Source organism: Oncorhynchus clarkii, chromosome 22 (genome assembly GCF_045791955.1).
Source record: "Oncorhynchus clarkii lewisi isolate Uvic-CL-2024 chromosome 22, UVic_Ocla_1.0, whole genome shotgun sequence".
NCBI classification, from domain to species: domain Eukaryota; kingdom Metazoa; phylum Chordata; class Actinopteri; order Salmoniformes; family Salmonidae; genus Oncorhynchus; species Oncorhynchus clarkii.
Window position 1 is genome coordinate 17,319,111 of NC_092168.1, and position 144,179 is coordinate 17,463,289.

The 144,179-nt window shown below is 40.3% G+C and overlaps 3 protein-coding genes and 1 pseudogene across 3 annotated transcripts; 1 reads left to right on the forward strand and 3 right to left on the reverse strand.

Annotated features, from left to right (window-relative positions):
- Positions 1-19,786: 19,786 nt before the first annotated feature.
- Positions 19,787-24,820, reverse strand: LOC139380551 (SLIT and NTRK-like protein 5). Its single transcript, XM_071123300.1, has one exon. The coding sequence runs from the start codon at positions 24,765-24,767 to the stop codon at positions 22,164-22,166; it is 2,604 nt and encodes an 867-aa protein (XP_070979401.1). The 5' UTR covers positions 24,768-24,820; the 3' UTR covers positions 19,787-22,163.
- An 8,444-nt stretch (positions 24,821-33,264) lies between these two features.
- LOC139380529 (protocadherin-17-like) lies at positions 33,265-64,472 on the reverse strand. The gene is made up of 4 exons (XM_071123266.1): positions 61,038-64,472; positions 59,661-59,719; positions 59,318-59,490; positions 33,265-33,381 (listed from the first exon to the last, which is right to left on the reverse strand). Exons 1-4 carry the CDS (start codon positions 63,522-63,524, stop codon positions 33,356-33,358), a joined length of 2,745 nt encoding a protein of 914 aa, XP_070979367.1. The 5' UTR covers positions 63,525-64,472; the 3' UTR covers positions 33,265-33,355.
- Positions 64,473-81,764: 17,292 nt separating this feature from the next.
- LOC139380083 (protocadherin-8-like) lies at positions 81,765-95,460 on the forward strand (annotated as a pseudogene).
- A 6,152-nt stretch (positions 95,461-101,612) lies between these two features.
- LOC139380084 (protocadherin-8-like) lies at positions 101,613-105,593 on the reverse strand. The gene is made up of 4 exons (XM_071122548.1): positions 103,230-105,593; positions 103,031-103,101; positions 102,277-102,401; positions 101,613-102,018 (listed from the first exon to the last, which is right to left on the reverse strand). The coding sequence occupies exons 1-4, from the start codon at positions 105,591-105,593 to the stop codon at positions 101,666-101,668; spliced, it is 2,913 nt and encodes a 970-aa protein (XP_070978649.1). The 3' UTR covers positions 101,613-101,665.
- Between the last annotated feature and the right edge of the window lie 38,586 nt (positions 105,594-144,179).

Genomic DNA, 144,179 nt, shown 5'->3' on the forward strand with positions numbered 1-144,179 from the left:
CCTGAGACCAAAGATTACCCTGAAAGAGCTGCAAAGCTCCACAGCAGAGATTGGAGTATCTGTCCATAGGACCATTTTAAGCCGTACACTCCACAGAGAGTGGTCAGAAAAAAAGTCATTGCTGAAAGAAAAAAATAAGCAAACACGTTTGGTGTTCACCAGAAGGCATTTGGGAGACTCCCCAAACATATGGAAGAAGGTACTCTGGTCTAAAATTGAGCTTTTTGGCCATCAAGGAAAAAGCTATGTTTGGTGCAAACCCAACACCTCTCATCACCTCGTGAATACCATCCCCAGTGAAGTGAAGCATGGTGGTGGCAGCATTATGCTCTGGGGATGTTTTTCATCGGCAGGGACTGGGAAACTGGTCAGAATTTAAGGAATGATGGATGGCGCTAAATACAGGGAAATTCTTGAGGGAAACCTGTCTCAGTCTTCCAGAGATTTGAGACCGGGACGGAGATTCACCTTCCAGCAGGACAATGACCCTAAGCATACTGCTAAAGCAACACTTGAGTGGTTTAAGGGGAAACATGTAAATGTCTTGGAATGGCCTAGTCAAAGCCCAGACCTCAATCCAATTGAGAATCTGTGGTATTGCTGTACACCAGCCTTGAAGAATGGGCAAAAATCTCAGTGGCTAGATGTGCCAAGGTTATAGAGACATATCCCAAGAGACTTGCAGCTGTAATTGCTGCAAAAGGTGGCTCTACAATTTTCTTATTCCAGGTTGTAAGGCAACAAAATAAGGAAAATTCAAAGGGAGGTGAATACTTTCGCAATCCACTGTGTGCCCTCCCTGCCCAGTCATGTGAAATCCATGGATTAGGGCCTAATGAATTTATTTCAATTGACTGATATCCTTATATGAACTGTAACTCAGTAAAATCGTTGAAATTGTTGCATGTTGTATTTTCGTTCAGTATATTTAGGGCATTTCAATATTTTAACTTTTTTGAAAGTACGTTTTTAGATTTTTCGTTGAATTTATAGTTGGAATGTATTTGGAAATACTCAAATACACTGACTCATACATACCATCCTATGCATTTAACCATAGCATTTTAAAATATTATTTGAAATAAGTATTTGAAAATAGTTTCAAATAGGCAATTTTTTGGGAAATGATTTAAAAATACTTTCAAATACTTCCAATAGAAGTAGTTTATTCAGGCCACATTATTTGAAAATACTCAAATACACAGAAAACAAGCATTTAAATAACAAATAATTAAATACACATGTACAGTATTTCATCCCAGTTATCATACCTTATGTATTTAGTCTCCAGTGGTATGAAAGAGTGGTGCAGTGGAAAACCAATGCATGTAGACAACCTCAGTAATTAGTAAGAAAACCTTTTTCGTTTGCTATACTGAATCATCATAAAAATAGAGTATATTCCAGCAAAACAAACAAATGTTTATATTGCAGAAAAACATAAATATGTTAAAATAACAATTCACAACCTTTCCTCTTCACTCCAAATCTGAAAACGGATCAAAGTAAATTCACAGTTGGGCACTTTGAAGTCAACCTCATGCCTGCAGCTAGAGATTTCACAGTGTTGGGGTGTGCAGGAAGCATTCTTTTGAAGGGGAGATGACTCAGTTCCTAATTTTTCGCCATTTTCTTTGGATTCATGTACAGCTCATGGGACGGCCATGGCCAAACAAACCCCAGAACTCTGGATGGAGAAAACGTTATCTCTGTTGTTGTTGATTTGTCAACACTATTATTAGTCTTTTGGAGTTGAGGTTAAGTAGGGATGGGGTCTTGCTGTCAGAAGGCTTTTTATTGAGTGGAGAAGATATGGAAGAATGTGAGGAAGGATAGATTGTGCATTTGGGTGATTATGGTATAGGGAATATGATAAACAAGGTCATGCTACACAAAGTCAAGAGTCAAGTACTTGTTTATCTCATTACACATTGCAGACAAGCGTGAGACAAGGTAATTTACCAATTTACTTCGATGACAGAAGGTGAATGACTAACTGTGAATAGATCTGAAATTAAATATGGTTGAGGAAAGAACAAATTCTGAAACACGGTAGCAGTTAACGGAAGAGACGCTAGTGGAGTGAATGCTCTCTCTCAGTAATCCGCTTCTCATTTGCATTTCAATTCTCTCGCTTTTTGCTCAGCCTCAAAGCTAATCCAGTACCAGCTTGAATGTGGCCTGTGTGTGCAGCAACAATTCCTCAAGGCCTCTCCACACAGACTTGTTACTGTCTGACACGACAGTTCACTTTGAATCTCTATAATAGCTGTTCTAAACCAATCTTTTGACTGATTTCTCCAGTTGGTGCATAAGAACAAAACCAGCATTACCATTTCTACCCTTTTTTCAATGTAAAACTTGGAAGCTTCGACGTACATTATATTACCCTGAAAGTCTGGAGGGTATGCAGCATTCAACACGTATTGTCCTGAGTGACTGATTAAAGGCCTGGATCATCGTCAATGACTTTGAGACATAGGCGTAATGGTATTAGCTATCCTTCGCCAGCGCCTTCCCCGCCTAACACCATTTCCTGTCCCCTAAGTGGCATTCATCCATGAGTGTGGATCCATGTATTTAGTAGTCCACTCAGCACCTCTCCTGATCCAACCACTCCATGGACATTACAACGTGAGAGTGATAGCATTCTACACTTGTGAAGCCAGCAATTGCCGATAAACCATTCTTTAACTAAACTAAACCCACATCTGCAGACTTTAAATAGTTGCATATTACACACAGTTTGTTAAACCTCCTCACCCTCTCTATGAATAGGGATCTTAAACCTCTTCACCGTCGGAAGAATAGAGGGTCTGATACACTTGCATACGTTCCTCTCAGTATTTGAAGTTCTTTTGACGTGAAGAAAAAAAAATGAAAGCGCTTAACGTTATGTTCTGTCAGTCAATTTAAGATGGATTTGATCATTTTCATTGTGAAGCTGACTATGCAACAGCGGTTGGAAGGTGACATCGAGTGCCATAGTGTGAGCAGAAAGGAGACATGGTAAGATTTGTTTTCAAAGGAGCATGGTAATCATGCAGATATACCGTTATTGCCTCCCACAATTTGTGTGATTCCATGCTTTGTTGAGTTATCACAGGCTACTTAACGCATGTTGACATTATGAACGGATCCATGTTAATGCAACAACAACCCAATCATCCCATGGTAAATACGTTGATGCCACCACCAGGTGGCAGATTCACAGAGCATACATCTTGTACAGATGGTAAACATGAAACACACTGGCTAAATCCATGGTGCTTCGCAAAATCAACAACCAAAGAAGAAGGAATGACATAGTCACAATGTACTCTAACACAGCCAATAACTAAAGCTTTCCGTTGGTAGCTTACAAGCAGAGGCAATAGCAAAAATGAACTGTTGAAATAATTAGGTGCCATAGATCAAGAGATGGTTTGCACAGTGAATCATAGTGAATATTAATCGCTGATGTATAGAGATGGGGGTTTTGAAAAACAATGTACTTACATGTAGATTAATTAGCCTCATTGTGTCTCTGTGAGTAATGTTCAAACTGACACTTGTGCAATTGCAAGGATCTCGGTGTTGCATAACTGTGTTGACGTATCCCCCCCCCAAGACTCACCATTTGGTCACAGTGATCATCAGGACTCCAAACAGGATTGTTGTCAGCTCACCAGACATATCAAGGGCGCTAAGTAGTGCCAAGGTTTGAGTAGAGCAAAGTAGAGCAGAGCATGTAGGCTTCTTCTCCTGATCTCTCTTTCCCTTACTGCAATACACTCATGCCATTATTGGGAATATATTATGCAAACTCCTTTGCCCCATGTGTCCCCTCCTGCAAATGTAGGTTAAGAGCTGCATTGTGATTTAATTGTGTTGGATTATGGAATTGAAACACAAAGTGGAACAACGCTACAGGAAGACAATGCAATGACAGCCGAAGGTCAATTGTAAATACATACTCAGCTATACTGTTTCATATTCACACATGTAGCATCCTGGTAGGCTAAATGTATTCTATCCTTACTTTACTAGGTCTGCAAGAGGCATATTGTTGCACAGGAAGCAGACGTCTGATGCTCTGGAAAGTTAAAATCTTTCCAATGTTCCAACTTCAGGTCATGAATAATGAATGCACTTACAGTACATTCACATCGCCTTGACGTTGGAAAACATTGTGCTTCACATACCATTTCATGAATGTTGTGAGAGAAAAAACATGACAAAGCAAGGTTCATCAGCTTGGTGAGAAACATTCTATGTGAGTCGAGCAGCAACATAGCATCTGGCAATAGAATAGTATACATGGAACTCTACAGTGTGTAAGGAATGTGTCAACTGAAATGTTTTTCTACAGACGGCACAATGGCATATTTAATTGACTCACTTGACTGTGAGGAAACATTCTGTGACTCAAAATGGTTGACCTCATTCTTGAGGAGTGATGCATTGTGGGGCCTTCTCCTGATCAGAAGGAGTTTTCATCATTCGTGTCTTGGTGGTTTAACGCTTATCAACTCATCCTGCTGTTGATTAAGCTCCATCCCTGCTTTAATCCGTACTGCTTAATTATAAATCTCATACTTTCATGGATGACTCCTATTCCAAGTGCTGTGGTGAATATTTGATGTTGTAGTCGTCCTGTAGCATGGCAATGCAAAATCATCTGCTCTCTTGGGACTGCCTCAGGGACATATGAAGAGTTTCATTTCAAAACGCTGTATATCCATTTTCAGAAATGTTAGTAAATGACCTTTTATTGTTTAACGGACTTGTGAAATTGATTGGTGTGTCACTTGACTGGTTTCATTTAAGAGAGACAAATACTGTAATGACGTTTTTTTGCTAAATGCTATACTGTACATCCACCTCACTCTCAGATAAATAAGTAGTACTAGGTTTTACACGGTCTAATGTAACAAATAACTACATTTGTAATAAAGAAATGTACAAATGATACATATCTGACATCAACATTTAAAAATGTGAAAAAATGTTCAACACAGTAGTGTGATCTGTATGTAATACATGTACGTTTGACGTTTTAGTCATTTAGCAGATGCTCTTGTCCAGAGCGACGCAGAGTAAGTGCATTCATCTTAAGATAGCTAGGTGAGACAACCACATAGCACAGTCAAATATATAGGATACAAAACAATGGAAATATAGCATTTTAAGTTTAAAAAAAAAATCTATTAATAAAAAATCAGAGAACGGTAATATTTGACACACATGAGGGAACCCATAAGCTATAATCTCTGGTAAAAAAAATCAAATATGAAAAATTGGTGGAAATAAACTCATATTCATATTCATGTATGCATGAAAACAGTATGTTCAAACATTGATGTTGTCGGGAGTGAGCCATCCGTAGAGGCTAATGAAATATATATATTTCAAGTTCAGCACACTGGGATTTATAACTGATATGTACTACTAGCCTACTTTTGGGTCCAAGTATTTCTTAAGGTTATAGCGTAATGTTTTTTTGCACAGATACACTGAGTGGACAAAACATTAGGAACACCTTCTGCCCTCAGAACAGCTCAATTTGTCAGGACATGGACTCTACAAGGTGTCGGAAGCGTTGCACAGGGATGCTGGCCCATGTTGGCTCCAATGCTTCCTACAGTAGTGCCAAGTTGTGCCTGAAAGGCACACATACACAATCCATGTCTCAATTGTCTCAAGGCTTAAAAATCCTTCTTTAACCTGTCTCCTCCCCATCTGATTGAAGTGGATTTAACAAGTGACATCAATAAGGGATCATAGCTTTCACCTGGATTCATCTGGTCAGTCTATGTCATGGAAAGAGCAGATGTTCCTAATGTTTTGTACACTCAGTGTATAATGAAAACGGTACCATTAAATGCTTTTCCAACATATTTTCTCTATTTTCTCACAATACACTTTGGAGCATGAGTGATGCCTTTGTTGTTAATATTTAACAAAAATATTGAGCCCAATATTTACAATGGTACAAAACATAGAAAAACTGGACATTTCAGTAATTCCATGTAAAACATGTAATTCCAGTCCAGTATGAGAAAATCTACCAGGAGTAGGATTGGTTGCTACAGCAACCACTCCATCTCAACTCGGACTGTATATTTCCTGTATATTGTATTTTTCTTTGATGTGGGTAGCCAATGGCTAGGCGAACAGTTTAACTATGTTATGACCGATGGGAAAATTCTCCCTGTGGAAGAACGGCTCTACAATTTCCATCATGTGGGAGCAGCACTGGTACAGCAACGTTTCAGCATTTACAACTTACCTACAGCTAAATATAAATCAGGTTCATTATTATTAATTACAATATTTTTTTACAATGGGGTTATGGGAATCAATTCTCAACTTCAGAAAATAAAATAATTGTATTTTTCAACCGTTTCAAACAGTACCAATTATGATGTGGTTCGTGGCTTATTTACATGACATACTAATTAAACATGTAAATGTTCGCTACGGTGTGTTAAATGATCATTTTCTCAATTAAAAGGGTCTATAAATAGTTATGGAAACCACACAAACTGAGGTATTTTCATATGTTCAAGATACCATGAATTATTTACAAACATTCTGAATATCTAAAAATGAGACTCAAATGAGACTGAATAATTTATCCCCACGCCCTTCTGAATTCCATATTGTAAAACAGTTTGGAGGGATTGATTTCACATTACACATTTCAAAAGAACCACCTGAACCACATTCATTATCCTCTACAGTTAGCTGACATACAATATGCATGCATAGAGATGGAGAAAAAGCTCCAGAGATACCTGGTAATGTGAATTCTTGCATGGCATGCTCAACTCAGAAACACTGTAGGATGTGAAGCCATGAGTTTTGGAACACTTCACGTGATGATATTTCACATGTGGATTCTCACGCGTTCACACAACCTTTCACATGTCGATTCAAATTTTCACATGAAACTTCACATTTTATGCCTTGCAAACTAAAATGAGTTGTTATAATAGACACGCAGTGCTTTTAACATACAGTGTTTCCAACTTTCATGACAACATTTTATAGGTTTATACATACAGTAATTATGATTCAATATGTCGTTACCTGGGATTTGAACTCACAACCTCCTTCTTCACAACATTTCAATCTTCCTCCTATGCTAACATGTCTGTGTTAGTAACTGAATTCACCTGTATTCCTACACTTTGGACTTAAAAATACACTCAAGAAAAATTATCACACACTGAGTGTACAAAACTTTAGGAACACCTGCTCTTTCTATGACATAGACTGACCAGGTGAATCCAGGTGAAAGCTATGATCCCTTATCGATGTCACTTGTTCAATCCACTTCAATCAGCATAGATGAAGGGAAGGAGACAAAGAAGGATTTTTAAGCCTTGAGACAATTGAGACATGGATTGTGTGTGTGTGCCATTCACAGGGTGAATGGGCAAGACAAATATTGAATTGCCTTTCAACGGGCTATGGTAGAAGGTGCCAAGGGCACCGGTTTGAGTGTGTCAAGAACTGCAACACTGCTGGGGTTTTCACGCTCAACAGTTTCCTGTGTGTCTCAAGAATGGTCCACCACCCAAAGGACATCCAGCCAACTTGACACAACTGTGGGAAGCATTGGAGTCAACATGGGCCAGCATCCCTGTGGAACGCTTTCAACACCTTGTAGTCCATGCCCTGATGCATTGAGGCTGTTCTGAAGGCAAAAGGGGGTGCAAGGGGGTGCAACTCAATATTAGGAAAGTGTTCCTAATGTTTTGTACTTAACATAATGATTCAGGAGCAACATTAAAACATTAAAACAGTAACATTAAAACAGAATAATATGCCCCACCAACTGAAATAAGTTATTTAAACCAATGATGAGAGAATAGTCAGAATAACAGATGGCACTCTATTGCTGAGTCCAAAGGTCGTGAGTTCAAATCCCAGGTTAGGTCAGAATTTAGCTGAACAGCGATAACGCATGGAATTTCACATGTGAAGTGTCACATGAAATGAAGTGTTCCAAAAACACGGTTTCACATGTGAAATCATATGGTTCAACATGAAACTATACTGTTAGCCATTGATGTTCATTTTGTGGTAAGTTCTATAGTCATTATACGGTACATTTCTACAGGATACTATATTAGTGTTTTGCTATTTACTTACTGTCAATCGCAATGCACAATGGTACTTTTTGGCCCGTCCTGCAAATTAACTTTGCATGCCTCATTTGAAATTCCATTTAAACTTATTAGAAAGCCTAGTTTAGATGTGTTTATGGCACAAACTGTAAAAAAAAAAAATCTGTACAATTTTATAGTAAGTTACCGGCTACTGAGTTGCAGTGAAATAAGAGCAAACAACTTTTTAAGTACTTCTACAGCTGAACTGTATTTTGTCAGTAAATATACATCAAAATGTATTCAGGAAGTACACAGAAATTCTAATTCTATTTAAAAAAAATTCAATACTGGAAAGTTGGGAATTTGTTTAACTTTTTGAATTGACTGGAACTTACATCGAATTGACCTCAACATTGGTCAACACAATTGGGATTTAAATTCACAACGTCTTAGATGACAGGAACCTGAATTTCCTGCTTCACCACCAGGTTTGTGGCTACGGCTGAGATCAGCCACAGATGTATTAGCAAGAATACATTTCTGCACATTGTTCAATGTTACCTGGAATCAAGTCAATAATTGTGCGATTATCTGACAACATTTTGGTGGCGTCACTGCATTAGAGCTGTCAAATCAGTGAGCGCTGCTTGTGTGGTCGTTGTCACAAAGCCACACCCATCCTACTCGCATTAGAAGTACAGAGCGAGTGTCACGATCGTTGAATGAGGAGGACCAAAGCGCAGCGTGGTAAGCGTACATATTCCTTTATTTTGGATGACGCTGACAAAAACAATAACCATACAAAAACAACCGTGAAGCTTAAGGGCTATAATGCTACAAACAAAGACAACTTCCCACACCCACAAGTGGGGAAAAAGGGTACCTAAGTATGGTTCCCAATCAGAGACAACGATAGACAGCTGTCCCTGATTGAGAACCATACCCGGCCAAACACAAAGAAATAGAAAACATAGAACACAAAGCATAGAATGCCCACCCAAACTCACGCCCTGACCAAACCAAAATAGAGACATAAAAAGGATCTCTAAGGTCAGGGCGTGACAACGAGAAAGTGTAGGCTATAGACCAATAGAAACAACGACACTTAAATTCAAAATCATTAAAGAAAAGAATGAGGATTTCTATTAAGCTTATCGAGGTGTAGATTACATATCACATTCCAGTGTTCCAACTTGTAAACAAGGCTGCATGGGATATATTTGACCACGCCCCCAAATATGCTATATAATGTGAATAAGTATGAAGCTGGTGGCACTGCAGAAACATTGATGCAACCAAGAGGTTGCAAGTACAAATCTCCAAATAATGAATGTATACCCCACTAATTGAAATCAGAATACAGCAGCATACTGTCTTTTTATAGAAATAACACCTTCAAGTTGTTGTCTATAAAGTGCCTTCAGAAAGTATTCATACCGCTTAACTTATTCCACACTTTGTTGTGTTACAGCCTGAATTAAAAATTGATTAAATATTTGTATTATTATCACCAATCTACACACAATACCCACCAATGACAAAGTGAAAACATGTTTTTAGAAATTGTAACAAATGTATTGAAAATTAAATACAGAAATATCTAATTTAGTATTTACACCACACAGTGAATAATTTGTAGAAACACCTTTGGCAGTGATTACAGTTGTGATTATTTTTTGGGTAAGTCTCTAAGAGCTTTCCACAAATGGATTGTGCAACATTTGCCCTTTATTTTTTTTAGAAATGTTCAAGCTCTGTCAAATTGGTTGTTGATCATTGCTAGACAACCATTTTCAGTTGTTGCCATAGCTTTCAAGTAGATTTAAGTCAAAACTGTAACTCGGACACTCAGGAACATTCACTTTCTTCTTGGTAAGCAACTCCAGTATAGACTTGGCCTTGTGTTTTAGGTTATTGTCCTGCTGAAAGGTGAAGTAATCTCCCAGTGTCTGGTGGAAAGCAGAACAAACCAGGTTTTCCTCTAGGATTTTCCCTGTGCTTAGCTCCATTCTGTTTATTTTTTATCCTGAAAACTCCCCAGTCCTTAACAATTCCAAGCATACCAATAACATAATGTAGCCACCACTATGCTTGAAAATATAGAGGGTGGTACTCAGTAATGTGTTGTATTGGATTTGCCCAAACATAATACTTTGTATTCAGGACAAAAAGTTAATTGCTTAGCAATTTTTTTGCAGTATTGCTTTAGTGCCTTGTTGCAAACAGGATGCATATTTTGGAATATTTGTATTCTGTACAGACTTCCTTCTTTTCAGTCTGTCAATTAGGTTAGTATTGTGGAGTAACTACAATGTTGATCCATCCTCAGTTTTCTCCTAACACAGCCATTCAACTCTGTAACTGTTCAACTCTGGCTTTATCAATAAGTGCATTAAGGACATCGTCCCTACAGTGACTGTACGTACATACCCCAACCAGAAGCCATGGATTAAAGGCAACATTTGCACTGAGCTAAAGGGTAGAACTGCCGCTTTCAAGGAGTGAGACTCTAACCCGGAAGCTTATAAGAAATCCCGCTATGTCCTCCGATGAACCATCAAACAGGCAAAGCATCAATACAGGATCGAATCATATTACACTGGCTCCAACGCTCGTCACATGTGGCAGGGCTTGCAAACTATTACAGACTACAAAGGGAAGCACAGCCGAGAGCTGCCCAGTGACACAAGCCTACCAGACGAGCTAAATAACTTCTATGCTTCCTTCGAGGCAAGTAACACTGAAACATGCATAAGAGCACCAGCTGTTCCAGACGACTGTGTAATCATGCTCTCCAGAGCCGATGTGAGTTAGACCTTTAAACAGGTCAACATTCACAAGGTCGCAGGGCCAGACGGATTACCAGGACGTGTACTGCGAGCATGCGCTGATCAACTGGCAAGTGTCTTCACTGACATTTTCAACCTGTCCCTGACTGAGTCTGTAATACCAACATGCTTCAAGCAGACCACCATAGTCTCTGTGCCCAAGAACACTAAGGTAACCTGCCTAAATGACTACCGACCCGTAGGTCTGTAGCCATGAAAGGCTTTGAAAGGCTGGTCATGGCTCACATCAACACCATTATCCCAGAAACCCAAGACTCACTCCAATTTGCATACCGCACCAACAGATCCACAGATGATGCAATCTCTATTGCACTCCACACGGCCCTTTCCCACCTGGACTAAAGGAACACCTATGTGAGAATGCTATTCATTGGCTACAGCTCAGAGTTCAACACCATTGTGCCCTCAAAGCTCATCACTAAGCTAAGGACCCTGGGACTAAACGCCTCCCTCTGCAACTGGATCCTGAACTTCCTGACGGGCGGCCCCCAGGTGATAAGGGTAGATAAAAACACATCCGCCACACTGATGCTCAACACGGAGGCCCCTCAGGGGTGCATGCTCAATCCCCTCCTATACTCCCTGTTCACTTATGACTGCATGGTTTTCTGATGACACAACAGTGGTAGACCTGATCACTGACAACGATGAGGCAGCCTATGGATGTGGTCAGAGACCTGACCGTGTGGTGCCTGGACAACAACCTCTCCCTCAACATGATCAAGACAAAGGAGATGATTGTGGATTACAGGAAAAGGAGGACCGAGGACGCCCCCATTCTCATCGATAGGGTTGTAGTGGAGCAGGTTGAGAGCTTAAAGTTCCAACAAACTAACATGGTCCAAGCACACCAAGACAGTCGTGAAGAGGGCACGACAAAACCTATTCCACCTCAGGAGACTGAAAAGATTTGGCATGGGTCCTCAGATCCTCAGATCCTCCAAAGTTTTTACAGCTGCATCATCGAGAGCATCCTGACGGGTTGCATCACTGCCTGGTATGGCAACTGCTCAGCCTCCGACCACAAGGCACTACTGAGGGTAGTGCGTACGACCCAGTACATAACTGGGGTCAAGCTTCCTGCCATCCAGGACGTCTATACCAGGCGGTGTCAGAGGAAGGCCCTAATAATTGTCATAGACTCCAGCCACCCTTGTCATAAACTGTTCTCTCTGCTACCGCACGGCAAGCGGGACTGGAGTGCCAAGTCTAGGTCCAAGAAGCTTCTAAACAGCTTCTACCCCCAAGCCATAAGACTTCTGAACAGCTAATCAAATGGCTACCCAGACAATTTGCATTGCCCCCCCCCCATGCTGCTACTACTCTCTGTTATTATCTATGCATAGCCACTTTAATAACTGTACCTACATGTACATTATTACCTCAATTACCTTGACACTGGTGCCCCCGCACATTGACATATTGACTCTGTACTCCTGCATATAGCCCTGCTATTGTTATTTACTGCTGCCTTCAATTATTTGTTATTCTTATCTCTTACTTTTTTTTAGGTATTTTCTTAAAACAACATACCTGTTGTATTCGGAGCATGTGACAAATAACATTTGATTTGATTTGACCTATCAGAGCTCTTGCAGCATGATCTCATATGTTGTCCACCCAATCATATGATCAGAGAATGAATATCGTACTGAAAGCATAACCTACAACTAGCTAGCACAGCTGTGCATACAATGTGGTAAGTAGTTGACTCAAAGACAGAGAAGACAATAGCTGAACAGTTTTGAATAAATTAAGGTTCTTCAAAAACTAATGAGAAACAAGAAAGAGAGAGTGAGAGAGAGCTATATTTTGTTGTATTTTTTTTCACTTTCACTTAGCTAGCGAATGCAGATTGCTAGTTTAGCCTACTCAAACACCCGGCACAAACAGAGAGGGATGCTATGTTAGCAAGCTGGCTATGGCTATGCAACACTGGAACTCTTCTAAGTCAAGGTAATTTAGTGTGTAACTGCTAAACTGCTGTAACTGCTAAACTGCTTGCTGACTTTACACTGTACTGCATGATTGCAGCGGGTTTGCTAACGCATTAGTTCTTGTAGCTATGTTAACTATGACGCTAGCTAATATGGTGACAACGATGTAGGCTGTGTGAAGCGGTTAGCCTTGTCAGTGTTTGCGTGTGACCAGGGTTGTATTCATTCTGACAATTCTGTTAAAAATGTTTATTAAACGGAAGCAAATGGAGTGAAACGGGGATAAACATATTTGAATTTTTCCAATAGAAACACTTGTTTGCAACTGTTAGACTAATGTCTACATCCTAGATCAGCTAGATGCAGGCAACAGTATGCAAGGTGTTATTGAATGTGTCACTGTCTGTCACCTTGATTTCTGAAATGTTTCACCTGGGCACCTACTGTACGTTGTAAACTTTAATTCATACGCTAGGTTACAGCAACCTCATGATGGGGTTAGGGGAAATTTGAGTATCATGTAGTAGCTTAAACCTATTGATGTTACATTGAGCTGAGTGAATGGAATGAAAGTCATCGAATATGATGTAATAGAAATAATGTCATTCGCATGAAAAAAAATTGTCCTCGCTCATCTTAAAAGGCTGTTGCACACTAGAGTCAGTCCATGCAACTTTTTATGTGACTTGTTAAGCCCCTTTTGTACGCTTGCCATAACAAAGAGGTAGAATACTTACTGACTCAAGAGATTTTTTCATTTTGTATTAACTTGTAAAAAAATATACAGTACCAGTCAATATACAGTACCAATATACAGTACATGTTTGGACACACCTGCTCATTCAAGGGTTTTTCTATATTTTCCTCATTGTAGAATAATTAGTGAAGATATCAAAACTATGAAATAAAAACTACGGAATCATGTAGTAACCAAACAAGTGTTAATCAAATCAAAATATATTTTAGATTCTTCAAAGTAGCCACCCTTTGCCTTGATGACAGCGTTGCACACTCTTGGCATTCTCTCAACCATCTTCACTTGAAATGCTTTTCCAACAGTCTTTAAGGAGTTCCCACATATGCTGAGCACTTGTTGACTGCTTTTCCTTCACTCTGTGGTCCAACTCCCAAACCATATTAATTGGGTTAAGGTCGGGTGATTGTGGAAGCCAGGTCATCTGAAAAGCACTCCATCACTCTCCTTCTTGGTCAAATAGCCCTTACACAGCCTGGAGGCGTGTTTTGGGTCATTGTCATGTTGAAATACAAATGATAGTACCACTAAGTGCAAACCAGATGGGATGGCGTATCACTGCAGAATGCTGTGGTAGCCATGCTGGTTAAGTGTGCCTTGAATTGTAAATAAATCACCAATAGTGTCACCAGCAAAGCACCCCCACACCATCACACCTCCTCCTCCATGCTTCATGGTGGGAACCACACATGCAGAGATCATCCGTTCACCTACTCTGCGTCTCACAAAGACACGGCGGTTGGAACCAAAAAACTCATCAGACCAAAGGACAGATTTCCACCGGTCTAATGTCCATCACTCGTATTTCTTGGCCCAAGCAAGTCTTTTTTTATTATTGATGTCCTTTAGTAGTGGTTTCTTTGCAGAGATTCTACCATGAAGGCCTGAGTCACACAGTCTCTTTTGAACAGTTGATGTTGAGATGTGTCTGTTACTTGAACTCTGTGAAGCATTTATTTGGCCTGCAATCTGAGGTGCAGTTAATTTTAATGAACTTATCCTCTGCAGCAGAGGCAACTGTTGTTTCATCATAGCACTTGATGGTTTTTGTGACTGCACTTGAAGAAACTTTCAAACTTCTTGAAACTTTCTGGATTGACTGAGCTTCATGTCTTAAAGTAATGATGGACTATCATTTCTCTTTGCTTATTTGAGTTGTTCTTGTCATAATATGGACTTGGTCTTTTACCAAATAGGGATATCTTCTGTATACCACCCCTACCTTGTCACAACAGAACTGATTGGCTCAAACGCATTAAGGAAAGAAATTCCACAAAATACATTTGAACAAGACACACCTGTTAATTGAAATGCATTCCAGGTGATTACCTCATGAAGCTGGTTGAGAGAATGCCAAGAGTGTTTGAAGCTGTCATCAAGGTAAAGGGTGGCTACTTTGAAGAATCTCAAATATAAATTATATTTAGATTTGTTTCACACTTTTTGGTTACTACATGATTTCATAGTTTTGATGTCATCCCTATTATTCTACAGTGTAGAAAATAGTAAAAAAAAAATGTAAAAAAATGAGTAGGTGTGTCCAACCTTTTGACTGGTACTGTATATGTAAAGCATAATTCCACTTTGACAATATGTGGTATTGTGTGTTGGCTACTGACAAAAACAATCGCAATTTAATCCATTTTACATTCAGGTTGTAACAGTCAAGGGGTGTGAATACTTTCTGGAGCCACTGTACTTTATTTTTTCTGCTACTTTAGGTAAACTGCAGAAATCTTTTCTTGCCCATTTCCATTATATCCACAAACCTGGTGGTGCAGCAAGAACTACAGGAGATAGCAACCATGAGGTTGTGAGTTCAAATCCCCTAAGCAAGGTTGAGTCCTAAGTAATCAGCATACAGCAGCCTACTGTCCTTTGACATTAACATCTGAATTTAGCCGTAACAATACAGTAACTTGTTGTAGATTTACCGTATTTTCACTGCAACTTGACAAAAGCCTCCAGGGGACCATGACACAACGATCTAAGAATATCCTGGGGACGTCCCTGGAATAAACCAGGATGTTGTTTCACATTGTCACGTTATCAAATTAACTTCACATTAAATCATGTATTTGCATGTGGTCACTTGAAATTAATGTGGTTTTCAGTAAGGGGATGATTGAATCTCATGTTTTAATGTGATTCGTATGACTTTGATTAAAACTGAATGTATTCAATGTACCATGTACCACTACAAGACAATAAGGAGAGATACCACTATGTTTTTCTATATCAACTTCCTAATTAGGCTTATTGTCTTATGGCTTGGTAGTACTTATTTCGTGATATATTAATTTAAAATGAAGTGAGCAACTTAAAATAACTTTCACGCTTGAGTTGATGTACTTGCTATGTGCAACGGTACACAGCCGGAAGCAAATAATGCTACCAAGCATCTTTAATGAGGAAAGAGATGAATGGTCAAATGTATTCAGTGCTGAGGCATCGGGTTACAACTCTTTGAAGTACTGCATTTTGTATATTAATCACGCTCATGACCTATTTGCTTCTGCAGTTTATGGAAATAGCACGTGTCCTTGTTGCTCCAATCCAGGCGTTCCAAGATCTGAATGACGCTGTTAGAACAACAACACATTTCTTTAAGATGGGAGTGGTTGGTATAAATGTGTCTAACAAGAACAAGGAGTTCAAGATGTCAGAGAACCCATGAGGACCGAAGCTCTCTGTAAGGACAATAGAATGAATGGCAAAAAGCCCAGTCAGGTAAAAACAAACACTGGATGGCTGAAACAAGACTGTGTTCTGACGGCTTGTCTCAGCCATACACACCTTACCACCCCCCCCCTCTAGACACACTTTGCCACCATCTGTCTCAACCCGCTGTACCTTTGAGTTCTCTCCACGAGAACACATTCTGAAGAGAGACAGAGACATGAAAATAGGCTTTTAGGAAACCACTCTACACCCTCGGCCTAACATGGAAGTTGGGCATGGTATGAGTATGTGTTGACATCCCTCGAACCAAATTTAAAGCGAGGGCTTCTCTGGAAGCTTGTTTTTTTCTGACTGTTAAATCAAAGAGAAAATGTTGTCTGAAAGAACCACAATCATTCTGGGTCAAAGACTAGGAAGATTCACCACTGCATGCTCTGTTTTAGACTGTGACAAAGCAAGGGCTATTATTTTCAAATCAACCAGATGGCAAAAAATGGGAGCAGCTAATTGTATATGTAAATCCACATGCACACAAAATGACTACTATTATTATCAGCTAAGTATGATATAAGTAGCATCATCTGCTAATGCAATTGGCATAGATTTCTTCTCATCTGTCATAGAGACAGCAACAGCCCAGATAGAGTGAAGCTTTATTCTCCCCTGTAGTACTAGATGAAACACATTCCCTGAGCTGTAATCCTCTAAGATGCAAACTGCTTCTTGTTCTTGGGCTTTAGAAAGTGCCAAGATTTCCCATCTGCTCATCCTATCACATTTTCCAGTACATGGAAGGACAATAATCTTTGATCATGATCTCCTATATCACTTTGCCTGTTTATCGTCACCCTAAATTACACAGGCCAACGAGCGTGCCAGGCTGTGATAGGCACTGATTGTAAATGGGGGCAGGCAGCACTCCAGGCCAAGATACGGAGAAGGACATGCCCTTGACGTGTTGTGTAGCCATCAGGCTAGGGAAGGGACTGATAAACAGAGGATGGGTCTAGCCCAAGGGCAAAGGTTAATGTGAAATGCACAAATATGTAGGGAACCATGAGCAATACAGTTGAGAACACAAATAAGAAAAGGGGGGATAGTATTATTGGCTACTGTACAAACCACAGTATAGAACAGCATGGCCTTGAGAACCATTTAGATGGAAGATATAAAAGGCAGAGAATGTGTTGCATTGAAACCAGCAGTGGTCACAGTAAATGACAGGATATGTACATAGAAAACATCACACAGTCTCTAGCCTGAAAAGATGTCAAATATCTAAAATACTCCTAACATAAAACGCCTCTTACACACATGAACGCACATAGTCGTATTTTGTCTTTCACAAAGTCCCATTTTGATGCTTGACATCAAATATAGTTCATATGTTAAGTTTGAGAAGTATAAATGGGAGAGGATAAGAGGGGATTGTGTCACTCCCCTCATACTGGCAGTCATAAGCCAGGATGAGCCCCTACAAAAATCACACCCGCTGTTTCCAGCTGTTGCAAATGTGCTGGCAAGGTGTACGCTGACATCCTGAATCCCTACTAGACTTGCCAAGCCAGTAATTAACATTCTGCTCCAACGGCTTAAATTCACACAAAGATGAATAAACATAAAAGTATACACACATAAAAGAGCACACTTATACACAGACATGCACACACACGCATGTGCTCGCACGTTGGCACAACACACACCAATGCACACGCACACGCACACACGTACATATACACACACACACAATGGACACACATATTAATACAACTGCATGTTCAATCTTTATTCCAGGAATTATTATTGAACAACTGTACTGTCAGTGAGTTATGTAAAGGTTTTTTGTCCAAAAAATGTTGAGAGAGGATAGCAGTGTTGCCACATTGGCTGAAGTCCTTGAGACATGCATGAATAGACTCTGAGTCAATAATTTATGCACCCAGACACACACACACACACAGAGACAGACAGACAGACAGACAGACAGACAAAAAAAATATCTCAAGGGCCAGGATCATATTTGAAGACAAACAATACAAATGTGAACAGAGATAAGATTCTGTTTTTACCAGTGAGAAGAATCGTTACACCCCTAAACAAAAAGGGGTGATCACAGTCATAAAACGCCAGCTGTATTTAGCACAAGTGATTTTGCTATTTCTCCTTGGGTGAACACTTGCAGTCATATGCTGCCTTCTCAGTGCCTGACACATCTCCTCAAGCTTGCATAATGTAGATCTGCCCTAATTCCTCTCTCCAGAGCAATACTGTGAACTTCAAGGACTAAGAAACATAACACCAGCAATCTGCCAGACAAGTCAAGACTATGTCATAGTGGATGAGGGGGCGATTAACATGTACACTTTTCTTCTGATTCTTGAGAGAGATTATTGTTTTTACATTTGCAGTCCTGTATCCTTAAATCAAAGGGATATTACAAACTCCAAAAAGCAACGCAAATGCGATTAACATCCAAGTCTTGCTTTTAACGAGGGATCTCATGAGACTCATTATAAACAGACCAAATAGATTTGAGATGCAGAAATAATCAATTTTATCACTTTCCATTTACAATTGGGGCTAATTGCAAATTAGCACACGTAATAATATTTATTGATACATTGCTTTATAGACAGAAATATTACTGTGTTTGTCTATGTCAGGTAATTGGATGTTTCCATGGATACAATGCCTCCTCGAAGAGTATAGAGATTAATACGTGTCTTTCCCCATCCATGCATGTACATTTGGCTTTTGTACATATTGTACAGCTACAGACGGATCAGATACCATTATCAAAGCATTATGCACATTTCTTCAGAGACATCCGTTAGCCGCCTTCACACAAAAAGCTTCAAATCGAAAATCTGCTGTTGGAATGTCGAAAGCAGTTTCAATTTAAATACATGAGTTCCGACACTAAACTACACGTTTCATCACAATGGCTTTGGACAGATCGGACTGACGACCTAATTTCACCCGTAGTGTGATGATTCTTGGCCCTGTAAAAAAAATGGCAGGTGAGGACCAAGGGCCCTTAGTGGAAGCCATTTTTGTCAAACTCCCCAGACAATAGAGAGGTAAAAAAGTGATAGCTTTCAACAAAACACACAGCATGATCAACCAACATTGATAATATATATAATATAGAGGGAAAATGACACAATCTTCAAAAGACAGCAGAGGATTGAGAGTATTTCAGATGATGTAACATTGTTCTTGTTTTGCACCGATGTATATCTTCCCTGGATGAAATTGTGAGAGGCGGTGTAAACTGTGTGGCTCCTGTAATCTTTGTATTGCTATGAAACAAGCCAGTGGGCTTTTGGGGGAAGTATTTTATAATCCACCCTCCTGGTGTGCTATGACATTTACTACTTCTAACATATTGGAGGGTGAAGGAAAAACAGAGACAGTATACAGAATGAATGCACATATTTTATTCATTGGCTAACAATAGCAGAAACAGCACTTTTTAAGATACATTTATCTCTGTGCTCACATCTTATACCCAAGTTGCATTCCCTCTCATCCTGTGTGTTTCCACAATAAAAACCAGGCTTTGCACTCAGTGAAGCAGCAGTCCGCAAGGAGATGCAGCTGGCACATTCTATTTACAAAGTTGAAGTAAGAAGTTAGAATTCACCAAATGACTTACATATGGAGAACTAAAGGGACAAGTCAATAAAAAAATTGACATAAGTGGAACACTCTCTAGACCTCATTTACAAAACCCTTGTATAAAAAATTCAGAAGAAAAAAAAACACTGATGTGTACCTGTTCGTACAAACAGATTTCCACAAGTAACATTTAATTTTGACAATCTCTTTGATATACTTGAATGTGATACAAACATTGTGTGTAGTTTTACTGCAATGGCTATTTGCTTGTGATATATACACTGTACACACTAACTGCATATTAAATCAATAAAGGCTAAGGAGGCGGGCGGGAATTACAGTAAATGATCGGATATATTAATTGAACTCTTGTCATGTGTTTTCAAACCCAACAAGACCAATGCTATGGTGCGATGACAGATACTGGAATCAAAAACACAATTTCTAACCTTAATACAAAAAAAAGCAAGATTGACCATGTTGGATCCATTTTTTTAAATCAAAATCACTAACAAAGGACTGTCCTTATTACAATGCACTGGATTAACATGTCAATATTATTAATGCAAGACTTTTCCTAGTGCTTTTGATTTAAAAAATATGGCCCACAAATGGGTTAGAATGTATTATTTCTGAAACCCAGTCTGCTTTTCAGCACATACTGAGCAACCTCTGACATAATCTCATCACAAGTTGTAGGAAATGCCAACAACACAACATGGCAGTGGTGACCTTGGAACTAGAGACCAAACACATAGAGACAGGCAAATGTCATTACATTGATGAATGTTTACACAATTCGTTGTCAATGCTTTGAATAGACACTGCACGTACCACAGTGAAAGGACCGTACCTGAAAATGTGTATGTCTAACAATGAACTAGAACTAGAAGATTCCTTAGTAATACCAAACAAATGTATGAATGTCCCCAAAAATATTTTGAGTGATCAAACGTATACAAGTGGCAGTCACCAATCCATTCCATTGTATTTAGAGCTATTTCCAGTGATAATAGGGATACATACTGTATGAATTTGCTGTATATTTGTTGACAATGATATTCTGAATACTGATTTTGTATCCCCAAAGATAAAAATAGGTAAATTGAGGATTGTCTCCATCCTGGGAAAAGAAAAGTGGCTTCATGCACGTATAGTGCAAAATGTCTTATAACTTTCCTTCAGAACGCAGAGGTTGCATGTCTGCAATCATTTTACATATGGCCATAGCCATGGTTATTTACACAGTCTACGACTTACGAAATATATATAAGAAAGTGACATCATATCCGTTGTTGACCTGTTCGGGCCAATCAGTGCATTGCGTGCAAAGTGATAAAACAAAAACAGAAGAAGAATTACATTTCCAAATACTTGTATAAAAATAGACCATTTGAGAAAAATGATATGAGCGTACTGTTCCACCTCAAAACTGCCCGGGAATTATGAAGTATGGATTTTCCATTTATCTTTTAAAAAACATATGCACACAGAAGCCAGTTGAACCTCCCTTTTTGAAAAAGTGCAACAAGCATACATGAACTGCATATTTACATTAGGGCTGGGGATTGCCAGCAACCTCACGATACGATATTATCACGATACTTAAGTACCGATTCGATCTGTATTGCGATTCAAGACTGCAACATTTTATTGCAATTTAATGTTCCAAACACACTGCTCACTTTTTGTCTGCTGCAGAGAGACAAGAGAGAACATTAGAAAATGAGAGTTGATCAATCATGGAAATAAAAGTGCTGAAAACATGAAGACTCTCTATTTAACAAACAAAAAAAGATGGAGAACAAGCTATAGGATGAAAAATACTTTTGTTCGAAGGGTCAGCCGATAAGCGTTAGCGCTACCCTCAATTGTACAAATCGATACTTGGATATATATCGATGTATCATACAAAATAATTGTTACTATATATTTTTTCCCCCCATCACTGATTTACATAGAGTTGTTGCCAATTTCTCAAAGCAAAGACTGAAATTGATAAACAATAAACTAGCTACTGTAGCAACAAGCTGTATTGAGGATATATAAAGACAAAATACCTCATTTTAATGTTGTTAAGGGAAAGCATCTGCATATCTGTATACTGTAGTTTCAAAAGATAGAAATCAGTGTAGAATGCTCAAATTTAACATGAGCACTATGTGCCAATGCAGCAAACATAGCAATGATTCAACCTTTTAAGGGAAAACAATGAAGTCATTCAAAACTGGGTGAACGTTGTACGTTTCTCAAGAACTTCAAGGTAGTCGGGATCAATATGAAGCTTGGCTTTCAGTTCCCAGTACTCGCTCCTGTTAGGCTCAACATAAACAGTACTTGGTGCTGTGCAATATAATATTGTCTGTTGTATTCTTTCTGGGTGCATGTATTGGTGTCTGATATCGAAGTCGGACGTACACTGATTTGATGAATGGGCAGTATGCCTGCAAGGTAAAGCATTGCTGTAAGATGACGGGTTGTCGGGTTCTACATCTCTGTAGTAATACTGATGATTGTCTTGTAAGGGGGACTGTTTGTTGAGTGGCTCTGGAGTGCTAATACTGTATTCAGAGCTTATTGCGTTACTACCCACCTCTTCATCCAAGTGATTATTCAAAAACGCCCCATTCAACTCATCAAAGTCTCTGTACCCATCCACTGACTTGCTCTGGCTTGGGCTATAGACGGTACTCTTGCATGTGTGTTCTGTGGGAGGGGGGATGTACTCATACACATGCCCTGCAGATGTCCTGACTTTTGGAACGGATCCCTTTTTGTAAAGACCGTACTCCGTGTTCAGCGAACTGATGCACGCGTTCATGGAGTTATTCTGCTCATTTAGAGCCTTCTGACGTCTCTTCTTCACAGCCGCAAACAGTCCTGCAGCGACAAACACTGCAACGATGAACATCAGGAGCAGGGCAAGGATCATAACAGATAGAGGAACACTGTTGACATGTGCGTCGTCGTCTAATGATGTTTCTATGGTGATAGTGCTGCCGGGAATGGTTTCTTCAGAGGGCGGGATCACGGAGGCAAGGGTATCAGAGTTATTGGGACAGAAATTACTTGTCTTAATGTATCGCATATCCTCCCCAAACAGTCTTTTAGGGGAGCCACAGATGACATTGTTGACAACCGTGCCTGTGCTGAGCTGTTCCAGCCACATCTTCATCTCCACAATTGAACAGCGGCAGTCCCAGGGGTTCTCGAACAAGTCTACCTGCACCAGTGATGTCAGCTGATCCAACACGCCACTGACAGGCAGATTGCGGAGGTGATTATTGCGAAGATTTAGTCTGGCCAATTTCAACCCATTAAAGATTTCCCCGGGTAAGGTCTTCAAGAGGTTATTATTCAGGAAGAGCAGCTGAAGGTTGGGGACATGCTGAAAGGTGTTTGACACAATGTCTCTAATGACATTGTATTCTAAATATAAGAACTGCAGGCTCTCCAATCCATAGAACATATCGACTGTGAGGCGGTCTATCAAATTCCCATTCAGGTACAGCCTGCGTAACTGTGTTAAATCCCCAAAGGCTCTGTCATGGATGTGAGCAATCCGATTGTTGCCAAGGTGAAGCAAATCTAATCCAGTTGCTTCAATGAAATCTGATGTCCGTACCACAGGGATATAATTCCCTGTGAGATACATCTTTTTGGGATTGTAGGGTTTGGGATTTAAGTCAGAGATGCGCTCAATCTTTCTCTCTTGGCAGTTGACATTCAGACCGAGGTCTGAAATTTGGAGATTGCAAGTACAGGCAGTAGGACAGTCCAAAGGCACAGGGGATTTGGTTTGATATGAAACGATTTGACCGTAGTTTTGCGGTTTATTGGAGGGGATGCGAGACGTGGGTTTTGACTTTAGTTTGCCTGACTGGCGAGGTCCCTTGGTGGGCCTTGACGAGGACCGTAATATGGCAGAGGATGGGAATGAGGCTGTGACTGAGGCTGGTGTGGTTCTAAAGTATGCATCAGTGGTCTGATGTGCTTGGGGACGCATCTCATACTCTGCAATAGCTCTCCTGGGACACAGTTCTGGTTTAGAGACCTCATCAAGATCTCTCCCATGAAGCCGAAATGGAAACTCACAGACCACATCACCCACTAAAGCGGTGTAGGATATGCTCTCGAGCCAGGCCTTTAGAGCAATCAGCTCACAAGAGCAGTTCCATGGGTTCTCCTCTAGTTGTAATTCCACAACACTGTCCATGTGTTCCAAAACACCCGAATATGGCAGCAGTTTCAGTTGATTCCCCCTCAGGTCAAGGTGAGTCAAAGGGACATATTGGAAAATGTTAGTGGGAAGAGTAGAAATTAAGTTGTCATTTAAAATCAGGACCTCCAGATGACGCAGTTTGCTGAAGGCATTTGGCTCAACGTGGGTGATGTAATTGTAGTCTAGTTGAAGATATTCCAGACGTTCAAGGCCAACAAAAAAATCTTCCTTCAAGGCATCGATTTTGTTATTGTTGAGATGTAATCTTTTTAATCCCTGAAGTCCATTAAAAGCTCCCGATTCAACTTCGGATATGTCATTGTTGCCGAGATGCAATATTGTAAGCCCATTGTATTCAACAAAGTCATTGGCGGAGAGCCTCTTCAAAAGGTTCCCTGTGAGCAGTAAATTATACGTTGTGAAGTACACATGGCTTATTTCAGAGAGATCGACAATTCCTCTACTTTCACAGCTTACTGTCAGTATCCCCTCTTTCTCCTCACAGGCACACAATCTTCGACATATCTCTCCATAATTGTCAAACATTTCAACGATGCCCACCGAGGTAGCCACCGACAATATAATTACAATCCAGAGATGCATTTTCCTGTGTCGATGGCCAAACTCACACTGCTGGGCCGCCGAAGTATGCACTGTCATCTAGAGGAAGAAGATATACAGGTCATATGACGAAACATACTTAAACAACTCCATTCTCATGAGTCCTCAAACAGCCTGTAATTATAATGCTCAGGAATAGCACCTGCCCAAGGGTAACTACTGGCTGCCACAGAATGACCCAAACTAAATGAACTAGAATAGAGCAGGACTCTTAATGAAAAAAATGGACATTAATTACACTCCAGGTACATCCAGTAAGTAGCATAACAACGAGGTGAATAATAAACAAAGTCACACTAATAGCCCATACTTTAGCCCAGTGTGAAAACAAAAACATTCATTATTCAGTTATCTTTTAAAAGTCAGATACAATTAAATAGCCTTGATTTTCAAAAGCCATAATCAAAACAATCAACCTGGACTCAGGGGTAGACGTAACCTAGTCAAACTAAATCCGGGACACTGCAATTAGTATGATATGTTACATTTTGTATAGCATGTATTCATTTCGTATGATATGTTAAAAAATGCAATTTGTACAGTATGTTATGAATTTGGAAAACGTATGATATGTTGTGAATTCTGATTTGTTGTGGCTAACGTCAGCTAGGCTAGGGGTTAATGTTAGGGTTAAGAGTAAGGTTAAAGGGTTTTAAAGTTAGGGGGAAGGGTTAGCTAACATTATAAGTAGTTGCAAAGTAGCTAACAAGTAGTAAGTAGTTGCAAAGTTGCTAAAATAGTCTGTGATGAGATTTGAATGTGCAACCATTGGGTTGCTAGACATTCACGTTATACGCCCACACATCCGGGGTGGCAGGTAGCTTAGTGGTTAGAGCGTTGGGCCAGTAGCTGAAAGGTTGCTAGATTGAATCCCTGAGTTGACAAGGTAAAAATCTGTAGTTCTGCCCCTGAACAAGGCAGTTAACCAACCCACTGTTCCTAGGCCATCATTGTAAATAAGAATTTGTTCTTAACTGACTTGCCTAGTTAAATAAAAGTTAAAATAAAAAAAATCCACCCTGAACAACGACCCTCTCTTAAGTGACCTTCTGTCTCATATAACCATACATAACATATCATACTAATTCGAGTATCCTGCGTTTACTTTCACTTTGATATGTCTAGTTTATGAGACCAGGCTGAAACAATACGTATATCTAAAAACAACTATGATGACTATTGCCACAGAAATGTAGCCTCAGCACCAATGCAAACACTCCCAGATAGGATGTCTACATAGGATAATAATATTTAGAAATTCTTACCTCACTCACTGGTAAATAAGGTTCCTTGTTAGGTATGACAACGTACGTTCCATTGTATGACTTGCAAATGTTCTAAGATGCCTATTTGTTAAGAAGAGGTTAGCCGTCAGTAATGCGCTAAAGGAGGATACAAATAAACGCTGATCAACCATAACTGCCAAATGCCTTTCTCTTTTCATAACGTGCTGTGCCAGAGGAGACAACGCTATGCCTGGTAACAAAGTTGCTTATTCGGTCTCCCTGGAGGAATGTCTCTCTCCCTCTCTCTCTTTCTCTCTCTCTCTCACACACACACACGCTCTCTCCCCGTCTCCCACTCGCTCACACGCGCGCGCGCACGCACACACACACACACAGAGACGAATCCTGTTTTTGTTTTCTTGATCGCACCTGCAAAAACTGCCGTTTGTATGGTGTTACCCTGACTACTACATTTACCATGAACATAACAAGGAATCCTCGGTTGACCTGTCACTACACTTAACTTTTATAATATACACGGAGACAACTTCCTTGGCATTTCTTAGCAAATAGCCTGCAATTTAGCCCCTTCAACTAATACGCAACCACAAAGGGGCATAACATACGACTATATATGACAATCAACCTAAAGATAATAAGCACCTCGACTTTTAACATTTGCAAGTGTCCTCCACTCACCCACGAACGTATGATAAATGTCATGTAGTTTAATGCAATTCAGATTTTTTTTAAATGAAATTGAATGGACACATCTTACCGAGTTACAGTTCCAAAAGGCGTTACACTGCATGGATACCGATACTGTCCAAACGTGATCAATAATTAATCGGCTTCCAAGTGTTTCGTGTCGTCGAAAGATGGAGAGTGAGGGAACGCGTTCACCATGTTAAAACGGAGGACCGTTATTATTCACAAGATGGTCAATCTAGCAGGGAAACCGATTACGGTGCGTCTGCTTCGTTTAGAATCAACTGTAACGACATAATGTCATCAGTACTCTGGAAAAAAAATTATACATTTAACTTTTCACATGAAAATCATCCCATCCTCTGAGGTAATAATCCATCCCTCTTCTCCACACCCAAAATATAAAAACGTGAGAAAGAATACACCCCTCAACTAATATAAAAATGGTAGGACTTGCATTGCAACGTATTCAAATCTCGAGTATGCTATTTTAGGCATCTCACCTTGAACAAGTGTTGACCATGTGATACAGTGATTCACACCTGCAAATGATTAGTCTGTTTGTTTTATGTTAATGTGGCCTATTATGAGGGCAGGCTGTGTTTAAAGAGCTTAGTTAACACTGCCTGAAGCCTCCGGTGTCCCTGTTGTTGACAACCACCCCTGGAATGAACTGTCACTATTTCTCTTCTCTACAGTATATTCATCCAACTTGGACAGTGACCTAAATTATGTAGTCTTCCCTCAACAACGTTCATATTATCATCCCGTGCATGAAATATACAATTTCACCCTTGTCATGCATGGGATGCATTTTGAGAGATGAGAATTGAGGTCTGTGAGCTGTTGGTAGCATCCAGAAAAAGAACTGATAGAAATGATGTCAGAATGGAACCTTTACAACTATGCCTGTTTATCCAATCATCACCCATATTAGATGTGTCCAATCATTTGCCCTGGGACAGCATATTGTTTACATGTTAAAATGTTACATTTTTGATAATGATATCAAAGCCAACAACTATTTTGCCTGGGTTGTTCGTAATTGGTTGTTACTACTGGTGCGCCTCATCTGCCTCATCTGCCTCGTCATGTTAGCTTCGCTCTAAACCTTGATGTTTATGAAACCAGACAGTATTCGAGGCAGTCAGAATTACCATGTGTTATACCATGTATTTTTCCACATTTTGTTACTTTACAGCCTTATTGTAAAATGTATTAAAATGTTTTTTTTCACCCCTCATCAATTCCCCATTATGACAAAGCAAAAACAGGTTTTTATAAATGTTAGCAAATTTCTTAAAATGTCTTACATAAGTATTCAGACCCTTTACTCAGTACTTTGTTGAAGCACCTTTGGCATTCTTCTTGGGGATGACGCTACAAGCTTGGCACACTGTATTTGGGAAGTTTCTCCCATTTTTCTTCCATGTTCGATGAGGGTTCAAGTCCGGGCTCTGGCTGGGCCACTCAAGGACATTCAGAGATTTGTCCCGAAGCCACTCCTGCGTTGTCTTGGCTGTGTGCTTAGGGTATTTGTCCTGTTGCAAGGTGAACTTTCACCACAGTCTGAGGTCCTGAGTGCTCTGGAGCAGGTTTTAATCAAGGATCTCTCTGTAGTTTGCTCCACTCATCTTTCCCTCGACCCTGACTAGTTTCCTAGTCCCTGCCGCTGAAAAATATCCCCACAGCATGATGCTGCCACCACCATGCTTCACCATAGGGATGGTGCCAGGTTTCCTCCAGACGTGACGCTTGTCATTCAGGCCAAAGTGTTCAATCTTGGTTTCATCAGACCAGAGAATCTTGTTTCTCATGGTCTGAGAGTCCTTTAGGTGCCTTTTGGCAAACTCCAAGCAGGCTGTCATTCGCCTTTCACTTCCGTCTGGCCACTCTACCATAAAGGCCTGATTGGTGCAGTGCTGCAGAGATGGTTGTCCTTCTGGAAGGTTCTCCCGTCTCCACAGAGGAACTCTAGAGCTCTGTCAGAGTGAACATCGGGTTCTTGGTCACCTCCCTGACCAAGGCCCTTCTCCCCTGATTGCTCAGTTTGGCCAGGCGGCAAGTTACAGGAAGAGTCTTGGTGGTTCCAAACTTCTTCCATTTAAGATTGATGGCGTGTTCTTGTGTTCTTGGGGACCTTCAATGCTGCAGACATTTTTTGTTACCCTTCCCCAGATCCCGGTGCTCTACAGACAATTCCTTCAACCTCATGGCTTGGTTTTTGCTCTGACATACACTTTCAACTGTGTGACCTTATATACTGTAGACAGGTGTGTGCCTTTCCAAATCATGTCCACTTGGATTTACCAGGGGTGGACTCCAATCAAGTTGTAGAAACATCTCAAGGATGATCAATGGAAACAGGATCCACCTGAGCTCAATTTCAAGTCTCATAGCAAAGGGTCTGAATACTTATGTAAATAAGGCATTTCTGTTTTTTATTTTGAATACATTTGCAAACATATCTAAAACACTGTTTTCTCTTTGTCATTATGGGGTATTGTGTGTAGATTGATGAGGGATTTAAAAAAATATATATTTTAGAATAAGGCTGTAACATAACAAAATGTGGAAAAATGGAAAGGGTCTGAAAATGCACTGTGTCTAACATTTTAAAACGACCTTGCGTGTGTTGTGTGTAGCAGCATATGAAGAAAAGTGCTTGGACACCCTCCTGAAGTTAGTGTTGTCTGCTGTCAGTCATGTGGATAACATCTGGTATAATTTTACAGAACTGTGTGGCATGTAGCTGTCCCTCATCATTGCCTGTCTGTGATGAGTTTCACATGAGGAGATAGAAGCGGATTTAATGCTGTATTTTAATTTGAGGTATTGTGGTGCATCCTAATCTTCTGGGTCTGACTGGTGTGCAAAGTGCATAAGGCTTGGGTTTCTATCGGCTTCAGGGATTTGTACTCGGTGTATTGCATATTGAGAATCCGTAGCATCAGCCAAACCCTGTCATTACTCTACAATCTGTGAATACATTACCATTGATGTTTGTTGTAACATGATAAGAAAAACCATTAGCTTGATTTACAGAATACATTAATGCAGTATTTACACCTCTTAACACACCATTTTCAATGACACATTCTTTTGATTTAATATTCATTGTTACACGCGTGTGTGTGTGTCCTTGAGCGCTTCTGCGTTTGCGCTGTTGGTTTGTCTTTCCTACAGATAAATCATGTACATCCGAAGAGCAGGAAAAACACACAGTACACTACTTGAGGCATCGTGAGGCATGGCTTGAGACTGATTTAATATCTTATCAAGTCTTCCATGACACTGAGCACGCTCTGCACCTCCGTCTGGGAACACAATGCTCTTCGCAGTGAAGAAGAGACACACAAATGACTCTGAAAATGATTGATGGCTCATAATCAAGGGTCACATGGTCTGAGATTCACAAGTCAAGCTTCTATTAAACACGTGTTCTGTACTGTTACGTTTAGCGGAAATTCATGTGGAGCATAAGAAAGTCCCCTCAGCATCATATGATAGTGAACTCTGTGCACCAGTGATGTCGGCTCATTTCCCAAGGCTGCTCTCCATGTAGAATTCCTATGAGAAAGATAACCAAATAGAGACCACACAGAGAGCTTGTAGTAATTATTAATTCGTTCCAAACAGATGTGTGGTGTAAGCTTTTGATAACAATAACACATCAACAAAATAATGTGTAGTTCTAAGCAAAGCTCTGATATGAATAATAACAAAGGCAATATTTTGCATTTTCTTGAACTCTTTGGACACAGCATGGTGTGTTTGCTGAATTGTTCACACGTACAATTGGAAAACCGCTTGTAAACTGATTGACATCATAGGTAAGGGGATTCTCTGACTGAGGAGTGCAAGTTTTGCACAGTTTGTTACCCAACGCAGCCAGAAAAGGTGACTCAGCCCACATAAAGCAACTCCAACGTTTTTGGCACTGGCTTCCTCTCTGAAAATATAAACTTTTATGTTTCACTGTGAAATAGGAAGAGATGCCAGTGGGGGTATGAACAAACAAGACCTATAGGTCTATCCCCCAGTGTCTAGCCTCAGGGAACAACATAGCACAATGCACTCATATCACCCTCCCTTAGGGACCTACTGGATGGCTGGACTTCAGCTCTCAACACGAAGGTAAGTACCTCTATCAGGACTATGTACTAGGACTATTTTAGTCTGTTAAATAAATGAACACTGCCAGGTTAACATGTTCCTGTGAGGATGGAGAGAGATTGTGACTATTGTACACCACGGCCTACTTCAACTGTGGAAGATGACTAGTTATGATATACAATAGCGCCCTCTGCTGATATCTTTTTTATTGAATTAAAAAGGTCATTACAGGTAGCCTGGCTGACTCGACTGCTAGGGAGAGCTGTGACACACTGGTCTGGACAGGAGTCCCTTTGTTGGTGCAACATTTGTGCAAAAATGTATTTTAGCTTTGATAGTTTTTTTCCTGTGGGGTTGAGACCTCATTGTTTGGATTTGAAAATCCAGCAGTTGTATTGGAAAGGGCAGCGCTCAGGGTCTGTGTGTGTTTGAGTGAGAAAGACACAGTAGAGAGCCCATCATTAAAAAACCACAGTGCCCTTCATTATCGACACATCATGCCTACAGCATCAAGGAGCCTTTCCAGACTCTGAAGTCGAAAGACTTTGAGCGGGTGTAAGCCAGATGACATTATAGGGTCATTGTCAGGGGCGGACTGGGACCAGAAATCTTCTCTGGCAGTTCTAACACACCCATTTATTTTTTAGAATGGCCCCCATTTTTAGCCAGATAATGATAATTTGGCTTAAAGCTAGAGTCCTTAATTGAAACAATAACAAAGCGTTCAACCCACCTCTGTTTTGGTAAAACGCTGAAGGATGAGCCTGGAGAAATGTAACCACTCTCAAATTCATAGACAGAGATTTGGATGCAAGGACTGGCCATCCAGTTGAACTAAACACATGAGGCATTTATAAGTTATATTATTTAAAAATCCATGGGTATATATCATTAATTTATTAGTCCAAAAATGTATGTAGTAATTAAGGATTCTAGCTTTAAAAAAATTGAAGTTAGACAGGCCCACTGGGCTAAAAATGGACAAGCCCATCTGGCATTTTTCCGAAATGCCAGATGGCCAGTCCGCTCCTGGTCATTGTACAGACAGACAGACAGACAGACAGACAGACAGACAGACAGACAGACAGACAGACAGACAGACAGACAGACAGACAGACAGACAGACAGACTATCAACATACAATGTGTCACTAAATAATAGTGACACATTGTGAAAGGGATCTAGGTTGAAAGTAAATTGATGTCGCTAACATTTTAGTCAGTATGAGTGACAATTGTGTAAAATAATCTGATTTAATTGGTCATCCAGATTTATATCAGCAGATTTATATTAGGACACAGTCCAGAGTACATGTGGTTCCAAGTTTAACCACAGTGTGACAGTGTTAAACCCTCAAAAAAGGCTATTCTCAGGTTGGTATTGTCTGTGTGGCACTTCACAGGTAAAGAAACAACACTTGTGGCTTGAGAAGTCCGAGTATTACTTATTTGATATTTGTTGACAAAAACATGTAACAAAACGCCTGTTATTTTTTCTTTCTTAAAAAAATACTATTTTCTGTTCGGTTCACCTCTTACTCAGCTCGTTATTGATGTGTAAAGTCATAACATGTTTGCTAAAGTCAATTGCTGTATAGTGTCTGCATGTGCAGAGATAACAGTAGAGCTTCCTTTCACCTTAATTGAAAACTATGCTCACCTTATCTCTGTTTCACATGCTGACAATACTCTCATGCCCAATAACAACATTTTGTCTTTGGTAGAGAGATGAAAAACGTACCAAAAATAAATACCTTTCGTACATTATTCAGTTGAATACAGTTGAAAGGATACCCATTAATCTAACAATAAATACATACAAAATGTTGCAGTTGGAGAATGTGCGTTTTGCATGCTCCGTATCTCCTAGCCATTTCAAATATCTATGTTGTAAAATAGTTGCTATTGAGCACAATATTGGGAGTTGGGAAATTTAAATGACAGAAAGCTGAGAGCAGCTGTGTTTCCCCACAATTGCATTTAGACATTTTATACAATCCGAACACATTTTTTCTCTCCTGGAACACAGATGGGCGAGGGGAAGTGATAGTAGCTTGCTCATGAGGTTAATGCACTTTATTGTTTGACCAAATTGTGGTTTCAGCTGGCCAAAAGACAGGACGTGACCTATGTAGAATGTGCAGCTCGCACCGATGCGACCAATTTAAAAGGTAACTCGCACAGCCAAGTCAAAGGGTCGCAAAATGTGACTGGATGGTTACAGTCTGGAGCCCTGGATCAGACTATCAATGGTCAATTACGGATACAATTACGAATACAATAAGTAGGCTATGGCCAGATAGGCACACCCCCCTAGGCTACTCCCACCCCTCACCGGTGCCGATTACACTGGGATCATTCACATACACTACATACACCCACCCACATAAAACACACACACAGACCAACACAACACAAACACACCTACCAGTGGAGGCTGCTTAGGTAATGGAAGCCATGTGTTTGTTGTATTTGATACCAATCCACCTATTCCGCTCCAGCCATTACCAAGAGCCCATCCTCACCAATTAAGATGCCACCAAACTCCTGTGACACAAATCAAATCAAAGTGAATTTGTCACGTGTGCCAAATACAACAGGTGTAGGTAGACCTTACAGTGAAATGCTTACTTACACTCTAACCAATAGTGCAAAAAAAGGTATTAGGTGAACAATAGGTAAGTAAAGAAATAAAACAATAGTAAAAAGACAGGCTATATACAGTAGCGAGGCTATAAAAGTAGCGAGGCTACGTACAGACACCGGTTAGTCAGGCATGTTGAGGTAGTATGTACATGTAGATATGGTTAAAGTGACTCTGCATATATTATGAACAGAGAGTAGCAGTAGTGTAAAAGAAGGGTTGGCGGGTGGTGGGTGGGACACAATGCAGATAGCCCGGTTAGCCAATGTGCGGGAGCACTGGTTGGTCGAGCCAATTGAGGTAGTCTGTACATGAATGTATAGTTAAAGTGACTATGCATATATGATAAACAGAGAGTAGCAGCAGCATTATACACACGCACGCACACTCACACACACACACTTTTACACTCATCATTTGCTGCTGCTACTCTCTTCTCTATTTTACTGTTATTATTATCTATCCTTATGCCTGGTCACTTTACACTGCCTTTATGTACATATCTACCTCAAATACCTTGTATCTCTGCACATTGATCTGGTACTGGTACTCCCTGTATATAGCTTCATTCTTGTGTATTTTATTTTATTCTTCCAATATTCCAATTTTTCTCTTTTTAAATCCTGCGTTGTTGGGAAGGGCTCGAATGCAAGCATTTTACGGCTCCTGAGTGGCGCAGCGGTCTAAGGCACTGCATCTCAGTGCAAGAGGTGTCACTACAGACACCCTGGTTTGACTCCAGGCTATATCACAACCGGCCATGATTGGGAGTCCCATAGGGCGACGCACAATTGGCCCAGCGTCGTCTGGGTTTGGCCGGGATAGGCCGTCATTGTAAATAAGAATTTGTTCTTAACTGACTTGCCTAGTTAAATAAAGGTTAAATAAAAAAATGTATTTGGTGCATGTGACAAATTTGATTTGATAAGGGGTGTACTGGCAAATAAGGAACCGTTTTATTTTACAGGTTACAAAGTAAATTCTGTCTGAAGAAGGTAATACAGGCAATTAGCATAGCAACTGTGACAATCTGTTGCTTTTGTCTGCTGTTAGTAGAGTTGGTGCATAGAATATCAGTCAGTGGAGGCTACTGATGGGAGAACGGCTCATAATAATGGCTGAAACGGCAAGAATGGAATGGCATCAAACACCTTTAAAACGTGTTTGATACCGTTCCACCAATTCCACTCCAGCCATTACCACGAGCCCGTCCTGCCCAATTAAGGTGCCACCGACCTCCTGTGATATCAGCACCACCCACTGTGGTGGCACCGTGTACTACCTTGGTGTAGATGACAACTGTGGCTCCTGGAGGAGCAGGTCACAACAAAATCTGAGGAGTGAGGTGGCTAGAGGATGGCTAAACTGATGTGACACCAGTGTGCTGCGAGACTAGCTTTCTTTAGCAGTGTCTCTTTAATTCCAGAGAGCTCTGGATGGAGGCATTGGGGACCGCACACAACAGGCCGGTGATTACAGCCCCTGCGTTCAAACGCAGGTGTCTATGATGTTGCCATGGCAACACGGTAACACACATCACTTTTATGACAGCGTTTGCTCTCCATCTGAACCTGAGGACTTCACAATACCATCATTTAATAAGAGCAGTATTATGAAGCTCTATTAGAGGTTCAGACCATGCCATATAGTTTTTTGTTGTTTCCCAGTTCCAGTTCAATCGCATTTCATTTAATCTTAGACAGAGACCAATTTATCTTGTGGATTTTTGTTGCTTGCTTGGTTTATCCAGAAAAGTTGATCCACTGTGTGTGCATGTGTGCGTATGTGTATGTATGTGTGTGTGTGTATATGTATATGTATATGTACTGTATATGTATATGTATATGTATATGTATATGTATATGTATATATAGATGTGTGTGTGTGTGTGTGTGTGTGTGTGTGTGTGTGTGTGTGTTCACGTGCGTGCCTGTGTATTTGGTGCAGCTTGGTGTTATGTTCTCGTTACGCTCCAGTGATACTCAGTCAACTGACCGTCTCCTCACCTCCTCTCCTTTCCTCCCACGTGGATTTTGTTATAAAACAGGGTGAAAATCAGGCTGAGCCGACATAAACAGAATAGATATTTATTTCACGTTTATCAGACCATTCACCATCCAAGCAGTTATGGAGTTGCTTTCATTTTCACATCATAGATGTTCAGCCTGAGGCATTTCCCAGAGTAATATGTGATGGCAGACAGGACTCAGACAGTTGTACATCACCAATACTGTTATGTGTGTTCTCCACATAAAACCCAAGGAACTAAGGCATTTTTTGGTGGGTAATTTCACTAACCCCATTAACATGGGTTCTGGCTGCCATGCACAATGACACATCCAATATTTAAATTAAATATGTATGTATGCATGAAAGTATGTTCATGTAGAGCTACAGTTCTCACTATGTAACAGTCGCGATGAAAAGGAGAAAGTGAGTCTGTACTGCATGTTTAATTTTAAATTCAAAGGATAAGGGGATAATTACTTGCCATCAGTGTGTGAAAGAGGAGATAAGGACCGCCAAAAATAGATGATGAAGAATTGTCTCTGTGTTACATCCTAGTGGGGTGAGAATGGGAATGAAAACAGTTTGAGAACATTATTCACTGGCAAATAAGACTCCAAATATATTTGCAACTCTCCGACTGTTACGGCCTTGTACAGTTTGTGTTAGTTTAGAAATGCTGAATGGAAACGGAAGGCCTGCAAACTTCAAGTATTCTATGAGATAAGGAAGGATCTGATGAGAAATTACAATGTTGCGGTTAAAGACGCAAGAGCAAACTACTTCTCTACCCTGATCTCTGAGAACTCCCACAACTTAAATTCTGTTTAAGACAATTGACCGTGTTCTTGGTGCCCCCTCCGTAACAGTGATACTCTCGCATCCCCTGATCTCTGTGAACAGATTTGACGGTTCTTTACAGAGAAGATAGAACATTTTAGATCCCAAATTGACAGTAACCGACACCATGCCAGCATTTCTGATCAGGAGACACTTGAGGCAACTTCTCTGAGACTGTCTACTGCTTCCTTTTCCTCATTTGAGCAAATATCCTTTGAGTCCCTCCTTGATACTGTAGCTCACATGAAGACCTCCTCCTGCTCCTTGGACATGATCCCTACTAGACTACTAAAATAGGTTATGCCTACTGTCTATTGTAAATAGCTCCCTGACCTCTGGCTCTTTTCCAGCTTATTAAAACCGCTCTGGTCCAACCTCTCCTTAAAAACCCCAGTCTAGACCCCTCCTCACTGAGTAATTATAGATCTATCTCTTTTAGAAAAAGTTGTTTTCAAGCAATTGGTGGCTTGAGTATGAACAACTTATTTGAACAGTTTCATTTGGGCTTCCGCTCACTTCAAAGCATGGAATCTGCTTGATTGAAAGTCAGTAATGACAATTGTGTTGGCTGCTGATGCTGGTTAATGCTATACTCTAGTTATTTTGATCCCAGTGCCACATTTGATACTATTGATTATATCATCCTTGTTGACCAGCTGGAGAGGTGGGTGGAAACTCTGTCGTTGCCCTCGACTAGTTCAGGTCATATCTACGTGGCACATGTTTCTCAGTGAGCGTGTGTGGTTTGGTATCGTCCCCAGCACCTAATCACTATGGTGTCCCTCAGGGATCAATTCTGGGCCCCATCCTTTTCTCCTGTATATGCTTCCTCTTGGTGACATCATCCATAATCATAACATTCCGTTTCACTGCAACGTGGATGACACACAGCTTTATTTACCAATCAGACCAAGTGACCAAGCTAGCCTAGCTACCCATCACAAGTGTCTTGCTGACATCAACTTTTGGATGTCTGACCATTTTCTCCAGCTCAATGATAAGAAATCAGAGGTTGTATTATTTGGTCGCCACCTTGCTAGAACCCAGACTGTAAATAACCCTGGTCATTTGTCCACCAATGTAAGGCCCATGGCCAGAAACCTTGAGGTCTTCTTTGACTCTGACCTAAACCTTAAACTGCATGTAAAGAAGGTTGTCCTGTCCTGCTGTTATCATCTAAGAAATATAGCTAAAGTCAAGTATTTTATTTCAGTCACTGGTCTGGAGAAAGTTATACATGCTTTATTTCCTGTAACTCTTTGTTTCAGTCAGAAATCACTCCATCATCTACAGTCAGTTCAAAATGCTGTAGCTCAGCTTTTAACAGGCACTAGAAAATGGAACCATATCACACCTGTTTTAGCTTCTCTACACTGGCCACCAGTCACTTTTAGAATAGATTTTAAAATGTTATTAGTCACATTTAAGGCTCGGCTTGGTTTAGCCCCATCCTTCTCCTTTCTTCTGTATTTGTTAGTACTTTATTGTATTTTATTGTATTATTTTTATTGTATTATTTTATAATGTGAAACGCTTTGTTACTTGTATTGAAAAGCTCTATACAAATAAAGTTATTGTCCAAAAATGAATAAATACGTTTATTGGTCGCATACACAGTTTTGCAGATGTGTTACTAGCTCCCTAACAGTGCAGTAAAATGTCAAACAAGTACACAAATAATAAATATATATATACAATGTAAGGTACTGTATATATATTTTTTCATATTATTATTATTATCAGGCGACTCATCTCCACAGTGGTGCTCAATTCTTAGTCCGGTTAGCTTGGAAACAGCTGTGGTAAGCATGGCTGATAGTACCTCTATGAGTGATTAAATTGCAATCGATTTCTGTCAAATGTCAGAAAAAGCAAGGGTCCAGTGCCATTTAATCCGTGTCAGATGAAAGCTGAAGGTAAGGGGGTCTCTGTTATCACTCATGTGTCACCCCAGCTGGAGAGTGACAGAGTGGTGCCATGGGTTTAATTGCCGTTAACACTTCTAGTGGGGACCTACTGCCGGAGTCTCAAAGGCACTGGCCAGTCAACGGGAGTGAGTTGGGAGGGAGGGCAGTGTTTAATTTGGGATTGAGGGAAAGCAGCCATGTTTATTTGCGGAATTCAAAGGAAATAAAGGGTAACGTCCGGAGAGGCTGAAATAAGTTTGAACTCCGCACGGGTAAAAGTAAGACTATTCTGGAGTAAAGGCAACAACTTTTAAAAGCACCTAAAAGTAGCAGCAATATGAAGTACTGCTTTAGCTGAATGAGTCATACGATGAGAATGTATGGGCATGAGTGCCATTCAATTACAGTGATGGATGTCAGAAGGTCCTAGCATTTTCTTCCAGGGGGAAAAAATCAGCAGCAGATATTTCTGAAATCTTATCCAACAGAGTTTGTAACTATTTGCAACTATTTCTGGTGTATATATTGCAATGTATTATTCAATAGATGTACAATGTAAGGTACTGTATATTTATTTATTTGTATATTTATTTATATGTGTTTTTATTTCACAATATATTTTACATATGCGATCAGATTGCTGGGTTGGGTGGTGAGAGTTTAAAAAAAAGTATATATATATATTTATAAAGTACCAGTCAAAAGTTTGGACACACCTTCTCATTACAGGGTTTTTCTTTATTTTGACTATTTTCTACATTGAATCAGGCTTTCTTGGTCAAATTGCTGCAAAGAAACCACTACTAAAGGACACCAATAAGAAGAAGAGACTTGCTTGGGCCAAGAAACTCTGTCATTAGACCGGTGGAAATCTGTTCTTTGGTCTGATGAGTCCAAATTTGAGATTTATGGTTCCAACTGCCATGTTTTTGTGAGACGCAGATTAGGTGAATGGATGATCTCCCCATGTGTGGTTCCCACTGTGAAGCATGGAGGAGGTGTGATGGTGTGGGGGTGCTTTGCTAGTAACACTGTCCATGATTTCTTTAGAATTTAAGGCACACGTAACCAGCATGGCATTCTGCATCTGGTTTGCGCTTAGTGGGACTATCATTTGTTTTTCAACAGGACAATGACCCAACACACCTCCTGGCTGTGTAAGGGCTATTTGACCAAGAAGGAAAGTGATGGTGCTGCATCAGATGACCTGGCCTCCACAATCACCCAACCTCAACCCAATTGAGATGGTTTGGGATTATTTTTTCCCCCCACCTTTATTTAACCAGGTAGGCCAGTTGAGAACAAGTTCTCATTTACAACTGCGACCTGGCCAAGATAAAGCAAAGCAGTGCGACAAAAACAACAACACAGAGTTACACATGGGATAAACAAACATACAGTCAATAACACAATAGAAAAACATATGTACAGTGTGTGCAAATGCACTACGATTAGGGAAGTAAGGCAATAAATAGGCCATAGAGGCAAACTAATTACAATTTACATTGGACCACAGAGTGAAGGAAAAGCAGTCAACAAGTGCTCAGCATATGTGGGAACTCCTTCAAGATTGTTGGAAATGCATTCCTCATGACGCTGGTTGAGAGAATACCAACATTGTGCAAAGCTGTCATTAAGGCAAAGGGTGGCTGCTTTAAAGAATCTAAAATCTAAAATAAATGTTAATTTGTTTAACACTTCTTTGGTTACTACATGATTCGATAGTTTTGATGTCTTCACTATTGTTCTATAATGTAGAAAATAGGAAAAATAAAGAAAAGCCCTGAATGAGTAGGAGTGTCTGAACTTTTGACTGGTACTGTATATACAGTGCATTCGGAAAGAATTCAGACCCTTTCACTTTTTTCCACATTTTGCTACGAAACAGCTTTATTCTAAAATTGATTAAATAAAAACGATCCCTCATCAATCTACACACAATACCCCATAATGACAAAGCAAAAACAGTTTTTTAGAAATTTTAGCAATTTTATTTAAAACACCCCAGAAATACCTAATTTACATAAGTATTCAGACCCTTTGTTATTTGAGTGGAAATTGAGCTCCGGTGCATCCTGTTTCCATTGATCATCCTTGATATGTTTCTACAACTTGATTGGAGTTCATATGTGGTAAATTAAGTTAATTGGACATGATTTGGAAAGGCACACACCTGTCTATATAAGGTCCCACAGTTGACAGTGCATGTCAGAGTAAAAACCAAACCATGAAGTCGAATGAATTGTCCTCTGTAGAGCTCAGAGACAGGATTATGTCGAGGCACAGATCTGGGGAAGGGTGCAAAAACAGTAACCTCCAGTTTGGAACCACCAAGACTCTTCCTAGAGCTGGCCGCACAGCCAAACTGAGCAATCGGGGGTGAAGGGCCTTAGTCAAGGATGTGATCAAGAACCCGATGGTCACTCTGACAGCTCTAGAGTTCCTCTGTGGAGATGGTAGAACCTTCCAGAAGGACAACTATCTCTGCAGCACTCCACCAATCAGGCCTTTATGGTAGAGTGGCCAGATGGAAGCCACTCCTCAGTAAAAGGAACGTGACAGCCCGCTTGGAGTTTGCCAAAAGGCACCTAAAGGACTCTCAGACCATGAGAAACAAAATTCTCTGGTCTGATGAAACCAAGATTGAACTCTTTGGCCTGAATTCCAAGTGTCACGTCTGGAGGAAACCTGGCACCATCCCTACGGTGAAGTATGGTGTGGGCAGCTTCAAGCTGTGGGGACGTTTTTCAGCGGCAGGGACAGGGAGACTGGTCAGGAATGAGGGAAAGATAAGTGGAGCAAAGTACAGAGAGATCCTTGATGAAAACCTGCTCCAGAGTGCTCAGGACCTCAGACTGGGGCAAAGGTTCACCGTCCAACAGGACAACAACCCTAAGCACACAGCCAAGACAACATAGGAGTGACTTCGGGACTAGTCTCTGAATGTCCTTGAGTGGCCCAGCCAGAGCCCAGACTTGGACGAGATCTAACATCTCTGGAGAGACCTGAAAATAGCTGTGCAGCAACACTCCCCCTCCAACCTGGCAGAGCTCGAGAGGATCTGCAGAGAAGAATGGGAGAAACTCCCCAAATATAGGTGTGCTAAGCTTGTAGAGTCATACCCAAGACTGCCAAAGGTGCTTCAACAAAGTACTGAGTAAATGGTCTGAATACTTATGTAAATGTAGTATTTCAGTTTTTCATTTTATACATTTGAAAAAATTCTAAAAACCTGTTTTTGCTTTGTTATTTTAGGGTATTGTGTGTAGATTGATGAGGGGAAAAAAAACCCAATTCAATAAATTTTAGGATAATGCTGTAAAGTAACAAAATGTGCAAAATGTGAAGGGGTCTGACTACTTTCCGAATGAACTGTATGATGTATTGCATGAATCCTATGGATTGAAATAACAAAAACTTGATGTGAAAAAAAAGTCCTAGTATTTAGACGTCATAGAAATGTGTGATTCATTTGCCATCTGTGTCTGCAAACACACTGCAGCAGCTAATTTCCCTCTCTGTGGCACTGTCTGGTTTCACATGCATGAGATGATTATTCCTCTGGATTACCCAGGTGACTTTGCAGGGAAAGACAGTCATTAATCAAACCTAGCCTCTGGTCAGAAAATGGCTCCCCGGTAAATATCTACAACCCTTTCATTTCGGAGTGAAGATTTCCGGCAAAGCTATGAAGCACAGTGTCATGAGTGACTGGCTCCACTCCAAAGCCATTAATGATGTGATGATTGAACTCCATTCACAGAATAACTTGGGACACTTCAAATGTCATATCAGGTTTGTCAGAGAATATTATTCTGACAGTTCAAGGTCACATGAATATGGACTTGCCTTTTCAGTCGACCATTAAGGTTCAGATGAATGCCTGTTATGCACATCCCTTTGTCAAAATGGGAGAGGAGAAAAGTGTAGACTTTTTATAGACATAGTTTGATGGAGCACATCATTGAAAAGTTCCCATAAAAGCGGGAACCTTCCGTCAACGTTAGAACAACACAAAGGCGTACTGTCTTTCTCCATAATACGCCCGCTATCTTGTTTCCTGTGAGGAAAAGCACCTTATATCTTACCAGGATAGCACAGTCCTAGTCAAGGAAGCAACATGTAATCAGGTCCTTCTAGTCAACTTGTGTCAGTCTAGTCTGGCAGCCAAGCTTTGTGCTACACTAAACAGTATATTGATTTGCTAAACTGTGTATTAGTTCAATGCTCCAGTCTTATTCTTCTGAAATATTTATATTTTTTTCTGTCATAACAGACACATGCACCTGATGGGCAAGTCACCTTGGATGGAAGGTTTGTAAAGCCTTCATGCTGTGATAGAGGAACTGTCTTACTGTACTGTAGCCAGTGTTAGTGAAGCTACTCTGAACATTTTGTTTGCCAAGCTACCAATTACTTCACGTGGGAAGACGCTCAGTTAAAGGAAAGCTACCCTTAAGAAGAAATGGGCTTACTTAACTAAAGTTACTTTGAAAAAGTTGTTTGTGACAAATGATCATATCTCCATCTGAAATGTGACAGGCCACAAATTTCCGAGAACAGATCACTCTGGAGTCAGATGTTAACGGAATGTGTCATTTGGCCTATTAAATACAAAAACTATGTTTCAAGTGAGAATTAGGCAGGTCTGATGCTGGAAAAGAAAGGACACGATTGCCTACTATTAACACCTACTGTAGCCTACATTCAGATTCTGTCCCACTTCGTCTCAGAAGAGGGGAAGTACAGATGAGGTAGCCCATAAAGGAGCCCATCAGAGGTTGAGCTGAAACTCTCCTGATTCTCCATCCTCTCTTGGTCTGGAACACTTAGTGTTGACTGACAGGTTGGAGCTGTATTTGAACACTTCCCAGAGGAAAAAGCCATCAGTAACACAATTTTAACAAGCACTTAAGAAAGGATGGATGTGGAGTCCCTCCATCTCTGTTGGATTAGACAGGGTCTGTATAAAAAGGTGTTAATTCACAGGGGTGAGGGTGAAAACTATATGCAGTCAACAATGTCATGGTCTTCTAACAGTAAGAGACTTAACACCACTGCTTTTTCAGTTGACTTCCAGTCTGCCATGTCTACTTTCACAATACATTAACACATTGTGAATAAATACTCTCCGGGTCTTAGTGCAATCCTGAGGGTGTACAAAAGTCTCTAGAGTCCACAGTCTTGGAAATATTGCGAGATACAGTAAGTCAGAGTCTAAATAAGTCCTACGATACTGTAGTTGTTCTTGTCGAGCCATATCAGCTAAAAGTTTTGTTACTTCAACACTTCAATCATTCTAATGAGAAAGTTCTTCCATTTACACACCCAATTCCACGTCTTTGTCAGCAAAAACTTGACCTGATGAAAGGAGGACTCGAAAAAGAGGGAAGACTAATGTTGACTGGTGTTTTTAACTTTAGGGGAAAGTACTCTCCCAATATTGTTTATGACATGCTCTCAGAGCTTTTCTTCATCAACAGCTTTCAACCAAGTGGAACCATTCCCCAAAGCATTTGGTGGAGGTAGAAACAGGCTCTTAATCGCTTGTGTGTTATTGAATTATTGAATTAAAAGCTTATGTGCTCAGGGTGAGCATGTCAATTTTTCCCAACTGAATGGTACACTGCTCATTCCTTTCTCATCTGAATAGATCGTTTGTGTATGTAAAATGGTGAAGAATGGGGGCATTACACAGATCACTTTCATTGTCTATAATTCCTATTCACTCTGACTGTAATCATTGGGAAAGAAAAAGTCATATTCATCCACCCAACAGTGTGTGATATGCCCGTCCCTAATCTGCATTCAGCGCTCCTCCACAACACGTCGCCGATTTATGTCAAGCAGTTGTTGCACAGTGTTAATTAAAGGAGGGTTTTCTTCAAAGAACACATTTAGCATAATTGCAGCTCAAGTGGGAGTTTCACCTGTAGCCATTTGTTAAGAGTAAGTGATAACTTAAAGGATCTCAAGGGGTATATTCGACCACATTGCCTGAGTCCTTTCAGATTGACATTCTGCTATCGCCTGTTTTCATGTCTAGTGTTTTAAAATTCTGGGGATTGAAGTAGAGGAGTAGAGTGAGCGATGTGATATTATTGCCTGGCATTTCATTGGGAATCAGTTGCTGTGACCCACGCAATTTCCCCCTCAAAGAGTATTTCAACTTATGCAGATGAGCTCATCAGAGCCGCCTGCTGAGCAGCAACATCTCGGTCTGGAATTGTCAATACCAGCAACGAAAACAAATGCAAATCAAAATCTAAATTAATATGTTTCCCCTGAGGAGGGAACTGAGTCTTACTTATATTCGTCTCTCAGAACATGACAGGATCCTGTTATCCCGAAAACAAGCACTGTGGCATTCTCAGTGAGATGACACACAGATGTCATATGTCTTCTACTGCTTCAGATAAGACAGGAGAAAATAGAAAAAGCAATTAAATGGGGATAATTTAGCTATTGTGAAACACATAGCCTTTTGAGATGGTGATCTAATTTAGCACAAATCAATGCATCATAATAAAAATACAATTGAGTGAATAGTGAGTAGCGTAGCAGTAGAGTAGCCTACTGTATAAGAGCCAGATGAGTTGGAAGGGTTTCAAGTTCCCCTGTTATGCGGCTTTAGTCACTAGCAGAACCCATGCCACTGTTTGATAGAGCTACAGACAGCATCAGAGGGAATAACATGGTATGTTTGGAAAGAGCTGAACCAGCAAAGACAGGATAAACGAGCTAGGGCTGCCATATCATTGCTGTTGTCCATCACTTTTACCTGAAGTGCTTACCCCTGCTAGGGATTTTATTGCACTGGTGCTCTTTCTTGTTTGAAACTAGTGGTTCTCATGACAAACAGTTCCTATTCTGCTCAGGATGGTACAGAATGGGATGTCAAGAAGAGGAAAATGGATTCAAATGGACGGCTATTCTGCAGCTGGCTTTAATTCAGGCACACCAGTTTTAAACAAATTCCCACGTACCATACACCGGGGACTTGTTTAATGCTTAAGCAGCATAGAAGCATCATAGGTTTGGCTGATTTGCAGTTTAATGAGGTACACTAGTGGGCTGAGGTCGACGAAACTTGCATAAACTACAGATGTAGGATCTTAATTTGAGCCAGTTTGCTACAGCAGGAAAATAATCCTGCAGCAACAGGAAAGGTGAATCATTATGTGGATTATAGTTAATGGACATTTTTGTAGGGGTTTATACAGTGTCCCTAAGGGGAAATCAAGCCTTAAATTTCAAAGTGGAAATTACAATCTTCAAAACCCTTTTTCAACCTCAAATACACTACAAGTTTTCCTGCAACAGGGGGATCAAATTAATTGAGATCTGTGAAGCATTTCATATTGTCTGATTTCATTTGTTTGCTGTAAAAGATCATTAGTTGGTGTGTAAAAAGAAAGGTGACTGGGGTTAAGAGTATGATAATATTAAGTTAACTTGAGAGTGGGATCTCGACCGCTATTGTAAATAGTCATGGCTCGTGTTGGTGTGTGTTTGTGGGGTTGCCGATTTTTCTGACAGTTGATTAAGCAAGATAAATCATGTCAGCCCTTGAACCATACCTTGGAGAGAGAATTATGATCCTCAGGCAAAACAAAGCTTAATAGCTTTAGAGGCACCATTTGTCAAAAATAATTACATTCCATGTTTCGCAGTAGCACATGTGTATACAAATTTAATAACAACAAGTACAGCAGCTTATATTCACTTGAAAGCTCAGCTTATTTGCACATAAACTGCAGAGAAGACGACGATAAAATTACAAATACATTCATAAAAAAAACGGTTCGATTTTTCAGGGACCTCAAATTGTTTTATGAAAAGCGACATTCCCTATTTTACCACAGCAGAGTCGCCTTTAAACGTTCATAAGACACTTCACATTGTATTATACTTGAATGATATGTATTTCAATTGTCTGAAATATCCAAATGATGTTTCTCATACACTACAGTAAGTGAAGACAAAACCTTTCACTGTACATAAGCAGACAGGACTTAATACCTTAAACAGGAGCAATTCGTTCAACAGCCTCACAAAATTGGAGCTTGAAATGTGTAAAACACGGACATCTAAATTGAAGGGTATACCATGAAAACACGTAATGGCATGAAAGCAATGGTTTTCTTCCCCTTCCACTCACAGCAGTCAGAAACCAACACCACACACTTTACTTTGAACAACAAACCACAGAATCAAAAAAAAAAAAGATAGTTCATGTCTGATGGTTTTTGGTTATACAATGCGTGTCTGGAACCTTCCTGGGTCAAAACAAATTACCCCTCCGTCATTCATCTGTGACCTCATCACATGGCGGCCAAATGAGAGCAAGGCCCAGACTTTGACCTTTTAGTTCCCAGAGTCCCGCTGGTCCAGATTGACACACTCCATCCCCCCACATTCCTGGCTGATGATCCCAGATCTGATCCCAGAGCTGTGGATAAGGCTGTTGGACAGGGACTTGGGACTGAGGTTGCAGGACAGGTACGACGGATCCTCCAGTTCCGTATGGGGCGGTGAACACTGGCCATCTGGGGGACCATAGGCACTGCTGTCTGAGCCCCCCTCCCCGACCCTCCCCACCTCCTCCCTAGGCCCTTTGGTTGGGGAGTCCAGGGGTGTGTCCCCCTTGGTGGGGCTGCTGGACACGGAGGAGCACTCCTGCAGCAGGGGACTGAGGCCGCGCTGAGACTTTAAGTAGGGTTTGACGTTGGCTACTAGGATGATGCTGTCCCGCTGCTCCTTCCCGAACGTGCTGAGGGTTTTTCTGGCTGCACTGCGGTTGAGGCTGCCATAAATCTCTGTCTCCACCATGGCCTCCATTCCCACTGGGATGAAAAGGTTGGTGCGATTATCGGCGCTGTCTGCTTGGCTTCCTACACGTAGCTTTGGCATCCAGCATCTGTCAGAATGGCCCAGTGCACGACATTCATCTGTGCAGTGAACAGATCTGCCTTGTCCTAAGGAAAGATTTACAAAGTTCTTATTAAATGACTGATGATCGCTTTACAAAGTATAATCAAATATGCAAGTTATAGAACACAATTAAATTCAGAGCCAGCTCAATCTCCTCCCACACATACTGAAATAAAAAGCATAGAAAAATGAATAAATCATTTCTAGGGAATAAGTACAACCACTCCAATTTCCAGTCTGTCAGGACCAAGATCAAGAGAAAATGTGAGTTCAAAATGCATATTAAATCAAAGGGAGAACAAAATGACAACAGTTAGATTATGTAAACTGCAACGTAGTTCTCACACATTACAATCACTGTGCTTTGAAGGCATACCCACCAAGGTAGACGAACCACACATTACAATCACTGTGCTTTGAAGGCATACCCACCAAGGTAGACAAACCACACATTAGAATCACTGTGCTTTGAAGGCATACCCACCAAGGTAGACGAACCACACATTACAATCACTGTGCTTTGAAGGCATACCCACCAAGGTAGACGAACCACACATTACAATCACTGTGCTTTGAAGGCATACCCACCAAGGTAGACGAACCACACATTACAATCACTGTGCTTTGAAGGCATACCCACCAAGGTAGACGAACCACACATTACAATCACTGTTCTTTGAAGGCATACCCACCAAGGTAGACGAACCACACATTACAATCACTGTGCTTTGAAGGCATACCCACCAAGGTAGACAAACCACACATTACAATCACTGTGCTTTGAAGGCATACCCACCAAGGTAGACGAACCACAAACTACAGTCAAGTGGGGGGGGGGGGCAACCAGTTTTACATATATACATATAAAAAGACCAACAAAAAAAAAAGGAGGTAGCGTTCACCACTGCAGAGAATCTAGCCTTTGACAATGATGTAAAGAGAGAGGTCTGTATATTGAAAAGGTTCATAGAAGTATTTGCACTTTATATTTTGGACTACTGCATCTATGTCTGAGAGAACTAAAAAGGCAGTTTTGCATTGCCTTCTCACTGTACGTTTTGCATTGCCTTCTCACTGTACGCGGTGAATTCAAATTAGTTCAGACAATTAAGAATTAATATAAGGGTATGAGCACCCATTAAGATAGGTGCTAACAAGGCATTTTATATTAATTTTGCAACACATACGGCAAGTGGTTAAATATAGGAAACTATCATATCTCGACTCACAGTGACCGTTTATTTTCACAGCTAATAGGCAAAGAAGCACACCTGGCCTGAAACAAAAGCTCTTCGTTATCAGGATTTGTGTGCTCATGTCTCGCACAACACAAACCAACCATACAGATGTACAGTAGGATCTTAATTTGATCACCCTGTTGCAATCCAGGAAAAAGTGTATTTGAGGTGTTAACAAGGATCTAGAAACTTGTAAGTTACATCTTTAAATTTCAGACTTGATTTTCCCTTACAAAAATTCACATGAATTAGAATCCACATAATAATTCACGCACAAAAATGTGATTATTTTCCTGCTGTAGCAAACTGGCTCAAATTAAGATCCTACATCTGTATGTTACCTCTTTCCCTTGTACATACAATACTGTAGCTGTTCCTAAAGACTTTGGGATCTTACGAAAAATAGCAAGAGTAGACAGGCTGTGCCTTGCCATGATCCTGCCACAGTCAGTATAATTTAAATCTCTTAAGGCACCTTAGTTCCAGGACTAATCATGTTTAATGGGTCTACAATTGCAGTGATATGCCTTGTGGATGCTTTTTAAAAGCCAGGGACACAAAGGACCCATTTAAAGGGATCACATGGGTGGTGTACTATGGTTAAGTTGAAGGGAAAAACATGTTTTCCAAGAAAAGAACCTGCCTGGTCATTATAAATAGAAACAGACAAAGCCTAGCAACCGAGAACCCCAAGATGAATGCACCTGGCTTCTCCTGGAGACAATACATATTCAGAGGGGGACGCAATTGAGAGACACACAGGTGCATAAATTACCTGTATCAAAGCTGAGGGGAGACTGGAGTCTTTGATAAAGGTGAAAATACAAAAACACTACTTAATCTACTGTTGTGGCCTTTTGTGGTAGGGCTTCTCGGGATATGATTCAAAGACTGCTCGGTTTTCCTGTATAGTGCTCTTTGCATTAAGTCTAAACTATTGTTCCAGGCTACCTGCACAACTTGCTGGATTTCACTACTTATTTTCCTAGAGATAAAGAACATATACAGTATCTACACTTCCCACAAACCAGTATGTGTGTGCTGTGGCCTATAGAAATATACACAGAAAGCATCTGACTTTTCGTGCTTGGAGGATGAACTGCCTGCACACTCAATGTACATTCAATGTAGAACTGACAAACCCTTACAGTACACATTTAATGCGACAATTAGCTTCACTTTAAACTGCTGTACATTTTCTACAACCAAAGACAACTCTGAGTACATCAGACAAAAAGCGTTAACACAAGCTATTAATATTAAATGCATTGCCCCAGTTCTTTGCATTTCTCTTATCTTAAAAATGTAGTCCTTTAAATTAATTGACATTCCAGTCAAGTAAGCATCAGTGCTGTGTGTAAATTCCACTCTGCACATAAGAAACATCTCTTTCAATATCTTTCCATTTGATTGGCCTTTGAACAGGGTCTGGAGAATCAGACTCAGAAATATGTGCTCCAGAAAAGTGTGATTGAATTTACACCTCCCACAGAGAGAGCATGGCCCTGCCGTTTCCCATGACACACTCACATACACACAATCCCACACGTCCCCCTGGCAACCACAACAGTGTTCCCATCGCTGTCCTCCTGAGCACGCCACAAACAAACAGCTCATAGCAATGCAAATGGAGTGGAAAGTACTGCACAGGGATCTGATGACCACAGCCTTTCAATTCCAAGACACTTCTGTCTCTCACTGAGGGAAATGAGAACCAGCCCCACTTCAGTCAAGTCCTCCATTATCTTTCCGACTGCAGACAAACTGACTTTTATGGGAGACGTGCCTTATCTTTTATATGCATCATATCATGCAGGAAAAGAGCTACATAAACCAATCATAATCCGACCAGTGGTGAAAAGGACTTGACTGGTGAAAATTGAAATTCATCAATGATTGTATGTAGCCTATTGACCACGCCAACAAGACTTGACATAGCTGGTATGACACACTCCTATTTTTTACATGCCCATTCTAACGGTCCATTCTAACATTTCCATTTAAGATTCCAGACGAGGCAACTGAGAATATCGCCCGCAGAAAAGCTGTATGAAAACGTTCTGTCAGGAGCCACCAAAAGCTACCTGTCTGTTTGTACCGAAAGCGTCTGTCATGCTCTTTTGTCCCCGTCTTCCAATTCAAGCTTGAAGGAAAGTTTTTTTTAATCAAGTAATGACATGATCAAATGAGACAGCCATAGAGGTACACGATGCCATGCATATGAGCTCGTTTGAACGCTAAAGCCGGCAGAGGATGTTTGAACATTCTTTCCTTCAGCCGATGGACCCTTTTATCCGCTTAACTATCATCTACTTTCCACTCTGGTGCCTTCATTTCATCTCGGCAGTGCAGCTCGACATTTCTGCGACAGGGCTCCCATGCAGAAAAAAATAAACATTGAAATATATTTCCTGACCTCAAAATGGATTCCAAATTCATTTACGTTTTTGTCTAAATGTAACACTACCGTTCAAAAGTTTGGGGTCCGCTTAGAAATGTCCTTGTTTTTGAAAGAAAAGCATGTTTTTTTTGGGGCCATTAAGATAACATCATATTGATCAGAAATACAGTGTAGACATTGTTAATGTTGTAAATGACTACTGTAGCTGGAAACGGCAGATTTTTTAAATGGAATATCTTCATAGGCGTACAGAGGCCCATTATCAGCAACCATCACTCCTGTGTTCCAACGGCACGTTGTGTTAGCTAATCCAAGTTTATCATTTTAAAAGGCTAATTGATCATTAGAAAACCCTTTTGCAATTATGTTAGCACAGCTGAAAACTGTTGTGCTGATAAAGAAGGAATAAAACTGGCCTTCTTTAGACTAGTTGAGTATCTGGAGCATCAACATTTGTGGGTTCGATTACAGGCAAAAAATGGCCAGAAACAAAGAACTTTCTTCTGAAACTCGTCAGTCTATTTCTGTTCTGAGAAATTAAGGCTATTCCATGCGAGAAATGGCCAAGAAACTGACGATCTTGTACAATGCTGTGTACTACTCCCTTCACAGAACAGCGCAAACTGGCTCTAACCAAAATATAAATTGGAGTGGGAGGCCCCGGTGCACAACTGAGCAAGAGGACAAGTACATTGGAGTGTCTAGTTTGAGAAACAGATCCCTCACATGTCCTCAACTGGCAGCTTCATTAAATAGTACCCGCAAAACACCATTCTCAACGTCAACAGTGAAGATGCGACTCCGGGATGCTGGCCTTCTAGTCAGAGTTCCTCTGTCCAATGTCTGTGTTCTTTTGTCCATCTTAATGTTTTCTTTATATTGGTCAGTCTGAGATATGGCTTTTTGTTTGCAACTCTGCCTAGAAGGACAGCATCCTGGAGTTGCCTCTTCACTTTGGACGTTGAGACTGGTGTTTTGCGGGTTGCAGGTTCAATAATAGTGGCAAACATGTTTTTTTAATAACTACCCATTCTCTTTATCCCACATATACAACTATCTGTAAGGTCCCTCAGTCAAGTAGTGACTGTCAAGCACATATTCAACCACATATTCAATGCCTCGCAAAGAAGGGCACCGATTGGTGTACAAATAAAATAAGCAGAAGCTAAATACAGTACATTTCAAAAGTATTCATCCCCTTGGTGTTTTTCCTATTTTGTTGCATTACAACCTGTAATTTAAGTGGATTTGGATTTTATGTAATGGACATACACATAATAGTCCAAATTGGTGAAGTGAAATGAAAAAAATAAATACATGGAAAAGTGGTGTGTGTATATGTATTCACCCCCTTTGCTATGAAGCCCCTAAATAAGATATGGTGCAACCAATTACCTTCAGAAGTCACATAATTACTTTTAAAAAGTCCACCTGTGTGCAATATAAGTGTCATGATCTGTCATATGATCTCAGTATATCTACACCTGTTCTGAAAGGCCCCAGAGTCTGCAACACCACTAAGCAAGGGGCACCACCAAGGAGCTCTCCAAACAGGTCAGGGACAAAGTTGTGGAGAAGTACAGATCAAGGTTGGGTTATAAAAAATATCAGAAACTTTGCACATCCCACGGAGCACCATTAAATCCATTATTAAAAAATGGAAAGAATATGGCACCACAACAAACCTGCCAAGAGAGGGCCGCCCATCAAAACTCACCGACCAGGCAAGGAGGGCGTTAAACAGAGAGGCAACAAAGAGACCAACGATAACCCTGAAGGAGCTGCAAAGCTCCACAGCGGAGATTGGAGTATCTGTCCATAGGACCACTTTATGCCGTACACTCCACAGAGCTGGGCTTTACGGAAGAGTTGTCAGAAAAGTGGTCATTGCTTAAAGAAGAAAATAAGCAAACACGTTTGGAGTTCTCCAAAAGGCATGTGGGAGACTCCCCAAACATATGGAAGAAGGTACTCTGGTCAGATGAGACTAAAATCTAGCTTTTTGGCCATCAAGGAAAATGCTATGTCTGGCGCATACCCAACACCTCTCCCCACCCCATGAATACCATCCCCACAGTGAAGCATGGTGGTGGCAGCATCATGCTCTGGGGATGTTTTTCATCGGCAGGGACTGGGAAACTGGTCAGAATTGAAGGAATGAAGGATGGCGCTAAATACAGGGAAATTCTTGAGGGAAACCTGTTTCAATCTTTCAGAGATTTAAGGGGAAACATTTAAATGTCTTGGAATGGCCTAGTCAAAAACCAAACCACAATCCAATTGAGAATCTGTAGTATGACTTAAAGATTGCTCTACACCAGCGGAACTGGTGTCTCCTAGAGATGAACGTACTTTGGTGAGAAAAGTGCAAATGCATCCCAGAACAACAGCAAAGGACCTGGTAAAGATGCTGGAGGAAACAGGTACAAAAGTATCTATATCTACAGTAAAACGAATCCTGTATTGACATAACCTGAAAGGCCGCTCAGCAAGGAAGAAGTCACTTCTCCAAAACTGCCATAAAAAAGCCAGACTACAGTTTGAAACTGCCCACGGGGACAAATATCGTACTTTTTGTCCTCTGGTCTGTTGAAACAAAAATAGAACTGTATGGCCATCGTTATGTTTGGAGGAAAAAGGGGGATGCTTGCAAGCTGAAGAACACCATCCCAACCGTGAAGCACGGGGGTTGTAGCATCATGTTGTGGGGTTGCTTTGTTGCAGGGGGGACTGGTGCACTTCACAAAATAGATGGCATCACGAGGAAGGAAAATTATATGGATATATTGAAGCAACATCTCAAGACATCAGTCAGGAAGTTAAAGCTTGGTCACAAATGGGTCTTTCAAATAGACAATGACCCCAAGCATACTTCCAAAGCCATGACCTCAATCCCATAGAAAATTTGTGGGCAGAATTGAAAAAGCGTGTGCGAACAAGGAGGCCTACAAACCTGACTCAGTTACACCAGCCCTGTCAGGAGGAATGGGCCAAAATTCATCCAAATTATTGTGGGAAGATAGTGGAAGGCTACCCGAAACGTTTGACCCAAGTTCAACAATACAAAAGGCAATGCTACCAAATACTAATTGAGTGTATGTAAACTTCTGAGCCACTGGGATGTGATGAAAGAACTAAAATCTGAAATAAATCATTCTCTCTACTATTATTCTGACATTTCACATTCTTAAAATAAAGTGGTGATCCTAACTGACCTAATACAGGGAATTTTTACTATAATTAAATGTCAGGAAATGTGAAAAACTGAGTTTAAATGTATTTGGTTAAGGTGTATGTAAGCTTCCGACTTCAACTGTACACTGGAGTTGCTTACAAAGATGACGTTGGATGTTCCCGAGTGTTCCAGTTTGGACTTAAATCGTCTTGAAAATCTGTGGCATGACTTAAAAAAGGCTGTCTAGCAATCATCAATAATCAGTTTGACAGAGCTTGACGAATGGGAAAATATTGTTATAATCCAGGTGTCCAAAGCTCTTAGAGATTTACCTAAAAAGACTCACAGCTGTAATCGCTGCCAAAGGTGTTTCTACAAAGTATTGGCTCAAAGGTGTGAATACTTATGTAAATGAGATATTTCTGTATTTAATTTTCAATACATTTGCTAAAATGTCTAAAAACATATTTTCACATGGTCATGATGGGGTATTGTGTGTCGATGGGTGAGAAAAAAACATGTTTTCACCTCACAAATGAATTGCAGTTTCACAAAACACATTTGCCGTTTCAAATGTAATAAAACTCTGCATGTGAAAACCACACTTTTCACACGTGGAATTGCAACGTGAAAACCATTCACATGTGAAAATATAATTTGCAGTTTCACATGTAAAAAAACATTCACATCATTAAAATCTAACTTGCACATGGGGAATTCCAAGTTCACATGTGATGGTGAAATGTTGTTATTCTCCTCACATGTCAAAAGGTGGTGTTAACATGTTGCACAGGCAACATGTTTCCACGTATGGATTTGCAAATTCTGTAATGCCATTCTGTAAAAAGGTAACTTAGCCGACCTGAGTATAAATACTCAAGTGTGCATTATTTCTTATTTCTGAGCCATCCGTTTGGAGTGTTACTGCTGCAGGCACACGCCTCTGTTCTTCATACGTTGGTCAGTGACCGTTGGAAAAAAAAACAGAGAACAAAAAACAGAGAAGCTAACGCTCCGTGTCTCCTTATTTATTCTGTTTAACATGCGAAAATTAGCACTGTCAGAGTTAATCAGTTAACTCAAGATAACGTTTTGTAATTTATTGCACATTTTTTTGGGGGGGCACATTGTCCGAAAGTGTTCAAAATACATTGAAAACATCCACAATAAATCACAGCTCAATTTGAGCAACTCTATAAACATAAAATGCAATCGTTTAACAGCCCTAGTTGACATTAAAGTGTGAAAATACACATGTGAAAGTGTAACGGACATGAGTCGGTCATGGTTGAAAATGGTCACGTGATGAGGTAGCCCCGCTTGCGACTTCACAATTAGTGTTCGCCCTCTTGGTCGAATTGTCAAGACGTTGTGTGAGACCCGGGTTATAATCCCGACCAGTTGCAAAGGCACAAATGTGAAACTTATAATATCAAGTGTGAAATGTTGGGAAACCACATGTCTGAATCAAGTAAAAAAATGTACATGTGAAAAATCCATGTGAAACTTCACGTGTGTCTGAAAACCAACTGTCTGTTTTTCCCACATTACATTTCCAAGTGATTTGTTCACACGTGTTCACACATATTTGTCTGAAAACCATGCTTTATTGTGTGTTTTTTTGTTGTTGTAAGGGTATTCACAAATTATGAGTATTATGGTCTAGCTAGCTCGGTAAAAATAGAAAATTGTATATACTGTAGCGGAAAGCTAAATTGGCCAAGTTGGCTAACCAACTGTTCCTTGCTATAGCTTCCATTGATTGAGCCCAACACTCAAACATGACTGCGTATACCGATTAGCCAGCTAGCTAGCTACTTCAATAACTCTTCAAATGTGTCTGCCTTATTTTGTTTCCATTAGTTGAATGCAGATAATGTGCTGACCTGAAGGCATGATCATGTAAACTAAAGCAGTGCAAGCCTTGTAATTGTGTTTGTCAATGCTAGGCGAGAATCGTACTTTGGACAAAATGTGTCAGAAGAATGTTGGACAAGCTGCAAATCTGCAGAACCAAGCAGAACCATTCAGCCACTTTTAATTATAAACTGCTGATCAATTAATACATCCCCCTCATTACTAATTAACCTGTCCACAGCAACACTGATGATCCCAACAGATGGTGCCTGATGTCCTAAAGTTAGCAGCATCATTTTTTAAGGTAAGATTGAACTTTTGCTAACTAAAGGTGTTTAATAAGCAGTCAAGCAATGTATATTTTTTTTCTCCAAATTTGATTCACCATTTCTCTTTTCTTCACAGAGGTAAAGATATTTATAGCTGAACGACTTTGTAAGCTTTGACTGTCATGTTCCTAACTAATTACATATCTTCAAATATGTCTGTTCCATTTTGTTTCCGTAGGTCATCAACAGCCAAAATCATGTTTCATGAAATTGAATGATGACCAAAGTATGAAAAATGACTGTTGCTTCTACATTGATAAAGTTTGATTATAAAGTTACTGGTCCCCATGTCAAATGCTTGAATTAATTATTAAGGGGTATCAGTCAAGGAGAGCTCTGAATATAAACTCCCCGCCCACTCAGCCTGTCTTTTCACATTTCCTGGTAGTTGGCCATGAAAGAAAAAGTACTTTTCAGAATGACTGTTCAGGACCTTTAATGGAAGAAAATGCTGTGTAGCCCGGAAGATCATAAAGTCATTGTAAGTAGAGTTTAATAAGACTTGGATTTGTGAGTCAATGCTAAGAATGTTGTCCAAGGGAATGGCCGAAACGGGGAAGAAAAATGTTCCCATGATGCAATCCTTTAACAATGCACATCATTTTGAATTCTAAATTGCCTATCTGCAATTAATATACTCCCCTAATTCCCTTGTCCACAGCAACATCGATGGTGCAAACTGATGGTGCCTGCCTGAGGTCTTAACGAAAGCAGCGACCTTTTTGAAAGTAAGATTGAACTTAAGTTGAATATGTGTTCAATAAATGCTCAAGTAATCTACATTATTTCCCAATTTGGTTCAACGTTTCCTTTTTCTTTACTGATACACTACACAACCAAAAGTATGTGGACACATGCTTGTCGAACATCTCATTCCAAAATCATGGGCATTCATATGTTGGTCCCCCCTTTGCTGGAACAACTCCACTCTTCTGGGAAGGCTTTCCACTAGATGTTAGAACATTGCTGCGGGGACTTGATTCCGCTCAGCCACAAGAGCATTAGTGTGGTCGGGTGATGACGTTGTGCAATTAGGGTGGGCTCGCAGTCAGCATTCCAATTCATCCCAAAGGTGTTCGATGGGGTTGAGGTCAGGGCTCTGTGCAGGCCAGTCAAGTTCTTCCACATCAATCTCAACAAACAATTTCTGTATGGACCTCACTTTCTACATGGGGGCATTGTCATGATGAAACAGGAAAGGGCCTTCCCCAAACTGTTGCCACAAAGTTGGAAGCACAGAACCGTCTATAATGTCATTGTATGCTGTAGCGTTAAGATTTCCCTTCACTGCAACTAAGGGTCATAGTCCGAACCATAAAAAACAGCCCCAGACCATTATTCCTCCTCCACCAAACTTCACAGTTGGTACTATGCATTGGGGCAGGTAGCGCTCTCCTGGCATCCTCCACCAAACACAGATTTGTCCGTCAGACTGCCAGATGGTAAAGCATGATTCATCACTCCAGAGAACGTGTTTCCACTGCTCCAGAGTCCAATGGCGGCGAACTTAACACCACTCCAGCCGAAGCTTGGCATAGCAATCTTAGGCTTGTGTGTCTGGCTGCTTGGCCATGGAAACCAATTTCATGAAGCTCCTGTAGAACAGTCGTTTTTTAAATGTAACCTTAATTTAACTAGGCAAGTCAGTTAAGAATAAATTCTTATTTACAATGACGGCCTACCCCGGCCAAACCCTTCCATAACCCAGACGACGCTGGGCCAATTGTGCGCCGCCCTATGGGACACCCGATCACAGCCGGGTTGTGATACAGCCCGGGATCTAATTTTCCAGATTGACGTAAAGTAATGATGGACTGTCATTTCTCTTTGCTTATTTGAGCTGTTCTTGACATAATACGGACTTTGTCTTTTATCAAATAGGGCTTTCTTCTGTATACCACCGCTACCATGTCACAACACAACTGATTGGCTCAAACGCATTAAGAAGGAAAGAAATGCCACAAATGAACTTTTAACAAGGCGCACCTATTAATTGAAATGCATTCCAGGTGACTACCTCATGACGCTGGTTGAGAGAATGCCAAGAGTGTGCAAAGCTGTCATCAAGGCAAAGGGTGGCTATTTGAAGAATCTCAAATATAAAATACATTTAAATTTGTTTCACACTATTTGTTACTACATGATTCCACATGTTTTATTTCATAGTTTTGATGTGTTCACTATTATTCTACAATGTATAAAACAGTCAAAATAAAGCCAAACCCTTGAGTTAGATGCATTTCCAGAATACATTTCAAAATATAAAGAATTGGCCAAATCATATATTTTCAAATATATATTTATTACTTTTTCAGATGCATTTTAAATACATTTTCAGATGTATTTTAAATAACTTTCCAAATGCATTTGAAATACAATTTGCAATGCATGTCAAGATGTATTTTAATGTATATATGATTTGGCCAATTCTTTACATTTACAAATGTATCCTGAAAATGCACCCAAAACTATATTTAAAGAAATAAAAAAATTCATCTGACTCTGAGGTAGATCAAATCCTGAAGTATCCATTTAAATTATTTTTTTTCCATACGGGATGAGCTACAATATCATGCTGCCTCATAGAGCTAAGATTGAATTACTGCTGCCTATGTCCTGTGTAGCTCAGTTGGTAGAGCATGGTGCTTGCAACGCTCGGGTTGTGGTTTTGAATCCCACCCGGAACCAGTATGAAAATGTATGCACTCAATACTGTAAGTCTGCTAGATCAGGGTTTCCCCAAACTTAGTCTTGGGGTCCTCCCTGGGTGCACTCATCATCAGGCTATGATCATTTGAATCAGCTGTGTAGTGCTAGGGAAAAAACTAAAATGTGCACATGGGGGGCCCCCAGAACTGACTTTGGGATACCCTGTTCTGAATGACTAAATTGCAATTGCATAGAATTCATACTGCTGAAATCTTGTTTAAGTATTATGATTTCAGGAATCTCTTTGAGGTGTACACTGTACTATCATTATTGGCTTTAGCTTTACCCTGAGGATGGTACTGTAGAACTGGGGATAAACAGACGGTGTACATGTGTTTGTAGTGCATTTTGGCTTGGTGCAGTGATTGGGAAAACAAGGGTCTGATACAAGGGTCCGTTAAGCATCTTTAAGATGTCAGAGAGAGAGAGAGCTTCCACTCACCCTGCTCGAGAGGCTGGCCATTAACCGCTGTGGCTTTCATCTTGATGGCCTCCCTGGCAGACGTGTCGCAGTGGGAGCCTTTATTAGTATCCTGGTCACTATCAGCCTGGTCACTATCACCATGGCCACTGTCTCGGAGGCTTGCTCGCTCTGCATCCTTAAATGTTGAGCTGCTGCAGGATGAGGAGACAGGAGAGAAAAAAACATAACTCATTGGTGGTGGCTTCCGTCTGTCTTTCTTGTGATCGCCCTTGCGCCCTATTTGACGTGCTTGTTCTGATGGCTTGATATTGAAGAGAATGTAAATGGCGGCTGTCAGGTAGTTATCATTTAGCGGCCTTACCTTTGAGCAAATGGCTGCCTGTTGGACGTATAATTGGGCTCCGAGGGAAAATTATCCGTCTGAGAATTGAAGAGAGATAATTATTTGTGTATTGTGCACCAGAATAGTTTTCCTGTGTGCAACAGTTTGTATGAGCAACATGACATATTCAAAAGACACCTCCATTAACTATGGCTTGGCCTGCATTCAGATCTGTACGTCCGAAGCATTTAGGAACACATTAAATCCTTACTCGCTACATCAATTTTTTTAAACTCTGTCTATGAATTTGAGAGTAGTTACATTTCTCCAGGTCCATACCTCAGCTTTTTTATCAAAACAGAGGCCGGATGTCCGCTTTGTTATTGTTTCAATTAAGGAATCAAACAGCAGCAGCTATCAGTGGCACCCTGATAAGAACAAATCTCCTTTATGTCCATATGTGCCTGTTTGGCGAGGGAGAGAAGTAATGCATCAGCCACTGTCATCTGCATCCTTGTTTTTTCTCATCTTGAGAATAATGTGTTTGTGTTGATCACACCCACATGCCCTAGCAACTGGTGACAGCGCCAGCTCTTGTCATCAGTGTTATCATCTCCAAATGAGACTGTCTCGGAGACTGTCCTAGATATTTACATAATTTACAACTGAAAAGACCGCTGTGCTAAATAAAATTACATGCACTCCTTGTCAATTTAATATGCTGGCTTGCATAAGCAGCCTTGTCATCTTTTACAAGGCAGGGCTGGACCCTATTAATGTCTTATCTTTCCAACATTGGATTTGGATGTGTGGAACTGGCCCATGTTTGTGGAGGGCAAGAAATGGGATTGTAAGGTTATGCTGTGTGCATCTAGCTGTCTGGCACAAAATATTTCACTAATGTGATCAGACAAGCTGTTCAAACACCTGTCCAATCCCAGATTTCGGGCAGGGTTTTGTTTTCACTCTGTGGCAGGAGGATCTGGCAGTGGCAGTACAGCAGCGCAGTCCAAGACCCACACTGTTTGCATATCTTACAGAAATGGTTTCCTGGTTATTTAGACCACCTGTAAGGTGCTGCTAGAAGTGACTCATAATGGGACAATTTGGTTAGGATCTCTGTGGAGGAAATGTAAATAACAAACAATCTACTCTAGCACACCAACAACCGGTATAAAAAATACAGTGTCTTTTCATATATTATTTCTTCAATGTGCTTGTGGTGTATCATGCTGCATTTTTGGTCCTTCAATTTGCACCATATGGTGCCAGACAGGGAATACAAATGATAACAAGGATGTCTGATTGCATGAGTATCGATTTGAAGAATGACCTCTCTTGTGGCAGATTTGTATAAAATACCATGGAAGAATAAAAGGCTATAAAAGAATATGGTACAATGACTCTGTTTCTTACCTGTATCACTGACATTCTATTCATAGGAGTCTCTGTGGTAAGCCCTGCGAAGCTCGAGTGACAGCCAGCCCGAGGCACCGTCAGGCTGTTGGAGGTGGTTTTCAGGTACATGACCTCTGACCTGGGCAGCGTGAGAGGCAGGGGGCTGGTCGTCTGGTAGTCGAAACAGATAGGTGAGGTGATGAGAGACGGGCTGCTCACCACGTTCATCCTGCTCACAGAGTCCCTCTCCTCCATCTCGCTCTGCACCAGCATGATTTCATTCTTGTTGATCCTTTTCTTCTTGCCCTTCCCCACTGGGGGATTGGAGTTGGAGTACTCAGCCATGCGGCACTTATAATTCCCAGCCTCCTTATCTTGATGCTTGGACTTAACGGCGATGGCAGTCATGACAGCCAGCAGCAAGACAGAGATGATGCAAAGGGTGACGATGAGGGGCAGGGACAAGTCCCAGTGCTGCTGCTCCCCGCTGGCCCCGGACTCCCCTCCTGCCATGGCTCCTGTGCTGGCCTTAATGATCAGCTTGGCCACAGCAGAAAGTGGGGGCTTGCCGTGATCGGTTACCTTCACTACCAGCTCTACAGCTGGGGCCACGTCCTCCCACACAGCATGGGCAGTCCTGACCTCGCCGGCCACAGGGTCCATCTCAAACAGGTGCTCCTCGTTACCCTCAGAGATCTCGTAGGTCAGACGACCGCTCTCGCCGAAGTCGTGGTCGACTGCTCTCACCGTGGTCACTATGTACCCCAGGCCTACATTTCTAGGGATCATGATTTCTGCAGTGTCATTTAGCAGGAGGGGTAATACAATAACTGGTAGATTGTCATTGACGTCAAGCACACTGACCCTGACTGTGGCACTGCTCTCCATATGAGGAGACCCTGCGTCTTTAGCTTGAACATTGAACTCAAAGAACTTAGTTTGTTCGTAGTTGAAAGACCTTGAGGCGTATATGGCTCCGTTGGTAGGATTGACAGACACGTAGGTGTAAACTGACACGTCTCCGATGTGCGACGGTGAAATGGAGTAGGACACAGTTCCATTCCGACCTATATCTGGATCATGAGCCAGAACTGAGCCTAAGTACTCCCCTGGGATGTTGTTCTCTGGCACCTGGAGCACATAGATGGTCTTGGTGAAACGTGGTGCATTATCATTCTCATCTAAGATTTTCACTGTGAACGATTTGGTGTAATTCAACGAAGGTATTCCGTTGTCTCTGGCCACTATAGTCACGTTATATTCGTCTTTCAGTTCCCTGTCTAGAGGTCTGTCTGTGAGCAGAGTGTAAAAATTATCATTGTTTTCCTGCAGCCTGAATGGTACATTGCCAAGCACTCTGCATTGGAGTTGGCCATTTCTTCCAGAATCTTTATCAGTGACTCTCACCAGGGCGATGACAGATTCTGGAGGTGCTGCCTCACTGATAGCTCCCTGGCGGACTGAGACAAAACTTATGACAGGCCAATTATCATTCTTGTCAAGCACTTTGACTGAAATCTTACAATGGCCAGGGATGGGGTTAGGCCCCAGGTCCTTGGCCTGCACGTCAAATTCAATGGTTGGATTCTCTTCATAGTCAATTTCTCCCTGAATCTTTATTACACCTGTGTTGGGGTCAATAGAAAACAACTCCTGGACTCTATCAGATGCATATCCACTGAAAGAATAGACTACCTGTCCATTGCTGCCCTCATCTTGGTCTGTTGCATTCAGGTCTATCAGCATTTTCCCAGGTGGTGAGTTTTCAGGGAGCTCCAGCACATAGGCGGGTTTGTCAAATACTGGGCTATTATCATTTGAATCAGTAACTCTCACATTGATTTGCATGGACCCTGATCTTGGATACTCCCCTCCATCAATGGCTGTCAAAAGGAGGGTATGATGGGACTGATCCTCCCTATCTAGAGGTCGCTGAACTACCAATTCCGGATAGATGGTTCCCTCGCCCCTCAATTTCAAGTCCAAAGAAAATGTATTGTAATCATCTCTGGTGACCTGATAAGTCTTTATTCCGTTTCCCCCAGAATCTGAGTCATGCGCAATTGTTAGAGGGAAACGTGTCCCAGCAGCTGCATTCTCTGAAATATCAATATTGATGTGATCTGAGGGAAAACCTGGCGAGTTGTCGTTTATATCCACTACATCAATCTTGATCATGCATATTTCCTTGTCGTTGGCAAACACTTCCATGGAGAGCTGACACTTGGGGTTGCGTCTGCACAATGTCTCCCTGTCAATTCGCTGTTTGGTAAAAAGCAGCCCACTCTCCGGGTCCACATCAATGAGATGTGGAGCAGAATTCTCCAGAACTCTAAAGTTAGATTTTTCCCCTCTCTCCACCGGTCCAAATCCGGCATCCTTAGCAATGTTTCCGATAACAGTTCCAGGTCCCTGCTCCTCTGGAACGGAATAATTGAGATTTTTCAGAGTCCGGGCTTTAGCCCAAAAGAGAAGGAAAAAGATGACAGGAAGACGCATATCCATTTACTGTGTAGGATGCGCGTGCTTAAAAATTCCCGTTTTAACTTCCAACCTGTTGATTTGTTCAGCGACCACACTACGACTAAAATCACACGAGACAGGTAGTTTTGTATCCAACACAACGGAGAGGTTGTTCAATCGATTTCTTGCTATCTTTTCTATATTTTACGCTGTCCTTTTAACCTCCTTCACATGCCGTACAGCTATGATGAACTCTTTGTGTAAACAAAGATGAACGCCCAAAGACATATCACGCATTAACGCAATACAAAATGTAACATGTGGCAGACGTGATTCGCTGGTGCGGCGAATAAAATATATTCGGTGATTTTAAAGCGCTTATGATTTCCCCTGTTGCTACAAGGTTACAAACGTTTGTACATCCCGCTATGCTGAAGGTTAGGCAGTACAAAAGCGCAATGCCCTTATGCGACATCTATAGCCTACCTAAAGCAAAATACCCGAGATACTCATTCATTTAACCATTCATTTCCCAGCACAGTCAGCGACCATCTATCTATACAGTATACTTTTTCTGAGCGCTACACACTGTTGCATACAGGTTATGTACACATGGACCAACCCATAAAGGAAAGCAGATGCATCAAATAAATATGCTCCTTCGGGACCACGTTTTACATTTTCCTTTCATTCACGAACATTTGGTGAGCGATAAGGACTTTTGCCCGATAATTGTCCTATAATCAGTCCAGTAATCCGGTAATCCAGTCCAGTTGGACCTCGTGCCCTTGCATCCCGCATTGATTCGGGGTAAGAACATCAACAATGCTCCTTTAGAGGTTAAACAAATCCAAGACTTCAGGTGCACAACGTTGTAGATTTTTTTTTCGATATGGTCCCCAAATAATTCTGTGTTCAATTATCCGATCACGTCAACAGTTGAAAACAGCTCTCTTGGCATTGAGATCTGGTTACCAGTAGAATCCTCCCGACGCCCTACACACTGACTCCAGTTTATATCTTGGTGCATTTAACATTGTTTCTGATCGTCTTCCAACCAATGAGTGAAACTGTGACAGATCCTGCCTTGGGGGTTTTCTCCAATAGGTCTGGCAAGTTCGCATTGAACGAGGGCTGTTCCGCTGGTACGTGATTCAGTTACTGATGTGAGCGCACAGAGCAGAGAGAGAGAGAGAGAGAGAGAGAGAGAGCTGTAGATGAAAAACGTGCTTGTGGATTTTGCTCCTAATAGGCTACATTTCGATGTGCAGTAGGCCTAGAGATAGTGTGTGGATCATAAAAATGTGGGGATGGGAATTAATATAGAAAAACCGATACAACCTGTGAGGGTTTGGGTAAAGTGGGGGTAATACCATAAAGCTTTGGTTAAAGGTTCGTGCAGTGGCTGGTACTAGGCTACTAGGCTAGGCAATCATAACAACAGACCTTTGTTTTCTGACTGTGGAAATGCTTGTGGACATGATCGACCAAAATAACGTTGCAGAGCATGTATCCAATGCTTCCAATCCCAATCCACCTAATTACAATGTTTATATAACTGTTATGACACATCTTGATTTGGTCTTGTCTCTTTTCACTGCATGGTCGGATAATGACTGTGGTTCATGATTCAAGAATACAAGCTGGTTGTATTGAGTGAGTAAAGATACAAGTCTCACAAGAGGATAAAACGAAGGAAAAAGCAATAATATCATAGTAATAAAGTAACAAGTTGTCAATTAATATTAGGGATTATTTCTCTACATGGGGATATTCTCTATATTCAGAGACTGTTTCCTATTTCTTACCATAAACATCACACTTGTTGTTCCACCTCTTCCTGCTATGCAATATCCACAGTTATTATCACCGACAGATCTTGGGGAAATGGACCGACATCTAATCCAGTCTTCTTTCCAATCGTCTAACATTGGCATTTTAATTCTCACCTGGCCAGAGCAGTGCAATTACCAGTCTCCTATGTCATACAGGTATGCACTGACATATTCTGTCTTATCAGCGTAAGGGCAAGATCAGTATGGTTGCAGGTTCATCATTAAATTGCTTGTTGTGCCGGCTCTAAATCAACCTTGAGTTGTCTACAGGTTCATTTATATTGTCTGAAACATGCTGCCGTCCTCCTCTGGGGAGCAGCAGCTTTGCCAGCCCAGGGTGAAGCCTGCATAAATTGGACATTACTGCAGGTGAGAGATAAGGGCAACAAAGGCAAACCCTAATTTTTATTCAGTCTGTTAAACCCCCCAGGAAAGGATGGCTATTGACAATAGCGTTTGCATTGACACATTTATACATTTTTCTTACTATTATCACAATTCCCTTAGAATGAATGGGAAGTTCAAATCCATAATGCATGCCTCTATCGTCCACGTGTGCCTCTCCATTTCCCCATAGTTTTTGTGGAGATTGAAGCGTTTGTGCCACGGTGAGATTCTTCCTCGGAGCATATTGCTCTTCTTTCTGTGATGAACTTTCATTTGCATCTGCTTGTGACACCAAGAGATGGGTGCATTGATTGTTTCACTGCAAATTGATTCACAGTCAAATATGCATTAAGATGCCACTGCATATTTGAGTTGCTGTAATTCTGGAAAAGCCGGAATGACAAGTAGTAAACAGTAGTTACACAGCTTCGAGCATGAATACAATATTCACTTTCCACCTTGTAATGGCGTGATTAGAGTGCGAGATTGAACTGTTTATCACCCCATATCCGTATCACAGCCTGTATCACAGCTCATCACCTCTAATTAAAAACCTCCAAAACACCAAGTTAATGCATGCGTAATAGGTGATAAAAAGAAAAAACGTTGTACAAAGCATCACAGAAAACATTTCGCCACGATATAATGTGCAGTGTAGGAACACAGAATGTTGTTACATGTATGATATCCAGTCATGTGTGCCCTATGCTCTCAACACAAACCTCCTGAGGTGGGCAGACACATGTGCCTCCATGCCCTACAGATGCACCTCATCGCTTCTCCTACTCTGGTCTAGCTAAACCACTCTGACAGCTGCCTTTGGTCAGGTAAGCCTATGGGGACCAGCTCTCTGTTTACCACGGACAATGTGCCTTCAAAAGACCTAATGCAGTTATACGGTCTGAACAATGCACATTACCCGCATATCAATCAATTCTTTTCAAGGAACTCCAGTGAAGAATCCTGGATGAATTTAAGCACATTTGAGACTGGGTATTCTAAGGGTTTGCGTTGGTTAGTCCTTCCAATACCCTTCACTGGTGCTGCATGACAGTAGTGCACTCAAATGTGTAAGCATCTGCATTATAACGTCGTAACGAGGTCTCTTGAGCCATCGTGTAGGACTAATAATTCACAGCCTTTGTAGTTGAAAGTGCTTTTGATGTGGTCAAGTATGTGAACATTTTCCAGTATTATCATTGCCCCTACTGTACATTCCTGAGTCAGACAACAACTGTGTACAGTATGCCTTTGTATAACACTGTAATTACATTCTAGAAACAACATGGTTCCTCATTTCCCTTTTGTTTCTTTAAATTGAACAAGAACCATAATACAAGAGAAAACAGTATGCTGTAGAACAGTTTGTTCTGTTTGGTATTGAACCGAATAGAGCCCTTGGCCTATGAATGGATTGTTGTAGTGTAGGGATTTCATTCAGTGCACAAGACCCATGTGTTATCAACATAAATATAACATGTGTGCTACTTCACTTCTGGGCCACTTCACTTCTGGGCCTGTGCCTGCCTGTGTAGCACTGAGACAGAAACTAGCACACTGATGCACAGCCTCAGGAGGGTTGTGTCAGATGCCTAGCTCAAGTGGCCCACATACAGCGTGGGGAAGTGATATAGGTGGATGTATGCCTGGATACTCTCTGGACCAGCACTGAAGGAGCAGGTTAGGAAAAGTAATCACCCTAGATACATAGTTGGAAGTCCTGGCGATGCGCTTGAGCTTAGAATAAAAGTGGATTTGATTTCAAAGGGATTATAATGGAGGTCACTGCGTTTTGATGTCCCCATTCCGATCATGAAAATGACTTGGGGATGATGAAATCAATTACTGCACCCTCGGATGAAATATGAATGGAAACACATTTTAGTTATGCCATTTTTAATAAGACCCTTAAAAAGTCGGGAAAAATTGCCTGCTTTGGCTAAATGAAGTGCAGCTCTATGAAACTGTACTATGGCGATATCAGTAGTCTGAAGGAAATCATACTTGAAACATGATGGATGGGTGCTTTGGCGCTATCTGACCCTTTTGTTTTTTTGTGATGAGTGAGCACAAGGTCAAAATGAGGTTTATCCTCCGATATCACCTGCCAGTCCAATCGGGGGAGTAATGTGCATTCAAGGTGACATCAAGTTTCTCTGTATTCTGTGTGCCACTCCATAATATCAATTTCCCAGAAGCCCAGAACTTTTCTTGTGACTGTAAGGGGGATATTTGGAAGACGTTGCAGTCCCTTGCCATCCTATGTCATGGATAAAGACAATTAAAGTCTGATTAGGAATGTAGCATGGCAGGAACACCCTCCAGCCCCAATAAAAGTCTGTGAATGATTGTTTTTTTAAAACTCAGAATAAAACTCCTTCATGGTGTTGACTGCCTCTCCTTGTCAATTGAAGGTTGTCCTAAAGGAGAACAGAGTGGATATCCCCTCCAACAGAAAATAACAGAAGTCAATGGCAACTCAGTGCATGCCTAATTGCAAATCAACAGAAATGACAATGTTTACTGGGTTGTAAAGGGGGAAGACATGCCTTCTACTGCTTTTCATGGCTCTTATCTTTATATCGGTTGACAACAAAATGCCATGTTCAAAAGTGGTGTCACAGTGTCTGTTGTATCCACATATGACCAACAGAAGATCAATGTAGTCGTTGCTAATGGTTGCAAGAGCAATGCATTCATTTCGAATGGCTTCAGTGATGTCTACCCTGTCTAGGAGTAGCCTACAAAGTGAAAGACACCCTGTCACCTAGTGGGGTGTGAACACAAACAGCTCACCCCCAATTAGTATTATGTGCTACTGTATAGGGACGGGGAAACTAATTTACAAATACTGTAGCAACATGAAAGAGGAGGGAAGTCGCCCACAGAGATAAAAAAATAATCTGTCAGTCCTGCACAGATAGAGCAACATCAAGTGTTGTCTCGGAGGAATTCCAATTATTTCATCGCATACTAGCAAACCACTAATAACTTCTGGGAACCTTAAAACAAAACACAGTGGCTAATTCACAACTAAGTCAATTAGACTGATGGAACATGTAAGGTCTCTCATTTCCTCATCTATGTGGAACGGAAGAAAATGGACAACTAGACCCATGTTTCATTTGACAGCTGTCTACAGGGGAACCAGTATTGACATAATGAGACACTCCACTGTCAGCAGTGTGCAGAAAACAACCGGTGTGCGACTGGTAAAGATTCATCACTAACAACAGCCTCATCATCCCAGGACTTGGAATCTCTCTAGCAGTGTTGACACAGTCCCGAGAAATGGGACTGCAGACTCTGACATGTGCTGCGTAAGACACAGGGGTTTAAATTAATTCTCTCTGCACATGCCATGCCGTTTGTGGGATTACAGTAAAGGCTGGATGTAATGAAGTCTGTCTATAAGACAGGTAAGATGTAACAGAGCCTGGTTGTAATGAAGTCTGTCTATAAGACAGGTAAGATGTAACAGAGACTGGTTGTAATGAAGTCTGTCTATAAGACAGGTAAGATGTAACAGAGCCTGGTTGTAATGAAGTCTGTCTATAAGACAGGTAAGATGTAACAGAGACTGGTTGTAATGAAGTCTGTCTATAAGACAGGTAAGATGTAACAGAGACTGGTTGTAATGAAGTCTGTCTATAAGACAGGTAAGATGTAACAGAGCCTGGTTGTAATGAAGTCTGTCTATAAGACAGGTAAGATGTAACAGAGCCTGGTTGTAATGAAGTCTGTCTATAAGACAGGTAAGATGTAACAGAGCCTGGTTGTAATGAAGTCTGTCTATAAGACAGGTAAGATGTAACAGAGCCTGGTTGTAATGAAGTCTGTCTATAAGACAGGTAAGATGTAACAGAGACTGGTTGTAATGAAGTCTGTCTATAAGACAGGTAAGATGTAACAGAGCCTGGTTGTAATGAAGTCTGTCTATAAGACAGGTAAGATGTAACAGAGACTGGTTGTAATGAAGTCTGTCTATAAGACAGGTAAGATGTAACAGAGACTGGTTGTAATGAAGTCTGTCTATAAGACAGGTAAGATGTAACAGAGCCTGGTTGTAATGAAGTCTGTCTATAAGACAGGTAAGATGTAACAGAGCCTGGTTGTAATGAAGTCTGTCTATAAGACAGGTAAGATGTAACAGAGCCTGGTTGTAATGAAGTCTGTCTATAAGACAGGTAAGATGTAACAGAGCCTGGTTGTAATGAAGTCTGTCTATAAGACAGGTAAGATGTAACAGAGCCTGGTTGTAATGAAGTCTGTCTATAAGACAGGTAAGATGTAACAGAGACTGGTTGTAATGAAGTCTGTCTATAAGACAGGTAAGATGTAACAGAGACTGGTTGTAATGAAGTCTGTCTATAAGACAGGTAAGATGTAACAGAGCCTGGTTGTAATGAAGTCTGTCTATAAGACAGGTAAGATGTAACAGAGACTGGTTGTAATGAAGTCTGTCTATAAGACAGGTAAGATGTAACAGAGCCTGGTTGTAATGAAGTCTGTCTATAAGACAGGTAAGATGTAACAGAGCCTGGTTGTAATGAAGTCTGTCTATAAGACAGGTAAGATGTAACAGAGCCTGGTTGTAATGAAGTCTGTCTATAAGACAGGTAAGATGTAACAGAGACTGGTTGTAATGAAGTCTGTCTATAAGACAGGTAAGATGTAACAGAGCCTGGTTGTAATGAAGTCTGTCTATAAGACAGGTAAGCTGTAACAGAGACTGGTTGTAATGAAGTCTGTCTATAAGACAGCTAAGATGTAACAGAGCCTGGTTGTAATGAAGTCTGTCTATAAGACAGGTAAGATGTAACAGAGCCTGGTTGTAATGAAGTCTGTCTATAAGACAGGTAAGATGTAACAGAGCCTGGTTGTAATGAAGTCTGTCTATAAGACAGGTAAGATGTAACAGAGCCTGGTTGTAATGAAGTCTGTCTATAAGACAGGTAAGATGTAACAGAGCCTGGTTGTAATGAAGTCTGTCTATAAGACAGGTAAGATGTAACAGAGACTGGTTGTAATGAAGTCTGTCTATAAGACAGGTAAGATGTAACAGAGACTGGTTGTAATGAAGTCTGTCTATAAGACAGGTAAGATGTAACAGAGCCTGGTTGTAATGAAGTATGTCTATAAGACAGGTAAGCTGTAACAGAGACTGGTTGTAATGAAGTCTGTCTATAAGACAGCTAAGATGTAACAGAGCCTGGTTGTAATGAAGTCTGTCTATAAGACAGGTAAGATGTAACAGAGCCTGGTTGTAATGAAGTCTGTCTATAAGACAGGTAAGATGTAACAGAGCCTGGTTGTAATGAAGTCTGTCTATAAGACAGGTAAGATGTAACAGAGACTGGTTGTAATGAAGTCTGTCTATAAGACAGGTAAGATGTAACAGAGCCTGGTGGTAATGAAGTCTGTCTATAAGACAGGTAAGCTGTAACAGAGACTGGTTGTAATGAAGTCTGTCTATAAGACAGGTAAGATGTAACAGAGCCTGGTTGTAATGAAGTCTGTCTATAAGACAGGTAAGATGTAACAGAGCCTGGTTGTAATGAAGTCTGTCTATAAGACAGGTAAGATGTAACAGAGCCTGGTTGTAATGAAGTCTGTCTATAAGACAGGTAATATGTAACAGAGCCTGGTTGTAATGAAGTCTGTCTATAAGACAGGTAAGATGTAACAGAGCCTGGTTGTAATGAAGTCTGTCTATAAGACAGGTAAGATGTAACAGAGCCTGGTTGTAATGAAGTCTGTCTATAAGACAGGTAAGATGTAACAGAGCCTGGTTGTAATGAAGTCTGTCTATAAGACAGGTAAGATGTAACATAGACTGGTTGTAATGAAGTCTGTCTATAAGACAGGTAAGATGTAACAGAGCCTGGTTGTAATGAAGTCTGTCTATAAGACAGGTAAGATGTAACAGAGCCTGGTTGTAATGAAGTCTGTCTATAAGACAGGTAAGATGTAACAGAGCCTGGTTGTAATGAAGTCTGTCTATAAGACAGGTAAGATGTAACAGAGCCTGGTTGTAATGAAGTCTGTCTATAAGACAGGTAAGATGTAACAGAGCCTGGTTGTAATGAAGTCTGTCTAAGACATAAGATGTAACAGAGCCTGGTTGTAATGAAGTCTGTCTATAAGACAGGTAAGAGTAACAGAGCCTGGTTGTAATGAAGTCTGTCTATAAGACAGGTAAGATGTAACAGAGCCTGGTTGTAATGAAGTCTGTCTATAAGACAGGTAAGATGTAACAGAGCCTGGTTGTAATGAAGTCTGTCTATAAGACAGGTAAGATGTAACAGAGCCTGGTTGTAATGAAGTCTGTCTATAAGACAGGTAAGATGTAACAGAGCCTGGTTGTAATGAAGTCTGTCTATAAGACAGGTAAGATGTAACAGAGCCTGGTTGTAATGAAGTCTGTCTATAAGACAGGTAAGATGTAACAGAGCCTGGTTGTAATGAAGTCTGTCTATAAGACAGGTAAGATGTAACAGAGCCTGGTTGTAATGAAGTCTGTCTATAAGACAGGTAAGATGTAACAGAGCCTGGTTGTAATGAAGTCTGTCTATAAGACAGGTAAGATGTAACAGAGCCTGGTTGTAATGAAGTCTGTCTATAAGACAGGTAAGATGTAACAGAGCCTGGTTGTAATGAAGTCTGTCTATAAGACAGGTAAGATGTAACAGAGCCTGGTTGTAATGAAGTCTGTCTATAAGACAGGTAAGATGTAACAGAGACTGGTTGTAATGAAGTCTGTCTATAAGACAGGTAAGATGTAACAGAGCCTGGTTGTAATGAAGTCTGTCTATAAGACAGGTAAGATGTAACAGAGCCTGGTTGTAATGAAGTCTGTCTATAAGACAGGTAAGATGTAACAGAGCCTGGTTGTAATGAAGTCTGTCTATAAGACAGGTAAGATGTAACAGAGCCTGGTTGTAATGAAGTCTGTCTATAAGACAGGTAAGATGTAACAGAGCCTGGTTGTAATGAAGTCTGTCTATAAGACAGGTAAGATGTAACAGAGCCTGGTTGTAATGAAGTCTGTCTATAAGACAGGTAAGATGTAACAGAGCCTGGTTGTAATGAAGTCTGTCTATAAGACAGGTAAGATGTAACAGAGCCTGGTTGTAATGAAGTCTGTCTATAAGACAGGTAAGATGTAACAGAGCCTGGTTGTAATGAAGTCTGTCTATAAGACAGGTAAGATGTAACAGAGCCTGGTTGTAATGAAGTCTGTCTATAAGACAGGTAAGATGTAACAGAGCCTGGTTGTAATGAAGTCTGTCTATAAGACAGGTAAGATGTAACAGAGCCTGGTTGTAATGAAGTCTGTCTATAAGACAGGTAAGATGTAACAGAGCCTGGTTGTAATGAAGTCTGTCTATAAGACAGGTAAGATGTAACAGAGCCTGGTTGTAATGAAGTCTGTCTATAAGACAGGTAAGATGTAACAGAGCCTGGTTGTAATGAAGTCTGTCTATAAGACAGGTAAGATGTAACAGAGCCTGGTTGTAATGAAGTCTGTCTATAAGACAGGTAAGATGTAACAGAGCCTGGTTGTAATGAAGTCTGTCTATAAGACAGGTAAGTCTGTAACAGAGCCTGGTTGTAATGAAGTCTGTCTATAAGACAGGTAAGATGTAACAGAGCCTGGTTGTAATGAAGTCTGTCTATAAGACAGGTAAGATGTAACAGAGCCTGGTTGTAATGAAGTCTGTCTATAAGACAGGTAAGATGTAACAGAGACTGGTTGTAATGAAGTCTGTCTATAAGACAGGTAAGATGTAACAGAGCCTGGTTGTAATGAAGTCTGTCTATAAGACAGGTAAGATGTAACAGAGACTGGTTGTAATGAAGTCTGTCTATAAGACAGGTAAGATGTAACAGAGCCTGGTTGTAATGAAGTCTGTCTATAAGACAGGTAAGATGTAACAGAGCCTGGTTGTAATGAAGTCTGTCTATAAGACAGGTAAGATGTAACAGAGCCTGGTTGTAATGAAGTCTGTCTATAAGACTAAGATGTAACAGAGCCTGGTTGTAATGAAGTCTGTCTATAAGACAGGTAAGATGTAACAGAGACTGGTTGTAATGAAGTCTGTCTATAAGACAGGTAAGATGTAACAGAGCCTGGTTGTAATGAAGTCTGTCTAAGACAGGTAAAGACAGTTGTAATGAAGTCTGTAACAGTAACAGACTGGTTGTAATGAAGTCTGTCTATAAGACAGGTAAGATGTAACAGAGCCTGGTTGTAATGAAGTCTGTCTATAAGACAGGTAAGATGTAACAGAGCCTGGTTGTAATGAAGTCTGTCTATAAGACAGGTAAGATGTAACAGAGACTGGTTGTAATGAAGTCTGTCTATAAGACAGGTAAGATGTAACAGAGACTGGTTGTAATGAAGTCTGTCTATAAGACAGGTAAGATGTAACAGAGACTGGTTGTAATGAAGTCTGTCTATAAGACAGGTAAGATGTAACAGAGCCTGGTTGTAATGAAGTCTGTCTATAAGACAGGTAAGATGTAACAGAGACTGGTTGTAATGAAGTCTGTCTATAAGACAGGTAAGATGTAACAGAGCCTGGTTGTAATGAAGTCTGTCTATAAGACAGGTAAGATGTAACAGAGCCTGGTTGTAATGAAGTCTGTCTATAAGACAGGTAAGATGTAACAGAGCCTGGTTGTAATGAAGTCTGTCTATAAGACAGGTAAGATGTAACAGAGCCTGGTTGTAATGAAGTCTGTCTGGTTGTAATGAAGTCTGTCTATAAGACAGGTAAGATGTAACAGAGCCTGGTTGTAATGAAGTCTGTCTATAAGACAGGTAAGATGTAACAGAGCCTGGTTGTAATGAAGTCTGTCTATAAGACAGGTAAGATGTAACAGAGACTGGTTGTAATGAAGTCTGTCTATAAGACAGGTAAGATGTAACAGAGCCTGGTTGTAATGAAGTCTGTCTATAAGACAGGTAAGATGTAACAGAGCCTGGTTGTAATGAAGTCTGTCTATAAGACAGGTAAGATGTAACAGAGCCTGGTTGTAATGAAGTCTGTCTATAAGACAGGTAAGATGTAACAGAGCCTGGTTGTAATGAAGTCTGTCTATAAGACAGGTAAGATGTAACAGAGACTGGTTGTAATGAAGTCTGTCTATAAGACAGGTAAGATGTAACAGAGACTGGTTGTAATGAAGTCTGTCTATAAGACAGGTAAGATGTAACAGAGCCTGGTTGTAATGAAGTCTGTCTATATATAAGACAGGTAAGATGTAACAGAGCCTGGTTGTAATGAAGTCTGTCTATAAGACAGGTAAGATGTAACAGAGACTGGTTGTAATGAAGTCTGTCTATAAGACAGGTAAGATGTAACAGAGCCTGGTTGTAATGAAGTCTGTCTATAAGACAGGTAAGATGTAACAGAGCCTGGTTGTAATGAAGTCTGTCTATAAGACAGGTAAGATGTAACAGAGCCTGGTTGTAATGAAGTCTGTCTATAAGACAGGTAAGATGTAACAGAGCCTGGTTGTAATGAAGTCTGTCTATAAGACAGGTAAGATGTAACAGAGACTGGTTGTAATGAAGTCTGTCTATAAGACAGGTAAGATGTAACAGAGACTGGTTGTAATGAAGTCTGTCTATAAGACAGGTAAGATGTAACAGAGCCTGGTTGTAATGAAGTCTGTCTATAAGACAGGTAAGATGTAACAGAGCCTGGTTGTAATGAAGTCTGTCTATAAGACAGGTAAGATGTAACAGAGCCTGGTTGTAATGAAGTCTGTCTATAAGACAGGTAAGATGTAACAGAGCCTGGTTGTAATGAAGTCTGTCTATAAGACAGGTAAGATGTAACAGAGCCTGGTTGTAATGAAGTCTATCTATAAGACAGGTAAGATGTAACAGAGACTGGTTGTAATGAAGTCTGTCTATAAGACAGGTAAGATGTAACAGAGCCTGGTTGTAATGAAGTCTGTCTATAAGACAGGTAAGATGTAACAGAGACTGGTTGTAATGAAGTCTGTCTATAAGACAGGTAAGATGTAACAGAGCCTGGTTGTAATGAAGTCTGTCTATAAGACAGGTAAGATGTAACAGAGACTGGTTGTAATGAAGTCTGTCTATAAGACAGGTAAGATGTAACAGAGCCTGGTTGTAATGAAGTCTGTCTATAAGACAGGTAAGATGTAACAGAGAATGGAACACTTGACTGGATCTGCATGGTGAAAAGCTAGCTTTCAGCTAAAAAAAACAAAAATATATAAAAAAATATATATATTTCACCTTTATTTAACCAAGTAAGAACAGCAAGAACAGCTCAAATAAGCGAAATGACAGTCCATCATTACTTTAAGACATGAAGGTCAGTGAATATGGAAAATTTCAAGAACTTTGAAAGTTTTTTCATGTTCAGTCGCAAAAACCATCAAGCACTATGATGAAACTGCCTCTCATGAGGACCGCCACAGGAAAGGAAGACCCACAGTTACCTCTGCTGCAGAGGATAAGTTCATTAGAGTTACCAGCCTCAGAAATGGCAGCCCAAATAAATGCTTCACAGAGTTCAAGTAACAGACGCATCTCAACATCAACTGTTCAGAGGAGACTGCATGAGTCAGGTCTTCCTGTTCGAATTGCTGCAAAGAAACCACTACTAAAGGACATCAATAAGAAAAGAGACTTGTTTTGGTCAAGAAACATGAGCAACGGACATTAGACCAGTGGTAATCTGTCCTTTGGTCTGATGAGTTCAAATTTGAGATTTTTGGTTCCAACAGCCATGTCTTTGTGAGATGCAGAGTAGGTGAAGGGATGATCTCAGCATGTGTGGTTCCCACCGTGAAGCATGGAGGAGTAGGTGTGATGGTATTGTGGTGCTTTGCTGGTGACACTGTCAGTGATTTATTTAGAACTTAAGGCACACTTAACCAGCATGGCTACCACAGCATTCTGCAATGTTACACCATCCCATCTGGTTTGCGCTTAGTGGGACTATTATTTGTTTTTCAACAGGACAGTAACCTAACACACCTCCAGACTGAGTGATGGAGTGCTGCATCAGATGACCTGGCCTCCACAATCACCCAAACTCCTCCTCCTGTGTCATGAGTTGGACCGCAGAACGAAGGAAAAGCAGCCAACAAGTGCTCAACATATGTCGGAATTCCTTCAAGACTGTTGAAAAAACATTCCAGGTGAAGCTGGTTGAGAGAAGGCAAAAAGTGTGCAAAGTTGTCATTAAGGCAAAGGGTGGCTACTTTGAAGAATCTAAAATATATTTTGATTTGTCTAACACTTTTTTTGGATACTACATGATTCCATATGTGTTATTTCATAGTTTTGATGTCTTTACTATTATTCTACAATGTAGAACATGTTTTTTTAAATAAAGAAAAACCCTTGAATGAGTAGGTGTGTCCAAACTTTTGGCTGGTACAGTATTTATTTTGATCCTGACAATCTCCCCAGTCCCTGCCGATGACTAGCATACCTATAACATTATGCTTCCATCACAATACTTGAAAATACAGAGGGTTTCACTCTTTGCTTTGTTGTATTGGATTTGACTCAAACTTGTCGATTTGAATTTAGGCCAAAAAGTGTATATATTTGCTGTAATGTCTTGCGGTATTACTTAACGGCCTTGTTGCAAACAGAATGGATTTTTTTTCACACAGTTTTCTTCTTTTCACTTTGTCACACAGGCCAGTAATGTGGAGGGAAGTAGTTACTGTTTTTGATCCCTTTTGTATTTTCTAATATTGTGGTGACAGCATCATGTTATGGATACCCTTGTCACCGACAGGGACTGAGGGGAGTTTGTTAGAATCAAAATAAATATGAATGGAGCAAAGCCAAGGTAAAAAGTTACAGGATAACCAGCCTCAGTCTCCTGAAAACCTAAACCTGGGACAGAGATTTTTTTTTTATTACAGCGGGACAATTACACAAATGTTAATGCCAAAGACACACCAGAATGGCTTTCCAAGAGGTGTTGAATGCTACGGAATTGGCCGGTCTCAGTCCTGACTTAAATCTGCATTAAAAAAAATCAGAGACAAGATTTTTAATACTGCTGTCCATCATTGATTCCCAACCAAATTGAATGAGCTTGAGCAATACAATAAAATAAAAAACAATGGATATATGTTGCACTTAAGAGTAATGCGAGGTTGATAGAGTAGTATTCAAAATGTTTCACAGCTGTAATGGCTACCAAAGGTGCTTTCACCAAGTATTAACTCTGGGGTGTGAAGATATACTGTATACACTTACTGTGTTGTGAAATCGGTTGTGAAAAGTATTGTAATGTTTTTAAAATTGTATATAACTGCCTTAATTTTGCTGGACCCCAGGAAGAGCAGGGGCTGCCTTGACAGCAGCTAATGGGAATCCATATGTTTTAATTTTTTAAATGCAATCAATACATCCAATTTATTTATTTGTATTATTTGAAATATTTTCTCACATTTTTCTTTCACTTTGAAAATGTAGAGTCGGTTGTGTCGATTGGTAGGGGGAAACAAATCTAATTTCATCTCTTTTTGAGATTTAATTCTGAGGCAGCCATATGTGAAGACTGTGCAAGAGGTGTGTACACTTTCACTAGCGACTGTATCTGAGTGAGAATGACTAACAAGAGTGAGAATGGCTAACGGCCCTAAGAGACCGTTTATGTCGCTTATGCCTGGAACCGACACTGTGGTAGTGGTGGTGACGGCAGAGGTAATGGTAGAAGTAGTAATGGTAGTAATAGGGTTTTCATAGGCTTATAGTTATAGTAGGCTAGTAGTAATATATATAGTGACCTATTTTTTGGTGGTTTGTAGGTGTGGAGTTGTCATAGTGGGCTAGTAGTAATATATACATATATATATATATATATATATATATATATATATATATAGTGACCTATTTTTTGGTGGTTTGTAGGTGTGGAGTTGTTATAGTGGGATAGTAGTAATGGTGGTAGTAGTAGTAGTGGTGACTGTGGCAGTAGTGGTGGTGGTAGTATTAGTAGTGGTAGTAGTTACTGCATTATAGTGGTATTAGTAGTGACTGTGGTCAATTCTAGCATGAAGCTTTATCTCAGAAATCTAAGTTGAGTCAGTCTGCATGCCCTGGACCAGAGCTAGTTAATGTGGACCAGAGCTAGACCAACGCTACATGCTACGCCCTGAACCAGACCTAGTGCAGACCAGAGCTAGCTAGCGACGAGCTATGACTTGGACCAGAGCTAGTTAGTGTGGACCAGAGCCAGACCAGAGTTCTGGTTCGGGGTGTAGCTAGCTAGCTCTGGTCAGTATTAGCTCTCGTCCGCACTAACTTTGGTCCACAACGTAGCTTGTAGGTAAAGTTTGAATGACATTTCTAGCTTAAATGGTTAAAGACTAGTTACGGTGGAAATGTTGGCCATTGAAATGCATTGGGATTTATGTAAATATGATTGTAGTGTGAAAAGTATAAGTAGTATCAAAACGTTTTTTGCAAGCAACCTGACCAGTGGCAGTCTGGATGTTTTCAAGTTATTTTAAAGTTACCAAAGTTATCCTTCCTGTTTGGCCCTGTCCGGGGGTGTCCTCGGATGGGGCCACAGTGTCTCCTGACCCCTCCTGCCTCAGCCTCCAGTATTTATGCTGCAGTTGTTTGTGTCGGGGGGCTAGGGTCAGTTTGTTATATCTGGAGTACTTCTCCTGTCCTATTCGGTGTCCTGTGTGAATTTAAGTGTGCTCTCTCTAATTCTCTCTTTCTCTCTTTCTTTCTCTCTCTCGGAGGACCTGAGCCCTAGGACCATGCCTCAGGACTACCTGACATGATGACTCCTTGCTGTCCCCAGTCCACCTGGCCGTGCTGCTGCTCCAGTTTCAACTGTTCTGCCTTATTATTATTGGGCCATGCTGGTCATTTATGAACATTTGAACATCTTGGCCATGTTCTGTTATAATCTCCACCCAGCACAGCCAGAAGAGGACTGGCCACCCCACATAGCCTGGTTCCTCTCTAGGTTTCTTCCTAGGTTTTGGCCTTTCTAGGGAGTTTTTCCTAGCCACCGTGCTTCTACACCTGCATTGCTTGCTGTTTGGGCTTTTAGGCTGGGTTTCTGTACAGCACTTTGAGATATCAGCTGATGTACGAAGGGCTATATAAATACATTTGATTTGATTTGATTTGATTTTGGTGTTGGTAGCTTTTACGGTTTTGGCACTACAGGTGGCAGCAGAAGACAAATAAGAATACGTATAAACAGTTTCTAAAGTTGTGGTTTGCTTTCAGCAAGCATACCTAAAATTGCTTATAATTTGAAAGGCCATGCAATTACAAATCCAGCATTAGCAGTCCACAATTAACCATTTTTTATTTCTCTTTCGTTTTATTTAACCTTTATTTAACTAGCCAAGTCAGTTAAGAACAAATTATTATTTACAATGACGGCCTACCCCGGCCAAACCCGGACGACGGTGGGCCAATTGTACAATTGAAATAGATTTCAATATTTTAAAACAATCCACCTGGCAGGAAATATGTTGAAACCCTTGCAGGGCCTGATGATACAGATTGATTCCTGACTGCTAATAAACGAGACTAAATGACTCCTTATTTGCATTGCATGACTCATGAATATAGACTATCATCAGAATTTATATTATTGTGCAGCTCCTAAACTGGCCACCATCAACCTTTAGTCATGCCATAAGTGCCGATGAGATTCAATGTTATATTGCTTGCACAGTCACCTGCACCTGATACTCAGCAGCTTATCATTGGTCAGTTCCACCCATGGATTTCTGGCCTTTCCCCAACTCTTTGAGGTTCCATTGCGTGATGTTTCCCCCTAGTGGTGTGAATTTAACCTGGTCCCAGATCTGTTTGTGCTTTTGCCTACTCAATTGTCATTATCAAGCCAAACATGTTTTTGCATGACAATTCCATAACGAGTTGGCAAGAGAGCAGAAACAGACTGTCAATCAGGCTAGTGTGAATTGCCAATCCCACTGAGGATAGGGTCAGTGGGGGACAGACAATACAATACAAATAGTAGGCCTGTACTGATTTTTGTTTTTTTTTGTCAAAATATGTTCCTATAGTAATCACTTTCATTGCTGATTCAAGAAAGGGATCAACTATGATAACGTCTAAACATTATACTGTAATTATCTATCATTGGGGATTAAGTTTACCAACATCACATGTATTTACAACCACAATATGGCGCCCAATACCATACTACCATAAATTGTTTTATTTTTCGTGATATGAACTCCATCCCATATTTTTACGTTGTTCCATTGATGATGCAATCACTTAATGGATGCTAAGGATGTCTCCACTTTGGGGAGAGAAGAAAAAGTCGGATTACACTCTCCGTGCCTTTTTCAAGATAGAACATAAAACAAACCCTAATTAAGGAAGGATTTGTGTTGGTCTAAAATACTGTAGGGTCTTGGATACACGTATTAGACATGTGTTGTGTTAGAGCTCAACGACGATGTCTACTTTCAGGAGAAACAACATAAGGCCACTGACTTTTTGACAAGACCGTCCTCGAGCTATTTATTTTCGACCTATTTACTGTTTGTACAACTTGAGAAAGTTAGGACCATCCGATACGTTGTAATTGAAGAAGATGAAGCTGGCTCCGAGACTGGGAACCTGCGGAGGGATCTGGTCATTACCCTCGTTTGATGGTTCTTTTGCACAAACATTTTTCGATGTATTGAACAACCAACCCAACGTCTGCTTGATAAGATTAAGAGAGCTGGATGGACAACTGTCGTCGACAGTCTCAGAGACTTGGCCGAGAAGAACTGTTCAATCGGTTGCAACGCTGCATGCTTTTTTGTTGTTGTCGGTCCTCGCATTTTACAATGAGATCATTAATTTAATTAATTCATTCATTCAATGTTCCCTGTTGATGACATCTACATTGAGATACTTGATTGCAAAACCTTAAGCACCCGGTTCTCTTTAGCAGTTGCATCTGATCAAGATGTTGGTCAAAACTACTGTATAGCCAAAAGTTACCATATTTCAGCGAATAATCATTTCAGGTGCGAATTGACGAGAATGAGTAGATATGCAGACCCGGTGTTAGTGAAAGAGCTTGACAGAGAAATGGAGGACTCATGCCTTTGTGGTCATGGCAATGGACGGTGGAAGTCCACCAAGGTCTGGCATACCACGGTCCAAGTCAAGGTGATAGATTTCAATGACAACAGGCCAACATTTTTGGACAGCTTCACCAGAGTGGAACTCTATGAGGATGCTGAAGTAGAACTCTTGCTATCACAGCTAAGTGCAACTGACCCGGACGAGGGCAAGAATGGTGAAATAATGGATAGGTTGGTGGAAAAAGCGCCTGCAGAAAATAGGCAACAACAAATCTTTACAATCGATTCCTGTGTGTTTCTCGCTGCAGGTTGATTTAAAGAAAAAATAGTTTTATCAATTCAAAATATGAACAGTTAGGATTGACATTTTAGATGTTAATGATAATGCCCCAGAAATGGTTATAGAACTGTTTAACAGGGTTGCCTACAAAACTGAGTCCGCGGCAGAGACCAGCTTTGTGTCTCTGTTCAGTACCATGGACAGCGACTCTGGGTGAAACGGATGTGTGCGCTGCCCTTTACACAGCCATGACCATTTCAGGTTGCAACAGGCATATGGGAGGCACGTACATGACAACAACAACATTAAATAGATAAATATTACTTGAGTACAATCTGACTGTTGTTGCAATGGAATTTGGAACACCGCAGTTCAAAACCACATTCAAATACACAATCCGAGTCAGCGAAGAAAACGACAATGTTCCTACTTTGAGTAAATCGTTATATGAAGTGTGAGTAGAGGAGAACAATGTAGTAGTGGGTACATTTCTATGATCTGTGTTAGCCAATGAACTCGATCTGGGCCATAACCCTGAGATAACGTACCGACTAATTAATGAAAATCGAGCGCAAAATTCCCTTCATCAAAGTGTGTCAGTCAATTCAGTTTCAGGCTCGGTCTGTTCAGCATTAGCATTCATTTTTGAGTTGACCAAAGCAATTGATGTGCAAATACAGGCCAGTGATGGTGGATACCCAGTGCTATCCAACACAACATTGGATACGAGTTATGGACCAAAATGACAACACACCAGTGATAACATCCCCTCGTTTAGTAAATGGAGCCGCTTTCGCGTTCTTGGCAACTGATGTGTCAACTGATATGCTGGTGCTGCGGATCAAAGCGCAAGACGCTGATGAGGGATTGAATGCAGAATTAACGTTCCTTATCTTGGAGGAAGCCAACAAATTATTCACAGTAAATGAACAGACCGGGGACCTGTATCTCCGAAACACACCATACTACCACTCGGATAAAATATTTTATGTGGAAGTGGGTGTGAAAGATAAGGGCGTTCCACCACTAATGACAAGGCTAAAGGTTAATGTAATTTCTGCCCAGGAACATTAATTGACAGGCCAGACAATAGATAAGCAATAGATAAACATGAGTTAACATTTTCCAAATCTTACACAATTGAGGAGTTGTGTATTGATGGCCTTGGCCTACAAAGCGATGACAAGAAGAGGCCAATACAACACTAATTACAAAGAAGACTAGCAATCTGCCCCAAAATGTACATTTTCGAAGGCCATCACACCCTGTGTGAATCCTGCTCATTTATCGATGGTGAAGTTGTGAACACAGCGCGGGCTTTATGTGACGCCTCATTTTCCATCTGCTGCGGAGACCAACATAATACTGTAGTGAGTTACTGAGTGAGGTGTGTGAGAGCTGAGCAGAAGGCTACACTACTGTTCCTGATATTACCGATGATAGGCTACTAATATTCACACGACAAAGATTGATCCACAAATGTGTTCTGATAATGGACCTTCCCTCTAATTCAACCCGGTAGATGATTATGCCTTGTGGCACAAATTATCGGGTCGATGGGCAGCTTTTTGACCTACATGGAAAATATATAGCAATGATGAAGCAAGCCATTTCATATTCTATTGATTGATAAATGCATTTTTCCCCTGTGGAATTGGAGATCTGTCACAACCAGTCACAAGCTAGTAGCCTACATCACCCAGAGAAAAAAACTATGGCCTTATTTTGTCCATAGTGTAATGTCATAAACATATAGGCTGTCCATTTTGCCATCAACAATTCCCAAGATTCTTGGGGGCTTCCCTAACCATACAATCAGTGGATATGGAATTAGAATATTCTGAAGGCGCTGCAGTGGTTAGTTGTGAGAGCTTCCTAGAAAATGGGCAACTAATCAATACAATTGCTCATCTTGATTTAAATTATACACCATATGTTCATCTATCGTATATAATTCCTTAGTGAGGAATAGTAGCCTTAGCTTTGTTGAATGGAAAAAAACGACTTACTATTGAACATCCAGCATCTGGTTCTAGCACTGTACTGTAGGTTCTCTGGCAAAAAAAAAACGCTTTTTTCCCCTCTTCCTTCAGGACATGGACTTCAGATGGCTGGATTATGTAAGATTTTTAAAACACTGGTGTCTTATTTGCTCTTCTAAATTGCAGGTTCACTTGATGCCGACCCTAAACTGTTAGAGGATTCTGTGAAACCAGCACACAGGCCGCATAGCCAAAACAAGACTGTCAACCCATATGCAGAAGATACAACTTTGAATCATCATCAACAACATCACAAGCAGGAGCTGACGCAACAGAACAACACAAAGGGAAACTGTTTCACCAGAAGAAAATCTCTCTTATACACAAACTACCAAAAACTAGAGATTTGCTGCAGATGAGTCCGCATTCACTGTAACAAATTGCTGTAAATATACAGTAACACTTTTAGTTAGCTATGGTAATTCTATATTACAGTACAGTACTTTAAAGATCAATGCATTATGAGGGCTCAATGGCATTCCACTACACTGCTGTAAAATTGATGTAATTTTACAGCAGCATACTTTGAATTATGGTGCGTTATGGTAAAAATGTTGTGGGCGGAGAAATAATCTGTCTCATTAACATATTTGGAGTCGTGCCTTGTATGAGGCTATATTGGTTACACCCATTAGTGAGAATGCTGTACCCTACAGAATACAGTACCATGCCATGTTTTTTTCGTAAATTCATCCTCTAAATCTACAGTAACTTACTGGCTACTGTGCTGCCAGAAATGTACTGTAATTCAGTACCATACTGTAATTTTAAACTCTAAAAATTTTTTCCTGAAAATCTACAGTAATGTACTGGCTGCTGTGCTGCCATTGCATTTTTGGAGCACCAAAAACCTTGTGGGTGCATGGTATTGTTGTGGCTCATTAACACATTTTGAGGCATGCCTTGTAAGAGGCTGTACTTGTTGCGCCCGTTAGTAAGAGTGCTGTACCAATTTAAGTGATATGTGGTAGTATGTTTCCTAACACCTACAGTATATGTATATAGTGGACAGATCATAGCGGCAGTAAGCTTTTGATCTGTTTTGCCCTATAGCCACTGCCAGTTTCAAAGCCTTTGTTAAGGCCTCTATAAGTGCAAGTGATATAAAACACCAAATACTCATTGATATTCTGTAACACAGGGTTTCCCAAGCCCCCATCTGGGTGCACATTGTAGATTTTTTACAATACAATTTAACAATATAGTACTGTATTGCTGTATATTTATTGTAGCATTCTGTAAATGACGGTGCATTGTGGAAACATTTTGTAGGAGGAATATTTTGAGACGTGCCTTGTAAGTTGCTATTTGTTGCACCCATTGATGAGAATGCTCTACCAATTTAACTGAAATGTGGTAGTCTTGCCTTAACAATTGAATGTCTATAGGGAACAGCGGGTCTTAAAAATGTAATGGTTGAATATTAGACCTTGTCCTTTTGATCCGTTTTGCCCTGTAATCACGGCAAGTTTGGAAGGCTTTGTTAAGGTCTCTAGAAGTGCAAGTGATATAAAATGCCACCTATACATAAATATGCTACAATATACAAATACCTAGCAGCCAAACTGCTTGCACTAATCCCATGTAATTACAATACAGTACTAACATGATTACAGTAGCATCCACTTTCTTACAGTATGGTAGGCTAATGTTACAGTAATACACTTGGTCAATGTATTACAATGTATCCTTAACTACAACAACATTCCCGGTAACGGTTACACAAACCTTTTACTTGCTTTGACTGTGATGTTTTTTTTTAATCAACCTTAGATTAATTTTACTTCATTTTTTTCTTGAACCTTTATTTAACTAGGCAAGACAGCTAAGAACACATTCTTAGTTACAATGACGGCCTACCGAAAGTCGCTCTGGACAAGCACATCTGCTAAATGACCAAAATGTAAATGTTAAAAATGTACATTTGCAAAGCACACTGCTGGGTATTATTCAAATGAGCTCCGCCTTCAAACTATTTGTATATTGATCAAATTTGGCCTCGTTTGGGGGTGTAGATCATGAGAATAATACCCAGCAATGACAAAATAGGTATTGAAATACCTACAGTATATAAAATACCTACAGTATATAAAATACATGTAACAGAAATACTGCCCGTGTTGGCACTAGCTGTCTACACTGTAAATCTGAAACAGTTTACTAACCACTCTGCTTCCGGTAATGTACTATCAATTCTAAAAATACAGCATGTTCCTGTAGTCAGGTGTTTCAGTAATAGCTGTACATTTGTGTTACAGTAAAGGTCCTGTAAATCTACAGTAATTTACTGGCTTCTGTGCTGCCAGTAATTTTCTGTAAATGTACAGGATATTTTTTACACTGCAGGTTCTATCCTGGAGGCTGAAAATCTATCCAGGTCACCTGGGACATATTCTGTTGTTTAACTCATCAACACTGAAATAAGAAGACTTCCTAAGCTCGTTTGAAGTTAGTCATGAAAATAATTACACTTCCCCAAGGACATTTCTTTGATTGAATGATGGATGCTTTTCTTCCTTTAATAAAAATGTCAAATTTTCAATTGACAGTTCGAACAAAACATTCTTGTCTCAAAGTAATGCATTAAAAAAAAAACTTTATTTAACTAGGCAAGTCAGTTAAGAACAAATTCTTATTTATAATTACAGCCTACCCCAGCCAAACCCAGACGACGCTGGGCCAATTGTGCGCCGCCCTATGAGACTCCCAATCACGGCCGGATGTGATACAGCCTGGATTTGAACCAGGGACTGTAGTGACACCTCTTGCACTGAGATGCAGTGCCTTAGACCGCTGTGCAACCCAAAAAGCCCAAAATGAGTAGACTACTCATTGTGAACGGTACATACTGTATTTATTGGAACATAAAGCAACTGAAGTACTGGAAATGTACTTTAGCCATACAAGCATTTACTGATGACACTAGTCAAGTGCTGTGTCCAGCATAATTTGAATGGCATTGAAATAAATCTGTATCTTTATGTTAAATATCACTGGTGCTTTTCCCTTGCATGAAAAGAAGATTGTTCTTAATACCACTGGGGATTGAGTGTGCCAAGCATCCTTGTGGTTTTCCATATTAACACTAAGTAAGAATGAACTATGGCGTAAATAATGTGATTACAAACATGATTACATAATTTGATTAGCAAATTATTTTGTCTAAACTAGCACAATATACTTGTAGCACACAATCTGTTTGCCATCATAATGGACTTTGCTTAGACGCATATTGGTTAATTTTATACTATAAGCAATCATAACTAACAAACAGCATTATAATTGTTTGTTTATACACCTTATATATCATTTCACATGCTATATACAGTGCTTTCAGAAAGTATTCATACCACTTGACTTATTCCACACGTTGATGTGTTACAGTCTGAATTCAAAATCGATTACATTTATTTTTCTGTCATCCATCTACAACCCTGTAATGACAAAGTGAAAACATGTTTTTAGAAAATGTTTCACATTTATATAGAAAGGTCTCTTTACATACGTTTTCACACGCTTGAGTCAATACATGTTAGAATCATACAGTGTATTCGGAAAGTATTCAGACCCCTTGACTTTTTCCACATTTTGTTACGTTACAGACTTATTTTAAAATAGATTAAATAGTCCCCCCCTCATCAAACGACACACAATACCCCAATAAAACAAAGCAATAATTTTTTGCAAATGTATTAAAAGTAAAAACTGGAAATATAACATTTACATAAGTATTCAGACCTTTCACTCGGTACTTTGTTGAAGCCCCTTAGGCAGCGATTACAGCCTTAAGTCTTCTTGGGTATGATGCTACAAGCTTGGCGCAACTGTATTTAGGGAGTTTCTCCCATTCTTCTCTGCAGATCCTCTCAAGCTCTGTCAGGTTGGATGGGAAGCTTTGCTGCACAGCTGTTTTCAGGTCTCTCCAGAGATGTTTGATCGGGTTCAAGTCCGGGCTCTGGCTGGGCCACTCAAGGACATTTAGAGACTTGTCACGAAGCCACTCCTGTCTTGTATTGGCTGTGTGCTTAGGGTTGTTGTCCTGTTGGAAGGTGAACCTTCGCCCAGTCTGAGGTCCTGAGCGCACTGGAGCAAGTTTTCATCAAGGATCTCTCTGTACATTGCTCTGTTCATCTTTGCCTCGATCCTGACTAGCCTCCCAGTCCCTACTGCTGAAAAACATTCACACAGCATGATGCTGCTACCACCATGCTTCACCATAGGGATGGTGCCAGGTCTCCTCCAGATATGGCGCTTGGCATTTGGGACAAAGAATTCAATCATGGTTTCATCAAACCAGATAATTTAGTTTCTCATTGTTTAAGAGTCTTTAGGTGCCTTTTGGCAAACTCCAAGCAGGCTGTCATGTGCCTTTTACTGAGGAGTGGCTTCCATCTGGCCAATCTATCATAAAGGCCTGATTGGTGGAGTGCTGCAGAGATGGTTGTCCTTCTGGAAGGTTCTCCCATCTCCACAAAGGAACTCTGGAGCTGACCATCGGGTTCAGAGTGACCATCGGGTTCTTGGTCACCTCCCTGACCAAAGCCCTTTTCTCCCGATTGCTCAGTTTGGCCGGGCGGCAAGTTATAGGAAGAGACTTGGTGGTTCCAAACTTCTTCCATTTAAGAATGATGAAGGTTACTGTTCTTGGGGACCTTCAGTGCTGCAGAAATGTTTTAGTACCCTTATCCAGATCTGTGCCTCGACACAATCCTGTCTCGGAGCTCTACGGGGGACAATTCCTTCGATCTCATGGCTTGGTTTTTGCTCTGACATGCACTGTCAACTGTGGGACCTTATATAGACATGTGTGTGCCTTTCCAAATCATGTCTAATCAGTCGAATTTACCACAGGTGGACTCCAATCAAGTCGTAGAAACATCTCAAGGATGATCAATGTAAACAGGATGCACCTGAGCTCAATTTTGAGTCTCATAGCAAAAGGGTCTGAATATTTATGCAAATAAGGTATTTCAGTTTACAATTTGTAATAAATTTGCAAACATTTCGAAAAACCTGTTTTCCCTTTGTCATTATGGGGTATTGTGTGTAGATTGCTGAGATTGTGTTTGTTATTTAATCCATTTTAGAATAAGGCTGTAATTTAACAAAATGTGGAAAAAGTCAAGGGTCGGAATACTTTCCGAAGGCACTGCATATACTCAGTGGTAGCCATTCTATGGGATTATAATGAGGACAGAACTTTGAGAGTTTGTATTTTGATTTTCGTTGTCGCACATTGAGATTCGTGGTTGCAAGTGCGATTCACAAATGTGTAATTTAATTTTGCAAGCTTGTATCATGTGTGAAAGATTTAACAACGGTCCCAACATTCAATCATTTATTTCAGAATGATTAGAAATCCATTTACAAGTATGAATATTCCTCTTTGAATCAACAGTAGACTTGCAGACTTTGAATCTGTGCACTATCGGAGTTCTGTCACTGTTGTCACGTTACCAAGAGATACTAACATGCTGACCAAACCGCATGCGCGTGTATGTCCGCGTGCGCCATCGCGCACATGTTTGATTTTGTACGCCCACACCAGAAGCAATCAGGACACGCAAGTTGAAATATCAAACAAACTCTGAACCAATTATATTAATTTGGGGACAGGTCGAAAAGCATGAAACATTTATGGCAATTTAGCTAGCTAGCTTGCTGTTGCTAGCTAATTTGTCTTGGGATATAAACGTTGGGTTGTTATTTTACCTGAAATGCACAAGGTCCTCTACTCCGACAATTCATTCACAGATAAAATGTAAACCGAGTTCGTATTTAGAAATCTGTCCTCCTTCAGGCTTCTTCTTCTTTGGACTTTATATGGCGGTTGTCAACCAACTTTAAGGTGCATTGCAGAAATAGATCCAAGTTCTATTTTAGCTCCTGGCTACGCAGATGTGTACATTTATTTTGAAATGCTCACACACTAGCTAGCCCTGTCGTCAGCATGTAAGCCTGCACAAAGTTTTGTACATTTGTAGAAAGAGATTTGCAAGTGAAAATGTGATTTGCTCTCTGGGGGCAGGACATTTTACTTCTAACCAATCAGTTCCCACTGCTAAAATCACAGCCTCCTAACCGTTGCCTGGATTGTTCCATCAATCAAATTGCAGGAAGTATCTCCCTACATGAGCAAGAGAGGATGAGGTAAATTAAATGAAAGATCTACTTGAAAGTAATCGTCCCTTTTATCGGTGTTTATCCATTTGTTGTTGTTGTGAAAAGGCATGACAGTTTGCTTATCATGTGAAATATAATTGTACATATCAGACAAACTTCAGACAGACACTATTGCGTTCGCTAGCTGGCCTTTGACATTCATCCTAGCTTTAATATCAACTGGCTGGCTTTATCAGGCAGCTTTAGGCGTGAGGGGAAAACAAAGATATTTGCTAGTTAGTTAACCATCTGATTGATGAAGTTCATTATGCCATTAGCTAGCTAGATAGCTAAATTGAAACTGCTAGGGGAAAGCTAGCTAGCTAACTCCCACCAGCATCACTGCAGTGTAGCTAATGTTAGCTATGTTTCTAGAAAATAACGAAAATATATGTTAAAGACTTGTTTCTGACTTTTGAACACTTGTCAAACTACTTAATTCCACTGCCTGTTTATTGATTAATTGGTGACTGAAAAGTTGCAAAGAAAAACTGCAAATAGACTATTAGGCTGGTTGCGTATCATTTGGCTGATGTGCACATTTAGTGTTTAATTAGCTTAGTTAGCCAAGTTACTGACTGATTAAAATGATTGTTATTCATGTTTTTGTTGTTATTGCATTTCAGGTGGAGAGGGAGTAAGATCACTAGAAAGGAGGATGCTGGCAGACCACCAAAGGACCCTAGAGGTATTACAGTCAACTGGATATTGTATCTGAATTGCCCATATATTTCACTGACACTGAGAAAATGGTTGGATTGTTCAGCAACGTGCAGTAAATGCTAACACGGCTTTGGTGGTGAAACGTACATCATGTATTTATCAGGCCACTGCATGCTGAGACAAGGGCCTGGATGGTGACACACATCTTGTTACTGACTTTAGAACACTTGTCAAACTGCATTCCACTGCTTGTTTATTGATTAATTGGTGACTGAAAAGGTTGTCAAGAAGAATGCCCCCCTTCAATTTCAATGCAAATAGATTAGCTAGCTAAAAGTAAACTAGTGACAACTTGATGAAGCTTATGAAAAAGGTAGTTGGGGTTCTCAGCAACTTCAATCTGCACTGAAATTTGAGCAGTGAGGTTAATTTATTCCCCCTCTACTCTTTTCCTCAGTTTGAAGCACATCTCCAACACCCAGACAGATCTAAAGAACTTGGGAACCGCCCAACCACCAGGAACATCTTGTGTTCTTGGTGTTCATTCACAAGGTTAGATAGAAACAGATTCACACATGTTATTCTCTATCATGCAGAATTGTAGCTAAACTTGTAACTTGGGAAGCTCATTCAATAATAGAGATGTGGGTGATTTCTGTCCCAGAGGACTGAACATTGTGCACGTTTTTGTTAAATTCAGACCACAATTAGTGGAATGAGGTGTGAGTGAAGTGTAAAGTACCTACGGCTGTCATGACTTCAATTAACTAAATACAGTTACCATTTGTAAGATGGCGCCGGAGAAGAAGGCAGACGTTTTACATGCCACCAGCCGATTGTGTTTTTTTTTTTTGTTTATTTGTGTTGTTTGTAACTTATTATTTTACTTATTTTGTACATAATGTTGCCGAAACCGTCTCTTATGACCGAAAATAACTTCTAGACAACAGTACTGTGATTACTCACCATGGACAAGCAGAATCATTTTTTTTCCTTTCACGACTCTGACAAGCCTACTGCTTCCTCGGGAACAGGCCCTGATCTCCGTGATCTGCGTGAAGAGGAGGCGGAGAAAGAGGGGTGGGCTGCCTCCTGAGATATCGTAGGCGATCGAATAAACCCCCACTTCCCTCCTTTCTGCTCGCAAATGTGAAATCCTTGGAGAATAAAATCGGTGAGTTACACGGATGATTAAACTACCAACGGGACATTAAAAACTTTAACATCTTATGCTTCACAGAGTCGTGGCTGAACGACGACAATATCAACATACAGCTCGTTGGTTATACGATGTACCGGCAGGATAGAACAGCGGTGTCTGGTAAGACAAGGGGCGGCGGACTATGTATTTGTGTAAATAACAGCTGGTGCACGATATCTAAGGAAGTCTAGAGCTATTGCTCGCCTGAGGTAGAGTATCTCATGATAAGCTGTAGACCACACTACCTACCGAGAGAGTTTTCATCTGTATTTTTTGTAGCTGTTTACATACCACCACAGTCAGAGGCTGGCACTAAGACAGCATTGAATGAGCTGTGTTTCCACCATAAGCACACAAGAACACGCTCACCCAGAGGTGGTGTTTCTAGTAGCCAGTGACTTTAATGCAGGGAAACTTAAATCCTTTTTACCAAATTTCTAACAGCATATTAAATGTGCAACCCGAGGAAAAATTATTCTGAAGACCACAGAGACGCATACAAAGCTCTCCCTCACCATCCATTTGGCAAATCTGACCATAATTCTATCCTAACGATTCCGGCTTACAAGCAAAAATTAAAGCAGGAAGCACTAGTGACTCAGTCTATAAAAAAGTGGTCAGACGAAGTAGATGCTAAACTACAGGACTAGCACAGACTAGCACAGACTGGAATATGTTCCGGGATTCCTTCGATGGCATTGACGAGTATACCACATTAGTCATTGGCTTCATCAATAAGTGCATTGATGACGTCATCCCCAAAGTGACTGTATGTACATACCCCAACCAGAAGCCATGGATTACAGGCAGCATCTGCACTGAGCTAAAGGGTAGAGCTGCCACTTTCAAGGAGCGGGACTCTAACCTGGAAGCTTATAATAAATCCCGCTATGCCCTCCAATGAACCAACAAACAGGCAAAGCGTCAATACAGGCCTAAGATCGAATTGTACTACACCGGCTCTGACGCAAACCATTACAGATTACAAAGGGAAGCACAGCCTAGAGCTGCCCAGTGACACGAACCTACCAGACGAGCTAAACTACTTCTATTGTCGCTTTGAGGCAAATAACACTGAAACATGCATGAGAGCACCAGCTGCTCCGGATGACTGTGTGATCACAATCTCCGCAACCGATGTGAGTAAGACATTTAAACAGGTCAACATTCACAAGGCCGCAGGGCCAGACAGATTACCAGGACGTGTACTGCGAGCATGAGCTGACCAACTGGCAAGTGTCTTCACTGACATTTTCAACATCTCCCTCTCAGAGTCTGTAATACCAACATGTTTTAATCAGACCACCATAGTGCCTGTGCCCAAGAACACTAAGGTAACCTGCCTAAATGACTACCGACCCGTAGCACTCACATCTTTAGCCATGAAGTGCTGGTCATGGCTCACATCAACACCATTATCCCAGAAACCATAGACCCACTCCAATTTGCATACCGCACCAACAAATCCACAGATGATGCAATCTCTATTGCACTCCACACTGCCCTTTCCCAGCTGGACAAAAGGAACACCTAGGTGAGAATGCTGTTCATTGACTACAGCTCAGCGTTCAACACAATAGTGCCCTTCAAGCTCATCACTAAGCTAAGGACCCTGGGACTAAACACCTCCCTCTGCAACTGGATCCTGGACTTCCTGACGGGCCGCCCCAAGGTGGTAAGGGTAGGTAACAACACATCCGCCACGCTAATCCTCAACACAGTGTCCATTTCCCTCCTGTACTCTCTGTTCACTCATGACTGCACGGCCAGGCATGACTCCAACACGTCATTACATTTGCCGATGACACAGTGCCACAACCTGATCACCGGCAACAACGAGACAGCCTATAGGAGGTTAGAGACCAGGCCGTGTGTTGCCAGGACAACAACCTCTCCCTCAACGTGATCAAGAGGAGATGATTGTCAACTACAGGAAAAAGAGGACAGAGCACGCCCCCATTCTCATCGACGGGGCTGCAGTGAGGCAGGTTGAGAGCTTCAAGTTCCTTGGAGTCCAAATCACCAACAAACTAACACGGTCCAAGCACACCAAGACAGTAGTGTTCACCACAAAACCTATTTCCCCTCAGGAGACTGAAAAGATTTGGCATGGGTCCTCAGATCATCAAAAGGTTCTACAGCTGCACCATTGAGAGCATCACTGCCTGGTATGGCAACTGCTGGGCCTCCGACCGCAAGGCACTACAGAGGGTAGTGCGAACGGCCCAGTACATCACTGGTGCCAAGATTACTGACATCCAGGACCTCTATGCCAGGCGGTGTCATAGGAAGGCCCTAAAATTGTCCAAGACTCCAGCCACCCTAGTCATAGACTGTTCTCTCTGCTCCCGCACGACACACCTTAAAGTCTAGGTCCAAGAGGCTTCTAAACAGCTTCTACCACCAAGCCATGACTCCTGAACATCTGGTCAAATAGCTACCCAGACTATTTGCATTGCCCCCCCCTCCCCCTCTTTACACCTCTGCTACTCTCTGTTGTCATCTATGCAGGAGTCACTTTAATAACTCTTCCTACATGTACATACTACCTCAACTAATCAGTTCCCCTGCACATTGACTCTGTATCGGTACCCCCCTGTATATAGTCTCGCTTTTGTTATTTTCCTGCTGCTCTTTAATTACGTGTTACTTTTATCTCTCATTCTTATCCATATTGTTTTGAAACTGCATTGTTGGTTAGGGGTTCATAAGTAAGCATTTCATTTCACTATTCGACGCATGTGACTAATACATTTTTTTTTATTTTCAAATATATGCAGATTTGATATCTGATTTCCAGGAGCCTGGTGGAGATGGCAGGAACATGTTCCCAACACACTCCTCCTATTGAAAACCATTGAGTTGCTGATGTCTTTTACTCAACCATTTGACTGATTGGACAGCACCCTTCTGTCCTCAATAATCAACAATGTAAACGTTAACTCTCTTGCTCTCTCTCTCTCTCTCTTATTCAGTACATCTATCCATTTCTCTACAGGTGCTACAGAGAATATTCCAAGGACTTCCAGAGGCTTCAGATCAACTACTCTCCAGAGCACAAAGAAGTAAGCTCCGCTGGTGGTATATACTTTATGCACTACGTTAACCTCCTTCACTATGGTTGTCTGTCTGTGTGATGACATATAGCATATTATCCAGGGCCACTAGTTGGATTGGATTTACTGTACTCACTCAAAATCATGCTCTCCCATCCCTCTAATCCCAGGTGAGCATGCTGGGCCATGGAATTCTAGAGCAGAAAATCAAAAACCTGGCAACATGTCAGCTATCGACAGTTCCCTGAGGAAGGATGCAGCTATCAAGGCTTTAAATGGTCAAATTTGGGGGATGACCACCAAATGTAATACATTTCTGTATAAACTACTCATTCATTTTTTTATAGGTTACAAAACAATAACTGTTTCTAAGCCTGTTCTCATTTTTACTAACTTTTACGGTAACTTAAACATCTGACAACATTCAGACTTTCTCCATCAAGACAACACCTAGCGCTTATGATTAAAAAAGGTCTAAAATCAATGCAAGTCTCATATCCAGGGTGAATACATTTTTATTCATGCATAAAGGACATCACACAGGTGTGCCAACTAAAATATACAGTACCAGTCAAACATTTGGACACACCTACTCATTGAAGGTTAAAAAAAACAACTATTTTCTACATTGTAGAATAAGAGTGAAGACATCAAAACTATGAAATAACACATATGGAATCATGGAGGAACCAAAAAAAGTGTTAAACAAATCTAAATGTATTTTATATTTGAGATTCTTCAAAGTAGCCACCCTTTGCCTCGATGACAGCTTTGCACACTCTTGGCATTCTCTCAACCAGCTTTATGAGTTAGTTACCTGGAATGCATTTCAATTGACAGGTGTGCCTTGTTAAAAGTTAATTTGTGGAATTTCTTTCCATCTTCATGCGTTTGAGTCATTCAGTTGTGTTGTGACAAGGTAGCGGTGGTATACAGAAAATTGCACTATTTGGTAAAAGACCAAGTCGATATTATGGCAAGAACAGCTCAAATAAGAAAAGAGAAATTACATTCCATTATTAGTTTAAGACATGAAGGTCAGTTAATTCAAAAAATTTCAAGAACTTTGAAAGTTTCTTCGAGTGCAGTCGCAAAAAACATGAAGTGCTATGATGAAACTGGCTCTCATGAGGACCGGCACAGGAAAGGAAGACCCGGAGGTACCTTTGCTGCAAAGGATAAGTTCATTAGAGTTACCAGCCTCAGAAAATGCAGCCCAAATAAATGCTTCACAGAGTTCAAGTAACAGACACATATCAACATCAACTGTTCAGAGGAGACTGTGTGAATCAGGCCTTCATGGTCGAATTGCTGCAAAGAAACCACCGCTAAAGGACACCAATGAGAAGAATAGCCTTGCTTGGGCCAAGAAACACGAGCAATGGACATTAGACCGGTAGAAATCTGTCCTTTGGTCTAACGAGTTCAAATTTGAGATTTTTGGTTCCAACCACTGCGTCTTTGTGAGAAGTAGAGTAGGTGAATGGATGATTTCTGCATGTGTAGTTCCCACCGTGAAGCATGGAGGAGTAGGTGTGATGGTGTGGGGGTGCTTTGCTGGTGACACTGTCTGTGATATATTTTGAATTCAAGGTAAACTTAACCAGCATGGCTACCACAGCATTCTGCAGCGATACGCCATCCCAGCCAGTTTGCACTTAGTCCCACTATCATTTGTGTTGTCAACAGGACAATGACCCAACACACCTCCAGGCTGTGTAAGGGCTATTTGACCAAGAAGAAAAGTGACGGAGTGCTGCATCAAATAACCTGGCCTCCACAATCACCTGACATCAACCCAATTGAAATGGTTTGGGATGAATTGGACTGCAGAGTGAAGGAAAAGCAGCCAACAAGTACTCAGCACATGTGGGAACTCCTTCAAGACTGTTGGAAAAGCATTCCAGGTGAAACTGGTTGAGAGAATGCCAAGAGTGTGCAAAGCTGTCATCAAGGGTGGCTACTTTGAAGACTCTAAAATATAACATATATTTTGATTTGTTTAACACTTATATGGTTACTACTTGATTCCATATGTGTTATGTCATAGTTTTGATGTATTCACTATTATTTGATAACGTAGAAAATAGTTTTAAAAAACAAAAAAACATTGAATGAGTAGGTGTATTGACTGGTACTGTATATCCCAGACAAGACTGAAGTATTGGACAAATAGGTTATGTTTAAATAGGCAGCCCAAGTCTGATCTTTTTTTCACAAATTGGTCTTTTGACCAATCAGATCAGCTCTGAAAAAGAGCATTTGTGAAAAGATCTGATATGATTGGTCAAAAGACCAATTAGTGGAAAAAAGATCAGAATTGGTTTGCCTTTTTAAAAGCAGCCAGGGTCAAGAAAATATAAGTCAGTTCTTGTGTTCGTATCAGTTTCTATGAATCTAAGTGCTTACATACAGTACATGTTAAATGGCTACGAAACAGGGATAAGGAGACTCTTTCTGTAATCATTTAAACAAAATGTAACTAGGCAAGTCAGTTAAGAACTAATTCTTATTTACAATGACAGCCTAAGAACAGTGGGTTGAACTGCCTTGTTCAGGGGCAGAACGACAGATTTTTACCTTGTCAGCTCAGGAATTTGATTTAGCAGCCTTTCGGTTACTGGCCCAACGCTCTAAGAACTAGGCTACCTGCTGACCCACCAAAAGGAAGGTACCACTGAAGGCAGGCAGCTTAAAGAAGATGTGTGTCACTATCCAGGCCCCTGTCACAGCATGCAGTGGCCTGATAGGGAGAAATGCATTTTGTACGTTTCACCACCAAAGCCGTGTTAGCATTTACTGAACGTAGCTGAACAATCCAACCATTTTGTTAGTGTCAATGACATACAAGTGCAATTCAAATACAATATCCAGTTCATTAGCATTGACTGTAATACCTCAAGGATTATTTGGTGGTCTGGCAGCATGCTGATCTTACTTCCTCTCCACCTGAAATGCAATAACAACAAAAACATGAATAACATTAATCCTAGTCAGTAACTTGGCTAATTAAACACTCATGTAAATGTGCACATCAGCCAAGTGATACCCAAACAGCCTAATAGTCTATTTGCAGTAAAATTGGGAGGGGCATTTTTCTTGCCAACTTTTTCACTCCCCAATTAATCAAGAAACAGGCAGTGGAATTAAGTAGTTTGACAAGTGTTCAAAAGATAGTAACACGTCTTTAAAATATAGCTTCAAATACAGTAAATATTTTTTATTTTCGAGAAACATAGCTACCATTAGCTACACTGCAGTGATGATGGTGGGAGTTAGCTATCTCACTAGCTTTTCCCCAGCAGTTTAAATTTAGCTATCTAGCTAGCTAATGGCATTTATAATCAACTTAATCAACTAACTAGCAAATATATCTGTTTTCCCTTTGCATCTAAATATGCCTGATAAAGCTAGCCCGTTGATAGTAAAGCTAGGATGAATGTCAGAGGCCAGCTAGTTGACACAATAGCAGCTGTCAATGCAATGGCTGGTCTGGAGTTGGTCTGAAATGTACCATTATATTTCACATAATAAGTAAACTACTATCATGCCTTTTCACAACAACAACAAAAAAATATTGATAAACATAGATAAATTAGTTGATTACTTTCAAGTAAATTATTTTTGTTTTATTTACCTTATCCTCTTTTGCTCATGTGGGGAGATAATTCCTGAGATTTGATTGATGGAGCAATCCAGCCAATGGTTAGGCGGTTGTGGTTTTGGCAGAGGGAACTGATTGGTCAGGAGTAAAAGATCCCGCCCCTTGCAAATCCCTTTCTACAAATGTACAAACCGTTGTACAGGTTTACACCATACCCAGACCATACATGCACCATCTTGCGCAAATATATTTTGTCCACCCACACCGAACACGAAACGCAGGTTGAAAATCAAAACAAACAGCTCGAAAAGCATTAAACATTTATGGCAATTTAGCTAGCTAGCTTGCAGTTGCTAGCTAATTTGTCCTATTTAGCTAGATTGCTGTTGCAATTTGTTCTGGGATATAAATGTTGAGTTGTTATTTTACCTGAAAAGCAGAAGGTCCTTTACTCCGACAATTAATCCACACATAAATCGGTCAACCGAATCGTTTCTAGTCATCTCTCCTCCTTCCAGGCTTTTTCTTCTTTGGACTTTATATGGCGATTGGCATCTAACTTTCATAGTATTACCACGACAACCGACCGACCTCAGTTCATATTTAAATCCCCCACATGGGTATAACCAATGAGGAGATGCCACATTGGTATCTGCTTCTATAAACCAATGAGGAGATGGTAGAGGCAGGACTTGCACCTCGTTCAGCGTCACAAATAGAACTGACTTCTATTTTAGCGCTTGGCAACACAGACGCTTTATTTTGCAATGCTCGCGCACGCGACCTGAGCGGTGTGGTCAGGTTGTAACGAATGTCTTGGTAACATGACAACAGAATGTCTTGGTAACATGACAACAGTGACAGAACTCCGAGCACACGCAGATTCAAAATCTGCAAGTGTGTTTTTGATTCACAGCAGTAAATTCATACTCCTAAATGGACTTGTAATAATTCTGAAAGTACCTCATACTTGCAAATCTTATTGAATGTATTCAAATGTCAATTCACAAGTTTGTGACCATCTTTCACACATCATGATACAAGCTTGCAAAATGTACAGTAACCACACATTTGCGAATCGTTCCTGCAACCATGAATCTCAATGTGCGACCATGAAATTCAAAATACAAAATCATGTAATTCTGTCATCATTATAATCCCATATGATTACAGCTGTGAGTCTTTTTGGGTAAATCTCTAAGAGTTTGCACATTTTCCTTTTTAAAATTATTCAAACTCTGTCATGTTGGTTGTTGATCATTGCTAGACAGCCATTTTCAAGTCTTGCCATAGTTTTTCAAGCTGATTTAAGTCAAAACTGTAAGTAGGCCACTCAGGAACATTCAATGTCGTCTTGGTATGAGTATATTTGGCCTTGTGTTTTAGGCATTTGTCTTGCTGAAAGATGAATTTGTCTTCCATTGTCTGTTGGAAAGCAGATTGAACCAGGTTTTGCTCTAGGAATTTGTCTGTGTTTAGCTCTATTCTGCTTCTTTTTATTCTAAAAAAAACTCCCTAGACCTTGCTGATTACAAGCATACCCATAACATGATGCAGCCATCACCATGCTTGAAAATATGAAGAATGGTACTCAGTGATGTGTTGTGCTGGATTTGTCCCAAACATAACGCTTTATATTCAGGACATAAAGTTAATTTCTTTGCCACAATTTTTGCAGTTTTACTTTAGTGCCTTGTTGCAAACAGGATGTATGTTTTGTAATATTTTTTATGTTGTAGAGGCTTACTTCTTTTCACTCTGTCATTTAGGATAGTATTGTGGAGTAACTACAATGTTGTTGAGCCATTCTCAGTTTTCGCCTATCACAGCCCTTAAACTATTTACTGTTTTAAAGTCACCATTGGCCTCATGGTGAAATCCCTGAGTGGTTTCCTTCTTCTCCGGCAACTGAGTTAGGAAGGACGCCTATCTTTGTAGTGACTAGGTGTATTGACATACCATCCAAAATGTAATTATTAATTTCACCATGCTCAAATGGATATTCAGTGTCTACTTTTTTTGTTTTTACCCATCTACCAATGGGTGCCCTTCTTTGCGAGGCATCGGAAAACCTCTCTCGTCTTTGTGGTTAAAACCTTTTGAAATTCTCTACTCGACTGAGGGATCTTACAGATAATTGCATGTGTGGGGTACATAGATGAGGTAGTCATTATAAAAATCATGTTAAACACTATTGCAAACATAATGAGTCCATGGAACTTATTAAGTGACTTGCTAAGCACATTTTTCCTCCTGAACATATTTAGGCTTGCCATAACAAAATGGTTGAATACCTATTGACACAAGGCATTTCAGCTTTTCATGTTTTATTAATTTGTAAAATTTTGTACAAACATAATTCCACTTTGACATTATGGCGGTAACACAAGAAAATGTGGAAAAAGTCTAGGGGTGTAAATACTCTGAAGGCACTATATATATATATATATGGGTTAATGGGAAAGTCAAGCCCAGTGGGTAAAGTTCTTGGTGTGTGACCATAAGAGAAAAGTCATGCTAAACAAGATGACAGGGAAAGGGTCTCATCTCATAAACAATGATGCACATACTGTATCTCTCATTGTTTTAATATTGTGTTTACTCATGAAACAAACACCAATGTTTTTACAAATGTTCACACTATAAAAATATCAATATATACACATAACCTACGTCTTCACAATTGAATCAAAGAAAATATACATCAGCTGTTTTCATTATGCATCAAGTTGCTTTCCTTTTCGTACATGAAATGTCCATATGTCTATCAGTTTGACCAGTATCTGTAAAATCTAGTGAATACTGCAGTATCTATAAATAACCATCTGTATATTTACTTGGCAGTTTGTTTAAAAAATGGTGGCAACTTCAGATATGGTTGCCACTGTAGTAATATCTTGGTTGTGCTCCTGAATTTCAGCAAGTCCGGCAGCAGATTGTCTCGTTTGATGGGCGAAGTAAGAGGGGAGTGTACCTGTGTGATGAGAGAACGTCTGCATGGTGTTTCTTGCTTTGGGAATGCTGGTGCTGTAGCCAAAGTCTTTCCAGGAGTGGGGATAGGCATAGGGATTGTTGTAGACCGGTGCTTGGGAAAAGCCAATTGTGTATGCATTGTCTAGTGGGGCCTGGAAGCTTTGGGTTGGTATTACACAGTAAGTGCCTTGACAATCCACAGCGAGGGTGTTAGCGGCGTGGAAGGAACCTGAAATGGAACACACACACGCATACAGAATTACATTCCAAGCCCAAGGAGTAAAGAATGATAGTGACAGAGTCATTCATTGTTGCCGTGCTACGTAGCCAGGTGGGTTTTACACTGGTGGTGGAAGGGGTGAGTAATCCCCACACAATGTAACCCGCTGCAGTTTGAGTGCTATAAAAATGCCAACTGTTATCTTCATCATTCTGCTATGAGGAACTCTAAAATCTCGGTATGAAATTGTGACGGTAGTAAACTCACTTTTGGCCCAGGGCTGGAAGGTGCTGAGGTTCCTCTTGCCTCCATCCCCACTGATGTCAGAGTCACTGTCATTGAAGTCACTGTCTCCCTTGCCACTGTCCTTTACGCTCTGCTGGTCAATGCCACTGCGAATAGAATCAAACATTAGCCACTGCACCGCTGTATCTGATTATTGATGTGTGCTTTTTCCCCCCCTTATGAAGCCTTCCACCACCCAGCCCCTCTCTCCGGGCAACAACTGCAATCACGTGTACAGATACAGGATCTTAATTTGAGCCAGTTTAATACAGCAGGAAAATTATCCTGCAACAACAGGAAACGTGAATTATAATGTGGTTTATAATTAATGACCTGACGATGATATAACTTGGATCGATATGTTCTTCTGTCCTGCACCTGATTAGTTGGATGTGCATGTTTTTATATTTTTTCTATTATAATTAATGGATATATTTTTTGTAGTGGTTGATACATTTCTTGTTAGGGCAAATCAAGTCTGACATTTTAAAGTGGAAATTACACACTTCAGAAGCCTTTTTAAACCTGGAATGCACTATAAGTTTGCTTGTCCTGCTGAGCAGGAAAATTCTAAGAGTGATTCAATTAAAATCCTACATCTGCTGTATGCATGTGGAATGTTAAGCACCTTACAGTGTAAATGATTAGGGTTATGTAAATGATTTCTCATGGAAAATAATAATTGCGATAAAAGAGCACATCATGCCAAGTAGGATCAATGTGGTGGTATTCTTACCTCATTTGCAAGCAGTATTTTTCCCCTTGCCACATAGATGTTGGTAGGAAAGGCTTAGGAGGCAGGAACATCTAAAGAGCAAACACAAGAGAAGAGGATGGGAAATGATTTCAGCTACTTGGATCAGGAGTAGTGCTACACTTGAATGTGTACAGTTGTATTTAAACACAACTGAAACTGAATGAAATATTTCACTCACCTGTGACTCCAAGTCTCCATTTTTCTCCTCGTACAGGCTGGACTCATCAAGAGATGAAGAGGTCCTTTCATTGAGGAAACCCCTTGGTCCACCGTACATGTTGGGTTCTGCAGAGTTGAGCCTGGGATGATGCTTGGAGTCAAACAGGACGTGAGACACGTCTCTCTTGGAGTCTTGATCCTTCCCTCCTTGATTCAACTTGCATGTGATAACAACAATCACTATGGCAATCAGCAGCAGAGCACAACCCCCGCCGAGCATTATGATAACTACTACTGAAACATCCAAGCCTGCGTCTTCCTCATCAGTTGAACGTAGTACAATGACAACTTGGTCGTCTGAGAGCTGTGAATCTGTGACAACAAAGTGAATGGTGGCACTGCTGGAGAGGGGGGATCTTCCATTGTCACTCACTGCAATTTTGATTTCCAAGACATTTCCAATCGCAGAGGCCAGCCCCTGTTTTAGAGCTATTTCTCCAGTGTCTTTATTGATTGAAAATAGGTTAGAGTCACCTTGTACGATTCTGAAGCTGAGCTCACCATTCATGCCCTCATCCTCATCCTGGCCCTTGACACATAGGGCCAGGTACCCCAGTGGTGCATTGACAGGAAGAGGAACTTCAGCAGAGTCATTCAGCATAACAGGAAAAGTGAAATAGGGATAGTTGTCATTCTGATCAACAACTTTGATTCTGATCATGGATGTGCTTGACAGCTGAGGTGATCCCTTGTCATCAGCCTGGATGGTTAATTCAATCTGTTGGACGGTTTCAAAATCAAAAGATCTCAGACTATACAATGACCCTGACATTGGGTCTATAGACACATAAGTCAAAATGGAGGCCTCACCCACAACATCTGAATCAATTAGTTTGTATGATACTTTGGCATTTTTACCCATGTCAAGGTCACGTGCTACAACAGTAGTTATATATGACCCAGGGATATTATTTTCCAGGACAGAAACTTCATAAATGGATTTACTGAAGAGGGGGGCGTTGTCGTTCTCGTCGGTCACTCTGATGGTATACTGCTTCACTGTTTTGAAAGGTGGTGTTCCGAGGTCTTCAGCCACTACAGTGAGGTTATACTCTGGGATCTTCTCTCTATCTAAAGCGGTGGTTGTTACAATCATAAAAGTGTCCCCGTAGGCCTGTTGCAGCTTGAAATGATCGTGGCCGTGTAGGCTGCTGCGCACGTAACCGTTCGAGCCAGAGTCACTGTCCGAGGTGCTGATCAGCGCAACAAAACTTTCCTCCGCTGCGGCCTCCGTGATGTAAGCTACACCATCACTTGTCGAGGTCATTGGCTTGATAGTGATTTCTGGTGCGTTATCATTTACATCTACAACATCCACAACAACTTTGCAGGTCGATGGAATAGAATTTGTGCCTAAATCGGATGCTTTAATGTTCAATTCATAAGACCTCTGCTTCTCATAATCAACCAATGTTTTTAAAGTCACAGCACCGGAAATTCGGTCTACATTAAAAATGCGAACTGCTTCAGATGACGTGTCTTCTACAAATCCATACACTACCTCGCCATTGATGCCAGCATCTGGGTCAAACGCATGCACTTTCAGCACTTGGTAACCTATGGGTGAATCCTCATAAAGTTCAACTTTTAGTGAGTTGTGCTCAAACGTTGGGCTGTTGTCATTAAAATCCAGCACTTTGATATAAACAGTCATTGATCCGGATCTGGGTGGCTCTCCCCCATCTGTTGCCGTCACTTCAATTGTGTAGGAATCTTCAACCTCTCTGTCCATTGCTTTCACAAGCACAAGTTCAGCATACTTCACTCCATCCTCCCTGCTGCGCACATCAACTATGAAATGGCTGGAGGGAGAGATATGGTAACGTTGGATGTAGTTATTGCCGACATCATGGTCAACAGCGATGTCCAACGGGAATCGTGAGTCCACCTGAACATTCTCGGATATCTCAAGGGTCGTCTCTTTGTGGAGGAAGTGGGGTGAGTTATCATTGATGTCCTTTACCTCGATCTCCACGTGGATGAGCTGAAACTTTTCTTTGGAGAAGGCAACTATGTCGAAGGTGACAAAGCATCGCGGGGACCTTGGGCAGAGATGCTCTCGGTCAATCGTTTCCCCAACTGCTAAAAGTCCATCAATCTCCCTCATTTGAATCACAGACGAATTGGTCTCCTGCATGAAGCGGAAAGATGTTCCAGGGTCCTCTGCTGGGTCTATCTTTAAATCCTGAGACAGATTTCCAATCTCTGTCCCGGGCGCATCCTCTTCATAAGTGTAGTATCTCGTAGTTGTAGACTGAACCGAGTAGAACAGAACAGCAATCACCACGCACTCTCCAACTCCTCGAATCCAGCAGAATCCCATTTTAAAGGTCAATGAAGATGACGAAATAAAACGTAATAAAGAAAACGAGCTGGAAGTAAACTTGTTGTGATGTTGAGCTCGCTTGCCACGACCAACTAGATTGGATACAGTCCAAAGAGAGCATTGACCTATAAACCTTGATTTATGCAAATGAGTTGCCTAATAGACCAATGGCATTCAACTGGCTAGCCAAATGGGGCATGTTTGGTTTCCGGCTGGTGCCAATTACTGCAGCCCCTCTCATTGACTGTGCAAATGGTCTTTTTAAATACAATGGTAATGGAATTCTATAATGACAAGGAAAAACAGCCTCACATTGAAGTTTACATATTGTCACTTCTTCAATATACTATTAATCCAGTTTGACTTTTTCTATCTGAACAAATGACTTTCATTCACAGGTTATTTGAGGCTGATGTGTTATTTGAGACTGATGTGTTGGTCTGTTTATGAATACAGAAAAACTATAATCACCAACACTGTTGAACAAAAATATACATGTACCATGCATTCACTATAAATACTGTGAATACTTTATTAACCATGTATTAACCATCCAATGATATTATGGCATTTAAGTACTTTTATGTTGTGAATGAATGAACCATGAACAAATTGTGACCAATTGTAGTATTTAAAGGGAATTTCCATCACTTTTCAACCTCAAATTCTTTATCTCCAGCACCACACCAGTGTCTCCATATGTGAAAATGAAATTTAGTGTTAAAAAGTAATGATGTAACTAAAAGTAAAAGCATTTTAAAAACAGCGATTTTCAAACACTATGAGACTCATGGGGATTTGGGGAGAATGAACATGCCCTCTCCCTGGCTAAAACAGTTTGAAAAGGTTTTGAAAATGTTTTTTTTCTTCATGTAATCCTACTTGATTTTGAGCATTTCTTCTTATCGTTTTAACCAGAAGAACGTATAAATACACCATGTTCACATATGTAGACACTTGTACGGTGCTGGAGATGAATTCATATGAGGTAAAAAATGAGTCAACATGTCCTTTACACAACTTTGAAATGACCTTTGCTCAACCTTTTGTGCAGGCTTAGACTACATTTTGGTCAACATGCAAAAGTCACATGTTTACACTAGCCAACAACAGTAGTTGGGGTGTAGCCTACTGGTACTACTCGAGTGTGTGTTTTCACCAGATTTAAGTTTGACACAAAATAACATGTGTACTAGCTTTTGGCAAACATATGGGTATTAGTGTGTGTTGATTAAAAATACAGTTTTGGGTTTCAAAGGGCTCAGGTCTGACTGACACCTTTCACAAGTTGGAGCTAAATCTGTTTGTGCCCCTGATAGAGCAAGCACAGGAAGGCGTTAAAAACGACACACTTAAAAATAGTCACTGGGGCACTAAGCATTTGTTGGTCTTACAGATGATTGCATGTGTGGGGTACATAGATGAGGTAAAGAGAATTTAACATAAGGTAATCCACAATAGAGAATGTGATAGCTTGAGTCTGGTTTTAGCTGTGCCAAGAACAGTGCACCATCAATTAATTATAACTGTCTGGAATTCAATCAAACATGAACCTGCAATTCCAATGATTACAGCAGTGTCTTTGTTCACAAACTGCTGCCCAATCGTACACAAACACTTCTTATTCTGAGTTGAGATCAATCTAAGAGGTTTTTTACAATAACTAAAACCATCAGTAAGTCATTTTATTTTATTTGATGATGGGAAAAATAGATATACTGTGCAAGCACAGCAATGCAGGTTCAATTCAATATTGTTATGTACTTATTCATTCCTTTACACTTGTGTGTATAAAGTAGCTGTTGTGAAATTGTTAGATTGTTAGATATTACTGCATGGCAGGAACTAGAAGCACAAGCATTTCGCTACACTCGCATTAACATCTGCTAACCATGTGTATGTGACAAATAAAATTAGATTTCATTTGAATTGATGTGAGCTCATAGTTACAAGTGAATTGCCAGCTAATCTTAACACTTGTCCAGTGCTGGCCACTGATTGGCTGAATACTTGGGGCGCAGGTGGTTGGAGTTGTCAACAAAGCAGCATGACAGAAATATGATGCGAAGTTTCCGACCTACTGGTTTCTTTGAGATGATATATTTTATTTACCTTTATTTAACTAGGCAAGTCAGTTAAGAACAAATTCATATTTTCAATGATGGCCTAGGAACAGTGGGTTAACTGCCTGTTCAGGGGCAGAACAACAGATTGTCAGCTCGAGGGTTTGCACTTGCAACCTTCCGGTTACTAGTCCAACGCTCTAACCACTAGGCTACCCTGCCGCCCCATATATAAGGCGATATGTGCATTTGAACAACAGCATAAATACACCTATTTCACGTTTGCATGAAAAAAACGAATGGCCACTACTGCAGATGCTGCCACTACTTTGAACAGATTATATTATACTATTTAGAACAAGTAGCCGGCTCATGAACAAATGGGTGCAACAAGCATGCAGATGCAATAAGTGAAAACACATGATCTAATCTGGGGACAGCTAGCTAACAAAATGTCACATATCATGATGCGCTAGCCAGTTAACTTTCATTTTGAAATAACTTAATATTTCAGATGTAGTCAGATATTAGATTAGAAATACTTAAAATTAGCATAAGAGCTAAATAGCTAGCAAGCTACCAGCCAGCTGTAGCAATCTATCTGCTTATCAAAGGTAAATCAGTGTTTAATTTGGCCAAAACATTTACCAAACAATTTCTCAATAGGTTGTGTGTACCTAAAATAGGTTGTGTGTACCTAACTGCTGGAAAGAACCTTGCCAAAGACCAAAACGAACTAAAACGTCACAAAATGTCATCATAATATATGCACAAACTGTTTCGGATGGGAAACATGCCGATGTCTTAACACTCTTATTTCAACAAGTTCATAAAAATGATCCATCAATATTATAACCTGCCTTGTACAAAGCTTTCCATTATATATATTGATCTATTACTTACATTAAACACACAGTCTTAGTCCAACAGCATCTTCTCGTAAGAGGTACATGCTCTGTTGTGTTTATACTGGCATCAAACCATCACATGGGACTGAACTGGAGCTGCTAAGCCCAGTGCCTGATTCTCCATTATCAAATAATACCCTGAAAGATTGTCAGTAAGCTTCTGAGAAAAGTTAATGCACAGTCTTATCTGTGATTAGTGATGTTGTAGTATTGCGCTGTAGTCCAACTACTGAGGGTTCACACATAGTAACAGAGAGGAGAGGAACGCAATAACAAAAAGGCTGTATTAACTTGCTAATTGAACATATCGAATTTAACAGATTCAAGGGAATTGTTCTCGCACTACCACTGAAGCTATTTCATGAATAGGACAGGAGATATTTTGATGAACATGTGAAGAAATGTATAAATTATATGATAAAGTGGTCCCAATTTATGTTTACTTGTGCAATGTGCAATTGCAAGTTATATCATAGTTCTACAGTATTAATTAAATGTACAGTGTAAATTAAAGCATGTCTTTTCATTAATAATTAAAGTCCTGAATTATTAATGATAGTCAAAGAAAACATGTTCAGTAAACATATTTGAGATTCAGGAGCATTGGAACAGATTGCAGATGGTGGCTCTCCAGGCAGACTGGGGAGACTAGGAGCCCTTTACCCAGAACTCTCTTTAGCCCCCCAGGCTGGCAGGGTGTGGAAATCCAGGATTTCATGGCTAATGTGAGTCAGTTTGATAGATAATACTAAACAATTAGGCCAAATTAGTTGTTTGTCAGTAATAAGCTTAGGAGTTAATCTTATCAGCTTGTCACGCACACGTGACATTTCGGGTGGCAAACAGCAAATTCTACAATCAACCTAATGCTTCATCAAAACCACTCAGAGAACAATTAGTTTATTCTTATAAAATCTAAACAAGGCAACTGGTGTCTGAATAATATGATCAGTCATTGTTGAAAGATCCTATTTTACCTTGCAATTCTTTCAAAATACACATCATTCGCTCTGAGTATAGTAATAAAGAAAATACTGCAGGGTCATGTGTGTTTTCAGTCTGCGTTATTGTTATTGTGACCCAATGTGGCACGACACCAGACCGTGGCGTAAGTGCAATAGTCTCATCACTAATGATGCATAGCTAGCCTAGGAGTGATACTTGTTTGCCACTTAAGACTGGTGATTAAGGCAGATCACAGCTTGATTAGGACCTGTGTGGTGGCAGTAAGAGCATTAGAGCATATTAATGGGTTAGGCCATATGCTCTAGACTGGGGAGATTTTAATTAAAGGTAAGAATAATGTTAATCTTCTTCTTGGCAGGCCATAACACAATAATCATAGTAGCACATTTTTAGGAACGCTCTCTCTAATAACATGCCTTTTATACTGATACTAATATGGACCATGTGAGGACAGTTTGGGCCCCAAAGAGCAAACCTCTTGTCGTCCTCCACCTTGTAACATGTTTTTTTTCCCAATGTCCAAACAGCCAAGATGGCGTGGCACAGGATCAGGCTTTTGGTGACTCTGTAGACTTTAGTCCTGTAGCATATGTCACTGGGAGCAAATGTCCCACAACAGAGCATAAATAACAACCTGTTTGGATAACATTCATGTCAGCTACGTGTCATGTTATAATGGTGTCCTTGCCAGGGCAAGGTGATGTAGAGCTACTACTACATCATATAAAATGAGACATGCTTAACATTTTCAGGTTTCCCTGCCGTGCTGGTTTGGTTTGGTTAAAAATGAATAAAACAATGTTTTTATATTATGCCTGTCTGTATTTGAGATTATGCACATTATACTGACATGACAGTATGCAAAATGACATGTTCTCAGTTCGCTGATTTGTATGAAATACGATTCTGTGGGGACTGTTTATTTAAGTAAAATTTAAAAAATCACACCAAAAATATTAATTTGTACGATTTGAAATAGGAACATACATTACTCTATATTATTGATTATTCTGATTATGTTGATATATAATATATTATATACAGTCAATTAATTCGTTAATCTCAAATTATTCCAATGGCTTAAAACAGGCCAAGCCATCTCATCAGTTTCTTCATTTTACTTGTCACCTCAAGTGGTATATTAAGTGGGGGGTAGGCATGTCACTCTTTGGGCAATGGGGGGTCAAATGTTATGTGAAAATGCCATGTTTAATGTAAGCCATTTGGGCTGTCTGAAAGCCAGATAAAGCTTATCCCTCAGCCAGCTCAGGGTGTTGTAGCCTCGCAGTCAGTGGGACAAATGGGCGGGTGTGAGGGAGCAACAGATGTGGAGGTGCCAGAAGATCAGACTGGCTGGTGGTCCCTGTGGCCTTAGCACGTCCTGTGGCGTGAGACAGGGCCCACATAGCCCCAAAACACACATCATCCCTGCCACCCTCAAACACATTAGGACTGGCCAAATGATTTAGCTCATCATATTTTCTCTGTAGCTTGGTTCCTCGCAGTAAATACGTATGTTAGCTGGAATGGAAGAATCTACTTTGTTATTTACACACAATGTTTATATTTGTAAAACAAAGATCAATTATAGTAAAGTATGGAGTTATTGTATTATTTAGTGAAAAATGAACGAGTCTATTAGGGCTCAATATCTCAGTAATTGGATGTCTACGGATTGTAGTTTGAAACAAATGCCGCACATTAATTTGGATGCAAACATGTTTCTAGGATTTTCTTCATGTTGGCCACAGAAGGCTCCATCTTTTAATACATTTAGAGAGACACAATTTGTTGTTCAAATCCTCTGAAAACAAAGACAGATCAAAAGAAAAATTTGAATTATAGAACAAATCACACTTGGCAGAATGTATTGTACACATACCACTCCACCCCCTTCTCGACCTCATCCCATTGTAAAACTTGTACATTCTTCTTCAAAGAATGATTATAGTCATAATTAGATTTAACCCAGTTCTTAGTATTTTGTTGCTTTGGGAAATGATGTTCATTCAGATGACTGAAATGTGAATCTTTTTTGTTGAAAGGGCATTGATTCATACCACAGATTCAATCATCAACTCAGACACATCCACAATAATGGCTGTTTAATTGCGATGAGCAAGTAATCACTGTCAAATATTATAACATTGTACTATCCATCACTAGTTTATTTCCAGACACATGATTGTAGTACAAGTAATCCACAAAAACAAACTCTAAATTGTGGGCATTCACAAGAGCAATGGTGTCAGAATCCTAAAGCCAGTATTTACAATCCGGGGAGAGAGCGCCCTCTCCAGGCCATAGGTCTCCCTGCTGCTGCATAGCCATTCTGGCTTATGACATCCAATGACATGCTTAGAGGGAGAGAAAATACTCCCAGTAACCCCCCCCCCCCCCCCAACACACACACACACACAACCCGCCCCCCTTTCTAAAGTATAAATATCACGCAGCCTCTGATCAATATCCGGCCTGGCTAATGAATCATAAACAAGTGCGTGACGCACCTGTCTCAAAGTACATCTTCTCCTGGCAGATCATAGCAACACCAACCACAAGCTAATTAAAACGAGAGAGATAGGATTTTGTTTGGAGCCCCTGAACCTCAAAAGCATGTGATAAGCAGTCAAGTCTATTTGATAAACGTTGTGAGTGTGACGCGTAGGGCCCTAGCCGTGTTGCCTTTCACTCCGTGTTGGTAGAGCTCTGTGCTGAATGTTGCAATCCAATTAGGTTCACCACTTTACATTTCATGGTTCACATTGAATTTCACCACCTCAAGGTACATGGCTGAGAACCTTGGGAAATCAGAGATACACAGTACATATTTGTTTCTTTTTCACTCTCAATGATATTCCGTGGAATATATTTTGATCATTGTTCAGTACATATTCTACATGACAGATGACTATTCTAATTCCATTTTAATTTGGATTTTCCACATTTCCAAACTCGCATGGTCAGCTTGTATAAATCCTAGTCAAATTCCAAATTTCTATATTGCAATGTGTTGTATCTGAAGCTACAATGTTTATTTTTAACATTTATATTCCGTGTCAGTTACCATATCAGGCAGGGTAAATCACCATTTGTTTGGCAGTCCAGGCTGTGAATACATTTTATTCTTCGTGAGATGCTTGTATTATTCAACGTAAGAGTTTCAGTATAGCACGTGAGTGGGACTGTGTGTCTGTATGTGTGTATGTGTGTGTGTGTGTATGCATGCTAATTTGGATCTTTCAAGGACCAGGAATTATTCTCCTTCCCACTGAATATATTCCATAGCTAGATATTACTTTCAAAAAAATGTTACCTCTCCTTGAAGCAATTTCCTGCTTAGTGTTATCTGATACTGGTGAATAGCCTCTCATTGGCAGGGCCACATGACACTCTGGCTGGGTAGGACTTGTCTCTGAGCCCCCTCCCTGGCTCTTCACCAATCCAGAGTCTGCCTGGGCCTGACAGTCCCTGTCGGACTGGCCACCGGGGGTGGACTCCTGGGCCAACTGGCCACTGAGGGCTGTAATCAGTCCCTTTGACATATTTGGCACAAGGCTTGGGATTTGTAAAAACAACCTAGCGTCACGCCAGGAGATGGCAACATTGAGATGAGAGTTCCACACTGGAAACATTTATACTACCTTGTTATTACAGTTTTTCTCAATTGCTAAAACACTAAAACCCATTGGCTGAACAAAGTTCTCAGTTGCCTGGACTCATTTAGCTTATTATGCAGTCTGTTGTCAATACCTTCAACCATTTCACATGGTAAAACACAATTTGGAGATCTCACTTAGTCTTTTCAGCAAAACTCTAAACACATTCTCATTCTCAAAACACATTCTGCACTCTAATGCACATGTCATTCATACTGGTAAACACAAGTGGCAACAATCAAATACAAATAGAGAACATATGTCATTGATTGAACACAACCACTCAAAATTGATTTAACCTGTTTCAAATGATGCGACACAACCAATATAAGCCAGTTCAGAGAGCAAACAGGTTGTTGAAGGTGGGAAGGAGAAAGTCTGAGAATGGATACTGTAGTACAGTGCATTGTAGGCTGTATACTGTACAATGGATGAATTGTATGGCCATGAACATTGTGCTTTCCATTTATTAACAGTACTGACAGCTCAAAATATTTTGACTGGTTGCAGGTTCATATCAACAAAGAACAAGAATTACAGTATCACAGAGACAAAGGACAAGTTTGTGAGATGCAGGGTACAGTACTGTAAAAATAGGGGTAGAAGGAGGAGGAAGAACAAAAAACAAAATTGCAAAGAGCAAAGCAGAGTAGTAATTTCTGATCAATTTTGATCTACTATGATAGAACATGTTTTCATTCATCAAAGGACAATGACGGAAAAATATGATTTTTAAAACATTTTAATATTTACTTCTCCCTGAGAATTGTATGTTTTGAACAATGTGTTTTCTATTTTTCGGGTGTATTGTTTACTGACTGCTTGAGAGTGTATATCATTTTGATCACTTTGTTTATGATATTTGAGAGCAGTGTTTGATTTTGAACACAGGTAAAATTGTTTTGAGGCGAATGTTTCATTTTGCAAGAGGAGTCAGAGGTTATGTAAATTGTGCTTGAAGATGAGGTTTTGTGTTTAATGTTTTCAGGAAATGGAGCAAGGTTTCAGAAATTGTGTTTTTCAGCCATTGAGAAATACTGTAAGGGCTTGATGTCTTGTTGTGAGAAAGAAGAGGATGGACTCAGGTTTTATGAAAATAGAGGTATGACACAAGAAATAGACCCATCGCAGAAAACATATTGCAGTATATGTTGCAGAATCATTCTTGATAATGACAATGTTAATTGCCTGGAATGTATTTATTTTACTGACCAAATAAGCCCCCTAAAGATGTTTCCATTGCAATTTGTTTGGGTACTGTGCAGGAGGTTAGCATTTTTTGTCATGAATCTTGTTCTGGAGGCAGCTCTGGAGAGTGGTCACTAGCTGGCACAGCAACAAAGTATTAAAACCCTAACTTTAACCCTAACTTTAACCACACTGACTGCTAACCCTAATGCCTAACCCTTAACCTCAAATTAAGACCAAAAAGCACATTTTTGTTTTCATGAATTTTTACAATATTGCCAATTTTGACTTTTGATCTAAGGGGAATTTTCATCTAAGGGGAAATTGCTCAGTTCTGCCTCCAGGATAAGACTTGTGACAATAAATATAAACCTGCTACTGTGCACACACTTAAATCCCCTCTATAAAACTCACTGCATACATACATGCACTTACTGTATATTAGGGAGGAAAATGGCAATGAAGGCAATGCAGAGAGAGAGAGAGCGCGAGAGAGAGAGAGAGAGAGAGAGAGAGAGAGAGCTGGTCTCATACAGCAGAAAGTATAGATTAAAGGCCCAGTCCAGGCAAAAACTAGATTTTTCTGTGTTTTATATATATTACTACACCATGAGGTTGGTTTAATACTGTGAAATTGTGAAAATGACTGTAATGCACTTCTGCTATAAGAGACGTTTTAAAAGACAGCCTGAAATGTCTGGCTGTTTTGGTGGGATGGAGTTTTGGCCTGCCTGGTGACACCAGGCGGTAAATTAGTTAATAGACCAATAAGAATGAGAGTTCCAAAGCTCTCTGCCAATACAAGTTAGTTTTCAGTTTTCCCTTCCCCTCTCAGACCACTCCCAGACAGTCCTATAAAAAGTATTGCTTGAGAAACTGCTCATTGCTAAGAAGCTATATATTTTTTGGGACCATTTTAATTGAAACAATCACAGTAAGGTACTTAATTGCTACCCAGAAATAATTTGATATTGAGATAAAAATGGCTGCATTGGACCTTTAATTGTTACTCATAAATTATTTGATATTGAGATAAAAATGGCTGCATTGGACCATTAATGTTGAGGGGCAACAGCAACTCCCAGAATTGTTAGTCTCCCCAGTGTGCACACAGCGCAGAGAGGAGTTAACTGATTCCAATCTGGCCGAGTCCTGCGGTGCGAGGAATGTTTGTAGTGTGCTTGGTGATAGCGGACTCCATTACGGCGCTGAATCTCAAGGTAGCCTGTCATTGTGCCGGCAAGCAGAGAGGTTAATCAGATCCCAACTCCATTATGAACGGCAGTTATTTCAAAGGGCTTCTGTGAATAGGAGAAGCTTGGGTAAAAATGAAGCTCGTCTTAGTGCTTTCATGGAACGAGCGCAGATAAATGAGAGAGTCAGTGTACATTTTAAGAGATGCTCTGCAGTCCTGCAGAGCACAGCCAATGGGTGCTTTATAAAACCTCACTTATGAATTGTTTCAGATTAAGAAATGAGCTTCTTTCTTTTCAACTCAGCTGTGAAAAATGTCCACGTCTGCTTTGTTTGCTGTCAGGGGCAGCAGAGTTTAATAGATTTTTTGAAGTATAGAATTAATTTCACATAGAGGTTTAATGAAATGGGATTTTTCAAATTGGTCACAGTACTAACACTATTTCCTCAGTCACACTCCTCCAAAACGGAGGTTGAATATTGTACAGACGGCACATTTTCCCTCTCTGGCAGTTGAGATTGTCATAATGAGTCCCAATCCAAGTCAGTGCAGTAATAGGAAATGAAAGTGAGGGAGATAGTTCATGTTGCTGTTGAGCTAAATACAAGTCGGACTTAATTTCAGTCATAGGTAAATCTGATTCAGATGATAATGTCACATTTCTTGCACAGCACATTGCAATTTGCACTGTATTCCGATAATCTGTTTTCCAAGGTAGCAGAAGATGAAATTTGCTTAAGCTTGGAGAACAACAGGATAGTTATAAGGGAGGATATTTGTTAACAGCCCAGACAATCCCCCTCACTGCTAAGAGGTATTTAAGCACTGAAGATGGAGTGAGATGGAACATCTCATTTCCATAGCAGGATGGGGGAAACAGTCGGGCAGAAGGTGTTTTTTTCTGTTCAAGTGTCAGAGTGATCATGGTCATGCCACACTGAGGGCAGCAATCCGGGTGGGGGGGTGAACTATCAACCCCTACCCCAGAATACCGCACACGCACGCACGGGCGCACGCACACACACACACACACACACACACACACACACACACACACACACACACACACACACACACACACACACACACACACACACACACACACACACACACACACACACACACACACACACACACACACACACACACACACACACTTTTCTTAGTCTCATAGGAACAGACAGTGAACAAATTATGCAAACAGAGGATTTTACTGTTTTTCTGTGTATGGCTGTGCAAATGTGCCTTTGTGTTGGAGAGAGAAATTAGACTGATTAAAAATCAGGGCAAATTTGCAAACTGCTCAATGGTTCTCCTCGGGACTAATTAGCATGTTCACTGTGGAGGAAAAATACACTGTCTAACAAATCTTTAAGTCTTTCATTATTCAGATGATGTTTTGTGCATTTATATATAAGAGTGTTTATAATAATTAGGTGGGTGTTTACATTAGTCCTATTTTTCGCGCATTTCATTTGGAAATGTATATCCCACTCCCCCTGAGAGTGGGGCCATAGCCAGCGATCAGCCATTATTGACAGTGACCCTGGAACAATTAAGGTTAAGTGTCTTGTTCAGGGGTACTTTGACAGATTTTTCACCTAGTTGGCCTGGGGATTCGAAACAGCAACCTTCTGGTTACCTTCCGGTTACTGGCCCAACGCTCTTAAAACCTGCTGCCCCAGTTGGTTTTCATTTGTTTGTTTGAGAGCTCCAAACATACCCATTTCTCACAGAAAACAATTGGTACTATACATTCTGCAGAGGAGAGAAAGAGAGTGCAAGAGCACAATACAATTCAGTTAGAGGGCTTTTTCTGATTATCACATCCTACAGAATGGTATTGAGGCCCAGAACCATTCATTCCTCAATTATACACTGGCTGATGTGAAATGCAATGTTCTCGTGATGAACTGACTATTTGTTAAAGGTAACATCATACCCTGAAGCAGAGGGTAGGGGTCAGCCAGCACCAATGAAACCATGTTTAATGGTCAAACCCAACCAACGGCAGAGTAAGTTTTGGTGCTTCGGGAGAACAAATGAACTGTTGTTGGCCTTTCCATTGTGAGTCATGCAATACAATGCCTGGGAAAGCCTGGAGGAACACAATTGAAATGACCCAACTTGCAAACACAATGAATATTTAATTAAAGTTCAAGAATAGACTGTCCCTGGATGCTTCATCCTTGACTGTCACTGCAGTCCTTACAATATCTGTACAAAAGATGAGAAGCGTAATCAGTGTAAGAGCTGTTTTCTATTCATCTCGTGTCGGGCGATTGGGAACCTGAACAATTCCCCCTACTTCAATCTATCATTTATAAACTCTGGATTTTGTGTGCACCTGCTATCAGTGCATGCAGTCTCTATCAGACAGTCAGACTGTATGAATATATTCAACAGCATACTGAGACGGGGAACAGTGGGAAAACTGTTTTATGTTTTGAGCACTGAAGGACATTGAGTTTAATATTTAAACCCACTCTCTACAATGTAGAGTACAGCGCTCAGTGTGAGTTTGCTATACTTTTCTTCTTATCTCAACCAACAGGGCAATGGTCCCCTGTAGGATGGATCTGTTGCCAGGCTAAATCAGACAATCAATTGGGTAGACATAGAAGCGGAGGGAAAATGTTATTGATTGGTTCACATATTACACTCAAGCATTCTCTTTCAATTATCAAAGGGTTTCCTTTTAGTACAAAGAAAGGTTGCTATCTGATGTAGGCCTACAAAGACAAAAAATATGTATCACGGTAAATAAAACAAAAATAACAGTTACTATTGAGAGTACTTTAGTCGACCCAAAGCAGTCGTGCTTTCTCTGACGTATTATGAATATGTGCTCTAGATATTTCCGGACCATTTTAAAGCAGTGAGCCAAACAGCTACTCATTTACTTAATTTATCCTCCATGAGCTTTGGAGGCTAGCTGAGAGTTGTTTCTGAGCGACTTTGGTTCCTCTCGTTCTGTTGTCGCTGGGAGCTGGTGTCACCATGGTTCAGGCTGTCAAAAGCAAACTCAGTAAGGGCTTTTCTGTCAGGCCACATCACTCCTTTTTCCTACACTCACACGCTCTTTCTCTTGTTGTGTTGGTTTAGCGTACTCCTCTATCTTTCCGGGTTTTTTTTTTTTCAATTTCTGCAAATACTCACCACAAACTACTAAGGACATTGTTGTAACTCGCCAGGGTGGACAATGGACCCAGTTATATGAAAGAAACATCAGATACACTTGATTTAGTAGCATTACCCTTTTTAAAGTCATTATACACGCTTCAATAAATGCCAAATTTCAACCTGTAATAGACACCCCCCACTAGACTATAATAGATCACCACAGTAACTGATGACTATGTATACATGTAATTGCATAGTCACTTTGTTCTATGTGGAGGATGGTTTTGTATGGAAGAGTTCTCTTCTTTGTGCACTGTACTCTAACATTGTCCTTGTCGCTTTTCAGGGAGCTCGTGAATCTTCTCAACACCCAGAGACATTTCAAATAAATTCTTCATTGGCCTGTCATAATGCCTTTCCACTCCCATCAACACCAGTAAGAGACTCTCGTGATCCACTATGAAATGGCCTCATTGTGCGGGGCATGAAGGATTTCTCCAGCTCCATCTCCGGGAGAGCGCTCTGAACTGTGAATTCCTCTTTCAGACAGCGAAAGGCCCAGAGCAATGGGCCGCCAGCACTGTTGATGCACTCAGTTGCTTCACGTGTCTAAAACTGTCTGACATGTTTAGGTTCGCCATACCTTTGCTCAATATCTGGATGATGTTTCCCTGGCAACCATGAGGTTATGTCCATTGGTTTAAGCAAGACCAATGATTAAAGCACTAATGTTCTAACTTTGAAGTATGAATATTCTGATGAGTTGATCATGGGAGACAATTCTATAACAATCTCATGTGATGTCTGGGCTGATGCTTATCTTCTATTGGTTGGACTCCTCCCTATCTAATCTGCATCTACTGGAAAGTTGCAGATGTAAAGACAGAACACAACAGAACCAAAAGGATACTTTACTCAGACTTGACTTTTAGGTTATTACACCTGTAATCTCCGAGGACTCTCTACTCTACTCTCTACTCTTCTCAGGACTACCGGGATGACTTCACAGAGTATTGCTTTACTCACCTCATTCTCAAAACAGGCACGGACCAAACATACACCTTACCTGACCTGGCAGCATGGTTGTACAGAAAGTCCCAGGCTAATGGCCCCGTTTATATCATGACATATTTAATTACGTCGTACATCATCTTCACGGAGTCTTGCCCCACTACTGAATAGACAAGTGGAGTGTTTGTAACGCAAGATGGAGGAGAGCCTGTCTATCACTAGAGATCACATTCATTTTGGGAGATTGCAAAATATTGCCTTTTCATTGAAATATGTTGTCTCAGGTGATAATAAAGCTTGTTTTGTATAGCTACTTTTTCCTCGACTTGCTTCTTTAACTTTATAGCAAACTTCCTTGCACTGCAGAGCAGCTAGCAAGCTAGCTAAAAAATAGGCTAGGTTGAAGATACCATTATAGCTAGCAACCTCCACATAATAATTATAATCAAAAACAAACATTATTACCAAACTTAAATGGGAGGCAACAGTCATATAATATAATTGGCTTAAGAGCCAATGTGTATTACTTAACATTACTATTTAAATAGTACTCATGTATAGGAATGGGTCATTTTTATTTATTTTATTGATTTATTTCACTTTTATTTAACCAGTTAGGCCAGTTGAGAACAAGTTCTCATTTACGACTGTGACCTGGCCAAGGTAGAGCAAAGCAGTGCGACACACACAGTACAGAGTTACACATAGGATAAACATGTACAGTCAATAACACAATATAAAAGTCTATATACAGTGTGTGCAAATGTAGTAAGATTAGGGAGGTAAGGCAATAAATAGGCCTTAGTGGCGAAATAATTACAATTTAGCAATTAAACTCTGGAGTGATAGATTGGCAGAAGATTAATGTGCAAGTAGAGATACTGGGGTGCAAAGGAGCAAAAAAAACAAAAAACAATATGGGGATGAGGTAGTTGGGTGGGCTATTTACAGATGGGCTATGAACAGGTGCAATGATCGGTAAGCTGCTCTGACAGCTGATGCTTAAAGTTAGTGAGGGAGATAAGTATCCAGCTTCAGTGATTTTTGCAATTCGTTCCAGTCATTGGAGGCAGAGAACTGGAAGGAAAGGCAGCCAAAGGAGAAGTTGGCTTTGGGGGTGACCAGTGAAATATACCTGCTGGAGTGCATGCTACGGGTGGGTGCTGCTATGGTTACCATTGAGCTGAGATAAGGCGGGGCTTTACATAGCAAAGAATTACAGATGACCTGGAGCCAGTGGGTTTGGCGACGAATATGAAGCGAGGGCCAGCCAACGAGAGTATACAGGTCGCAGTGGTGGGTAGTATATTGGGCTTTGGTGACAAAACAGATGGCACTGTGATAGACTACATACAATTTGCTGAGTAGTGTGTTGGAGGCTTTGTAAAGGACATCGCCGAAGTCAAGGATCGGTGGATAGTCAGTTTTACGAGGGTATGTTTAGAACCCTGAGTGAATGAGATTTTATTTTGGATTGGACATGCTTAATGTGAGTCTGGAAGGAAAGTTTACAGTCTAACCAGAAACCTAGGTATTTGTAGTTGTCCACATATTCTAAGCCAGAACTGTCCAGAGTAGTGATGCTAGATGGGCGGGCGGGTCTGGTCAGCGATCGGTTGAAGAGAATGCATTTAGTTTTGCTTGCATTTAAGAGCAGTTGGAGGCCACGGAAGGAGTGTTGTATGGCATTGAAGCTCATCTGGAGGTTTGTTAACACAGTGTCCAACGAAGGGCCAGAAGTATACAGAATGGTGTCGTCTGCGTAGAGGTGGATCAGAGAATCACCAGCAGCAAGAGCAACATCATTGATGTATACAGAGAAAATAATCTGCCCAAGAATTGAACCCTGTGGCACCCCCATAGAGACTACCAGAGGTCCGGACAACAGACCCTCCAATTTGACACACTGAACTCTTATCTGAGAAGTAGTTGGTGAACCAGGCGAGGCAGTCATTTGAGAAACCAAGGCTGTTGAGTCTGCCGATAAGAATGCGGTGATTGACAGAGTCGAAAGCCTTGGCCAGGTCGATGAATAGGGCTGCACAGTATTGTCTCTTATTGATGGCGGTTATGATATCGTTTAGGACCTTGATCGTGGCTGAGGTGCACCCATGACCAGCTCGGAAACCAGATTGCATATCGGAGAAGGTAAGATGGGATTCGAAATGCTCGGTGATCTGTTTTGTTAATTTGGCTTTCAAAGACTTTAGAAAGGCAGGGTAGGATGGATATAGGTCTGTCACCCCCTTTGAAAAGGGGGATGACCGTGGCAGCTTTCCAATCTTTACTGTTCTCAGATGATAAGAAAGAGGAGGTTGTACAAGCTAGTAATAGGGGCTGCAAAAATTGCGGCGGATAATTTTAGAAGGAGAGGTTCCAGATTGTCTAGCCCAGCTGATTTGTAGGGGTCCAGATTTTGCAGCTCGTTCAGAACATCAGCTATCTGGATTTGGGTGAAGGAGAAATGGGAGAGGCTTGGGCAAGTTGCTGTGGTGGGTGCAGAGCTGTTGGCCGGGGTAGGGGTAGCCAGGTGGAAAGCATGGCCAGCCGTAGAAAAATGCTTCTTGATATTCTCGATAATCATAGATTTATCGGTGGTGACAGTGTTTCCTAGCCTCAGTGCAGTGGGCAGCTGGGAGGAGGTGCTCTTATTCTCCATGGACTTTACAGTGTCCCATAACTTTTTGGAGTTTGTCCTACAGGATGCAAATTTATGTTTGAAAAAGCTAGCCTTTGCTTTCCTAACTGCCTGTGTATATTTTGTTTTCAAGTTGCTAGCTATCCCATAAAGGCATCACCAAAAACACATATTCATCTTCTTCTGTGGTTTGGTATCTTCCTGTTCTTCAACTGACTCTGGCTGGACTGTTAGAAAAATGTATTGCAAAGGAGCCTTTAACATCAAGGGGGCATTGCATTTCCAGAGCATCGTCCTGCCACAAGCTGTGCAACACCTGAACCTCACTACACAGTAAAATCAAAGGGTTCTATATGGTGCCAATTAAGAGTTCTTTGGCTTTTAACCACAGGGGAACCTTTTTTGAAGGTCCTATAAAGAACCACGCTCATAAGGGTCTAAATGTAACCTGTGTGGTGATATATCCCTTTCCTAAGGTTCTATTACGAACCATTAAAAAAGGTTCTACATACACTGCATTCGGTATTCAGACCCCTTGACTTTTTCCACATGTTGTTACATTACAACCTTATTCTAAAATGATTATTATTTTTAATTCCATCATCAATTTATTATTATTATTTTTTGCTCTGACATGCACTGTCAACTGCTGGACCTTACATAGACAGGTGTGTGCCTTTCCCAATCATGTCCAATCAATTGAATTTACCACAGGTGGACTCCAATCAAGTTGTTGAAACATCTCAAGGATGATCAATGTAAACAGGATGCACCTGAGCTCAATTTCTAGTCTCATAGCAAAGGGTCTGAATACTTATGTAAATAAGGTTTCTGTTTTTTAAAATTTTTAATAGATTTCCAAAAATGTCTAAAAACCTGTTTTTGCTTTGTCATTATGGGGTATTGTGTATAGATTGATGAGGAACATTTTTAATTGAATCAAATTTAGAATAAGGCTGTAACGTAACAACATTTAGAAAAAGGAAAGGGTCTGAAAACTTTCCGAATGCACTGTAGCAACAGAAAAGGGTTCCGCTATGGTCACAACCCCTTTCGGGGCTATATATAACACTTTTTATGGTTCTTTATAGAACCTTTATAGAGAATGGTTATATAAAGAACCTTTCTCAATCTCAAAGGTTATTTGAAGAACCATACACTAATTTTTATTCTGGTTTAATAGCCATATTATATTGTTCAAATTCCATATGTTTTATTATTGTGTTTATAAAAAAATGTATTCAGTTGTCACAATCAGGTGTGCCTGCTCTGCAATGGCTGGGGATCCCCGATGAGAGAATCAAGAACTACTGACTAAGGCAACCATACTCTATTGTCACAGGGAAAAGACATGAGTCTTTTCTAAGACATCATCACTAGCCATAGACATACATGACATGCAATAGAAAAACACAACCAATTCTATAAACTAGAATGACACTCTCACATGCCTCACCTCATGATACCCCTACAGCCAGTATGTAAAGGCCAGTCAGGTGGACCAATCTCCGTCCTTAGAAGACTTGGCTGGTCCCTTCCTATTAGTGTCTCGCCTTCTCCTGAGCTATTGAGAAATGTGGTATTCGAGCATAAATAAAAAGATCAGTGGCCTAAAATGATTTATGCTGAACCGGATTCTGGCAACAGCGAACTGAAGAAACCAACCTTCTGAGGACATGCGTTCGCTGATGGACGCATCAAGACCGCTGCCATCCAGGTCATAAGGTAAGACTTAGATTCGGCCAGTAGCCCGGCTCGCGCACCTCCCAAGTTTCCGCGATGAAGACGCAGGTAATCCTGCCACCTAGAACAAACTTTCTCCTTGTTTAGAATGTCTTCAGGCGGCTGTGTAAGAAAGCCTGTCCCTTTAAGAGTGCCTGACGACGTCACAGCTTGCACGAGCTCGCAGAGTGTTCATGCATTCCCAAGTTCAGCTCGCCACCTGCGACTGTGGCTAAATCTCATGTTTCAAACATTTATTTCCTACTGTTTAATCATTCACTATTTGTGAATGCAAGAACTGTGAGTACAGTATTTGTTTCCTTATGTTTTTGTGACGACTTTATGTCATGTTCCGTTATTATAGTAGAACTTATGCACTTTATGCTAGCTAAGTAACTACTGTTAGCCACATTTTGCCTGTTATATTGGCTGGCTAGCTGGCTAAGTGTTGTTAGCCATTTGTACCTCGTTTTGAGTCATTGTATTGTCATTGCAGATGGGAAATGCTCAGCGCTGTTGTTTATTATTGCTAATTAATATTAGCCTTATATCATGTCAAGCCATAGTATTGATATTTTTCTATTTCATTGTTGAACGTTCAGACCAGACATTCCTATGGATAATTAGAACTTTATTGGACAATCACAGCTAAATGATCACAGAAAACTGAACTTCATGTTAACCCGCAATCAAGATTAAAGAACCGTGAACTGAGAAACAGTCTCTCTCCCATGTCTCTCTAATGGGAGCACAATCTCCATATCTTTACCTACTCACACAGCTAATAATTCCCAGAGGTTCTCAGCCTGTTCAACACCTCTCTTTCTCTTCTTTTTTCCCCCTACTCTTGTCTTCTTCCTCTTCTCTACCCTTCTACTCTCCTTCCTCTGACTCCATCAATTTATGTAAGCCCAATGTTTTTGTTGTGACCCACTGAGCCCACAGAAACTTTTTAACCCTCTTTCATGGGTCACAGAAGAGACCATGTTTAGTCAAAGTCTTCTTTTCTCCTCCAGAAAGAAGAGTCAAAGTAAAGGACAGCATCTCAGGGTGGGTTGATTAAGTCCAGGTCAGAAACAAACAAAAGTCAATCATTCCTGGAACAACCAAATAAGAACTTGGTTGCTCCAGGAATCTCTCCAGACTTGGTTATACATTAAGTGATCAGTTTTAATACTTGGGGTTTCAAACCAAGAACATGCAGTTAACCCACTGTTCCTAGTCCGTCATTGAAAATAAGAATCTGTTCTTAACTGACTTGCCTAGTTAAATAAAGGTAAAAAATATTTTAAAAAAATATAAAAAATGTACTGCATGCAAATCACACCAGCATAGAAAGGGGAAAAAACACATTTAACTTCCAAGGCTCCTCAAAATCAGCTTGTACAGTTTTCATGGCCCTACCTTTTAAGATATATGTCAGTTTGATTTATTGTTCGCCTGACAGTTATTGGACTTTGGTGTTTACCTCTTACACATAAAACTGCATCAAAAATTAAGAAGATCCTGGCGCGTTGAAAAATATTTTAAAAGCTTTCCATGTATCTCTCTTTCAAGTGCTTAACCGATTACTTTCTTTTCAACTTTATGTTTAGCAGACCACAGACAATCTGAAAACATTTAAATGTGACTAGGCAAGTCAGTTAAAAACTTCTCTAGGATAGGGGGCAGTATTTGGAATTTTGGATGAAAAGCATGCCCAAATTCAACTGCCTTCTACTCATCCCCCGAAGACAAGATATGCATATTATTAGTAGATAGAAAACACTCTGAAGTTTCTAAAACTGTTTGAATCATGTCTGTGAGTATAACAGAACTTATGTAGCAGGCGAAACCCCGAGGACAAACCATTCAGATTTCTTTTTTTTTGAGGTCACCCTCTTTTCAATTAATTTTCATTGGGAATCCAGATTTCTAAGGGACTTGCTTGCAGTTCCTACCGCTTCCACTGGATGTCACCAGTCTTTAGAAATTGGTTGAGGTTATTCCTTAGTGTAATGAAGAAGTACGGCCATCTTGAAAAAGGGTCACTTCATGTGTACTGTTTGATAGGAATTGGGAATCTAGATTTCTAAGGGACTTGCTTGCAGTTCCTACCGCTTCCACTGGATGTCACCAGTCTTTAGAAATTGGTTGAGGTTATTCCTTTGTGTAATGAAGAAGTACGGCCATCTTGAAAAAGGGTCACTTCATGTGTACTGTTTGATAGAGGCGCATGACCAGAAAGCATGCTTGAGTTTGTTTTCTTCCTGTATTGAACACAGATCATCCCGTCTTAAATTTTATCTATTATTTACTTTACAAAATACCTAAAGTTGTATTACAAAAGTAGTTTGAAATGTTTTGCCCAAATTCAACTGCCTTCTACTCATCCCCCGAAGACAAGATATGCATATTATTAGTAGATAGAAAACACTCTGAAGTTTCTAAATCTGTTTGAATCATGTCTGTGAGTATAACAGAACTTATGTAGCAGGCGAAACCCCGAGGACAAACCATTCAGATTTCTTTTTTTTTGAGGTCACCCTCTTTTCAATTAATTTTCATTGGGAATCCAGATTTCTAAGGGACTTGCTTGCAGTTCCTACCGCTTCCACTGGATGTCACCAGTCTTTAGAAATTGGTTGAGGTTATTCCTTAGTGTAATGAAGAAGTACGGCCATCTTGAAAAAGGGTCACTTCATGTGTACTGTTTGATAGGAATTGGGAATCTAGATTTCTAAGGGACTTGCTTGCAGTTCCTACCGCTTCCACTGGATGTCACCAGTCTTTAGAAATTGGTTGAGGTTATTCCTTTGTGTAATGAAGAAGTACGGCCATCTTGAAAAAGGGTCACTTCATGTGTACTGTTTGATAGAGGCGCATGACCAGAAAGCATGCTTGAGTTTGTTTTCTTCCTGTATTGAACACAGATCATCCCGTCTTAAATTTTATCTATTATTTACTTTACAAAATACCTAAAGTTGTATTACAAAAGTAGTTTGAAATGTTTTGGCAAAGTTTACAGGTAACTTTTGAGATATTTTGTTGTCACGTTGCGCAAGTTGGAACTGGTGTCTTTCTGGATCAAACGAGACAAATAAATGGACATTTTGGATATATATTGACGGAATTAATCGAACAAAAGGACCATTTGTGATGTTTATGGGACATATTGGAGTGCCAACAAAAGAAGCTCGTCAAAGGTAAGGCATGAATTATATTTTTATTTCTGCATTTTGTGTCGCGCCTGCAGGGTTGAAATATGTTTTCTCTCTTTTGTTTATGCAGGTGCTATCCTCAGATAATAGCATCCTTTGCTTTCGCCGAAAAGCCTTTTTGAAATCTGACAGGTTGGCTGGATTCACAACACGTGTAGCTTTAATTTGATATCTTACATGTGTGATTTCATGAAACTTAGATTTTTATAGGAATTTATTTGAATTTGGTGCTCTGCATGTTCTCTGGCTTTTGGCCAAGTGGGACGCTAACGTCCCACATATCCCAGAGAGGTTTTAAGAACAAATTCTTAATAACAATGATGGCCCACTGGGGAGCAGTGGGTTAACTGCTTGTTCAGGGGCAGAACCACAGATTTTTACTATATCAGATCGGGGATTCAATCCAGCAACCTTTCAGTTACCAACCACTATGCTACCTGCTGCCCCAATAAAATGAATCGCTATTTTCTATATTTTCTGTGTGGAGTGATTTTCTCTCTCCCGAGGATTGTTTTTTATATTTTATTTCCCTCTCAGCTCAATCCACATATTCACTCACTCTCTGACATCTCTGTTGACAGCTCATGTTTGAGCAATGGATCTGCTGTCTACCTGGATGTTGTCATATTTATCAAATCAAATTTTATTGGTCACATACACATATGTAGTAGATGTTATTGCGGGTGTAGTGAAATGTAACTGGCATTGTTGATGCTAAAAGTTTGTTTTTCATCTGATCAAATTTGCCATGAGAAAAAAACAGCAAGTTGCATTAAATAACTGAATTTTAATGATAACGTTTTTGCTCAGGATCTCACTGGGTGAAGTCCATAGGACTGAATCTGGATGAATGCAACAACCATATCTCAGTCACTAGCAAATACATTCATGGGTGTTAACTTTACTATTCACTTGATAAGCAAGGCACTCTTGGAAATAAGGCTCTACACCAAGCAGTGTGTTAACTTAACACTGGCCAACATTTTCAGTGTTCATTTAACACGGTGTTGATTTAACACTGGAGAATTTGCTATGCATGAATTTCACAGGTCACAACTAGCAGTGCTCAAGAACACTTGACATAGAGTATACATGAATGCTTTGGGGATTTAAACTTGCAACCTCTTGGTCGAGTGCATCGATATTAACACACACTCAAAACATAGTGCTGTTCCCTGGGGTTCAAAAAGGTCAAAGGTACCCTTCGCAGGTATATATATGAATTCACATTGTACTGTTTGCTACCTTGTGGGTATCATGGGACATTTTTCTACCCATTATTTTGAATATAAGGTTCGCTCATCAGTGTACTTTGCTAGGTGGGGCCAATGTACTGGTGGGGGTCATTAGCATATTTGGGGCTGTGGTCAATTATCTGTGTAGTTGTGCTAACCGCCAGTAAAGTGTGTAGTAGTACAAGTACTTGATTGTTATGATGATGAAAACCTACTTTGATACCAGCTGTTTTGGGAATTGTGCCAGGTGCTGGTGTGAACCTATTTTCAACCGGCTGGAAATGCTCAATGCTTCAGGAACCTTAATTTCCCCATCACCACAGTAATTTACTGTTACATTTACAGTGTCTGACTTGCAGCTAGTTGACAGTAAGTTATTGATAATTAAATATGAACTTTCTGTGAACCAGCTGCCATTAAGCTACTGTGCCATGGAATTGGTACATTGAAAATCTCTTCCCATTTATTTTGCAACCTGTCAAGATTGTTGTACTCAAACTGAACTATATATCTCTATTTAAAGTGCATTCAGAAAGTATTCAGACCCCTTGACTTTTTCCACATTTTGTTTCTGTACAGCCTTATTCTACAATGGATTAAATTGTTTATGTTCCTCATTAATCTTCACACAATACATGTTTAATTTTTAATCACTTACTGTCAACTAGCTGCAAGTCAGACACTATAAAGGTAACAGTAAATGAACCACCTAACTGAGGAACTTAATTTAATCTTGCGTAATACCCTAGATGCAGTCGCACCCCTAAAAACAAAAAACATTTGTCATAAGAAACTAACTCCCTGGTATACAGAAAATACCCGAGCCCTACAGCAAGCGTCCAGAAAATTGGAACGTAAATGGAGCTACACCAAACTGGAAGTCTTCCGATTAGCTTGGAAAGACAGTACCGTGCGGTATCAAAGACTTAATTGAGGAGAATAAGAACAATCCTAAATGTATTTTTGATACTGTCGCAAAGCTAACTAAAAAGGATCATTCCCCAAGAGAGGATGGCTTTTACTTCAGCAGTGATAAAATCATGAATGTCTTTGACGAAAAGATTATGATCATTAGAAAGCAAATTACGGAATCCTCTTTAAATACGTGTATATCTTCAAAGCTCAGTTGTCCTGAGTCTGCACAACACTACCAGGATCTAGGATCAAGGGAGAACACTCAAGTTTTTTTAACACTACATCTCTTGACACATTGATGAAAATAGTCATGGCCTCTAAACCTCCAAGCTGCATACTGGACCCTATTCCAACTAAACTACTGAAAGAGCTGCTTCCTGTGCTTGGCCCTCCTATGTTGAATATAATAAACGTCTCTCTATCCACGGGATGTGGACCAAACTCACTAATAGTGGCAGTAATAAAGCCTCTCCTGAAAAAGCCAAACCTTGACCCAGAAAATATTTTAAAAATATCACATTTTGATACAATGAAACATGATGAAACTTGATGAAACCCCAAAATTGCCCTCGCTGGAAGCCTGTGTTTCAGACATAAGGAAGTGGATGGTGGCAAATGTTTTACTTTTAAACTCGGAACAAACAGAGATTCTAGTTCTAGGTCCCAAGAAACAAAGAGATCTTCTGTTGGATCTGACAATTAATATTGATGGTTGTACAGTCGTCTCAAATAAAACTGTGAAGGTCTTCTGCGTTACTCTGGACCCCATTCTCTCTTTTGACGAAAATATCAAGACTGTTTCAAGGACAGCTTTTTTCCATCCACATAACATTGGAAAAATCAGAAACTTTCAGTCCAAAAATGATGCAGAAATATGTATACATGCCTTTGTCACTTCTAGATTAGACTACTGCAATGCTCTACTTTCCAGCTACACAGATAAAGCACTAAATGAACTTCAGTTAGTGCTAAACACGGCTGCTAGAATCTTGACTAGAACCCAAAAAATGTATCATATTTCTCCAGTGCTAGCCTCTACACTGGCTTCCTGTTAAGGCTAGGGCTGATTTCAAGGTTTACTGTTAACCTACAAAATATTACATGAGCTTGGTCCTAAACTCAGCAAAAAAACTGTCAATTGTCAACTGCGTTAATTTTCAACAAACGTAACGTGTAAATATTTGTATGAACATAACAAGATTCAACAACTGAGACATAAACTGAACAAGTTACACAAACATGTGACTAACAGGAATGGCATAACGTGTCCCTGAACAAAGGGGGTGTCAAAATGAAAAGTAACAGTCAGTATCTGGTGTGGCCACCAGCTGCATTAAGTACTGCAGTGCATCTCCTCCTCATGGACTGCACCAGACATCTCCAGTTCTTGCTGTGAGATGTTACCCTGCTCTTTCACCAAGGCACCTGCAAGTTTCCGGACATTTCTGGGGGAAATGGCCCTAGCACTCACCCTCCGATCCAACAGGTCCCAGACATGCTCAAAGGGATTGAAATCTGGGCTCTTCTCTGGCCATGGCAGAACACTGACATTCCTGTCTTGCAGGAAATCACACACAGAATGAGCAGTATGGCTGGTGGCATTGTCATGCTTGAGGGTCATGTCAGGATGAGCCTGCGGGAAGGGTACCACATGAGGGAGGATGTCTTCCCTGTAACGCACAGCATTGAGATTGCCTATGACAATAAGCTCAGTCCGATGATGCAGTGACATACCGCCCCAGACCATGACGGACCCTCCACCCTCAAATCGATCCCGCTCCAGAGTACAGGCCTTGGTGTAACGCTTATTCTTTCCTGACCAAGAACCTTCTCCCCTGATTGCTCAATTTGGCCGGGCGGCCAGCTCTAGGAAGAGTCTTGGTGGTTCCAAACTTCTTCCATTTAACAATGATGGAGGCCACTGTGTTCTTGAGGACCTTCAACACTTCAGACAGTTTTTAGTACCCTTCCTAGATCTGTGTCTCAACACAATTCTGTCTCAGAGCTCTACGGACAATTCCTTCGACCTCACGGCTAGGTTTTTGCTCTGACATGCACTGTCAACAGTGGGACCTTATATAGGCAGGTGTGTGCCTTTCCAAATAATGTCCAATCAATTGAATTTACCACAGGTGGAATCCAATTAAGTAGTAGAAACATCTCAAGGATGGTCAATGTAAACAGGATGCACTTGAACTCAATTTCGAGTCTCATAGCAAAGAGTCTGAATACTTACGTAAATAGGTGTTTCTGTTTTCTGTTTTGTATTTTTTTTTACAAACATTTCGAAAAAATATGTTTTTTCTCTTTCTCATTATGGGGTATTGTGTGTAGATTAATGAGGACATTTCTTTATTTAATACATTTTAGAATAAGGCTGTAATGTAACAACATGTGGGATATGTCAAGGGGTCTGAATACTTTCCGAATGCAGTGTATGCCAATTGTTTTCAGCCATTATTTTTCATTAATATACAGTATGGCAGACAAACCAGTTCTCTACCTTCTCCCTCTTTCTCCCTATTTGTTATATCTTTTCTGGATGAAAAATGTATATAGTAAGCAGCTTTGTATGGCTTGTTTAAGAAAGAGTGATACTTTCAACAAAGATTGATTTTCAATTTGTCGGAAATTAGAAGTTGGAATCTACAGTACCAGCCAAAAGTTTGGACAAACATACTCATTCAAAGGTTTTTCTTTATTTTTACTATTTTCTACATTGTAGAATAATAGTGAAGACCTCAAAACTATGAAATAACACATATGGAATCTCAATTGGGTTGAGGTCGTGGTGATTGTGGAGGCCAGGTCATCTGATGCAGCACTCCATCCCTCCTTGGTCAAATAGACATTACACAGCATGGAGGTGTGTTTTGGGTCATTGTCCTGTTGAAAAATAAATTATAGTCCCACTAAGCGCAAACCAGATGGGATGGCGTATCGCTGCAGAATGCTGCGCTAACCATGCTGGTTAAAATTAAGTATGCCTTGAATTCTAAATAAATCACAGACAGTATCATCAGCAAAGCTCCCCCACGCCATCACACCTCCTCCTCCATGCTTCAAGGTGGGAACCATACATGCGGAGATCATCCGTTCGCCTACTCTGTGTCTCACAAAGAAGTGACGGTTGAAATCAAAATCTCAAATTTGCACTCATCAGTCCGACCAAATGACAGATTTCCAACAGTCTAATGTCCATTGCTCATGTTTCTTGGCCCAAGCAAGTCTCTTCTTATTATTGGTAGTGATTTCTTTGTAGCAATTTGACCATGAATGCCTGATTCACGCAGTCTCCTCTGAACAGTTTATGTTGAGATGTGTCTGTTACTTGAACTCTGTGAAGCATTTGTTTGGGCTCCAATCTGAGGTAAAGTTCACGGTAATGAACTTATCCTCTGCAGCAGAGGTAACTCTGGGTCTTCCTTTCCTGTGGTGGACCTCGTGAGAGCCAGTTTCATCCATAGCACTTGATGGTTTTTGCCACTGCACTTGAAGAAACGTTCAAAGTTCTTAAACATTTCCCGATATAAAATATATTTTGGTTACTATATGATTCCATATGTGTTATTTCATATTTTTGCTGTCGTCACCATTATTCTACAATGTAGAAAATAGTAAAAATAAAGAAAAACCGTAGAATGAGCAGGTGTCCAAACTTTTGACTGGGACTGTAAATAAAGGCAAAAACCACAAGCCACTGACGCTGACCTTTGAAACATCTACATTTTAAAAAGTCTTAATAAAGCCATGTAATATAGCACACCTTCTCAATAAATCCATTATTTATTTCAGGCAGGTCTTAAGAAGCATGACATGAAGAAAATGTAGTCTATTTCAGAAGAACAGAATAGCATACTCTGAGTTATCATTCTGTTAGGTCCTGATCTGGCTACGTCAAATGACTGTGGGCTACACTAGTTCTTTTAGCAGACAACATTTGCTTAGAATTCCGTGGCATTATTATTATTTTATAGTATGAAGAATACAATTGAACAGCTGAATAGAATTGGAAGGATATTTTCTCCAAATGATGGGAGGAAGTAGGAACATGTGGCTTTTCTGTGTTGAGCGGTTAACAAAGAAACAGGTATTGTTATATGCTTCATTTAGAGTTATTAATGCAACTTTAGTTGTGTTTTGATTTTGAATACATTGTAAGGCTGCATGATGTGACTCTAATGATGATGTGAAAGAAAGTCACTTGAAAGGCATGAGCTCTCTTATTTGTGCAGGCTGTACACACTACAACAATAACTCATTCACAATTTGACAAGCACTTGATAATGCCTAGAAATTCACGGTGGCATACCCTTGTGTGGCCGTAACGCACCCTAAAAAAATCCATTCTTTTTGCAGCCGTTGGCCGTTGTGCCCTTTTCCCTGAGTGCTTCGCACTCCATCACTCGATCGGGTCTTCCTCACAGGCTACAAGTGAAGATTTAGAGGGGCCAATTTCGAGGTGCATATTGAACTTTTCATCAGCAAACAAGATGAGTAGGCCTAACGAACAGCAAAAGCACTAGCCTATGTCAATCTACTATCCCCTGTAGTACAAGGTTGACCTATTCTACTCTGTCCGAGAAATAAATACAACCACTAGCAGCAACAAAAAAAAAAATGTTTTACATAATGTAGCTGACGCAACAGATCAGAACATTTAGCTTAAAATGTTGATAAACTATTAGGCTATTTCTTCACATTTTAAGTGCAACAATGCACACATGGTAGTGGGCTATACGCGTGAATGTTCCATTAGTGGAAAACACCATTATCAAAAGTGACTGCAAATGCAATTACAGTGTGCATGTAATGCTTTTATTATAAAGGTGCGTTTTTATGGTAAAAATGATCTCCCCCAAACTTGAAATTCACACGCACCTTAGGCAATAAACCCCTTGTAAAGCGGATTAATGTGCTTAATTTTAAGAAGTTATTTAGCCACTTTAGTTGTGATACAAACCTTATTAAAACATATAGGCCTATGGGCCAGGCTACATGAGGTGCGCGACTATGATTCGAAAAAGTCACAAAAAAAGGCGATGTTTGTTATGCTGGGCATCATTCACAAGTGATAATATATAAATTCATCAGACTACTCTTGATTTAATCTTTACATATACTAAATAATATATGTGTGTGAAATTTACCAATTATCATGCACCTGTATCGAAACAGGGGCAGCAGGAAAAAATACATGTCATCTTTGCACTTAAATAGCAAATGGAGGACGCTTTTCCCCGTGGTTTATTTTCATGCCAGCCAGGTAGGCCATACTCCTGTTGTAAATATGAGCAATGTTCTTAATATTAGGAAAGTTGAGAAATAAATATAGTAGGCATAACCTATAGAAAGCTGATCCTCCTTTTTTTAGTAGAGGTCATCACTCTGTTTTCTCGCGCAATTGCCTATTGCCTAAAATGTTGCGCAACATGAGCTCATGAAGTGTTTAATTAGATTTTAGGATACATTTGCATTAATGTCAGAGTGATTGGCGGGACAATAGAGTGCTGAGTACCGGGCAGTTAGCAAGTTTGGTAGGCTACTAATGACCATCAGCAACATAATAGCTTGGAGAAGCCTAATTATCGTGACTAAAGGGTCATATGGAATTTGACTGCCTTCATGACTCGTGACCACGGTAATACGGTCACCGCAACAGCCCTACTCCAAATCAAAAGGTTCAAATTCTGAGAGCATTTCCGCACACTAAATGTCATTGTCCCTGGGCACTGTTACTTTATCGTTGCTGTTGTCAGATAAAAATCACACAATCATTGAATTGATTCTGGCCAACTTTTAGCAGTGCAGAAATGTATTCTTGCCAATAAATCTGTGGCCGATCTCATAGCCTGGTGGCGTAGCAGGAAATTGAGATTGCTGGCATCCTGTGGTTTTGGAACACTTCACATGTGACATTTCATGTGTGAAATCATGTGATTTTCCAAATGTGAAATCATGTTTTTTTCCAGTGAGGGTACACTAAAGGATCTTCATACCATAAAGATAATGTTTACATTGCTCTAGATATTACTGTTTACAGAAGCAGAATGTGTGATCTTGATGCCTGTTTTAATTAATAGTTAATTTCATAGTCAAAATAGCCTGGTACATTGTTTGTTGCCTCCTCTCATTCGCCATGTACTGTTTCAGTTTAAATGACTCAATATTTTGAACAAAAACGTACGACTGTAACTAAGGCTGGGAATGTCAATACAATACATCTAGCAAGGGCAATGATCACAAGTCAGTCATAACGTGGCTAATAGGCTAGCGCACGTGTCAAACACTTTATACTACTTTATAAAATTACAGCCTGATGCACTCGGTGAATTCTTCCTGGGGGTGTATATGAACAGATTTTAATAAGATTTCATGTTGTTAAAACACTGTCAGTTCCACTTTAAAGGATTGGATAAACTGATTTTCCTAGAGAGCATAGCATACTGTAGATAAGATGAATTCAATATACTAGACAACAAAAATTCCCTTTTTTTCCAGTGTATCTCACACTGCTAAAATTGCAGAAGTGGTCTGTATCCAGTTATAGAAAAGAGATTGTCTCTTAGACATGGTGCACATACTTATCGCCATGGAGAACGAGGCCGAGGAGAGTCGTCGCCAGTAGTTGTCAATTGTAGTCAGGGCATGTGAGAGAGGCTGAATGCTGAGACAATTAATAGGCGCGAGACAAAGTGCTTAGAGAGCTTGTGAGAGACACTTGAGCTCTGGCAAAAGAGAGGGAAAGACTATACGTTTTTTTCTCTTCTTGCGTTTTCCCAAGATGAATGGGCTTTTCAGATTTAAGAAAGTGCATGGTTGAAATACAAAGAGAGGCTCATCTATCAATGCTGAATAGTGGGAGAAAATCATATTGCTGTGTCTAAGTGGGGTGGGGGTGTTGGTCTCTGATTAGACCCAGGGCCAGTTACGCTCAGGGTTTGAAGCGCTAACATCAATCCTCTCTTCTCCCCCTCCAAAGCCCTTGAACCACAGGAGATAATGTCTTCACTGTAAGCTCTGTTTTAAAGATTCTCTCAGAAACCAGCAAACGCATGTGTTATTGAACATGCAATTACGACACTTTCCTGCAGTCAAATGACCAATTCACCATCTAGTGTCCTCATGGGTGGAATGTTCATATGTTTTCATTATTTCATAATTAATAAGCAAAAAATAATAATACTCCGGAAATCTGGTGTTTCTATGTCAAAAGGTTTTGATATATTTCAGTCTTCTGGGATGTATATACAGTGTAATATTGGGATGTATATAATGTGTAATATTGGGATGTATATAAAGTGTAATATTGGGATGCAAACTAAAAATGGAATACATTTCATCTGACATGGTACAGGTGTCTTCTTTTTTTGGAACCATAACGATGTGTGTGAGGTGTATACGTTTGTTTGAGGTAGATGTGTTTAAGACTACCAAGAAACACTGTGTGACCCTGATTTAGCCCACTGAGTAAAAGGTTAACCATCAATTGGGTTTTCAATCACCTTCATGCTGGCTTGACCAAGCAGCTGGGTATTTAAAAAAAAACAATTCATAGGTTATTTTCAGAAGGGGTGGTTTATTAGGGGCGTGGGTATTACAATAGTTATTTCTGGCCAACCATGAGAGTAAATGTGACTTACCACCGTTTCGCTCTCGGGGCACACACTTGACGCTCTGGCCGATGACTTGTTTACCTATGGATAACATGAAAACACAGTGTTCAACACCCGTGGAATATGGCCGGCGTCAGTAAATGTCTGCAAAAAAGTGTCAAGAAATTGTGTGCTGGCAACAATTTCATTACGTTTTTTGCAGACATTTACTGACACTGGCCATATTCAACAGGTGTTGAACACACAAATATTAACGTCAGCTAGGGAGCCAGCCAGTACACTTTAGCTTAAGACATGTAGCTAGCTAGCTAGGTAAACAATGAACCTAGCTAGGTAAACAAAGTGTGGTCACATATGTCATGTAATGTTAGCTTACAAGCCAGCCAGCTAACGTTAGCTAGCTAGCTAACAGTACACTTTAGCTTGAAATTGAACCACTTTCTGAAAAGTAGTTGGCTAATGCTAGACTATCTTATACATCATCATGCATGATGGACGCATCTTCCTGTCAGGAATGCCATACCACCGTTGCCCTTAGTTTGAAGGTGTAATCCAGAGACAGTTGTCTCCATCTCTTTAGCTATCATACTCTAATTCCACTGATTTCAGAAGGTAGAGAGCAACACTTATGCAGCTCCACTACACCATACATTTTTAAAAAGCCGCGTTTTACAGGATTACCAACACAGACTGACGAGCTCAATAGACAAAATCCTTATACATGGCAGACCAATCTGAACTCATTGCTCGGCTTGTCAAGCACACTCATTATCTCAGCCAATCATGGCTAGTGGTAAGGTTGCTCACTTATTCTGTTGCTTAACCAACAAGGCTTGTAAATGTAACAATTGTATTCATTTTTACAGATGGCATACACATTTGTTATTAAGGAAGATGAAAGTTCACATGTTCGAGAAGGCATTTCTACCAAAAAACACATTTTGATAAAACATTTATTTTACGTTCAAACGGCTCTCCTGTGAAGTCATGACTTGCGACACACACCTATGTTCCTGAATCAGGTCACAAATGTAATTCCTGTTGGTCATGTTAAGTTTGTACACCTCAATGCAACATTTTACTTGAATATTGTTACACATTATATATTCTAATACAAACATATTGTTAGGTGCCTCCTAAGAAGAGGTTGTTGCAGGAGTCAGGAGCAGGAGAGCAAGAAATTCCAGTTTGCACAGTCGTTTATTATAAGTCCCAACCCACCAACAACAGGCGGGGAAAATCACGAAACACACGGAGGAGAAACCTCTACTCCTAACACAGTACCAACGGTACAACGACTGTGAGGCGAAAAAAAACCTGTGGCGCAAACACGCACCCCTAACAGAGCTAACACAGCAAAATAATCCCGCACAAAGACTAGCAGGCAGCGGAGGTTAATAAACCCACCGAAATGAACTAATCAGACAGTTGATAACAAAAACAGACAGACACAAACGAAAAGGAAAAAGGGATTGGTGGCAGCTAGTAGGTCGGCGACGACGACCGCCGAGCACCGCCCGAACAGGGAGAGGAGCCACCTTCGGTGGAAGTTATGACACATATTCAAGTTGCTATTTACATATTGCAACAAAGTGGTTATTAACCCATTGGGGATATCACATTGAGATTTGCATAGGCTTTTAAGGAACTCCTACAATTCTGTAAGTTTCATTAAAGCAACAAAATGGTTGGTGTTCAACTGTTAGGAGATAACAATTCAACAGGACAGATTAATCTGAATGACATTTACTCTCACTGGTGGGCAAAAATAACTTCCTGAAAGCCACACCCCTACTATGCTAAACCTCCAGTCTTCTGATCTGACCGGCTGGTTAATATCTCAATAACCCAGAATCAAAAAAACGACTTTGCTGTTCAAAAAAACAAAACAACAACTAAGTGACCAAATACCTGCAACCCAGCAGTTGGGTCATCCAAACAACCCATTTTGTTTTTATAGAAAAAACACTTCAAAATAAGGCCTTATGAAATACATTGTAATGTGTTCAATAATAACATTTTAATGATGACATATTCACTTAGGATCTCACTCGGTGAAGTCCATAGGACTGAAAATGGATGAATGCAACAAGCATCTATCTGTCACTAACAAATGCATTCATGGATAGTAACTTGACAATTCACTCGAAAGGCAAGGCACTGCAAAATATCCAAATAAAGCTTTATTTAATTCCACACTGTTCAGTGTCTATACGGGTCCACACTTCCAGTGTTATTTTAACACTGGGGAATTTGCTGTGTGTTGCTTTTCAGTAAGGGAACTGAAGACCAGTTTCTCTTCCTTAAAGGGATAGTTCACCCAAATTACAAAATGACACATTGGTTTACTTACCCTGTAAGACGTCTATGGACAAGGTATGACAGAAATCCATGCTTTAGATTTTATTTCCCTGGCACTGTTTCCAAATGCTAACATTTGTGGCCCAAATCCCAGGTCACTGGACCGATTTTATTTGGTTTTGTGCATCATGTCCATATCGTCCAGAATAATCTAAAATAGATTCTGAAGCGCATCAAAGTCACATATGGATTATTTGAACATGACGCACAGAAAATGCTAATATTGGTCCCATGACTTGAATGTGATTTGTGCCACAAATGCATTTGGAAACAGTGCCTTGAGAAACTATACCAAAGCATGAATTGCTGTCATACCTTGTCCATAGACTGCTTACAGGGTAAGGAAACCAATATGTAATTTTGTAATTTGGGTAAACTATCCCTTTACTACAGTAACTGAAATACAGTAGCACAATCAAAGCCTATTTTTCAGAGCAGATTATCTTCCAGTTCTGGAGTCTGGCATTACAATGTTCTCTTCAGTAGTTTTATCCCAGAGTGTGAGACTGTATACTGCCCAGCAGTTGGGCACTTCCCATTTGCTAGGGAAGAAATGGTGTCATGTGTAATTAACTAAATCTGCCAGTGATTGTGAACACCTTGTTGACACATTCATTCCACATGAGCTATTACAGATTCTTTTGACTCCAATTTGCATAATTGTACCTCTTCCTGCCTTCTGATGCTCATGCCTCTAATCCTGCATTGTTTTTAGCAAAGAAAAAGGGAGAAATCCCCACATTTATCGGTACTGACTACTGACTATATATATTGAACCTTTTTGCACTAACTATTTTGACTCATTATATACGCTGCTGCTACTCTTTATTATCTCTCTATCATGTTGCCTAGTCACCTCATACCCCTGCACATTAACTCGATACCCTGTGTATTTAGCCAAGTTATTGTTACTCATTGTGTATTTATTCCTTGTGTTATTATTTTTCTCTCTGCATTGTTGGGAAGTGCTCATAAGTAAACATTTCACTGTTAGTCTACACCTGTTTGTTTATTTTGTATTACTTTTGACCGCTTTTTTTCCCCAGTTGTAATTATTAATGTCCCATCGCTGCAACTCCCGCACGGACTTGGGAGAGGCAAAGGTCCAAAACAAAACCCTGACAAGCCGCACTGCTTCTTGACACATCGCTCGCTAAACCCGGAAGCCAGCTGCACCAATGTGTCAGAGGAAACAACGTCTGGTCCCCGTGTCAGCACCTTACCCGCCAGAGGGCAATGGGACAAGGACATGCCGGCCAACCAAATCCTCCCCTAACCTGGATGGCACTGGACCAATTGTGTGTTTGATCCACATTTATCTTGTAGGCATACTTCCATCTTAGTAAACCATCTTGCCATAAATATGGTACAGATGGGAGAAGTTTTCTCATCAAGTTTTTTTCTGCCACAGGGGTTTATTTGTAACATGCTTTGTAAATAACGGGTGTAAGGGACCTCCCGAATGGTGCAGCGGTCTAAGGCACTGCATCTCAGTGCTTGCGGTGTCACTATGTCGCTGCCAGCTGTGTCGCTGCCAGCCTGGGATCGAACCCGGATCTGTAGTGACACCGCAAGCACTGAGATGCAGTGCCTTAGACCGCTGCACCATTCGGGAGGTCCCTTACACCGTTATTTACAAAGCATGTTACAAATAAACCCCTGTGGCAGAAAAGAACTTGATGAGAACACTTCTCCCATCTGTACCATATTTATGGCAAGATGGTTTACTAAGATGGAAGTATTAAGATGGTTTACTTAGATGGAAGTACGCCTACAAGATAAATGTGGATCAAATATTATTCAAATCATGGGTATGTTGCTTTATCTCTTATTCATATTTCAGCTAATTTGTTTACCAGTATGTAAATATGTTATCAGAAAGCTGTATGGCTTGGAACATGACCCAGATGTACAGTATATTCTTCGTGTTTATGCTGTAAATACAGACCGTAGTGTCAGAGTTCCTTCGCATCTGTAACACTATGGTTTTCCCTCTGAATCGTCATCTCACTCATATATAATAATCACTTTGTTTAAAGCTGCTGAGGGACACCTCTAACAGACACCTTGAACATTGGGAGATAGCTCTCAGTGCAAACATAAAGAGAGAGAGAGAAATGAAATATTCAAGCACTTTATTGTCTCCTGGGTCTTGGAGAAGAATCAATAAAACATCATACCGGCTCCTTTCTGAATTTGTGGTTTTCAGTGGGGTTTGAACCCCTCGTGATGGCACAACCTTCTATTCTCGCACCAAACACAAAAACACCACCAGAGTTTCATTTTGATGTTTGAATTAATCAGTTGAGAGTTATTTCTGAACAAAAAATACTGATGTTGCCTATGGGATCTGTAGCCATTCGGGAATTGATGGCAAGTGTTTAAAAGTTTTTGGTTAATGCATTTCAACACTTATAATAAGCACATAGAGAGTCACACAATCTAGGGACCCTCTTATATATGTGGAGTACAAAACCCCGCTAATCGCATTGTATTGCTCTACTACATATTCTCATTAGTTAAATCTCACCCTGTAGAGAATAGCCTAACACTCTCTTCAAAAAGTAACACAGAGATAAAATGAAAACACTAAACCTATCATCTGTTCAAGTACATACATTTAAAACCATAACATGACCTAATTGTTGTAACCCTCTTAGAAATGTGTCTAAATGCTGCCAGAATGATGACAATAGGCAATTATGCAGACGGATCAAGAGATGTTGATGTTTACTTGGGGAAAAATAAGGACACAGCTGAGAGGAAGGGTAGCATGATCCCATTATTATGGTCTTTCAATAAGACCATAAAGATCCCTGTTGGGCCCTATACTTCATCTGAGATGAAATGGCTTAATGTTATTATGTTGAATCTTAATTTGAGCCAATTTGCTACAACAGGAAAATAATCCCACAGCAACAGGAAATGTGAATTATTATGTGATGTAATAATTCACATTTGATGTACAGTTCCAGTCAAAAGTTTGGACACGCCTACTCATTCAAGGGTTTTTCTTTATTCTTACTATGTTCTACATTGTAGAATAATAGTGAAGACATTAAAACTATGAAATAACACATATGGAATTATGTAGTGTCCAAAAAGTATTAAACAAATCAACATTTATTTGAGATTCTTCAAAGTAGCCACCCTTTGCCTTGATGACAGCTTTTTCTCCTAACAGGAAATCCGTATGGCGGCCATTTTATTACAATGGTTGACTGACAGGCTTCCCAGACCGTCTCTAATCTTTCAAATGTTTATGGTATCTAGTAATAGTTTACTAAATTTGTATCATAAAATGGAACAGTTATTTCACTTATCCACTGGACTGTTGGAGCTTTAATCAGTCCAGTTGAGCTCCAACGCCATGTGATTTGCCTTTGATTTCTAATCTTTGTACAAAATTGAGAAGCTAAGTTCCTTCCACAAATGCAGACAATCATGGTATTTCTTCAAGTATGTTATGGACCAAAGTGATTAGTGAACTTAAAATGCAAAGGCATCCGCTGAAACTGAATGACTGACCCATGGTTGACTGACATGCTTCCCTGTCTGTCTCCAATGTTTAAAAATGTTCCTCAATGTATCTAGTATTTGTGTACCACGTTTTATACTTTTACACGATCTTGGGCATATTTGGTTCTTATCTGCTGTTCTACAATGGGAGATCTTTTCTTGCTTTAAAGAATTCAGAAGTAAATTATTTACACTTTTTAAAGCAAGAATGTCAATATCCGAATTGTCTTTTCTTCACTGGCACTGCCCCCACCATGTCAGAGCCTCATCCCATAACATTTTACCAGATGTTATGTATTTGCAGTTATGTAAAATATGTCCCAAGTAGTCACACATGTTCTTCAGAATAATGCAGCAATTACTATTTTGTTGTTCTTTAAGTTTATTTTATGGCAACGCACCTTACATTGATATTAGCACTGCACTTTATGGTAACAAGGTAATTGGTTTACAGATTTGATCCCCTGTTGCAGTAGAACTTTTGAAACAGGACATTTGAAACGTCTAGTGTATTTGAGGGATAAAAAGGCTTCTGAAGTTTGTAATTTCCACTTAGAAATTTCAGACTTTTTTCCCTTAAGAAAAATATATACAGTACCAGTCAAAAGTTTGGACACACCTACTCATTCAATGGTTTTTCTTTATTCTCACTATTTTCAAAATGACTTTGTAATGTCACCGGCCCACTAAATAAATCCCATAGACAATATAGACAACAATTACAATCATAAAATACTCTTAAAAGACCTCCATGAGGGTTTTATTGAGGTCCTTTTGAACATAGTCCAGTGGCCACGGGAAATGAAGGGTGGACTGCGATAGAGCCACCACATTTCACACACAGCTGGGGCATCTCTAAAGAAGTATTTTTGGCTATAGTGCCGTTGCAGATTTTGTATCCCCCTGGCTGCCATTTCCAATATGGCTGCCAACCAGCTGCATGGGGGCCATATTGGACTAGATTCACTTGGCCTTATCTCCATAAATAATTGGTACGTACAGCCCAATGATTAAAATGATTGAGGGGGTCTAGAAAACACAATAAAATGGCAAAAAAATATATACATATCCTTTATCATAATAATAATCCCAGGAAACCTGCCCTGTACAAAGGAATGTATTATGTCCAACAGGGAGACATGCAACTCATTTTAACAAAACACTTTCATGATGAGACCTTTCAGCCTCTAAACAAAGTATGCGAAAGTCTAAACTATGATGTCTAGCTATAGTGCCATTGCAGATTTAACCTATTATACTCAGT

Bases quoted from the DNA above. Each gene is read 5' to 3' on its own strand.
- LOC139380551 (XM_071123300.1), bottom strand. From the start codon at position 24,767: ATGCATCTCTGGATTGTAATTATATTGTCGGTGGCTACCTCGGTGGGC.
- LOC139380529 (XM_071123266.1), bottom strand. From the start codon at position 63,524: ATGGATATGCGTCTTCCTGTCATCTTTTTCCTTCTCTTTTGGGCTAAA. The intron at 59,720-61,037 runs GTAAGAAACAGA...TTCAATTCTCAG, and splicing joins ATAGAATGTCAGTGATACAG to ACGGATAATTTTCCCTCGGA. The intron at 33,382-59,317 runs GTGAGTGGAAGC...TTTGTGTCACAG, and splicing joins TGGCCAGCCTCTCGAGCAGG to GAGTTTGGTGGCATCTTAAT.
- LOC139380084 (XM_071122548.1), bottom strand. From the start codon at position 105,593: ATGGGATTCTGCTGGATTCGAGGAGTTGGAGAGTGCGTGGTGATTGCT. The intron at 103,102-103,229 runs GTGAGTGAAATA...TTTGCTCTTTAG, and splicing joins ATGGAGACTTGGAGTCACAG to ATGTTCCTGCCTCCTAAGCC. The intron at 102,402-103,030 runs GTAAGAATACCA...TTCTATTCGCAG, and splicing joins AAATACTGCTTGCAAATGAG to TGGCATTGACCAGCAGAGCG.